Source organism: Cydia pomonella, chromosome 15 (assembly GCF_033807575.1).
Source record: "Cydia pomonella isolate Wapato2018A chromosome 15, ilCydPomo1, whole genome shotgun sequence".
NCBI lineage: Eukaryota > Metazoa > Arthropoda > Insecta > Lepidoptera > Tortricidae > Cydia > Cydia pomonella.
Window position 1 is genome coordinate 11021672 of NC_084717.1, and position 114398 is coordinate 11136069.

The following is a 114398-nucleotide window of genomic DNA, read 5'->3' on the forward strand; positions in this document are numbered from 1 at the left end:
GGTTTTTAGAATCAACAATTCTTAAATTCATCGCCATGGAATAAAGAAAAGATTGCTTCACGTGTAAAAACGAATGCTAGTATAGTACGAGGGTTGCTACTTATATATCCGGAAACAAAAAAACAAACGTACACGGCTGAAAATGGTTTTATTGTTTTTTGAAGTATTCCCCTTGATGATCTATGCACTTTTGCATTCGTGTGAACCAATTTTTGAAGCACTTCTACCACTCCGCCTGAGGTACCTCCATAACGTGTTGTTTGAATGCGTCGACAGCATCTTCAGCGGTCGAAAATCGTTGACCGCGTAATTTATTTTTTATATTGGGAAATAAATAAAAATCATTGGGTGCCAAGTCAGGGCTGTACGGCGGATGACCCGTTAATTCCACATTTTGACCTTCCAAAAATAGAGTTGTTTCGCGTGACGTATGACAGCTGGCATTGTCATGATGAAGAATGATTCTTCGTCGCTGGTTAGCTTTACGAATTTGTTCAAATACTTCCGGTAAGGAAATGGTCGTGTACCAATCTGAATTAACCGTTTTACGGTTTTCTAGTGGCACTGTAGCTACATAGTTAAAAGTGATCAAAAATATTCAAACCGGTGCAAAGAGAAATTAACGTTTGCATGTAATTTATATTATTAATTGTAAATTGAATTAATTGTGACGTTATCTATGAAATCTGGATCTTTTGCCGAGGGCGCTTACGCCGCACTGTGTAGCGCAACTGTATTTACATAGGAGCATCGTTGATAACGGCGTGAGCGCCATCGACAATAAGGTCCCTTTCAATAAATAACGTCAAAATTATACGAACGAATAAACAAATCAGTCAAAGACAGACTATTTCTGATCACTTTAATGAAAGTTCACTGAAACAATAATCGACTTAAAATTAAACTAATAAGTACTTATAATTAATTCTACTTTTAATTAATTATTGATTAAAGCACTCTATATTAATACAGTTTTATTAGTATTGAACGCTAACCAAATTTTGGTGGTAACTAGTGGGAATTTTTTCCCAGTAGTTACCAGTGGTAAAAGGTGGAAAAAAAAATCCCAGTAGTTACCACTGGTAACAACTTGGTGGTAAGTAGTGGGAATAACCCATTGAAATGTACTATTAAAACGTTGGAAAAGTAAAAAGCACTAGTTCGCAAAAACCAACTTTACGAACGCTAAACTGCCACATAAAGTAACTTTTTGAACAACTGTATTAAAAAAAAAATTACTTACTCCTATTATAAAGTTTAGACTGCACTATGCACTATGCAACATATTATTAATGTCGCTTCCTGTTACGGCGACTATGTGATAATGATAACCGACTTGATGTACTACGTCCTTATAAGCTTGAATTTTAAATGGACAACCGACAATGTGGTACCTTTTGTTTAAAAACGTCACAAATAGCGTGTTTATAGAGGCTATTACGTAAGGAAATTAATAAAATGCTTGAATTCATCATATCGTAATATACTTAGTTTAATTCATTTAAAATATTTAGTCACAGCATTAGAAAAATAGGAAAATGTAGGTATTTAATATCCACGTTCGATTTATTTACTTAAGTGGTTTATTCCACGAAGTCCAGTGAGACGCCAAGCTGAAACAAAAAGTAGGGACAGTTAGGTATAAAATTGTAAAAAAGCAATATTCCGGCATGGATAAAGTGAAAAATATTTTTGGTTGTCGGCTATGTAATGTACCTGCTGTCTTTAATAAATATTAACTCAACGCAAACAAACAAAAGTAAATTCACAATGTTTGCTAAGTTTGTGCTGGTTTGTGCCCCTTGAGTCTGCGGTACCTATTTACTCGTACTTATTACTTTAGATGTCGTTGTAGGCACGTTCATAATAGTACATTACGATACAAGTGCGAAAAATAGGAAATTCGAAACGAGTGGCGATAAATTAAAACACGACCGAAGGGAGTGTTTTAAATCTATACGAGTTGCGAATTACGTATTCGCACATGTATCGTACAACGTTTTACAGTACATATGGCCCTTTAATTTAAATGTTCAACATAGTAACGTAATATGCTAATTTTCGCACTAGTGCGGTAAAGTAGCACCAACGTGTAAAAGTTATAGATCGTGTCATTCACGAACACGCTAGGCTGACAAAATCGCTGCCAACTTATCTTGGTCTGACTCTATTAAAAAAAGGTTGTGATTGGTCACTAAAAGTTTTGATTGGGTAAAATATAATGGTATATGTCATCTTGTGCGGCATTTTGGCTAACTACGCGTAGCTTGACACGTTGTGGGGTCTTTTTCGTCTCTAGTCAGACTTCTATAGTTATTCTAGTGTCGTTGATTAAAATAGTCTTAGGCTTGTGTTAGATTGATTATTATTGATAAGTAAGACAACATACCAGTTCCTTCTGCTGCTGGAAGCACTTGAAGAGCTCTATAGCACGATCACAGCCAGCGCTGCCGTCGCCCACGGATTGTTCATTCACTGCAACAAATTTCCCTCTTACAGTCATAAAAAGTATGTCTATTTCTCGTAGATAAAAACTCCACCAACAACCGAAGCATGGTACCTAAGGTAACCGTCCCAGTGCTGTACATGCCCCTGCTGTCACCGCTATTGACAATGACCAAAATGCCATGTACTGCTCAGAACAATACTGGGACAGTGACAAGAAGTCGGACGTCAACCTTAAGTAATTTAAATATGTCAAAGACCACCAAGGGCAACAACATCCTCTTACCTTAGGACGCCTAAAAGTACGTAAAATCAAAAATAGCGAATGAAACAACGCGCCAAAAGTATCTGCCATCCTGGAATACCTACTTTTCCAAATTATAGAGATGTATCTGTTACAAAAATATCTGTCACAGTTTAATTCTTTGACATATAATAAAAACAAATCTCTATTTGTTAAGACCCAGAAAGTTCATGTTCTTCTCTTACTCTCACTGGTCGTAAGCGTAAGCGAGATGAAAGTGCGTGCCAGGGAGCACGGATATCATGGATCATATTTAAAAGTTTCAAATTTTTAGCTTTTGTGCATAATTTCTTACAAATGAATTTTTGACCTATGTTCGTGATTTTTTTTCTATTGAACGTAAGTCAAAGAGTCAGGATTTAAATCAATACAGTCCGTCAAGGAAGGCCTCAAGGTTGCTATTTAATTTTATGGCAGCCATATAGTGATCCAAAAAAAGTACAATGACGTTTTAAGAAGTTTGTTTTCTGAACCCAGTGGGTTAAGTTATTAGAGAATGGTAGATATTTTTCACGCAATATATCTAGTATGATCCGCTACCCTTGATGCTGATGCATTTGATGGCGTTACTTCTGATCTGTTACTTTTTGTCACCTTTTATTCCTTTTTTTGCTAGGAATTATTTTATTGGGATAGTAATTTTATTGCTAATGTTACAGTAAATATGTTGCGTTAGGTAACAATCGTATGTCACTCACCAGAACTGCAAGCCTTGATTGATGCGTTCACCTCGTCCTTTTTGGCTTCTGAGAGGTAAGGCTTAACCTTCTCAAGAGCGGTGCTCTCCGAGTACAGGCCCTGGTCATCCATCTGAAAAATAAAAAGTTTTTTATTTAGAAATATACGTCTTTATTGTGTATTTTGATTAAGGTAATTTCAGTACAATTTTAAAGTTTGACATTGTATAGTACTAAAATTATCGCTGTTGTAATTAGGTACGAGTACATTATGCGCAACAAACAACATTAAAATCTCTGCATCGTGCCAGATTTACGAGCGCTACAATAATACAAAACGATAATCATCAACATCATCCTCCTAGCGGACCCCGTCACAGTACGGGTGTGACGGGGTCCGCTTTCCTACTTTTCTCCTTCCACTTCGCTCTATCCTGGACGTCGTTTTCTGATAACCCCCAGGCGTTTAAATTTTTGGCGATGACATTGCGCCAATGCTGCCTTGGTTTGCCCCTCCTGTTTGGGCCTGGTAAGGCAAAACTAAGGGCTTTGTTGCCTACGTATTCTGACGGCCTTCTTTTGACATGCCCAAACCACCTCAGCCGACTTTCATGGAGCTTATCGGCGACGTCTCTCACTCCGAGGTTACCACAGATGTGTTCGTTTCGAACCCTATCAATACACAACGATAATACATGATGTTTAATTTATATTTATTATATTTTTATTGTATAATATGATATTTACTAATTTCTCTTAAGTATTGAAAAATACTGTAAGAAAACTGGACAATCCGCAAAATTTAAGGCCTAATAGTTTCCCCTTTGATTGTTGAAAATTTTATTATAACCTGACGAAAAAAGCTAAAGCAAGAATAATTTAAAAAAATCCCTTACTTATGCGTAATGATATAATAATATATAATATTAATATATACCAAACCAAAGTAAAAAAAACACCAAAATAGGATTTGTATTATCTTAAAAATAGGCTATACGAATGTCGAATTGCGGAAATTGTCCAGGATAACTTAACAGGCCACTCTTCTTGAACATGCACGCGACGAAGCACTTGTTGCTGTCGTTGAGGGGTCTTCTTCTCCTGATTTCACTGGGTCATTTGTTTCTTAGTGAAGCCAAGCTCCAACCCGCATGCTTACGCATTGGCTTTCTGCTTCTCTCTTAACGATTCCTTCCGTTTCTCTGTTATCGCCTGAAGTAAATAAATTGTCCAGGGTAACTTACCAGTCCACTCTTCTTAAACATGCACGCGACGAAGCACTTGTTGCTGTCGTCGGGGGTCTTCTTCTCTTCCTTCCACTGCTTCAGCTGTTCATCGGTGACGCCGAGCTCTGAGCTGCAAGCTAACGCATTGGCTTTCAGCTTCTCTCTTAGCGTTGCCTTCTGTTCTTCTGTTATTGCCTGAAACAAAAAATCAGCAGAAAGTTAAGCACACTTATGAAAAATTGTATCTTCGAAAACTTGTTGTATCAATACTAAATTTATTTTCAAAAATATATTTTTATAATTATTCTAAAATACTCCTTGTTTCATACAAATGTTCTAAAGGTAGGTACTTAAGTACCTACCTGCGCTAAGTTGCTTAAATTATTAAGCCGATTGTATTATGAATTTCTTAGCAGGAATAGAGTAACAACAAAAACAGGTATACAGTCGACATCAATCAACAATCATATGTTTACACTTTTGCATACTACTTAATAATTGGAATAAGGCGAAACAATCAAACATATTTTAATGTTGACCGTGCGTACCTACCTAACTTACTGGCGGGTGAGAATAAAACAAAAATACTTTTTAAATTACTGCTTGGCTGCTGCCATAGCATAAAATATTCGGGTCATTAAGATTCAGTATTTTGCATTTTATCAAATGGCCTTATGGTTCCAAACTTCCAAATGATAGTCTCTCGCGTCGATACTTTATAAGAATCTGAAGGTAGGTAATATATTTTTCACTACACCAGCTCGTAAAGGCTCTCTTGATTGTGCAAAAACTGTTGAGAAAGTTGCATTTTATCCACAAGAGTGGCAAAGTAATTTGATACAAATTATGAATTGTTTTATTACGCTGGCTGGTAGAATTGACTTATAAATGATAAATATTTAATAACGTTCATTTGGATTTGATTTTGTTTGACGTACGTTTTAGTGAATAGTTTTGTGTTTCACTCGGTGGCAAAATTTGTTTAACCCTCGTAACGCTCAGGATTCCATTTTCCTTGCTCGGGTATCAATATTAGCACGAGCTGTTAAATAACAACTTTGCCCCTTATAACACAAGTAACTATTATAGCCTTATAATAATATTGGTACTTACCAAACAATTGTTTACAGAAGCAGCCACAATCGCCACGATCAGCACGGAGTAATAGAAGGCCATCTTTTGTACAAAATAGGTAACGAATGTTCCTTTCCCAAATTTGGCACTCTACTCTTAGAGAGATGAGCGGATTGTGACGCTACTCCACCGGTCGTTCTTTATATATAATCCTCAGGCTTATTTTTTTGTAAACAAACAACTGTACGAGGAAAACATTGATGCCAAATCTACGAAGCCATTAGCAACTGGAGCATTATTCCAATAGCTCTCCCAGCATGAGCGCGTCAAATTTTCAGTCGACCGATATAAGTGGTTTCTCTAGTTGCTTAAATTTATGACGGACAGTGAGGTCACGTTACATTGGTTTATCTAGGAACTCTATCAAACCACACTCGCATAAGCAATTGGTACGATAGGGTACAAACTCCGTAGTCCGTTTTGTCCAGAAGATTAATTCGCGAATAAAAAACTTGACGTATGGCGTACCTTTTTCATTAGATTGGATAAACATTTTAGTTGGTATTCACTATTGCAAACACTTCTACTGACGCAAAATGGTAAATGGCGCTCTTTAGGATATACATATAGGTATGGTAAGAAACAGAGACAGTACAGGTCCTTAACTATATTCTTAGACAAAAACCTTCCCTATAGCTTTAATTCACAAGGTTTTAATTTTAGGTTTCCCATTTCGAAGAAATTCGGGATGAAACATAAAATTTTTGTAAAGATACTTAAGGGATCTCTATTCTTGTCTGCCGGATTTTGAAAGAAAGTATTCATTTTATAATTAAGTTTTTTTTAAATTGTCTAAAAAAACACTTTTTTCATAACTCCATTGCTGTTAAGGATCTCACATATACGAAATCTACATATTTGGGTTCGCCTTTGACGTCTCTAAAAACATTGACGACAAATATCTCGAAGACAATGAACTTTGATGTAAATATGGGATACTATATTGCTTAGAGCCGTTGCTAAGCGATAAGCTATAAAAACCATTAGAAAACTAAGGGATTCAGATCGAAGGTCATTGGCGCCAGGGAGCCCCTTAAATAAACCTGCCAAGAGCATGTCGGGCGATGCTCTGTGTAGGGTTCCGTTAACAAGCATCATATTATCATGTACACAATAGCGTAGCGTGATCTAATCTAGCCATGGGCGAAGTTGCATCTGCGAGGTCCATTTCTCGAAATAAAAAATTGGAACTCGGCTCGAAAATTGAAAGTCTAATAGAACACGCACAGGACGATTTAAATTTACTCCACAGATGGCTTCTTTGTAACTTGTTAACGATTAATGAGTCTAAAACGAAGTACATCATACTTGCTGCAAAAAATAAAGTCATTCATAATCATGATCCCTTAGTAATAAATAATGTAACGTTACAAGCAGTAGAACAGGAGAAATACCTTGGCCTCATTCTGGACAATAAGCTATCATGGAAACCACATATTGACTCCCTACGCTCCAAAATTACATCGCTCACCGGTGCATTGCGACGTATTGTTCGATGTCTGCCAAAAAGGGTTCGATACACCATTTATAATTCACTCATTAAGCCTAATCTAGAATATTTAATAGAAATATGGGGATCGGCCGCCAAAACTAACTTAAAACCCTTACAAATTTCACAAAATAAAATAATGAAAGTATTATTTAATTATAAGCGCCTTACACCAACTAGCTCTATATATAAGGACACAAAAATACTAAACATTTCCCAAACTTATGTATACAACACATGCATCCTTATAAGAAAAATCATATATAAAGATATACATAGCCATATAACGTTCACTAAAAGATCCGAGGTACAAAAAAGGCTGACGCGACAAGCTAATAATATACTCCTGCGACCACCCAGAACATTATATGGAAAAAAGAACATAATATACGAAGGAGCTCAATTATACAACAAATTACCAAAAGATGTCAAAGACGCCAAGTCAATGCTAGTTTTCAAAAGAGCACTAAAACAATACATATTGAATAATAAATCTAGGTAGGCCGTTTGCTTATTCACCAAGTATTCATAAAAATGCCCAACATCATACATCTTCTAAGGCTTTTCAAAAATATATTAAAAATAGAAATATAATAATAATAATATAAATATAATACATCATATACATATTCCGATTAATTTATAATTAAAAATAAATTAAACATACTTTGCTAGGCGAGTTAAACGACCCTATATCTAAGCAGTTGTCGCACGAGTAGTTCGTGTTCGGTTTAACTGGCCTCGACCTCGACGCACTGCATGTTGTTACCAAGCGTCTTTGTACGTAAGTCGTTCACCGTTTTTGCATGCTACCCTCTCCTATTTAGATTTAAGCAAAATTATTGTTTTCTCAGTAAGTGATTTATGTAAATCTTTTGAGAAATAAATATCTTAAACCATAAATAAAAAGCAACTGAGAGTAAGTATCTCTGAAGCGCTTTGAAGATACGTATTTCACTGTAAGAAGATTTTTGCGGCAACTCGAAAACGGCTTCAGCATTGATCATGTTCACTATATATTTCATTGAAAGTCCTTTATTAAGCTCTACTTTCACGATTTTTTTCGTATTTTATGGACCCATGGCTGAAAAATTAATGTTTTTTTTTTCTTTCAAAGCGATTATTTCCGAAAATATTCACTTTATCAAAAAATGGTTGTAAATCTGTCCAACGATACCTCACACTATAGGGTTGGAACGAAATAATAGATGGTGCAACAAGAGCATAAAGCGATCCATTTTTAGCCGAGGCAACAATATAGTTAGTCGAGTCACTCAGCTTTTCACTTTGATTGCGAGGAAAATTTACAAACATTTCCAATATTTTTAGGTTATTTTACCGTATCTGTTCAAAGAAAATCGTACGGGGGGCGGTCAGGGGCACGGCGCACGCCAGTCGGGAGCGTGCTGGTCTTGGGCGCGCCGGCAGGGCTGGCAGTTTGTATGGCAGATTTTGAATCTTATTGCTAAGTTAGTAAGGATGGTAATAGACGATTTTACTTTATGCTCTAGAGCATAATAAGCAATTTTATGTCGCTTACACTTTTGTTAAATGCAAAGCTTCGGACGGACGGACAGACAGACAGACGGACATGGCGAAACTATAACGGTTTCTAGTTGACTAAGGAACTCTAAAAACTACTTCCCGTCTTACAAATTCAGCTTTTTTAAGAACTTCCTTTGGCAATGACATTTTGTCAATTGCTTTTCCATTCAATCAAATTGAATTGAACTTAGATTGAAGCAAACAGAATCAGGTTGAAGGCTCTATTGTTTGTCTGTAGGTTTAAATTGAACCATTTTTACGGGTCCATACCTGCAGTAATTTATTTCCTGACACGCGGACTAATGAGTAGAGCAATTTATTGTAATAGGTATGTATGTTGTCCTTGAAATTTAGCACATCACTGATACTTTTCAATTTGAGTAAATAGTTATTCCTTCGTACACCTATCCCTTACAATATTCAATAAAATAAAAAAGAAACTAAGATTTTGACGACCAGTTTGGCCTAGTAGATAGTGACCCTGCCTACGAAGCCGATGGTCCCGGGTTCAAATCCTGGTAAGGGCATTTATTCGTGTGATGAGCATGGATATTTGTACCTGAGTCATGGGTGTTTTCTATGTATTTAAGTATTTATAAATATTTATATATTATATATATCGTTGTCTAAGTACCCTCAACACAAGCCGTATTGAGCTTACTGTGGGACTTAGTCAATTTGTGTAATAATGTCCTATAATATTTATTTATTATTTATAGATATATTAAATAAAATAAAGAAGAGGGGTGTTAAGTATGTGGTTGATTGGGTATCTGTTTTATATTTGAAACGCCGTCTTGCTTCAAGTAAATTTATTATCGAAGACCATTTTACAATGAATGCGCAGAGTTCTATATTTTCAAATCCAATCACAGACAATATAATATTATATAAAAACTATTCTAAAAACCATAAACAATATGGCCAGTACAGTATGCATCATTCCGTTTTTTTAAAGGAAGAAATAAAACGTTTCATTTTGACGTTGATGTAGGTGACATGACATTTGTCATAAGGTCATACTTATGGAAGGTAGACACAAGGAATAGAATCTCCATAGGCAGAAATGTTGCAAATGTCCAGCTGTCAGCTATAAATAATAGTTCCAAATCGCTCCAGAGTAGCGCTAGAATAGCTAAGAACCTAGGCGTTATTGACGGAGTGAAGTGCGCTGTCTAATTGTCTATGATTAAATTATTTTCTCAAGTATTCTAGGTATTGTAGCGCCACTTATTTATGGTTTTTTGTCGCACACTTTTTGGTATATGGAGATTCTATTCCTTAACTCTACCTTCCATAATATAAAGTCTATATACTTCAAAATTTTACAACAACTCCCCCACCTCACCTTCCTCTGTGGAATGCTTTGCAAGTAGAATTAAGACTTGCTTAATACCATTCTATTTAAACTAACTGTTCAAACTGAATTGTTATTCTAGCTTGATTTTGCCCTTTATTTATTTAATAGTATTTGATTAAATCCAACTCCTTGTCCTGTCCATTTCCCAATATATTTAATTCTTGTTTACTTAAAGAATGTTCTGTTTAATTACTTTTTACCCACGACGGAACGGAGACGGTATATGCGTTTGGGGTGAGAGGATGTTTGTGCAAAGCAATGTTGCCATTTTTCTCAAAAACTACTAGTCCGATTTTGATGCGGCTTTCAGTGATGGATTCGGGTTTGATTAGTGCATGTTCTTAGATAGGTGTTACGGTGACAACTCACCAGAAGGCGCTGCAGTAAACATTTATTTGTGCATCCTTTTTCAACTACGTTTTAACCGTCGTGGGTTATTTAAAATTTTGTTTTTATTGCATTATTAACTTTTATTTTACTACTTGGTATTATAAAGAATATACTTTATTACTTATCTACTTAACGATTCGGTAAAATTATGTTTCCTGACAAACCAATTACTTAATTTCCTTTTGAAACTAATGTAGTTATGATACTTGGGTGAATTGCAAAAAAAACGTAGTTAAGCATAGTTAAGGAGCTATAATTAGTTTTAAGTTAATTGATTCCATTGTGTTACGAAAATTAACCTTGTACCTAAATTGTATTGCACTATAAGTGTACTTAATGCATACACACATGAGTTTATAGCATACGCCAACAAACTTTCATGCGTGTAACTTAAATAGAAACTGTTTAATTATGTTTGTTGTTGTGGCGGTGTCTTGTGTCGGAGGCCAAGTCTCATTTTGGGTCGCTGAGCCAACGGACTAAGTAAGTAAGTAACACAATGGAGTCAATAAACTGAACACTAATTATAGCTCCTTAACTATGTATTTTTTTTTCAAGTTATAAGTGGGTAACTTTTGGGTATGTTGCTATTTAACCTAACTCTAATACTTTTCTTAAAAAACTTTTAACCTTTAAATTTGCGTCGGGGGGGGGGGGGGGGGGGGCACAAAGGTATTTAGTAAGGTGCTTAAAGCAGCAAGCTATGGAGTCGACATTGGCAATAAAATTCTACTAATATTATTAGTGATTAATTTATTTAATTAGTGATTTTTATTTTATAAAAATATCGACGAGTTTGTAAATGGTCCCTTCATTTTGTCATTCAGAACATATATATTTTTAGGGTTCCGTACCCAAAGGGTAAAACGGGACCCTGTTACTAAGACTCCTCTGTCCGTCCGTCTGTCTGTCTGTGTGTCCGTCTGTCACCAGGCTGTATCTCATGAACCGTAATAGTTAGTCAGTTGAAATTTTCACAGATGATGTATTTCTGTTGCCGCTATAACAACAAATACTAAAAAGTACGGAACCCTCGGTTAGCGAGGCCAAGTCGCACTTATCCGTTTTTTTGTATTGATTAATTTATATTTATATCTCTACTTTAAACTTTAACCGTTTAATTGCCCCAATTTGACCAACCAATTGGCATGTTATTACAAAATTGATATAATAGCATAAAGATTGCAACGGATAATAAACTAGCCAATGGAACTGTAATTTTAGTACCTTTCTGGGAGTTCAAATTCTTTAATTATGGCGGATAGCAACGTCCCTTAATTTAACAAGCCTGATGTGATTCACTGAGATCAAGAAAAAGAAGTTAAGACAAAGCTGTACTACACCTTCACTACGTAAATGACTATTTACGATTTTGTAGCTCTATTCACGTAATAACATGTTCAGCAGAGATACCCAAGAAAAATGCATTGTTTAATGCCTAAACGGAGCATAATTGCTGGCCATGACGATGTGCCTTCCTAGGTAATTACTTGATGTGCAAATCTGCATGACGAGCAAGTTTATAGTAATGAATTTTATTCCTCTGTATAAAAATAGGTAATCGCATTCGCATTAAATCAATTAGTACATCCAAAATTTTAGAATTTATTTTTTATCCTTTTTCTTTTGTTTTTCTACGGGTATTCTCTATGTATCTTTCTTAGAAACACCAGTATCAAAATGACTGCTTACGTAAAACAAAATGTAGAATAGAATCTATCTATCCGATAGACGGAAATTTATTTATAAATAAAGATAGAATATAAAATACCTGGTTTGTTTTTTTAGCTATCGATTAGTTTATTTACGTTTATTCAATTAAAATCGAAGCCTCCAAGTTGTACGGTTAACCCAAACTTTGTATGTAGAGTCAGTATGTTTGTTCTAACTTTTGTGCATTTTCACTAATTGTCTTAGCTACCTACATTTTATCATTACGTCGTGAAGTTCTTTTTTGTTATACGACGTCGATGGCAAACAAGCATACATGACCGGAGTTACATGCGCGTTGCCGACCCTACACACCCTCGTTGAGCTCTGGCAACCTTACTTACCGGTAGGAACACAACACTATGAGTAGATTCTAGTATTATCATTCCCACACAAACGAAATTGGATAAAATGCAAGCAGTCGCTCACATATATTATACATGTATATAAACCCTTAAAATACGTGACAATCATTCATCGTTAACACCAACCGAAAATTTATGAATCGGAATCACAGATACTAGGAAAAGTTACGTGATCTTTTCCATACATTACGAGCAAGTATTTACTCTTCGATTGGTAGGAGTTTCAGGAGACCTTGCATTCAAGAAACAGTTTACAAGTGATATACTCTGGAACAGCGACCTTGTCAGTAGAAAGGTCGGCAAATCAAAAAAAATACGCGCGAAGGGTTCTGTCCTCTCATAGAAAATTTAAATTTTTCGCCTTTTTCTACTGGCTGAATTGAAGTTGAATGTGAATCAGCATATATGATTATATGCATAAAGTGCAAGCAAAAGGATAATGAAACACGGAAACTTATATTCAAGTTTTTATTAACAATCGTTCTAAGCGAATACAAAGTTTTTAGGGTCATGCTCGTAAATACACTTCGCAGTCCAGTAGGAGGCCTCGCACAAATCCTTATATTTCTTCGCTGTAAACGAAAAGTCAATATTTAAGACAAGTTCTAAAATTTCAGAGCGGTTATTTCCGAAAATATTGACTTATTCAAAAAAGTACGTGCTATGTTGATGTTTGTTAATAAACATTCTGACCTAGAAATACCTATAGAGTACCCCAAACTATACGTTAGATATTTTAATTTTTTTTAGTAAAAACCTATATTGTGGCTCAAACATACATCTATGTAATATTCCTAGGGGAGGATTTGGCAGTCGGGAGGTTCGGGCACCACCTCATAACTCGAGACGAGTTTTTGATACTTGTTTTTGTATACTGTGATAGTTTAGCTTAGTAATTGGCAACACCACTCAGGTAAGTATCATCTATCATTTTGTTTAGTCAACATCACATGCCCTTGACTGTTTTTCACGCGCAAAAGTAACCATTTTTATGTGATTTCGAGCGATATAACAAGATCATCTGCGAACGAATTAATTGAGATAAAATATTAGACTACAAAAAAAATATTTGAATTAATTAGTAAATTGAGAGTAGGGATGCAATGGGCTCTCACTATAAATACCCTTTAGACTTGTATTTAATGTTTAAATTTCGTTTGTTCGCCAGTGTTATGTGGAACTTTAATCTATCACAATTCACAACACCGCAATTTAGTACACAAATAAAACATTTAAGTTCTCTATCAGGAAGTTGTTGTAATAAAGTTTGAACCTATTATCTGTCATCCATTATACAGAGTCGCACCCATCACGGCTTATAGTTTAAAACAGTTTTATTGTTAACTATTGAAGTAATTTACCATGGTGCCATGGTACCACCAGACTCATGGGGAAGATTGGGCACTTTTGGAAGGCGTTATAAAATCCCATGCAATATTGAGCCTGGTTATAATTTTATACGTGTAACTGTACTGGGTTGTAATTGTAGGCAAATAAATGTGGTAATGATATAAGTACGAAGCAAAAAGTTGATTATATTAAAAAAATAACGGTTTTATTACGAATTAAGTCGAAAAGTGCCCAATTCTCCCCTTACTTACCATCAACTTCGAATCTTGTGTTTAGGCTGTGCTGTAAGTACCTTGTTTACGTCCATGGTCATGCTGCGAGTTTAAAGGGCCCTGCCTACGTTATTACATACCTAGATTACCTAGGCATAAAAACGTATGTCATAGAGGAAAATGTTAGGGAAAAAAATAATGTAATTATTAAATTTAGTTATACCTACATATTTATGAATTTCACGGTGGATGCATTGAATGTATATAAATGTGTTTATTCAGTTCGAGTAGCTTTTGAGTTGAATAGCTATTAAAATACAATTATAGTTCGGTCATTACGTTGGATCTAGTATAAATGCCGACCTAAATTCGACCTTGTCCAAGCTCAGACCAAAATATAAGGCACAACATTATTATAAGTATTATTACATTTTCAATAGTAAATCTACAGTTAAATAAAAAGATAATTACGTATTAAATATGCATTACGCATCATAGAAGATAAATATCCCTTCGGCCTTCACATAATAAATTATACTCATATTTATTAACATGTTAGATAAGTATGACACCGATAGAATTTTGGATTTTAAATTGTAATTTGTATGTTTTTACTATTAATATTTTTTTTTTACTATTACTCTATTATAACCTACACAACGAGAAAGGACATCAATAAATTAAAATAATAATTATTATAAAATTTACCTTAATTGTGAATTTATTTAACCATTTCGCAATATATTGTCCTAAATTAACTTATAAGACTTTCTGACTTTTTAGGGTTCCGTAGCCAAATGGCAAAAAACGGAACCCTTATAGATTCGTCATATCCGTCTGTCTGTCCGATTATGTCACAGCCACTTTTTTCCGAAACTATAAGAGCTATACTGTTCAAACTTAGTAAGTGGATGTATTCTATGAACCGCATTAAGATGTTCACACAAAAATAAAAAAATAAACAATAAATTTTGGGGGTTCCCCATACTTAGAACTGAAACTCAAAAAATATTTTTTCATCAAACCCATACGTGTGGGGTATCTATGGATAGGTCTTCAAAAATGATATTTAGGTTTCTAATATCATTTTTTTCTAAACTGAATAGTTTGCGCGAGACACTTCCAAAGTGAAAAAATGTGTGTCCCCCCCCTGTAACTCCTAAAATAACAGAATTAAAAATCAAAAAAAAAATATATGATATACATTACCATGCAAACTTCCACCGAAAATTGGTTTGAACGAGATCTAGTGAGTAGTTTTTTTTTAATACGTCATAAAAAATTTAAATGTATGTGTGGGGTATCTATGGATAGGTCTTCAAAAATGATATTTAGGTTCCTAATATCATTTTCTTCTAAACTGAATAGTTTGCGCGAGAGACACTTCCAAAGTGGTAAAATGTGTGTCCAAAGTGGTAAAATGTTGAACAAGATCTAGCAAGTAGATTTTTTTTAATACGTCTTAAATGGTACGGAACCCTTCATGCGCGAGTCCGACTCGCACTTGGCCGCTTTTATTTTATTTAATTTCTTATAAGTAAAATTACTATATTACCGTATAGACTAGGTTAAAATAGAATAGAATATCATGTCATGAACTTTAAAATTGAAACACAAGACCGAATTGTTATTCGGTTACGAAACATTCTTTTGTATCTAAATAATAATATGGTACATAGTTGAGTTTGGCCCAGGGCGGTCTCATTTCAAACATAGAGAGAATCATACTGTCTTTGTCTTACGCTTTTTGTTTTCCTGGTTCTTACTGGCTGATTATTTGTGTTTAACAGAGAAGAATAGCTTTGTGATCCTAACGAAATAACGGTACTTTTTCTATGAAATTCCATTTCGGGAAAAACGGTTTCCACTAACTAAATCTTACCAAATCACTTTGATGTCGATCGCTTCAGCATAATATATGTATGCTAGGTTTATAGATTTCGCTTTTTGAAAAAAAAAATTGTTTTGCAATTTTTGAAAAAAAAGTTAAATCTATAAACCTAGTTTTTAATAGTCTCAATAACTAAATATTTAGAAGTGGAAAAAAGTTTTCTCTTTTTGTATGGGCTATCACGGTAAACTCACATATGTCCCATATGTGTGTCACATATGTGGTTCTTAAGGTAGATACTCACATATGTCCTTACACGCTTCCACCGACTTTTTGGCAGGTTCTTTTAATTCTGCGGGATACATTATATCGATCTGTTTTATGGATGCTTCATAGCTTAGTTTGTTATTTTTAACCTGAAATTGACACAAAAAATACAAATTCATAACCAAAAAAGTTGTTTACTTTGGATATGGCTCAGGCAACATGTGATGACATGAAGATATTGCATAACTTTATATTTTTTATCGTGCTGCCAAGAAGTAGGGGTTTCCCCTGTTAGTCAGTTTGAGTCGTTTAATGCGTATTGCGTACCTTCGTGTAAACACGGAGAGGTGCAGTTCACGCGCTCCGCGGCTGTCAAGACTTTGTAGTTTGCCTACCTACATATTTCTAACAAATTAATCGAACCAATATCAAAGACTAGCCATTTCAAGAGCACCGCTCATTCAGGTGATGCACAATTGAACGTGTTGTTGCGAAGCGCGTTTCCACACAATTTCATGCAATAATCATTCAAATTAAGGTTGGAAATTGCGTTCTAGTGCGCTAACACCGTTCTGCGCTCTTATTCTCTTTTAACAAATATTTAAGTTACGGATTGAGTTGTTGTATGTTTGTGCATACCTCCCAATTCGGGGTTAATTTTGTGAGAATTACTTACGACATTAGCCATTTGGTAAATGCACGCAATATAGCACATGACTCCTTTGTCTTCGATAAACTTTCCTTTTTCTATGTCCCCGATCATATCTATAAAGGGAATTCATATTAGTTGAAATTTAACAAATCGTAGCTGATTTTCTAAAGTTTTATTGCACAATAAAGTTAAAATTAGCAAGTATCACTGAAAAAAATACCTTCAGAAACATTTTCTTTAGCCATACATTTCTTTTTGAACGCTGCTGCAGATTTTTTCATTTGCGCTCTGGTTAGCTGTAATTAGACTTTTGTTCTAAATAATTTCTAATAAAAAGTTATATGTGTAAATAAAGGAGTCACATACAGCAGTCCAGAGTCTCCTGTGGACTTACCCAAAAATGTCTCGTAAAAGCTTATAAAAGCCTAAGTTTCTGACTAAATCTTTATCAGTACCCCTAGTGTAAATATTTTCGACAGCGAAACGTGACGTACGCGTTTGCGTTAAGTGTCATTTTGTATGAGATTTTTGACTTTCCAAAACGTCCCGCTTGGCGCGCTGTTCAAAAACCCATACAAAATGAGACTTAACGCAAACGCGTACGTCACGTTTCGCTATCGACTAAATTTACACTAGGGGTACTGCATAATGGATACTCTTTTTTATTAGTATTTCGTGTTACTAACATTCATATTAAAAATCACAACTTACATATATGCATAAACTGTTTTCTATTGTAACCCAAAGTATTCTAGTGTGACCCAGGAGTAGGTACATTTGAGAGCAATTACGCTCAATACAGTAAAAATGACTGTCTGTAAGTAATTATTCGACTGTGAATGAATAGTCCTTACTATATCTCCTAAAAGTATCAATTTTCTTCTTCAATATCTTAAAAAATGAAATTAACTACCCAATTTTGTTACAAAATATTATGTTTAATGTACCGCATCGCTCCTTACGTCCACGTAATTTGTTTTATGTGAGTTTCGCACGTACTAATTATTCCAGACATACTTTTTTTCAAACGAGCATCGAAAAACTATAATGAGTATTTCTTTAACATCGATCCATTTATGCACTCTCTTGCTGCTTTAAAAGAATTTACGAGATCCAGACTGTTGTTGATAAAATAAATTATACCTAATGTTTTACTTATCTCCTCTTCGCAAAAACGCTTCGGTATCTTTTGATGTTTACATGTCTATGTTTACATATATGAACCTCCATATGACTATGTGACTACTCTCCGTATGACTGTATGTGTTCTGAACAATAAATAAATAAAATAATAGAAGTACAAGTGATGTACCTCTTGCCAATTATTATAAAAAGCAATTTTAAATACAGGAAATGTAGTTCAAAAAACTTACAGCATCACATCCATTAGCTAAAAAAGCAAGCACCATAACAAACACCCAGGTTTGCCGTTCCATGACTAATCTTCGCTGCCACAAAGGCGCAACAAAACGATTGTCGTTTTCTTCAAACCATATAAAGGAAGTCAATTTCCCTTGATTACAATACAAACGTCGGGCTTAATGAAATTGATGGCATTGGGAAGAGGTTAATTGCACTAATTGTTGACACTAAAGTGCAATCAAGAGGGTAGAGTCTGTGTTTACATAGCTCTATTGGCATTTATGCAGCAAAATTAATGTCTAATCTTGAGCACTCGTTGCGCTTCAGCAAAATACCATACAAATTACCACATCTTTTATCAAATTAGTTGCGTAAGTTTCATGCCATACACAGTATTTTCATTGAAATTCGTTAACTTTTAGGTATGCCTAACTACTAGGAATGTAAATGACATACATAGTTAATTTTCAAATAAATATTTGTATTTTTTTTTCTTAAATAGTAAGTAATTTAATGCTGCATATAGCGTTGTTGTAGCACGGACATTATAATTGACTTAACCAAATAATTGAAAACTGACATATCAATCTCATTTCGAACATCGATCGTCCGAGATAGTACTTGCGTTAATAGCAAATGTATAAACTCATACTAAACACTAAGCAATGTGTAAAGAGGCCCTTTATCAAGTGTACACGCTCGTAAGGGCCTTATCATGTTATCAGAAAAATATGATAATCTTCAAAATGGAGTTAATTACAATAATTTAAACTCAGAAATGGACCCTTGAAATTAACGAAGTTCAAAAAAACACGGTGTATACAATATGTACATGAAATATGTATAGCTCGGTTTTATTTTTAAAAAAAACCGAGTGTTATTGTTAACAGTTTGGCTTATTGTTAGTTGTCTTAATAATAAATAAGTGTTCATTTTCGTTTTTTTGCAATAATTGGTGAAAAAGGACATAGTTTTAATTTGTTAATAATGTAATGTCAAATTAATCTTTTATAAGTCTAATTTTGGCTTTTATTATTATTAGAAAAACCTATACAAATAGAAAGCTCTGTAGATTCACTCAACTTTATTAAATATGACAATGTTTTTTGAAACAAATTAAGGAAATACGAAATTGGCAGGATCGGTGTCGTAAAGACATTTTGCAGTGTAATAACTGGCTTCGCAGATGTCCTTGTATTTTTTGGCTGAAAACAAGTAATATTTGTTGAAATGCAAGAGTATATTTTGTCAAAATAAATAATGTACTGCGGTAGGCGGTACATTGATGCGTTGTGCTCAGATGTATCATTTCATATTTGATCAGTATGCTATTTTGATAAAAACTTAGTACATAGTTTACAATTTATTAAATAAAAAAACAAAGGAACCTTTTCACTTCAAATTATTAAATTCAGGCCCGTAAAATTGCTTGAGTAACTAAATGTTTTGAAATATAGGTACTTACCTACTCCTTTGCAATTTTCTATAGCTGCTTTTACGGGATCTTTCATTTCATTCGGGAACATCATATCAACCTGTTTCACCATGGCATCGACCGTTACTTTGTTATTTTTGACCTAAAAAATGAAGCCATCAAATAACTATAACGGTTTAACGGTTTTAGCAGTCAAAATCGGACGTTAAATGATGCATAATGTGTCCAGGCCAAACATAAGGTGGTATTTTTTACGTTACGGAATGCATATTTATATTTAAAGTCGTCTTAACTCTTTTTATCGTCAATTATTGACATTGGTTGTCAACTTACCACACCACCAACTGAATAAATGCACGCTATATAGCACATTACATCCTTTTCTTCTAAAAACTTGCCTTGCTCTATCTTTCCAACTTGATCTGTAAACATTATGTATAACTTAATAAATTATAACAAAAATATACTTTGTAAACAAAGATACATATTAACATACACTCAGCAAGTCTGCAACTAACGCTACTTATGTACGGTTGAGTTCACAAACATAAAACATGCCAATGTTCCAAAAATATATTTACACCACCTTGTCAGTGTCTTAGAGGCGTGCAAATACAAATATATTATTTGAACGTTGGCTTAGAAAGATGTTTATGTACATACAAAATACGTAAGACCTAAAATAATAATTAAATGTTGGTATCATAACAACATATATTATCATCATATATTATATCAGTCGAGGGAAACTCCAGCATTCGGGCGTGCTCGGCTCCGTTCGGCTCAGCATTGCTACGAGCAATTATTAGGGTTGGCAAAACTTGACGTCCCTTTGCGTGCACAGCTACAGATAAGAAAATGACTTTAATTTTGGCAACCATAAATAGCCGAGACATTAGAAAGGGACAACATGATTTGACCCTGAAACGCTGTTAAACTTCCGTTTTGAAGGAGGTTTCCTTTCTTTACTGTAGTACTTATTCTGTGATCAGTTATGTTATGATATATCCGTACCTTCTGTTACATCATGTTTTGGCATACATGTTTTCTTTAGAAGTTTTCCGGAATTTTTCAGTTGCGCTCTAGTCATCTGTAAACATTTGATAAATATAGAAAGGCATATAAAATGTTTTGTAGGAAAGTCCGTCAGAGGACTCATAGGACAAGAATACTCGTATACGTACGTTGCTCAGAAATAGAAAGCCAGAGCTTGATCGACCTCTACCGGCTCTACCGACCTTTTGTAAGTGGAGTATGTGTACAAAAGCAACAGTTAAAACCGATGAAAGAGCTTGTAGATGGTCTTCGCGACATTGATCTATTTTTTTTTTCTTTTTTTTTACGTCAGTAGTCGATGAAATTTAGTGGATAAAAAGAGTTTCCTATTACTCGTAATAATACATACATAATAAGTGCAATTTTACCGTGTGTCCTAAAATCTCCTAAGTTATTCCACTAAAATATTTTGAATAAGATCTCGACCGAAATAGATTTGTTTAACTGTTTTCTTACTAAGTTTATAGATGTCACTTACAAACAATTATGTAATCCGTAATTTATAGATATTACTTTTTTTTCTAATTATATTTATTATTGCTAGATTTAATATTTTTATTAAACATATTATTTATTATAATAAATTATTATAGAATTAATTGTATGTTATAATGTTTTTTTAATGTTAAGTAATCTGCTAATGCATGTATGTTAAAATAAAAAATCATCCCTCAGCCAAATTAAGAAAAAATACCTTTGCCAAATTCTTGCCAGGCTCTTTTCGAGATAGGTTTTATGAAATAATAATAATATGCAGTAATTAAATAATAATAATGATCATGGCTTTGAGTTGCGCCGCCCAACTTATAGCATATACCAAAAATAAATTCTATGTAAATTTAAAGGCCGTTTTTGCCAAATACTTACCGCAAATGAACTCCGTATACATAGTGTGGTTATAAAAACGACAGCAAAATATCGTAGAAAGCTCATTTTATCTATAAAATTCGTTTGAAGCTGTCTGTGCTGAAACACAAAGAGTTCTAACCTAACCGCGTATACGATTTTATATACTCTTCTTAATACTTCATTATAAACTATAGTTTTGAAAGGAGTGTATGGTTATTTAGATATAATTGACGGCAGTTTAAACAAAATAAGCAGTTATTTTTATAAGCAACACCTGGTATTAACACCCACATTGCATGTACGTACAATCAAAGTGGTAATTAATTTATGTTCGGTTGCAGTGGAAAAATCTGCTAGGTATTTAAATATTCTATTGACTGATGTATACTTTTAAAGTTACCTTTATTAAGCGAAATTACATGTTTCACAGAAAACAAACAAACAAAATATTTCTTAAAATAAGTAAACTCAGCTTATCGAAAAACTTATTTATTGCTAAATCGTTTAAATACAACTAAGTCAGTAATAGCAACTGATAATCAAATTTATGGGAAAATGAAATTGGGTGGGTTGTCTTCGTACAAACACTTTACAGCATAGAACACTCGCTCACACTCCGTGTTGTAATTGTCCTCTGAAAAACAAAATAAAATAACGCTGTACTGATCGTAGTTCATGCTTTTCGGCTTAAAGTGTCTGACACTGGGGACAGTGTCATAAAAAAAATAACGGGAATATAGTAATAACAATTTTAGATACCTAGTTACGTTCTCAATTTTTTTTTGCGCCGAAGTACTAGTAGTACGAGTATAACCTGCCATATTTTAGTGCATTCTTCGATTTTTGTGGCTATTAATAAACCATCACCATTGGGTTTTATGTACTTATTGGCATATTTTACACATCACACCATACAAATGGATTAAATGATGTTTGTTATTTGACCTTTAATGTAGTTTTTAAAATAGACACTTACGAACGTCAATACATTTCGCCACAGACTTTTTCACGGCTGCCTTCATGTCCGCAGGGTAGAGAATATCGATTTGCTTTGCCACCATATCTTTATTTAATTTCTCGTTCTTGACCTGTCACAAAATACATGAAAATAGACATTGCGGACTTTACTTTATAGTTTTTTTCTGCCAACAAACAGTACTGCAGTTTGGCAGATTAGTAGTTTAAGGCTTTTTGTAATCTTCTTTAGATTCAAATAAAAAAAAAAAAAAAAAACATGTGATATCGCCCGACATATCGAGCGAAGTCTGGCAACGTCGCGGCACTTCAACCGACGTCGCTGGCGACAAGTGTCGTGAGACAATCGTCCCTAGTCTAGCTGTGAATCTTAATATTATACTGTAACCGTGAACGTCTGTGGGCATTTTCACGGTCTAAGGGTTACAATATCTAATAGGTACCTATGAAATTTTAAACCAAAACAAATTAATTCAAGCATGACATTTCCTGTCCAAGCAAAAAGATTTAAATTATAAATATTATAACGTCCAAAAACTATAATACCAAAGTCTCAGTCCAGGAGCCCGATTTAGATTGAAAACCTTATTACGCCTTTAACTGGTTTTGATACGACATTCACGATGTCTTGGTAATTAGCATGCATCTCACGCACGACCAACTTCATTTCGCATGCACCAATCAGTGTAAGCAATCTTCGTCATATAAAAATAAGATTAAAACCATATCAAGTTGTTGAATGTAAATCGGCCTGCAAGCTCCACGCGTACATACATTTGACGGTAGCTATAACTAGCCCAATCAGTAAAACAATGGGTTTTTCCGCAAAGCGCTGGTTTTGCTACGTAATGTTGCCACGAACTGTGGTTTCTTTGCAATATGCATAAGACGTAGTAATAATTACTTATCTTTGTATGTGCTCGTATTTTTATTGTTTTACTGGGTAAGCACTACAAAAAATTAACTTCCTTAATTATGACGGGCTCTATAGTTGTTTAAAGATTTTGTGGCAGGCACCTATTTTTGTAAATCCATATGTTATGAATTTGTTGTTTGCTTCTCTTTCTTACAATATTTTATTGTTAATATAAATAGCGAACTTAAATATACTTATAGCCTTATTTATAAAACGCGACCTTGATGTTGATTATTGACGGATCCATAACTTGGTATTTTTGGAAGTGGAAATGTTAAGGGATTTGTTACTTATATTGTTTCTGCAATATTTAAGGTTTTGTAGTTAATTTTCTCCTCATTTTGTTTAAAGAAGCAGAGACTGATCGTGTCATTCACGTTTAGAGGTTAGATGTGACAAATTTTCGCGTCCTCGTGGATGACACGATTTTATTCACAATTAAGTTTGGAACGTGTTTATTCTCCATGACGTAAGAAGCTCTGTTAGGTAATAAAGGTTATTTTTATAAGTCCAAAAGGCCAACTCAAAGGTGAACCTACTGATTTAACCTATAATTTACGAAAGAATCATAAACAATAGTTTTTTGTATATAGGTACACTGCTGGAATAGAGCCTTCAACGTTATGTTGTTTTAACTTTCTTTCGTTATGTTGTTATACTTTTGTATGTTATAGTTTGTCACGAATAAATGCAATGATTTCTGATTTCGACGTGTTACAGAAGTACAACGGTGCCATGTGCAAAACTTTTGAATGACTCTTACCTATTCCATTATTTTAAAGTATCCACCTCCCACGATGCTCTCTTTTAAATGACATTAATATTCAAAAAGGTGGATCTCAATTCGGTTAAATACACCGCGGTACACCGTGGGCCAATTAAACCCGAAAGATTTTAAAGGTGTATTCTTGACCGCATTTAGAGATTAAACATACAAAGTTTCCTGAAATCTGAGTCTTGTTTTAGAGATAGTGATATTTTTTGTGAAAATTGGTTTCTGTTGCCTTTTAAGATGTGACGCTGCCACTACACTATGTGACTTGGTTTAGACATACCTTCTGCCAGACATTACTTTTTTAAAGTAAACTCGCAATTTTTATCTATAAATTTAAAAAAACTTGTTTATTCGTTGTAGTGGTTTTTTTTATCACCAAGATATAAAATTAAGTAACAATAAATATAAAACAGTTTGACCAAAACTCATATAACATTTTTTGCTCCTTATGACCAAAGGAATGCGTGGTTAAAATCTGTCGGGTTTAATTGTCCCACGGTGTACACGAGTATATTTAAATTGTATTATCTCAGAACATCATCATTTCTGAACTGACCTGTATTTACTTTGTTGTTTTAAAATTACTTTGTATTTCTTCTCATCTTCTATCTCTCTCTATATATGAAAATAGTGCATATAATATACACACACCTTTATCAGGACCATTGTTCCTTACCACTTGAATGGACTTGTAGATACAAGCGACGTAGCACATCACGTTTTTTTCTTCGTAGAACACACCTTGCTCGATCCTGCCTACTTTTTCTGCAAAACAATATTTAAATTAATCAACAGACCTTTAAAACGATAACATTTATACATTACCCCGATATCATATCAATATCATATCCTATATAACGATATTATAACAAATATATTTAGAATTTATTTTGGTCAAAACGTGGTAGGACCCGCTGCTTCAGCCCAACAATCCTCGAAGCACAGTTACTACGTTTTTTTTTAATCTTTACACTTTTCAATATAAAGTTGTTGATCCAATTTTAGTAGTTCTTACCTTCTGTTACTCCGGTTTTCGGCATGCATTGTTTCTTAGTCATCGTTAATGTTTTTTTGAGCTGTTCTCGAGTCATCTGTAAATATGCTTCCTCTGAATTATTTTTCTTTAACGACACTACATCCCAACACATGTACCTAGTAATTAAATCTAATTCAACCTAGTATAATTTACCGAAAGTATATGACAGCGCGTATGAAATAACTTTTACAGTACATATGGGGCTACTTTATAGCACTAGTGCGAGAAGTAGCATATTACGTTACTGTGTCGAACATTTAAAGGGCCATATGTACTGTAAAACGTTGTACGATACATGTGCGAATAGGTAATTCGCAACTCGTGTCGATTTAAAACACTCCCTTCGGTCGTGTTTTAATTTATCGCCACTCGTTTCGAATTTCCTATTTTTCGCACTTGTATCGTAATGTACTATTAAGTCGTTTTGCCGAAATTATAATATTTTTGACGACCGGTTTGGCCTAGTGGGTAGTGACCCTGCCTACGAAGCTGATGGTCCCGGGTTCAAATCCTGGTAAGGGCATTTATTCGTGTGATGAGCATGGATATTTGTTCCTGAGTCATGGGTGTTTTCTATGTATTTAAGTATTTATAAACATTTATATATTATATATATCGTTGTCTAAGTACCCTCAATACAAGCCTTATTGAGCTTACTGTGGGACTTAGTCAATTTGTGTAATAATGCCCTATAATATTTATTTATTTATTTATAATATCCATCAAGGTTTCAGATTTTATCTCTTTTTCACAGGAATCGTTATTATTTCGGCTACGATAAGGTAAATGTACAGTCAAGTGTAAAAATATGGGTGTACACATCGTACTCAAAAATATGTCCCATAGCACCTTATTCCAGTGTAATAAGAGCGTAGTACCATATTTACGAGACGATTCTCTCGATACATATTTTTGCAGCTAACTGTACGTTAGTTTGTAAGGTATGTATCTATGGGCCTTAGTTGCCTGAAAATAAATTAGATTTCATTTTTAATGTACTACTAATGTTCATATCACCTAAATATACCTATATTTTAAAACTTACCCCAAACGTCGTATCCGAACATATTATAGCCAATACTAAACTTAACACAGTAAAATGTTTCATTATAAATGGCACTGCACTATAACAAATAAGCTTGTATTGTCACCCAAAACCAGAAGCAAAATCATTACCAGAAAAATCCTTCCGGTTTTATATCCAAAAATTTAATACCACGGTACGAATCAAATTTTAAATGACTGGTAATTCTAAAGAGGAAATTAGTGGGTCGTTAAATGTTGCATACATTGTAACTGGGTATTAAACGTTTATGCCATATCATATTAAGCCGTTAGTACTATTAGTATTAGTAGTATTTCCGAGTACAAATGTTTCGTTCAATGTTATGAAAAAACACCAGTTGTGTATCGAAATATGAAATTATCGAATCATGGCCGGACCTTGACTATTCTGCTCCTAACCTTAATAAATACTTAGTCTCATAAACCTTATGGCAACAAATGTCTTCTTATAGCTTAGCTTATTTCCATCTTATTAATCGATAGTGGGTCATACAAATGTTATGCTTAACATATATACCTACCTACTGTTGTTCAACTCTATTTTTAGACCAATCTTGTTTGTAATATGCACTGTCAATATTTTATAGACATTTGGTTCAGCTCTGGCAAATCAATTTGTACATACCTATTTAAGTATTTTATTTAAGGTCACATACAAAGCCAGTTTCAAAGGCAATGCTTATATTATATTATGCATCACAATAATAATATAGGTATTATGTACCACAATTATAATATATTATGTATCACATCACGATTTTTTAAGCCACTTATGGAAAAACGAAGTTTGCCGGATCAGCGTCGTACATGCATTTTGCAGTCCAATATGAAGCTTCACATATGTCTTTGTATTTCTTTGCTGTAACAAAGAAAGTTATAAATAAATACATATTTGGGTACAATCTTACACGGATCGACCTAGCCCCAAACAAAGGAAAGCTTGTACCTACTATAAGTACTAGGGCGGCGATATACATACTTTTATAGTTAAATACATACATAAATTTTTCGTCGGCTTAAAGGCATCTCTATCGTCTATAAAATCATTTACAGTGTAGTACGCCTTACGTAACAAGGAGCGCTTAATATGTGACTTAAACTTGTTAAGTGGTAAATTCACTATATCTGCGGGGACTTTATTATAAAAACGTACAGTACAGTTTGTAAGTTTATAAGAAATATGGTAGGTACCTATTTGAAGTATTGGAACCAATTAAATTATTTTCAGAAAATATTAATATAAGTCTTCAGTAAGAAATGCATATAATTGGAAAAATTCGACCTATGCCGCCGTGACCGCGGTGGCCGAGTGGCTCAGGCACCTGCCGCTATAGCAGAGGACGCTGGTTCGATTCCAGCCTGGGGCTTGGAGGCCTTGGTCATTTTTTCTTAGTATATGACATTTATTTCAGTTTATAATATGATAATAACGATTCCTACCTATTAGCCTACTTACAAAAAAAGTGGTAGCAGATAAGCAGGCAAAAAGTTAAGGATGATACAGCATAATTTCTGGTTGTTGCCTACAACGTGCCTACAATACAAACAGTTTCGCCGTCGTTTTGTGCACATATATTTCACCAAAGTTCTTAAATTTCGGACACAGGAAAGACCAATGCTTAAATTTGTGTGAGTACATATAAGCTTATATGTACATAGACATGATTTCTGATAAGTGTAAAAACAAACAATTACTATGTGAGAACTCATGGCAGTCCCCGAAGACAAGAAAATTTGCAAAATACGTCATAATTAAAAGTTAAAATTAACTTAATCGATAAGTAAAATAAGTAAGTAATAATGTCAAAAAAAGAATGATATGTAATGATGTCACTAAGATGATAGTGGACGACCGCTTTTCCATAAAAATGTAGTCCCCATGTTTCTCCTGTAGGGCTAAGATGGTCGTCTCTTTATCATTTGTCACTATGCCTATCACTTTCTAACAAGTATGTAAGTGCGAAAGTGACGGACATATTGACAGGTGATAAAAATGGAACCATACTGCCATAGCTGGATAATGACATTATGAAAAATATTTATATAAATGTTTGCAACAAAAAATAAATTCCTTGCAAACTTTTAAAAGCTCTATAAGTATATAAGTATATTAATCCAACGAAGGGACATCTTAGCTGAGGTTAATATATACGGCCCGATTAGAAGAATGATTAAGACACGTTTAAGATCTCGGAAAGATCGATAACTAAACGACATGTCAAAATTGACGTTTATTTCGATTCCGCTGTGATCCCAATAAGATCTATTTACGATATTTCTAACGTCGTTACCGGGATAAATATATAAATATTATAGGACATTATTACACAAATTGACTAAGTCCCACAGTAAGCTCAATAAGTCATGTGTTGAGGGTACTTAGACAACGATATATATAATATATAAATATCTATAAATACTTAAATACATAGAAAACAGCCATGACTCAGTAACAAATATCCATGCTCATCACACGAATAAATGCCCTTATCAGGATTTGACCCGGGACCATCGGCTTCAAAGGCAGGGTCACTACCCACTAGGCCAGACTGAATCGAGCTGTTTCTGTCAATTATACTTATATGACATACAAACGATATCTAGATGAGAACTTATCTAAACCAGAACTTATCGTTGTCGTATCTCACTCTTCGAATCGGGCCGATACATTAAATTGTGTAAAAACATTTTCTGTAACGTTAATATCCACAGAGGAAAATGGGTACTGCTTCTCCATACGTTTGTATGGAGAAGCAGTCGTTTCCGTTCCCCTTTAGATGCTATAAAGTTTTTTTAACAAGTGTTATGATGGTTATGATTACAAAGGTTTAAGGCAAGCTAGTTTTTCCTGTCACATAAGTAAGTCACGTTACGGTAATTTATTATTTTTAAGATTTCCATTACGTTAGCAAAACACATTCTAGGTAGATTAAGGAAAAACGTAACATATTTAATTCTTAAATTATATATACCTACTTACTGTATTCGAACATGATTTACGTTACATAATGCGTAATGTTTATGTACCTATAATGTACACCGTGTTTTTTTTTTTAAATTTCCTTTAATAAGGGTGCATTCTTGAGCTTAAATTAAGTAACTTTTTCAAAGACACCGGTATTCTAATCAACTCCATTTCGGGGATAATCAATAATTTATTTTTATCTTATGAGGCCCTCACAAGCATATACACTTGCCCTAGGGCCTGTTTACATATTGATTAGTGTTTAGTACGAGTGTGTACATTTGCTACTAAACGGAAATACTCGAAATGACATTGATATGTCATAGTTTTCAATTGCTTGGTTGAATTAAATGTAATGCCCGTGTTACAACAACGCTATATTTTATAAGTATATACTTTTTTTTAAATTAACTATGCCATTTAGTTTCCTTAAACGTACTTATCCATTTAGTTAACGGAATTCAATAAAAACACGGTGTATAAGGGCATAATATATCCTTGATAGATGAAAGCTATACTTATCGTTAATTTTATATGTTCGAAATGTCTGACGCACGCGATCTCTGACATAGATATAAAAGAGTCAAGATCAAAAGTGGTCTCCGTGATATACTTAATAAGCCGATTATTCCTTAAATATAAAAGTATTGCTTTGTAATCTTCATATATCTGTGACTATATAATCCTAAAATGAGTGAAACGAGAGTTGAGGGTAAAAAAACCATTAAGGAGCTTCCTGGCGCCAATGACCTTCGATATGAATCCCCTAGTTTTCTAATGTTTTTTGTAGCTTATCATATTAACAGCAACTGTTTTAAGCAATATACTATCCCATATTTACTTCAAAATTCATTGTCTTCAAGATATTTGGCATCAAAGTTGAACAATTTTAGGCCGAAAATCTTGTTTTCTGGCTTTTGTGTAGTTTAAAGTTAATATTACTGACTGGTTTTTAGAGACGTCAAAGACGAACCCAAATATGTAGATTTTGTATATGTAAGATCCTTCACAGCAATCGAGTTTCGAGTAACGGAAAAAGTGTTTTTTAAGACAATGTTTAAAACAATCTTAAAAATAAGTATTCATCTCTTTCAAAATCCGGCAGACCAAAATGGAGATAAAAGATTGAAGAACCGATAGCCGTTTGTCTTATAATTCTATCTGTAGTGCAAATGTCGTAGTAACGACTCAAAACTTGTCAAAAATCGATGAAAACCGCGGGGAGCCCCTTAACTCCACTGCCAGAATGGGGAGGTACTACTCACAGACGTCCTTGCATTTTTCAGCCATAGCCTTGACAGCGACGCGCATGTCGGCCGGGAACATCATGTCTACCTGCTTGAGTACAGCTTCGTGACTTAACTTATTATTTTTTACCTGCAACAAAATAAAACATACAATATAACAGAACGAAAGGTAAAGAAAGAGACCCATTAATGTTTATGTCTTTCTGAGCAACTTTCACTATGGGGCAAACCCTGAAATCGCGAAAAAAAATCGTTCTCTTTCGTACATTTTGCTGGTCTGATGTTGAAATTTCCTGTAGGAAAGACAATTTTTTTTCGCAATTTCGAGGTTCCTCCCATAGTAAAAGTTGCTCAGTATGACCTAAAAATTAATGGGTCTCTTTCTTTGCCTTTCGTTCTGTTACATACTGTATAATTCATCAATTATTATAATTTGACTTTATTAGTCATACCTTGTACAGATTTGTGTATTTTAAAATCTTTAAAATACACACATCTAAAAAAAACAACTTGTCCTTCAAGGATCAACTGCATGGTTCCTACGCAGAGTTGATTAGAATCACTCATATAAAAAAGATACTCTTTATTTTTTTTTTACTTGTATTACTATCCCTACCCCCACTGTAAATGTGCATACATATAATACCTAGGTATGCATAATATTCTTTTACACACGAATTTAGAAATTAACTATTTACATGGGGTTTTGTGTGCTGAAAATCTATTTAGACAAAATGACATATACTTACTACTTGAGTCATAGTGTAGATGCATGCGATATAACACATAACATTTCTTTCTTCTATAAATTTTCCCTGCTCTATTGAACCGACTTGCTCTGAAATAAAAAATGGCCTTTGTTTGATTTGTACTGAACCCCACAACCTGGCAGGTTATGTAAACCCGTATTGTAAATCAAATAATGTACCTTCTGTTCTGTACTGTGTGCAATATCGCCAAACTTGCAATAGTTACTCAAATATAGAGAATTTACAAATGTATAGGTAATCAGTTAAATAGCATTTTACTATATCGCTCCTTGAGTACCACGGTGTCGTTGTACAAAATAATGAATTGGTTCCTCAAAATTCAACCTTTGAAAAATCTAATAACGTCACTGTTTGAATGGCCAGAAATAGCTGAGCACCACAACGGGAGCTTTGGAAATTTCGGGAAGAGTACTTCACCCAGCAGTGGGATACTATAACGGGCTACTTAAAAAAAATAGCACTATGGTTCTCAAGGAACGATATTTGTTACGTGGGATAACAAACTTTAGTAACGAGTGTGATGAAAATAAGAATATATTGTGAATGTACCTTCAGTTACGTCATTTTTCGGGATGCAGGATTTTTTCATCATTTTTCCTGAATTTTTCAACTGTTGTCTTGTCATCTGCATGATAAATGATAACATAAGAACAAGTATTAATATAGTTGCTTGTGAAGTATTATTGAATAGGAAACCAAAATTACGATTCCCAACAAACGGGCGGAGTCGGCGCGCATTTCATACTCGTATTTGTACGGCCGCAAACCGATCGGCTCCTCGCGGACGCGACCGGCTCCGGACAGACGTCATCGCTTCTGTCGCACAATGAAAATGCGCTCCGGCGCGACCCGACTCCAGCCGGTCGGTGGAAATCGTATGCGTTGTTACTGCCAAGTCTCTCCAAACTTAGTGTAGTCGCAGTGTAAAGTATGTCTTTTAATTATAAACTATAGTGTTTTTTAACAAGTCAGTGGGACCAGTTTGGCCACTTTTTTAAATAGGTTTTACAGGCCCCAGCTTTATCGGACATGTTCCAAATTGCTAGTCGACATAATTTCTTTTTACGCTAGTGTGTGCCGAAACTTGTTTTTTTATTACGATTTGAGGGCAATGACAGCATTTTACAGACCAGATAGCTCGTTCATATTACGTTCCGTATAATTATGTATAGCCTAAGAATCTTAAAGATTATAACACAATAGAGAAAAACACATTTCAATATAGGCCAAGCAATAAGAAAATATAGAGGAAAATGTTTGGAGCACAATTTTTGACTCCGTAACTTTGTTTGGACTATAGGGACATACGAAATGAACATATCAAAAGTCCCCGGCCGTAGCCCTTGAGCCGGGGGGAGAAGGGGGTTTGAAGGTCCCATTTTTGGGTTTTTCACTTATATCTTGGAAACTTGGCGTCTTAGCGACATGACTACACGAAACGAAAACTGATTAAATTTACTACAAGCTTAATCCAGGCGAAACACGTGTCGAGTTTGTACTTTCGGTGGTAGATTGTTATATTTATTTTCGTATTTATTTTTGCGGTGGGAGGGTGGGAACACGGGTTAGCACTGATTGACTAGCACGTTATGTTTTCGCGGATTAGCAAAGTAATATTTTGTGTTTTAATTAATATGGATTTCCGCAAAGTAACTCCTGATTCCAATCGTTATTTAAAAACAGGTCCACCCGAAAAAACTACTGCAAAATGCTATGTTTGACATTAGGTAATATGTCAATCAAACTATTGACTATAATAGTCAAGCAACTAGAGGAGAGGCATTAAACCATGAGTTTGGGTCTCTCTTCGCTCGTTTCATAATAAAGATCCTATTATAAAACAAATGTTTTAATGCCTAAATATGTAAAGTTACTGACACTGTTTTATATATAATATACACATTTTAAGAGCTGTCTATGACGTGTTCAGGAACCGCATGTTACGACCGACATTGCGGCATCGTTGCCATGTCGCGGATGTCAGGTGGCGTTTTTGGGAAAACATCTTGATCGCTCATTTCATATCAACATAGCGCTATAGTTATTTTATAAACAATAAAACGAATTATATACAAGCTAATTAAAATATGTGACATAATTCCGAATAAAACGTCATCCCAACTGATATTAGAATAGAGATCAAATCAAACTGCTTTGTCCTTCAGAGTTGCTCGTGAATTGATGTTATAATTATCTAATAATAATATTTTCAGATAAGAAATTCATTCTAACACCAGTTTAGCTTTATGCTGGTCGTAATTTGCGGTTTTCTAACGCATCATAGGGGGTTTATGAAGTGTGTTTAGATAAACGTAAATTTTAACTACAATTTATATTTAAATAAAATATTTGACTACCTATTGAAAGCCTCGATGGCCGTCCATAAAAAATGCGAGATAAATACGTAATGAACATTAGTTAGTTTGTTTACATTAATTTCCATTTCCATTGTACTTCACTGCCTATTAGCGATCCTAATTTGAATATTTTTTATTCTCCATGAGCATACCTAAATAATTTTAAATACTCAGGAATAACTCTAGTAGGTACACATTTAATCACAGCCTACAAAAACTAAATAGTAATTTATATTCACATCAGCTTACCGCATATGTAACATTGAACAGCAAAAAACATGTTAAGAACGTTAAAAAACACATCAACTCAAATGCTTGCCTATTCATTTTGAACAAACAATACTTGAAAGAAATATGCCTTGTTGCTATTTATATGAAGATGTTTACGTTGTCTGTCGTGTTGTGATGCAGTGATAATAGGGGAGAGTGTTGGATAAAACATTGCTTATTATTGTCTCATTGGACTATACTTATGGAATCACGAACGCGCCATAAGTGATATAATAATAGCTTTCTTATAGGCATATCGTTTTATTCTAGACGTATGACGTAAGTATACGAACAAAAATTATGCCATCTTAGATATTATACCTGATATCAGAGTAAAACAAAAAAAGATACGATAGAAATTAAACAAAAAAGAAAGAACTTGTTATGTAATGTTAAGTACTTAATTTCAACAGGCCCAACCCTTTGCAGCCCAGGCATTTATACAATAAATTTCCTTGTTTCTACCGACATAATTTGATGTCACTGGGCACTAAAGCGTTAATATAATCCAATTTTGTTTTTAAAAGCTGGGAGCCTAACCAAGATGACAATTGTTGATAGATAACACACTAAGTGAAACTTGAATAATGTATGGAAATCGTCACGAGACTTTTCGTAGCATCTTTCATCCTGATATTTCCATGTTCTCTTTTATGATGTACGATTGTGTTGAGTGTCTTAGCTAGGCCCCCTGAGCACAGAGGCGGCGCTAGCCCTGGGCAACGTGGGCAACCGCTTACGGCCTCGTGGTCCGAGGACCTCGCGCCTCAAATACGTATAGCTCGGATGCAAGTGATACAACGCAAAAAAATATTCGTTATTTCTTGCGCCACCAGAGGGCCTCGCATACATTTATGTACCTTGCTCACACCAAATCTTGGTCTTGCGCCGGCACTGCCGGAGCAGAACCCATCCACGATAAATGCCCCTTATGCGGCATTAAAAAGTATCTCATTCAAAGACAAAGTATTATACCACACCAGACTACATGAACGATAAAATACCGTAGGATTAATTTGATTGTGATTCTAAACGATTAATCATTTATTATATTTGAATAATGATGAAATTGATACTCCAATTTTTGTATTTCTTGTATTTTTAGGGTTCCGTACCCAAAGGGTCAAACGGGACCCTATTACTGAGACTTCACTGTCCGTCCGTCCGTCCGCCCGTCACCAGGCTGTATCTCCTGAACCGTGATAGTTAGCCAATTGAAATTTCTACAGATTATGTATTTCTGTTGCCGCTATAACAACAAATACTAAAAACAGAATAAAATAAATACTTCTTTCCAATCTCGAGATTCTCATCCAATCACCGAAGTTGAGCAACGTCAGACGGGATCAGTACTTGGATGGGTGACCATTTTTATAGATAATGGTTCGGAACCCTCCCTGTGCGAGTCCGACTCGCACATGACCGGTTTTTTTTTTGTAATTGAGCGTTTATTCAAGACTAGTATTTTTTATATTTTTTTATATATTTGACGATTATTTTGTGAAATTCTTAGTATTAAATTTGATTTGTATTACGATTTGATCTGTAATACTGTATAACAATTCAATATTTTAAAAGAATTATAATCATAACAATAATAAATTGAGTGTGTTTTTTGTTATAACCATAAACTTAAACTAGACGTTGGTTTTAGTGCTATAAAACAATTCTGAAAGTTTATTTTTTACTTAGTCTTAACTACCAAAACATAATTAATTTTTGAATATTGTCCGAGCGGCAATGTATTTCATACATCATGGTCACCAGTTAAAACAAAATAGTGTCATATTGCTTGCTGAATTATATTATATGGAAAAATAAAAATCAACCATTTTTTTAAACCTATGAAAGTATGTCCATTACAGTCATAACATACTCGTAACTTACTCCAAAAAATAAAGTATAAGTAACAACAATCAAAAATCTCTGCAACTCTGCAAATTTAACTAGGTTTCCTAGAAAAGTGTCCTGTAACAGTTCTGGACCTATACAGGGTCTAGGCACCCAAGGTGACAATCGCTTGCGCTACAATAACGAAACACTTTGTGTCTCTCGATCACTCTTCCATATTGGTGCGACAGTAACGGTTGCGTTTCGTTCGACTTAGGTGCGTATTGGCATGTTGGCTACGCTTCCAACCTAGCGTGCGTGCGTGCGTAGCCAACATGCCAATACGCACCCAAGTTTTCTCGATTTCATTAAAAACACAACCAAAGTTTACGTAATCATAAATAAGGTACGAGAGAGATGAGAATAATGGACGAGGAAGTGCGAAGTAACACGTCTTAATGACTTAACCATTGGTTTCATTCACAGTGTGAATAGGGTGACAAACCTAGCGTGAAAGAAGATTAAATTAAATCATGTTTAATTTAAAAAAAAAAAAAATAACACTAAGAGAAATAAAAAGAAACAACGAAGTTACGCTAACACCACTAGATGGCGCTATGTGACAATACCCCACGTTAATTATCTCTGGAAATTTCTAAATTATTTTAAATATCTTAGGTGTCACATAGGAAGTTTGCCACCATCCACCAGAATGGTTTAAAAATCGAAATAAATTCAATTCGATGGCGTAAGTAGTTCCCAAGATATTTACCGACATAAAAGACGAACAAACCGCCAGAGTCGCACCATAAGTATTCCTTTTTACAAGCTTTTATTTATGTTTCACCTATCGCGTTGTCTGCCTGTCTGTAATCAAATTTTGCGAGTTAAAGGAGGGTGGGCTAATTAGCCCATTTAACCAATAAGGGCAAGCGGTATGTCACCGGATAGGTTATTCTAAATTCTAAGTTGTAAAACTTTTACTATAGCTGGCATGTAGTCCCAAATCTTTGTGTGAAAAAAGTTAATGCTGCAAAAAGTAGTGTGAATTGAAACGTGACTATATAGTTTTTTTTTTTTCAATACTAAATTCCTGTGTCGGAGATCATAAAGGTTTTGTTATTTTTAATGATTTTGTGTCACGATATTTTAGTTTTTTTTTCGATTTCTTATGTTTTTTTTGTGTCATAACTTTTTTTAAACAGAGATCACAGAGAAGTCTCGCCATACAAAAAAAATGGAGTATATAACAAAACCTTTCCGATGGTATGTCGTTTATTCTTATTGGTTCATGGACACAAATACAAATAAGCCCATCCTTCTATGACTCACTTCCCGGTTTCCGACAGGAGGTGGCCATAGGAACTCTGTCATAGAACAACGCAACCTTATAAAGTCCTCATTGTATTAGGGGTTATTAGAATTGTCTCGATGAGTATTATAGTTCCCTGTGAAAAGAAAAGTCCGTGATAAAAGCTTATACCAAAACTGAAATTTTTGCCAAAAATGCAAATGTCAGATAAAAGATAGCTATACATAAAACCTTTTATCAAAGGAATCTTGATATGTGATGGACCTAATATCATTCTATTTAAGTATTTATTATAAGTAAGTAAATTATTTTTCATTTGGTACCTAAGTAAATTATTTGAGCTACTTGTTAGTGTGCATTTATTACAGAACGCTTTTCGGTTAATAAAATATGCAGCCATAGCCAGCAGGTATTGTATCACTGTATCAGTAGGTATGTACCTATATATAATCCGAAGTTTAAGCTAAATCATGGTCACACCTTCATTAAGTGCTTTGTATCTTTCCCATCACTGCACAATTATCAAAAGTCATTATAAAGCGCACAAACTCGGCCAAGTTTCCAGAAAGTCGTCATGTCAGTCTTGTCTAGAGTCCCCAGTAATAAAGAACTATGATGCTCATCCTAATCGTCAAATTTCTCATCTTAATAACATTTTGTGATGCGGTGAGCAGGTTACTCTGACATCTGCAGAAGACATTCAACTATACAAGTTGGCCTAAAAATATGTACACAATTTTATTATCGCAGTATATTGTTGTTTTTTTTTACAAACGTTTGTGTTTCTATATCGAAGCTAAAGGAAAGTACTTTAAATTTAAGATGAATTCGGGTAATTCCGAAAGCAAAATAACACTAAATTACCCGATTTCCGAAATTACCCGATATACCTTAATACATTTTGTTTTAGTTAAATGATTATAGGTAGTTTTCATTTTTAATGACAATGTGTAAAAGAAGAAAAAATATTCTCATTATTTGTCGATGTATTTCTGGGCCAACCATTTAGAGTTATTTTAAGTAAATTGTTTAAATTTTGTGTATTCTTATGTACCTGTTTTAATGCTCATAGTCTAACGTGCGCAAACTTTTAACTTTATTAGCATCTACAATTTTGGTATCTGTGATAGGTCAATGCATTTTATCTTACATCTCTCACCTACCATTGTGTCAACCAAAATCAGTTTTTTTTTTATCTGTCTCTTTACACACTATTCTTCTAGACAATGCCTTATAGACCAAAGTCACTTTTTGGCAAAATCCATTGGCCTATTCATATTAAAGCTGTAAGGCGAGGCAAAAGATAAACAAAATACTACGAGGTCTTCTACTAAATTAAGTGTTTTTTCTCTAACAGATGACCATGAAGCAGATAAAAGCTACCGGGAAAACCATACGAAAAACCTGTCAACCAAAAAACAACGTGGCAGATGGTGAGTAATTAGGCAACATACTAGTACCTAATTACCTACACCTAAAATGTAAGTGCCAAGGCGATTTCACAGTTCTTTAAAATGTTACCACCCTCCTTACGTAAGTGAAACTTACAAGGGTATCTCAGGCCTTACATTAGGTGACACAAGTTTCACGATATATTTAACTTTTTTTGTAAGTCACGAGATTTACAGATTAACTCATACCGGGTCGGCATCGCGATTGTAACATCACTGGGGTTACAAAGCGTCTGTAGGCTGCGATGGTCGCTTACCATTATGATTGACTGCTTCGCTTATTTGCCACCGACTAGGTATAAAAAAAAATGTATTAAATTATAACCATAAATATTTCCGCAAGAAAATGATTGCTGAAACGCGGTAGGTATTTTATAAAATTTTAAAGTTAATTTCGATCGACAATAAGTCATTAATTTTAAAACCCAAGCTCTACTTAATAAAATGTCATGTTAAAAAAACTTCGTACCAACAGGTGCTGTAGAAGGCGGTAAACCATTGATTTGCATTTTTAATTTTATTTTCAGAAAAAATAGATCCTCTAGCCAAAGGGGAGTTCATCGCAGAGAAAGAAGTTATGTGTTACATGGCTTGCGTTATGAAAATGGCTGGCACCGTAAGTTAAGAACAAATATTTAAGTATATGTTTATTTATGAAACAAAAATTGCAAAACAGAACCTGAACTCCGAAGCATTACCCGTAGAATGTAGATTCAATTGAGATAAACGCTAAGATGAGAGGCCACTGCTTAAAGATATAAATCTCTTTTTCGGCTTGGGGGTAATGTCCAGTCATGGTCCAGTCACTGCACAATGTTCGTTACAGGTTAAAAATGGAAAAATAAGCTATGATGCCGCGATAAAGCAGGCGGACATGCTCTTACCGGAGGAAATCAAAGAGCCCGCAAAGGCGGCTATGACTGCATGCAAGAAAGTTCGTAAGTATTCCTATTTTATCTAGTATCCGCCAATCTATAGATTGGAGAAGATAACCCCCGCTCTGAAGAAATGTGTCTACGTCAAATTATTGTCCTGTCATTATATATAATATATATATCCCAACAATTTATACTAGTGGCTCTGTGAGCTGTAGATCTCGCGAAAAGCTTTATAAGCTTAAAAAATTTAATAAATATAAAATACTTGCTTCTTCGAGTCATTATCACAGCGAACTCACAATGGTCTTAATTGCCATAGACCCTACTGGCACTTATGTCCTTTATATTATGCCAGTTTCCGCCATTTGGAACATTTTCCAAAAACGAAACGACACCAATATTATGTCTGACTACCGAATCTGCTCACAAAATTTTACGAGAATCGCGATCTGCGGAGGGGAACATCCTGACATACGAAAGCATTTTTACCCAATCTGAAACGGACACCCGCTTACGCTTGGTCAATGAAGTCGCGGCAGCTAAGTAGTCTGTTCTGTGTGAGTGGAACCTTTTAGGTTCTTAGCTTTAAAAAAAATACGCCCAATTCTGCAGAAAGCATGTACCTACTCGTATCTTCGAAACAAAAATGTGTACTTAAAGAAAAAGGAAGTAGAAACAAAACAAGTCAACAAGTGCTCTTGTAACTCCGACCATCGTGACTTGCGTTCGTACTTACCGCTATACCGCTACATATTATGCAGTATGCTGTTGAGATATATCGTTGCGACCACGTTGCGATGTTTTTTTTGTTTCGCATAAATTAGAATAATTATATACATTTCATGGAATATCATTAGAAATTCTACTCAGGCTTACGGGTAAAGAAAAACATCATGAAGAAACCTGCATTGAGCAGAAGAATGCAGATATCATCTTTACATATACTAAAATCACTAGTGTCACATTTTTAGGGTTCCGTAGTCAACTAGGAACCCTTATAGTTTCGCCATGTCCGTCTGTCTGTCTGTCTGTCTGTCTGTCTAATAATTTTTTTAGGGTACCTCCCCTACACGTAAAGTGGGGGTGAAATTTTTTTTTCGCTTCAACCCTAGAATGTGGGGTATCGTTGGAAAGGTCTTTCAAAACTAATAGGGGTTTTCAAGAAACATTTTTTGATAAAGTGAATATATTCGGAGATAATCGCTCCGGAAGAAAAAAAAAATGTGTCCCCACCCTCTAACTTTTGAACCATAGGTCCAAAAAATATGAAAAAAATCGTGGAAGTAGAGCTTAAGAAAGACATTAAATGAAAACTATAGCGGGCATGATCAGTTTAGCTGTTTTTGAGTTATCGCAAAAAGTTTTCCCTTCATAGTAAAAAGACTTATTATTATTATTGTGGTTTGTGGGCCTTTGAATGCCACGTCGACCAGGCATTGGTCTATTGTGACAGCCCTTTAAAGTTCATTACTGATGCCCGTTGAATCCAGGAAATTCCAGATTCTTTGGGCCGTAATGTTCTGTACCTCATAGGGTTGCAATACGTGCCGCCCTAGGTGGGTACTTCTTTTTGACATTAGTGGTCCACAGGAGCAGAGAATGTGCATTGCAGTCTCCTCTGACTCATGGCAGAACCTGCATGTCGCGTCTTGTTTCTTTCCGATTTGAAACATGTGTTTGTTCAATTTACAGTGTCCAGTCAAAATTCTGGTCACCGCGCAGACTTTGTGTCTTTTGAGCCCTAGAAGCTCCCTAGCATTTTTGCTGTTGAACCCTTTGATTAGAGCTTTCGAGTGTTCTTGTCCTTTTACGAACTTCCACCAATCGTTTGCCCTTATTTTTTCTAAATTGCTGAGCAGTGAATATGCATCCCGTTTTGTGATTCCACAGAACGGTTCTGGGCCGACCAGGGGTGTGTCTGCGCCCTTTCTAGCAAGTTCGTCCGCTTCTTCGTTTCCGTTAATGTCGGAGTGCCCTGGTACCCATCTAAGTGTGACTTTGTTGGAGTTTGCCAGTGCATTGAGGTTTGTTTTACAGTTCTGGACTAGTTTTGAGTTTGACTCAAGGGATTCTAGTGCCAGCAGAGCAGCCTGGCTGTCTGAGTTGATGTAGATATGTTGGTGTCGTAGGTTTTTATCCAGGTTAACCTCCGCACATTTGTTGATGGCGTAGACTTCAGCCTGGAAGATTGAGGCCTGTGTGCCCATGCTGACGCTGGCTCTGAGCTTAGGTCTCTCACCATAGATCCCACATCCTACATCAATGCCTTTCTTGGAACCATCCGTGTACCAAATATGGCTTCCCTCTTCGACGAACATTTGGTTGTTGGTCCATTTGTCTCTAGGAGGTATTTCTACTGTGTACAGTTTATTAAACTGACATTCAGTGTGCGTGTCATCGGTGGGCATGCTAAGGGTTCTATTTGCAAAAACCCAGGCCTTTAGTTTGGTTAATGCTTGAGAGCGCCATTTTGGCCTGTTTAGCGTGCATATTCTGTAGACGCACTGCTTAGCCTCCTTTTGCACCTGCAAGTGGAGTGGTATAATATCCAGCAGTGCGTCTAGGGCCGCCCCCGGTGTCGAGGAGAAGGCGCCTGTTGCTGTTAAACATGCCGTTCGCTGCAGGCTGTTTAGAGTTTCTATTGCCGTCTTTTGGTTGGTTTTGTTACACCAGACTGCGGAGGCGTAGGTAATTATGGGCCTCACAACCGCTGTGTATAACCACATAGCAATTTTGGGTCTTATGCCCCATCTTGCTCCTGCCATTCGACAGCATGACCACATGGCCATTTTCGCTTTTTGTATAATATTTCTTAGGTGAGGGTTCCAAGTTAACTTTTGGTCGAAAGTGACCCCTAGGTACTTGACCTCGTCTGAGAATGGTATTATTTGTCCATTAAGTCTTGGTTCTTCCAAAAAGACTTACTTTAATTAGGTACTGATTATGCAAATTTGCCTTTTTGTTTAACTCAGGTGAAAGGTACCGTTTCATCCCTTGGTTAACAATTTACTATACTTTAAGCTCCAGTTTAGCTTATTGTGACGGAAGAGTAACTACGGAACCCTACACTGAGCGTGGCCCGACATGCTCTTGGCCAGTTTTTATTTATTGCATTTGTATCCTTTTATTTTAATCGAATGTAGATCAAGTAAATAATTATAATTTAATTTAATTTTAACTGAGTATTTTATTGCTGACATGAAAAATTGTATATTTTACCAATAAAAGAGTATGAGTATGTCTCTTCGTCTAGATCTATATCACATATCTAGTTCAATCTACGTATATGGGATATACAGGGTGATCAATCCAAAACGGTCAGTAAGGAGAAGTCGGAAACTATGAGAGATAGCCATCTGTTCTTAGGAAACATAACTTCGATTTCAAATTTAATAATAATGACATTCAATATTTGTTTTAATCTCTCATACATAACCGGGAATCGAACCTGGTCAATATTTATGTAATCGCGTGTAAATAGTATTTGTTTGCATAATTGATCCTGAAAGTATAAGTAAATATAAACAAGTGCAAGTTCGTTTTACTCGCGCACCGAGGGTTCCGTAAAAAACTTTGAATTATCTCTTGTAACTATAAAGGCGAAAGGCTTTTGATCAGATGTACCTATACTAAGCATAATTGTGTATAGCGCCATCTATCGGCAAATTGTCTAACTAATTTGCGCGATGTACCTAATGCACGTATGTTGGTTTTTCGTGGATAATTCTGTATCATGTTAACTGATTTCGAAAACTGTTCTTTTATTTGAAAAAAAGGTGTCTTTAATATAATCTCATAGCAATTTCAATAAACACACTTATAGATGGTTAAATTGCAAACTGAATTCGGAAATGTTTTTAATTAAAAAAAAGCGTTACCAAGATAGAGGTCTGATTATATTTTTCCTGTAAAATTAATAGTAATATTAATATTATGTAAAAATTTCATCATTTTCATCGGTAAACTTCGGAGATAAGGGGGGAAGTGGTATTTTTTTTCACATTTTCCTCCATAAATCATTTTTTCCACTACTAAAAAATAATTAAGAATGTTTTGGAATAGTCTATTTCAGCTCTTTCAAATGATACCCCTCTTGACCTAGTCACTCTACTTTGAAATTTTGCCCTCTCTTTATATGGGGCATTTTCCATAGTTATTAAAAATAAAAGAACAAAATAATACTTTCAATGTGTCTGGGTTAGCGTTGTTCGTAACTATTCCAAATTTCAAATCGATAGCTTAAGTGGTCCTCGAGATATTTAGCGGTGTGACAGACGGACGGACGGACGGACAGAGTCGCACCATAAGGATTCCTTTGTACCTTTTTGGTACGGAACCCTAAAAAGATTGAATGTCATTATTATTAAATTTAAAATCGAAGCCATGTTTTCTAATAACAGATGTGGCTATCTCTCATAGTTTCAGACCATACTGACCGTTTTGGATTGATCACCCTGTATACATATTAATATAACAACACAAGAACGAAAACGAGGGTTTTTTTTACTGTAAACTAGTTATATAGTTCGTGTCAACCACGATGACGCGCAGCGTGACAAATTCGTGAATGACACGATCTGTAACAGGGTTTGGTTATAACCAAACCACACCGGACTATTAGTTAATTGTTAAACTTCTTTTCCAGCGGACGGCTACAAGGATATCTGCGAAGCTGCGTTTCACGTAACAAAATGTATTTACAACCACAATCCTGATATATTTTACTTTCCTTAATAAATATTCATTTAGTGGTTAAAAGAAATTCTGTTTTACTGAACCTGTTAATCATATTTTTTTGCGATGAAATCATTGTAATAATAATAACGGTAAATATTTATAAGATTTGATGTGTTTTCTCAATTAAAAAGCGCTGGCCTAGCGGTAAGAGCGTGCGACTTGCAATCCGGAGGTCGCGGGTTCAAGCCCCGGCTCGTACCAATGAGTTTTTCGGAACTTATGTACGAAATGTCATTTGATATTTACCAGTCGCTTTTCGGTGAAGGAAAACATCGTGAGGAAACCGGACTAATCCCAACAAGGCCTAGTTTACCCTCTGGGTTGGAAGGTCAGATGGCAGTCACTTTCGTAAAAACTAGTGCCTACGCCAAATCCTTGGGATTAGTTGTCAAACGGACCCCAGGCTCCCATGAGCCGTGGCAAAATGCCGGGACAACGCGAAGAAGAAGAAGATGTGTTTTCTCAATTTCTCATGGAATCAATAGTATGTGAGGTCCCCAACCCGTACCGGACCAGCGTGGGAACTACAGCCCACGGCCTCTCGCGCATAAGACGGGGCCACAGATTATATAATAGTTCTTACGAACAGATACTTATCTCTCAAAACAAATGCAAATACCTACCGTTTTGATACCTACACAAAAATACAATGGAATGCCCTTCAACGCGCCGCTCTCCGCAGCACGCGCAGCAAGCACAACGCTAGGGTTGCCTACGCATAGAAATGATTTTACAAATAAGTAGGTAATTACCTATTTAAACAGATGAGTGAAATAAAATAAAATCTATATTTTATTTGTATCACACATGGCCGGCAGGTTCCGCTTTACCTACCTACTAATAAAGCGAAAAGGTTGGTTTTAGCTGTGGGCCATAGAATAATTCGTTCACGATCCTCTCTACTCGATCTGGCAGGTGTAACTAACTAGTCTTCTGTAGTCATGTAAACTTTCTTGTTTTTTACCTTTTATTGTTATTTGTTTATTTTATACCCTGATGTACATATGAACTAATGATGTTGGCCTTTACATAATTGACATGACTTTCATTGTTTACATCGCTTTACTACATGATTTACAACATTAAACAAAGCCTGTTCTTTTTAACAAAAACGTACCTTTCATCCACTACCTGATCTGCAAATTGTTTACAATATATGGTGCCTTTCCTGGCAAAATCCGCATTGAATATCTCTGCTGTCACCGCCGGCTGTCACGTGAAACGTTTTGGGATTTGTTAGGTTATGATGATACTTGTTAACTGAATCTAGTTCTGAATCGATTTTCCAAAAAAGACTTCAATTTCTCAAAAGTCGGAAAAACTGAAATGACTTCATTGACTAACTTTTTCCAGTGCTTATAAGTTTCAGGGTCCAGTTTTGACACTATAACATGAATGACAATAGCATCCCATTCAGCTGTAGGCAAGCTAAGATTTTTAGTGCGTTTAGACATTCGAAAGATGTATCTAGCAGCTGTTTTAATGCGATGGCTGATTCTTGAACGATTGCCTTTTGGCCGAAGAACCTTTTAAAATGACAGTTAGCAATGTACCTTTGTTGTCATAACGCTTCTTCAGAATGGTCCATGCTTGTATGTAGTTCTCGCCGATAATGGGATATTAACGTAAAAGAATTTCGGCGTCACCCTTCAGACTAACTTTTAGATAATGCATACGTTGCACGTCAATGAGGGAGTTATTCTTGTGGATCAAAGTGGTGAATAAATCATAAAAAGATTGCCATTCTGTGTAATCTACGCTAAACATCGGGATAGTGTTTCGGGGTAATTTCATGTCACTGATCGACGCTTGATTGCCGGACCTATTTTCTGTTTTGTTGTCTCTTGTTTCGGTATTAAACTTGTGTAAAACTGTCGTCAAATCACCCTTATATATATAATAACATTCATCAAAAGTGTCGTATAGATCTTCCGTAAAGTATGATAATTTGCATTTGTCTTCTTCTGAAACTGTGGTAATCAACCTTTGATGGATGCTTTTGAATTACTTATAGTTATTTTCTAAAGTTTCTAATCGTCCTTGTACGTATCTTGGCGTAATTCTTTATTTTGGAAACTTTTTGTAGTTCACGTGGGCCCGTTCTGTTATTTCTAAACTGTCTATTTGTAGAGCAATAAGTTTCTCGGTAGTATTCATGTTTAATGAGAATTTCGTAAATATTATCTAAGTACCTTCGTAAATATATCGTAGACTATTTGTATACTTCATTGTCCTTCTTATTTTAACTATCCGGTTCGGTTTTTGACCATGTTTACTATATTATTGTGAAGAATTGTATTTTTGTAAAGAAAACGTATTTTTATAATAACATTACTTTATTGACTGACATTATACTTCATCATAAAAACAAAGAGTACGGTAAACATATATTATTAAGCTTCAAAAATGTTAAACAGCACGCCTGTATCGCGGCGACCAATAACATATTATGCTATAACCAAGTATGCTTCAGCCGGTTGACAGGTTAAAACGTTTGGTAGATGGTATTTTCTTTACAACTTAGTACTTACATTAAAAGTAAACTAATAGTAATACAAATTAGTTATTTTGCATCTAAAAATGTCAACTATTTCGAATTTGGACTACCTATTTTTTCCGTTTCGTCGTAATTTAAATTGGCTAGCCACTCCTTTATAAGTTGCCCCTTGCTTTATTACAGGAGATGTTCTTGGCATCGAGCCTTATTCTTCTGGTTTTATATTGCTTTTAATAAAAAAGTGTTATTTTTAGCGTCACACTTCTATGAAATTATGACGTCTACCTAATACTTAACACTTGCATCAGGCTGAGCTATCAAAATCGTTGCCAACTTAGCTTGGTCTGACTCTAAATAGTCTAGATTAGATACCTGTAGGTGGGTAATCAAATCAGATAATTATGAAATAGTAGGTAGGCAATTATACAGGTTGGAAAAAAATGGACCCTAGAGGGAATGTGCCTTAAAACCGCGAAAACAAAACGAATAAAAACAGGAAACAGTGCTGTTTCTTTTTAAAACTAAAATAATTTAAATGACCTAACTTAAGGTTTTTAGGCACTTTCCCTCCATGGCCCGTTAATTTATCCACACTATATTTATAAATTATACCCCATCGTAAGCATATAGTTAATAAAAAACACAACTAATGTGATATGGAAAATATATAGTCATCAACTGCCATCATTATAAAAATTGCCAGTGCAAAGCTAACGATTCGGAACTAATGTCAAGCAACAACGATCATTCGTGAGAGGGAGGTCACCGGTGTTTGGGGAACTAATTGTACACTCAGCATCAATTATTAATATTGTTTAAAGTTGATTGTCTTGGGACACTTTTTAGGGTTCCGTAGCCAAATGGCAAAAAACGGAACCCTTATAGATTCGTCATGTCCGTCTGTCTGTCCGATTATGTCACCACGACTTTTTTTAATGACGTTAAGGATTTTCATTTCATCGCAATCCGTACAGCTGTTACCTATGCTAAAAAATTAAATTGGAACAACATGGACATATAGTAAGTTGATCTTAATATCTAAATACTCAAAATTACTTTATTAAACATATTATTGCTTAAAATGCTTAAGGCCCCGTAGATTCGTGTTGTTCTCTCATTTTCACTGAGCGTAAGCGTGAGTGAGTTGGGTGTGCGTGCTCGGGACCGGTATCATGTTTTTGAATCTTATTTATTTTTTTGTTCTTATAATAAAAAAGTACCTAATCGCTGAGTTGGATCATTCATAATATTGCTCATGTTTAGAATTTTATTTTTATTTTTAGTTTTAGTGCAAAATTTATTATAATCTTTAATTTAAAGTGAATTTTAAACCTATGTTCGCGATTTTTTTTCTATAGAACCATAGAGAAATAAGTAAGCATAGAGTGCTCACTCCATACATCAATTTTCTTACCAGAACGCTTATTATTTTCGTCGACATATAACGTCAAGTAGCGGATTTATCAGCAGTATCAGTACTGCTACTTGACAGTAGATGTCACGGGTGTCGCGACTGACGAAAATAAGTGTATTGCTCAACAATTCACAAGAAGAAGGAGTTGAAAATAGAGTTCCGGTACATTCGGTTATAACTTATAAGCTGAAAATTGTTGAGCATTTGACTTTTCGTTCGTCGCGAGGTCGCAACATCTATTGTCGAGCAGCAGTACTGATAAATCCGCTAATCGACGCTAGATGGCGACTACGAAAATAATAAGCGTTTTTGTAAGGAATCCCGAGGCAATGCGGCCAAGGCACGTCTACACAGATCGAGCTACTTCGCGAGGCAATTTCCTAATTACTGTTAAAGGAAAAAGCAAGACAAAAACATGTGGATGTTCTTAATGGGTCAGTGAGGGCAGGTACCAGATCCAAGCTACGCGAATAGGTAATGATCTTAGGAGACATTACTTAACTTTTAATTGAGGACGAGAGGAATTTACAGATTTTGGAAAAAACTGTACAGTAAGCGACCATATTTATATTTTGACACATGTGTACCTACTATATAGAATATACATATCAATCAATCAATCAATCATTTATTTATTTGCAAAAATACAGTAACATAAGGTGTTAGGACTATTCAGGTACAATGTGTATTTTGCTTGCAAGCAAGCGTGCAAATATAATGTGTCAAATCTAAGCATTGAAAAATAACAAAATTGAAATTAAGACATTAGCATAAATAGTTAGAGAATTAGAAAAATTAGGAAAAAAGTCATAAATAATATGACCTAGGTAAAAAATAACCATCTGAAAATAGGTAGGTACTAATAATTACATTACTAGGCATTAAAACATACAAATTTAATAGTATCGGCTCTAATTATGTTTAAATAACCGGATGCTGTACCTAATATCTAATTATAAATATCCGGTTGAATACATTTAAAAACAGAATTTCCACAAATCTAACTACAGTTTTCATCGCCCAGAGTAATGTCAAAGTTATTTCAATTTCTACTATGCTGTTGTGTAGTAGGACTATCCTATGTAAGTAAATATTTTTTTTGTACTAGGCACAAGTAGAACACGAATTGTACTGTGAATAATTGTAGATCAAAATCAAAAATATTTTACATTACATATGGTGCTACTTTACCGCACTCGTGCGATAATTAGCACATTACGTAACATGTCGATAATTTAAAGGCCCATATGTACTGTAAAATGTTGTACGATACATCTGCGAATAGGTAATTCGCACTTGTATGGTAATGTACTATTATTGCACGGTTATGGGTTTACAAAGATCTTATGTATGTACATGTCCATGGTTCATGTTTTCCATATCCTGCCTTACAAAGGCGTACAATATTTGATTGTCTTAGAACTAATTACAACGGAGGTACTTTTATTATACATGTTATTGTATATTGTATGTTAATCATGGTTACCTAAACTCACTTAGGGCCGGTTTCACAATGTCCAAGTAAAGCATTGGATAGCTAATTAACAAATAAATTTACTGCCAAATAAATCTTCCTGCAAATCTTAGCACTTTATCTACTAGTTAAGCTTACCTATTCAAAGATTTTGAAACGCCAACGATGACTTTATTCATCAGATAGGAAGCAAGTAGCTTATTCAGGACTTTACTTGGACATTGTGAAACAAGCCCTTAGACAAGTACATATATCATAAAATTGTATTCAATAATTAATAATTATAAATAAATACTGTACTCTGTAACTCTCTCTCTGTGTCTCTTTCTCATTTATGCTTTTAAAAGCACTGATGTTTAGCTAGCCAATCAAATAGTCTTTTTAGGGTTCCGTACCCAAAGGGTAAGACCCCTATTACTAAGACTCCACTGTCCGTCCGTCTGTCACCAGGCTGTATCTCATGAACCGTGATAGTTAGACAGTTGAAATTTTCACAGATGATGTATTTATGTTGCCGCTATAACAACAAATACTAAAAAAAAAACAGAATAAAATAAATATTTAAGGAAGCTCCCATACAACAAACATGATTTTTTTGCCGTTTTTATAGATAATGGTACGGAACCCTTCGTGCGCGAGTCTGACTCGCACTTGGTCGGTTTATTTCAGTGGCAATGCCAATTGTCAATCTTTTAAGGTCTATGGGATCTTAATAAAATATTTTCCTACTCATATGCACATAACATTTTTTGAAAGGAGTGCTGATTTAGGTTAGGTAGGGCATATTATGTCGTGTCGTATGTACATGTTTTTTTTTCGGATTGCTTCAGTAGTAGATGTTTTTTTACGGGATTAAACAAATATGGATTATTTTTTTACAAATATGCATACTTCATATACATAAAGCGAGGGGAAAGTAAGTAGAGTCAAACCAAGCTAAGTTGGCAGCGATTCTGATAGCCCAGCCTGTGCAAGTGTAAACGTCATAATTTCATAGAAGTTTGACATTTGAAATAACACTTGCACTGTCTACTGCACTGCACTGGCTGTCAAAATCGGTCTGAATCTATCCTGTTATCGATGAGGAAATGTCTAAATGATTCCATTTGATGAAAGCAATAAGCATACTGATTACGGAGTAGGTACCTACACTTTCATATTGCATTTAAGGGTTAACATATTAGGGTGAATTACAAAAAAGAATACGTAGTTAAGGTTCAAAGTTAGCCAAATGACGAGCTGTAGACCCTTGTTTAAAAAATTAGGCCTGTTGACACTACACTCGATGTATATTTATGAAGCATGTGTATTTGTAAAGCAATATATGGACCGATTCACTGTACATGTAAATACTCATCCTCGCCCGGCTACAAATATGCTAAAAATTCTTCCTCCAGGAAATTGTATTTCAAAAACAAGTTTTTATACAAATACCATCTACATAATGGCCCCTAAATTGTTTAACAAATTACCGGATTTGCTTATAAAAGAACAGCTGTCAACGTTTAAGATAAGGTTAAATAACTTATTAAAAGATAAATGTTATTACAATATAGATGAACTTATGATGGATACTTTAACAAATTAATGATTGACTTATAGAACTACCTATTATTTATTTTTACTATTAATTAAAACTTATAGAATATTATAAAATATAAGATAAGTAGTGAAAATGTAAAATATTTTTAATAATATTGCATGCGCTAGGCAGCTATAATTATTGTACGTCGCAAGACATGTTACAGAGAACAAAAATTGTTTATAACATCTGTATTCATTACCTGTAATGCACAATACATAAATAAATAAATGATTCTGTGAATAGTCTTAAGTCCAGACGGGATGCGGATGCGGGCCAGAAAAGAAATTGGCGTCAATCTCCAATTTAATCACCAATTTTAGATTAATGGTGAAATGTGAGCACTTTAAATTTTTAAAAATGTCCCCAAACGCGAATACGAGTACTCTATTACTCCATTTTATCGGTAATATCGGTCATTGATATCGATACACATACATATAGGTAAGTTGGAAAAAGCATATCGCCGAAAAGAAAACGACAGATCTACAGTCCGCGCTAACCGCATTCTATGCCTATGCCTACTTAAGGCCGATAGTCATGCTTTTTCGGCGTTCCTTCTCAGAGTGCTCTATACCCTCAATATGGAAGTCTGCTTTTATCACCCCAGTACATAAAAAAGGGCCCAAAACTGATATTGCAAATTACAGGCCCATATCCAAATTATGTATTTTATCAAAAGTGCTTGAAAAAATTGTTTTTAATCAAGTTTATAATTGTTTAAGTAATTATTTTAATGCTAATCAACACGGATTTTTGCGACGTAGATCTACAGTATCTAATCTTATTCTGTTGAACGATTATGTTACTGACGCTATGGATAGTGGGTCCCAAGTTGATGTAATTTATACTGATTACAGCAAATGTTTCGATCGCATTGACCACAGCTTACTAATATCAAAGCTGAATAACATCGGAATAAATGGGGATTTACTGCGATGGTTTATATCATATATCGAGAACAGAACCCAGGCTGTTGTCGTGAATAATTATATGTCCGGCTGGGTCACTGTTCCTAGTGGGGTACCGCAAGGATCATTATTAGGGCCGTTGCTCTTTAATATATTTATTAATGATATTGACAAATGTCTCCTGCATTCCAAGCTTCTTTGTTTCGCTGATGACATGAAAGTTTTCTTAAAGATAGAATCTATTGCTGACTCAATATTACTACAGTCTGACCTCGTACGCCTTGATGATTATTGTCAATTATACAGATTGGACTTGAATCCCTCTAAATGTTTTGCAATGACCTTCTCGCGCCAACGTAACTTAGTCGATACTACCTATGCCTTAAAGGGTCAAACCCTGCAGAAAGTATCATGTATGAGAGATTTAGGGGTCATTCACGACTCTAAACTAATTTTTGATAATCACATTAATAACATTATTTGTGGCGCTTATAAAGCCCTAGGTTTCATAATGCGCAATTCTGTTCACTTCACTCAAGCTAAGACGCTTAAGGTGCTATATTGTTCATATGTTAGAAGTAAGTTAGAATATGCCTCTCAGGTCTGGAACCCTTGCTACAATACATATATTGACAGAATTGAACGCATTCAGAAAAAATCATAAAACACCTTTGCTTTAAATTAAAATATCCCTACAGTTCTTCCAACTATCTTAAAATATGTAAGCACCATCACCTTGTCCCTTTACAAAAACGCCGTGAAATAGCCGATATTACATATCTCCTAAGTATAACCAATGGTGTAATCGATTGCTCTGAGTTGCTAAGTAAACTATGTTTCAAAACCCCCATTCGTTCTAAAAGGTATCATCCCCCAATAGCAATCAGCAATGCATCTTCCAAATACAGACAGAATAGTTTTTTACCACGCGCCAGTCGTAACCTAAATGAGCTATCTAAAGAATTGGATATGGATATATTCAACTGTGGCATTCCTAGCGTGAGACGTAATTTAGTGCAGAAATACTTTGAGTTTTTTGAGTGAGCGTGTTGTCGCCTTCTTGAATACCCATTAATTACGTATTTACTATTTATACTTTTACCTTAGACCTCATTATGTTACTAAGTTAATTAGTATTTTGAACTCCCACATTATCCTTATTAAGTATCATTTGTATTCGCTTTGTTCACATATGTGGTTGCAATAGTGCGTAATCTTAGTTTAGTATTATGTCACTACCTGTGAGTTCCTATAATTGGCTTCCTGTATCTACTATATTTTTCTATGTTAATGTCACAGCTGTTGGATCTCCAAATAAATAAATAAATAAATAAATAAATAAATAATACTATGGGGAAATAGTACAGATGTGAAAGACCTATTTATGCTTCAAAAAAATGTATAAGAATATTAGCTATCTTCAGCCCAGAAAGCTGCTTACAGCAGGTTTTTTAGGGAATATAAACTTCTTGCGCTGACCTCTATATACATTTTAGAATTGGGTAAAGTTGTGAGGGAAAACCCAAACCTATTTACCTATATTCAAAATCAGCTGCGACGATATTAATCCCGATTTAAAAATAATCTGGTAACAATAACAGGCTCTAAATTAAAGATATACAGCTCAAGTCCGTACGCCATGGCAATAAAAGTGTACAATAAAATAGATAACACATAAGAGCAAAAAATGTACGAGTAACAAAACATTCTTGACTAGACTTACTTGATTGACAAATGCTACTACAATTTAGAAGATTTTTCACTGATTCGTCCGTTTAGCAACACCTCTATTTTTGTGCATTAAGTTTAAATTTGGATCATATTGTAGGCAAGGTTAAAATGAATCGAAATCATTGACATATTGCATTTAAATATTAATTCTATTTTTAATACATTAATTTTACATTTTTATTTTTTTATACTTATTATTTTGACATTACTTAATAATCCATTCGTTGCCTATTTGTATTTAATTCACTGAAAACTATTCGATTTAATACGATTTTCATATGTAAAAACGACTAAATTTACTTAATTTTATATTATACACATAGATTTAAGATTATATCCTATACATGTAATATTGCTATGCCCTTACAGGGTCCATGTGGAACTATCCAAACTTTGTAATATCTATAATACCATGGTTGCAATAAATAAATATGAATAAATTTGGATAATCGGCGGTCGAAATCGGCGAGCAAAAATTGGCGTTTGCGTCCACACCACCTGATTTGATTAGACAATTTAATCAGATTGGCGGAAAATTGTTCCCGTCTAGACTGGCGAAAATAAACCATGTAAATTTTATTGTATTTTTTTATACTACGTCGGTGGCAAACAAGCATACGGCCCGCCTGATGGTATGCAGTCTCCGTAGCCTATGTACGCCTGCAACTCCAGAGGAGTTACATGCGCGTTGCCGACCCTAACACTCCGCACCCTCGTTGAGCTCTATACTTAATTCGTACACAGTCATATAAGTTTACAGCATACGCCAATACATTTTCAAGCATGTAACATAAATAAAAAATGTTTAAAAAATGTCGTTACACAACGAAATCAATTGACTTCAGACATTACAGGTCCTTACCTAAGTATTTTTTTGCAATTAAGGGTAAAAAAATTACATAGTTAAGCATAGTTTAATTAGTCTTAATTTTAATTGTGTTAACTATGTAAATTGTATTGTTTTTTTTTTACGTCGGTGACAAACAAGCATATAAGTATTTATTGTACTTAATTCATACACATATAAGTCTATAGCATACGCTAACACGCACTATGTAGAATTCTTTTGCAATTCACCATAATAGCCTCTAATTTCAGTGCAAGACGGAGGCCGAAGTGAGGCAGTACCTCATAAAACTAGGCGTGACATGTAGCAAGGACCATATGATCACACCCGACGAGATGGTCATGCTGCAGAAACACAAGATGCCCGACAGCGAGAATGCGAAGTGCTTAATGGCCTGCGTTTATAGAAAGACCACTTGGGTACGTATTCGTAAAGCCAATTGAATTTTTACAAAGAAAGGTTAAGAGCCTAATGATATGTTAGAGGTAGATAAGCCATTAAGACTCCAATTATTATCACAATCCTTAGCCACAATACGTCAGCAAAACGACAGAAGAGAGGTGACAATTTCAATGACGTCTAGACATGCTGCGGCACACACTCAGCATCTACTTACGAGTTTCTGTTCAGTAGGGACACCGATCACCATGTGACAGAAATAAATCGACTCGTTAACACTTCATGGACAGACCAACCAACGAAATGTTTCTTCACATTGTTCTTGCTTACGTGGCTCACCAGCACCTCAGCTGGAGTAGGGGGGTGGGAATTATCTTCAGTCGAGAGTAGGTAAAGGCATAGCTATAGTATAACATGGATACCTTCGAATAACCCATTACGTCATAACACTAATAACGTCAAGGTTTTTAACCATCTAAGGAGACGTAAGGATCTTCACGTGTGTTACAGATGGATGACAAAGGCATGTTTGACAATGCTGCAGCTGACGCGATGGCTGAAAAAGATCACGGAGAAGACACCACTATGATAAAAAATTCCAAGAAATTATTCGATCACTGCAAATCAGGTTAGTTCTTATCTTCGGTAAGTGAACTTAGTGTAAGTACCCCTACTGGATTTCTACCTACCGACCTACTAGGAATTACCGCGGTATACCGGCGTACTAGCAAAAAACCAATTGAGAAATAAATGTTCGGATATAGGTTTACCTACTATCTTCAGTTCAGTTCTATTAGTTCTAGTTATTCAGTATTGTTCAGTTCTAAAGCCGGAACCCCACTGCTGCTATACGCGTCAGCCACGTGGGTCCATGGGTCTGACTGCGTGTCCATTTTACCTAGGCCCCCCAGGCCACGCGCGTATCAGTCAGTGACTTTATTTCGTGCGTAGCGCGCTCGTGGACTTCCTGGAAGTATCTACCTACATTTTGATAGGATAGGTAGGTACACGCGTTTTTGTACCCACGTGCATAGCTTGACCGTGCGCTGCATTGGGGTTCCGGCTTAATACTGGGATTTCTTTTAGTTCTAGTGAACAAAGCGGACAGCCGAGCCGTACTTACACGTACTAAAGTATTTATGTTGGTAATTTGTTTCAGTAAACGATGTGCCCGTAAAAGATGGAGAGAAAGGATGCGAAAGAGCAGCTTTGTTGTTCAATTGCCTAACTGAAAATGCTTCTAAGGTAAACACACCTTTAGATTTAAAATGAGTGCAATAAGTTTTCATTCGAGACACCTGACATTTTTTTTGTAATATATATTGATCTAAATCTAAGCTCATTCATGTTCTTACTATTGGACTTCTTAGTCAGGTTATAAGTTCTGTCACAAAGATTTTTACCTTATTAGACATAAATGGGTTGAAAGCTTATTTAATGCTGAATTAGGTACTTACAATATAATTTAACGTAATCTGCTGTGCCAGTTTTGTATAATTCTATGTAATATTCAGAAAAAAATATATAAAAAAACATGCAAAATATACGCGGCCTGTTCAAGGTGATTCTGATCCCCATTTATCTATATTTATTTTCCACATGGTTGTGTCTTACATAAAACTAAAGCTGGGTCTATCTTTAGATATATAATTCATGTGTATTGGACTGCCAAAATTGCAACTGTACATGTTCAAAGGTTAACTGGAAGAAACCCCTTAAAGGGATAAGTTTGCCTTTGTACTGCCTATATACTGTGCCATATTTATGTTTTGTTTTGTAAGTACAATAAGGAGTTTATACATACATACATACTCACAATGAGCTGCAAAATGACATGGAGAAATTGGTATGAATGAATTCATTGATAAAGTCGCCATGCACTTTTACGGCTGATGGTACTTACATATTCTACCAAGCCTACTTGTTGGGTGGCAGTGAAAAATAAGCGTGTTGCTGAAAAATAGTACCCTAAGTTTGAAGTATTCGTGTCTTACCAAAATTCTAAAGTAAACAAGTAAGTAGTAAATAAAGTCACGATTATTACGTTTTGATCAGTATAAGACAAGCTTTCAAATCATAGTTAACTTTTTTTTATTAAAAGCTTTGTATTACATTTTTTCAGTCAACACCTTTATGACAGAACTTATGACCTGACTAAGTAGGTAAGTAGTTATAATATAATTAAGTTGATAATATTAAGAGGGGACTAACGCAAAATTGTAGTTGTAATATTGAATTTTTATACGTTTTAACACATACATTATATTATTTTATTTTCAGATGGGATTCAATATATAAATGTTTAAGTTTCGAAAGCTCCACATTGTTAATGCGTCGGTAAGGATCATAATTTTAATAAATATGATGAATGGATTTATATTTGTTTATTTTTATCAACCTAAGAATTCCCAAAAACCATTTTTTGTGTTTTCACAAAATTAAAATTTGTATGAGTGATCGACCCTTCGCGCCCACATTTTTAAATCCTGTTTCTACTGACAAAATTTATTTGACACACATGTTCATCCGACGTTTAATTAAAAAAAAATAGTTTATTAATTCCGACACCCAAGGAACCCGTGATCGGCCCATTATTTTATCAGACCTGTCCATTAAGTAGGTAGGATAATCACACAACATGCAATAAGTATTGTAACTGGTAACCACACTTACCTATGCACCTAATAAACGTCAATTGTAACACGTGACTATGATTTTTCTTGGGCCGTATTCAACGGAGGCGTAAGTGATGCATTACTGTGATATTATCTTTTTCGCCAATGTAAGGGGTGTACTGAAAAAAAAACTAAACGTCAAATTAAAAAAAACTGATGCGATTGAGAACAAACTAGGGTTTTTAAATTAACTACCTACAATAAAAAGCGACTTTTAATTTAGATAATTGACAGCTTTTTTAAAGATATTTTTTTCTGTAGACGTAATAGGCAGCTTCTTCCTAGCACATTCAGTGGCAGCTTTTTACGAACCCGTTTTTCATATTTGCCTGCATCAGCCCATCACCTGCTGGAATTGTTGTTTTTTAGCTGTTTCATTCGTCTCTTTTAATACACTTTTGATTAGAGCCCAATAATAGTTGATAGAATGGCACTGCAGGAAGGAAATTGTATGATTTTCGAGTTGGCCTAGAATTAAATAACACAAATTTTCGGTAACTTTAGCAATCCTAACCTTCGTACAAAGAACTGAACTGACTCGTCGTAGTTGGTTCCACTTTAGCCGCACATGTACCCCAGCTTTTACGACAAATATGACAGGCATTATTCGTTTTCACAAATTCTATTAGCAATCCTTCTGAAGGACCTGTGTTCAAGAGACAACTATTCTATGAAATGCACGAAACTTTGAGGTAATTTAAAGTGTTTCGAAATCAAGCATACCTATAGGATGTTTCGTGATCTGTCATATTTATCGGTGTAACGTCGCTTTGCGTCAAACCAGATTTATTTATATTGAAATACATAATATAATAATTAAACTTATTATCGCGTTAAAGTCGTAGTCATCTTGCTTAAAAACAAAATTACAGTCGTTTGAAACTTACAGTTTTTTCCGGTACAGGCTTTGTCCTCCTGAGACCCAGAAGTATTTATTTTTTATACTTATTTAGAACCCTCAAATATTAATTTAAAGTTCAAAATAGATTGTGGAATATGTACAAAAATTTGTACGCAGGGTCTCAGGAGGACAAAGAATAAAGAAAATACTAATGTCGCTGTGACAAGGCTTTAAGTCCTTAATCAATCATATGTATAAAAAAAAACTAATGGGTATGGCATAAATTTTTATTGCCCTTATAATTTGACAAACATGAAATTATGATGAGGTATAATATAATACGTGGGTACACTTGTTTATGAAATACTTAATTGTAAAATATATTAGAGTTATTAATCCCAACATCGATGACAAAGCTGTCAAACCCGTGATATGGTAGTTTTAAAATGTGTTCTCGTATTTGACTCTTTTATATTACCGTGGACGGCTACGGCACGTTTTGCCGTCACGCGTTTAGTTTACCGTACACGGTAATGGAATGCCGTGGACATCAACGTCTACGATATTCAATTACCGTGCGATCAAAGCGACTTCTTACAATTTCGTTCATTTAGACCTCCAGCTTTATCGTGACGGTAATACGAGTCATTATCGTTGACAACCACGGTAAAATTTTAAAGCGCCCATTATGTATAGGTATTCATTTTTTTCTTAAATCCAAAAAAGAGTATAATAAAACTAAGAGAGTGATGAAATAAATTTACAATATATCTATGGGCATACGTTCCTAAGGGTGGTATTACGTATATTTTCGTCTCACATTTTACTTAAATGTGAGACGCAATGCACATTTGACCAAATCTTGGATAAGGAAATACCACCCTAAGACCACATCAACGTTTGCCGTCGAATATAGGATAACCCCACATAACGCTGTGAAAAATCACGCACTACCGAGGCAATACTACTTACAATTATTTTCATCACACTTGTTCGTCAGGCGCACGGGCCAGCATTACTCCCACGCGATTAACGAATTTTATTTAATATGTATGTAACCAAGCAGTCAGCAGACTATAAGTAAAAGTGCAAATATTTTATTTATCTCGTTTATTTATGCTAATATGCTATTACCGTCTGATTGGGTAGGGCCTATGCCACTCGTAAAAACGCCATTTCTCTTTGAATCACTTTTAATGTAATTAATATTTATTTTAGCAAGTGTCATGAAAAATATTGTGTGAAGCAAGGGCAATATAAACATTATAAAATCAAGTTATATTCGATTCTCGTTAACAATTATGGTAATTATGCCCTTACTGCACAATTTGCTATTATTACCTTCCATTACAGCTTTTTATTACATGCTGACCCTTCTGAATTACCGCGTACTTAAATGAACGCATCATGCGTGTTGAATTAACGATGGAGAATTTGTCATACTGTTCGCGCTATCTGTATGGGCGTATACTGTATTTATTTATTTAATATTATAAATATATATATATATATAATATAATATTTCATCTAATAAATCTACTGTGTTGTGTTCCTGCCGGTGAATAAGGTTGCCAGAGCTCAACGAGGGGGGGGGGGGGGGGGGGGGGGGGGGGGGGGGGGGGGTTAGGGTCGGCAACGCGTATGTAACTCCTCTGGAGTTGCCGGCGTACATAGGCTACGGAGACTGCTTACCATCAGGCAGGCCGTATGCTAGTTTGCCACCGACGTAGTATATAAAAAAAATCTGAACGCTACAACATTAAGCAGTTTTATAGAGGCCCCAGTGCACAGCGGTCTAGGATGGTCCATGGCCAGCCATCGCCATTGTGTACAGGGGTTAAGTGTATACAATGGTGGACGACTGGCCATCAGTTGTCTATCGTAGTAAGCAATCGGGAAGTTGGTGGTTTTTTTAGCACTTCAAAGGAACGTGGCCTGTGGCGTTCACTTAGGCGCCCATGGCAGTGGCTTAGCATGGCCCATCGTTAGCCACTGTGTACTGGGGCCTTAACAGAAATATACTTAATTCAAACGCCCATTAAGTTGTGAATGGGAGTCAATTATTTCTACAGCTTACAATGCAGTCAGAAGAAAGTAGCTACTCTTAATATGCTCAAAAATTCTGCAAAAGCCTGATTTGCTCAATATTACAAGCGCTGGGCGGAATACTTTGTTCCGTTTATAATTCGTTTTCGCTTAGGTTATTTCGTTACGACCAAACTCAATATCAATATATTTAACTATTCCAACGCTATACAGAACGCGCAGTGCGACAAATCCTTGAAACATTAATTATTCAAACTTAACAAATCATGTGAGGTGTTCAGGTGACTAGTGGGTGAAACAACAAACCTCTTGTCTCCACAATATACAACCCTTCGAAAAGAAATGTATAAAAAATACAAGTTGCCCGACTCATTAGACAATAAAAAACAATAGGAAATAAAAACTACTATTTATTTATCAACAACAAAAATGATTAACTACTACTAAGAGACGTCAACTTCAAAATCCGACTAATCACTGGATCTGATTTCACAATAGAAAGTATAAAAGAAAATAATTTCTTTAAAAACTCGGACAAGAAGTTTGGTGAGACATAATTACAAAAAAAAATTTGATGAGATTTCAAACAGTGATTTTCGTAAATACTTGTGCATTACTGTGTGCAAATATAAATGGAGTAACTACTAATATTAGTACATACCGGGTGTTTCCTGTGACACGAGCAAATAATTAAACCATATATTGTACTCCTAAAACAATATAACTTTTGATTAACAACTTTTTAATATTATGAAATCTTAAAATTTTATCTTTTTCATACAAATTAAATATTATTTTCTATGTACGCTGACATCAGTGTGTTTGACGTTGCTTCTCACGCTTTAAACATAACAAAATTCGCAATACATTGCGTCATTTGCGTCTTAGAATTAACTTGAATGTGTAATAAAAATTAAAACATAAGTTATTTTTAAAAGTTGCTGAACAAATGTTGGTGAGTTTGAGGAGTACAGCCTACAGTTTAATTTATTGCTCGTGTTACAGGAAACACCCGGTATATTAGATGAACATTGATTAGATAAGATATTAAACTATCGTCTTTTGTTCATTATTGTGTACGTACAATAGTGGTCACAGACAGTGTTGGCCGAACGTTAATTGCAATTAACCAGTAACCATTATAAATTGAACCGTAACCATAACGGACGGTTACAGTTCACGGTTCAATTTATAATGGTTAATGGCCAATAATTTTTAATTGCATTAACGTTTCGGCCAACACTGGTCACAGATATGTAAACTACTTATAATCTGAATTGAACAATGTGGACATATGTATTGGAACACACATATCTGTGGCCCTAGTGAAAAAGGGTACAAGTCTCTGGCAGTTTAGGTGTATAAGGGCATAAGTGTTACGTGAAACTTACACCCCTTTACACCTTTTTTTTTTTTTTTTTTTTTTTTTTTTACGCAGAGGGAATGCTTTTACGCATCATCCCCAGGCCATGGGGTGTCGGCCTATAGTGGGGGGTATGTGGGACTCACAGCTCTCGCACCTTTCTAAGTCAGAAAGGGGAGAGAAGACTACCCACTAAACCCTCTGCGGCGTTACACCCTCTTGCCGGTTTGGGGAGCATCGTGGGGTCGCTAGCATTCATCCATGGTACTCCCCCACACCCCTTTACACCTGCGCTGCCAGAGACTTGTACCCTTTTTCACTAGGGCCACAGATATATAACCTCAACAGTAAATATAACTAAAACTAAAAGCAATAGGAGATAGAAACGTTTTATGATACAATAATATAAACAAAAAAACAACTTATTGCCTGATTATTTAGGCAGGAAAATAGTAAAAATAGATCGTGTTTTATTTATACAACCTATTCTTTCGTGATTGGTCCAAGACTTGAAAGATAAAATTATTGAAGATAAAATGTGAAGGCATTTTGTATACAGATCTGAAAATAGTACATAGTATATTACAGTATCATAAAATAGGTACAATGTTCAAAATAAGTAGATGATTCCGAAGTTTCATTTTTACTACATAATAATATCATCATTAATTTAAACAAACAACCATAGATAGCGCCTACAATAAATTTTACTTGTTATTATTTAATTTACAGAAGCATAAAGTAGCGATTTAAAATTGGCACTTATTTATATGTTTATGTTTTTAATAATAATTTTTACAATACTTATCTACTTAACCAAAACCACGAAGATGTTGTGTGTCTAAATGTAAGTAGAAATTCGTAGTATTGCAAAACTCAAAACTACCTAATAGGGTGGCAATTCATGATGGCCTGGTCATAAAAGGCAAATATACATTGATGGTATAACACGTGTAAGGTCAACCAGGATATATGCAACTCTAGGGTTATTGTGTATATTTTTTATTCCTTGAATACGATTGGTCGGAACGTCCTCGTTATTACGTTTTATTTCAAAGTAGCTCAGGCTTTATCACTAGATGAGAGGTAAGAGGTAGACGTGTAATTCACGTTGTTTAAAAAAATAACTCAAATAGACACAATAATCCCATAGCTGCTTTTATCCCGGTAGACCTTAGTCAAAGACAAATTCGTGGGAGCTGCACGCTGTACACTTTGGTTGTCAAAGTTGATGTTTGACAATCCAGCAACTACTAAACATATATACAGTGTGTCCCTAGACATTGGACAAAGCCGAAATGTACATATGCGTTAGGCTATTTAGAACCAGTGTACAAAGTATCATAACAGCCGGTGTAGCGGTTTCGAAGAAATTAACAAATTACCAATTTTTACTTTGGAGCAGCCTGTATGTGTTAGTAGCTCCTATGGTAATATCCTCAAAGAATAGTATGGAACCTTCTTCAAACTTTTTGATTATCTTTTTTTATTTATGACACTAATAAGCTTCTGACTTTTGAAAAATGTCATCATTATCAAATATTTCGAACAAATTATCAAAAACACTGCCAAAGATTAACACAGTGTGTTTCTTTTTGTTGTATATTATTGCAAATAACTTTTGTTCGAAAATTATTTTTTTTATCTTTTGTTCTAATTAAAAAAATATTACCGTCAGAGCATTTCTGAGTAGTAACCCTACGTGGGATTTCAGGATTTGTCCAATTGCTAAGGTCATACAGATGTAGTGAACAATCCTTTGCCATCGTATTTTCTCAGGAAACGTTCGTATTTCTCATGCTACTTAAGTCGACCTCAGTACATTTTGTTGCCACGTTCGTGCGTTTCCGTGAAAATACGATGGTAAAGGATTATTCAATACATCTGTAGCACTGTACAGTGCCATTTAGTCCCGAAAGGCAAAATTACGACGAAAATAATTTAGTTCAGGAATTACGGCCACGGGATTTCAGAAGCCTAACTATCAGCCTTGTTATTTATACTTATACGAGTATACATGTAAAAATTATGTTATCTTATGGTATTAGAAAAATATATTCAAACGGAATAAACATATTAAAAGTCAAAACATTCAGAAATATGGGTATAAATTGTTACGGTTTCACTACATTTTTTATCCAGTTTAAAGTAGAATACGGAAGATAATAGGGTCATTCTACAAAAATCTCATTCCCCTGGCATCCCAAATCCCAGGAGATGTTGTTTTATTAGCATTTCATTCTTGGTGACTGTGTAACCCATGCAAAGTTCCATCTACAACCATAACTGCTGAGCGAAATCTCCTGGGGATTTGCGAATAGGCATAGCCAGGGGAATGAGATGAATGAATTTAAAATTGTTGAAATTTCTATTCTTTATGCCTAATTTTCTTTAGAGTACGTGCAAATACCACTGTATTGAAAAAAATATATTAAATATATACCTATTGTACAGTTCAGGAACAGTTTCCGGTAAATATATGACTTGGTATTTAGATAAGGGCATTGAGGAAGTGAGTATACAAGACGAATAAATTACAATAACAAACGAATAATTAAATGAAATACCGGATAATTTATATGAACACAATAACCTTATTCAGTTCCTAGTACAAAATAAATATTACTGACATTCAATAATATACTTCTACATGAATACTATTACAATATCTAATTTTACTGTACTTGTTACGCAAACAACCGATATGTGACTTACCTTAGATTACTGATCTTGATGTCAAACTAGAATGATATAGAAAATATCAAAATAATATGCATATTTCACCAAATTCTCACTTGTCTTAATAAGTGTAGAGTAGTAAGTAGTGACTATATGGGGGCAATATGCCACGGGCCCCTGAGAGGCCCCAATTAGAACGAGAGCCGGCGAGAAGAGGCCCCCATTACCCGCATTCCATGAATTAGCCACGGGCCCTAGTTGATGCTGCTTCAAAACTAAAATCCCTGACGAGAATCCACTCCGATTACTACTATCTTATCACACGATTCAGTCCTACCTTTTGACAGCCACGACTATTATATGACACGCAATAAAAAACTTATTAGAATGTGTTAAGAATCATTTTATACTGTCGGCTATGGACGGCTGTGAGGGTTATAGTTGTGTCATCCACGATGACGCGCAGATTTGTCTAATCTAACTATTAATAGCATAACAATACGAATGAAGGTACGCGTCTTCGTGAATGACACGATCTATAAGGAGAATGGCGAAGTTGCACGCTTATTCAGGCACGTTATGGATACTAAACCAATCCAAAACAGCCAATTCCTGCTTTCCGACCAAAAATGTTATATGCCAGCCCCGCATTGACCTTAGCCACTAGTTGAAGACCTAAAGTAAACATTACCACGACTTTTTGAGAAAAGAATATCTTTCATAACCTATATATCTCCGTTCACGGTTTTATGGTACCGGTGTGTGGTTGCTGGCTAGTCGATGAACACGAGTTGTCCGTCGAGCAGTGCGTCGTCGCGCTGTTGTTATATGGAGTCGTAGCTGTTGGGGTCGGGCGACGCGGCGGGCCCGGGCCCGCGCGCCGGCAGCTTGAAGCCGTTCAGGGCGAACGCCCAGCCGTCCTGAAACGAAACATTCAAGTTTGATAAGATTCATGGTGATAGAGGTTGTTGAAAGTATTAGGGGCATTTCACGAGAATGTCCACAACTTTACAAAATGTCCACAAAAACCGTTCCGTTACATCACTATGCTCTATGCTCAGTTTGCCTCGGTGTACTAATGTACTAAAAGACCTAACTAGTATATTTGTGAGATTGTACTAGTTTGGAGCGATCTTTTCAGTAAACGAGCACGCACAATATTCTATTCCTCTGATTTGTATTCAAAACACGACTGGCCCGGATCGGCGACAAGCTCTTGCAAGCTCACGCAAGTCAAGCCAAACATCCCCGTTCACACGCTTGTGATTGTGGATGCTTGTCGAGAATTGCCAAGCGTGAAAATGTAGCACTAGAAGAATGGCGTTCCCTTAGCGACATTCTCGTGGAATGCCCTGTTAGCATTATGAGTCTGAGTAAAACCTTCGTCAAGTCAAAGTCCATGTCGAGGCTTCAAGGCTAACAGATATGTTATATTATGTTATGTTATAGTATAGTCAGCAAACGAGCAGACGAGCCGCCTGATGGGAAGCAGTTATCGTCGCCCATGGACATAAGCAATATCATAGCAGCCACTTAAGCGTAGCCGACCCTTGAGAACCCTAATTACCCGCTTCTTGAAGAATCCCATGTCGTCGCGCAAAGGAAATACCTCAGGAGGCAACTCATTTCACATTCTGCACGTTCTAGGAAGAAACGAGCGAGATGCCCGCTTATTCTTGGTGTGCCATGTATCTATGTATTATAGACCATATAGTAGATACTACCATGTGACGATACTACGATATTCAACTAGCAACTCTCACCTTAACAAGATTCGGCAATTCAGTCCAGAACATGAGATTTGGTATAACTTCTATGCCCGTGGCTCCCATCAAGAATTTCTTGGTACAAACTCCGAGGACCAGGTAGAAAATAACGAATGAGAAGAATATAATAAGCAGTGTGGACCCCACTGACCGGCTTGACTCAATTTGTCGAAGGCAAGCATTTCTTGAAAAGAAAGCAAGTTCCTGAAATAAAATTATCCTGATTAGTAAAGAGTTTTTTTTTTTTTAATATGTACTACAAACACAGAAACATTGGTAACCTAGAGGTAAGAGCATGCAACTTTCTTCAACAAACATCGTGCAGTAACGGATTAATCGCAAAAACTAGTGCCTGTGCCAATTCTTGGGACTCCCAAGCGGACCCCAGTCTCTCATGAGCCGTGGCAAGCCGGGAGAGGTGCTAGGAAGAAAATATACTACATGTACACTTTTTAATAAGTAGAATATGAGAACACTCAACACTTTGCATATATTATAATTATTTAAAAACTTCCTAAGCATACAGAATAATTATGATTTCTACTGATGAGTTACATAATGGCTTCACACCACTCATAACATAACACATAATATGCGAGTTCATATATATGTTACTCAAACACGAAAAATAGGCTTAACAAATTCTGATGAAATTGTCACTTTGTTTTTGTAAACGTTTTAACGAAAGTGCAATTAATTTAAAGACTATAGCTGTGTATGGGAAAGGGAACAGAAAATGACCCTGAACCTAATATTCAATGAATATATCCTATGTAGGTATTGATGGTAATGCTAGTTATTAATCTGCAAAGTTTTATCTCCTTGACAGTTTCTAAGTTGTTTTTTATTTATTAAAATATTTTTAAACAACTATAAAAAAGAAGGAGGTTCACAATTCGTTGGAATCAGAGCTTCCTTGCATAATTAGCATTGCGATACAAAGATAAAATGCCGCCAGCATCCTTGGTACAATGCCTCAAGGACCTATTTTAGATTTAAGCTAGTTATAGCAGGAGGCGAAACTGTTCCTTTCGGACATTCCCGGTTCTTCGGCACAGAATTGCTCCGAGCAATTATTAGCATTGGCACAACTTGATGTCCCTTTGCGTGTACGACCACAGATAAGATAATGACTTGAATTTTGACAACCCTAAACAGCCGAAAGGGATAGCATGCATAAGAAAGGGACAGCATGATTCGTCCCTGAATCACTGTCAAACTTCGGTTTTGTAGGAAGTTTATTTTCTGTACAGTAGTAGTATTCATTAGTCTGTGGTAATACCTCTCTCTGTATATATATATTATGCATATTGTTATTGTAAATAAAAAATCTTGTAGTTTAAAATGGAATTATTAATCATAACTTACAATTTGATTTGGCTCAGATGGATCCTTTACATAGAATTGATCATCAGTTTCGGCACATATCAAATCCACAATTGAGAACCTAAAAAAGAAATCAGAGAGACACTTATGTATTTACTAGTTTCAAACATTAGTATAATTTGAAAAGTATTACCAAGTAACAGTATATCAAGCCACATATTTCTTGCATCAAATAAACCAAGTTTTAGTGATTGATTATTCAGTAAAATAACAATTATTAACAAGTAAATACAGGTGGTATTAACCACATGGTTTCTTTTCATTACTAAATATTTAGAATATTTAGTAAAGAAATGAATGCTTCCAATGTGATTGGTTTAATAAAATTGGTTATGTTGAAATGTTAGAAAAACAAGATAGTTAGGTAATTAACTAGTTTTACCTCTGCATGTATTTAATTAAAGAATTAATTTATTATAGAATTGGATTACAATACACTAAACTACTCAATTATCCAGAATTAGAAAGAGTAATTTGATGTTTCAGACATGAACTAATTGATATTACTCTATGATGGTAATTGATCTTGGCCTTACTATTTAGATACCTACTTTGATTTATCTGAGAGACATCTTGAACAGAGAGTTTGTTTTACTCACGCACCGAGGGTTCCGTACAAACTTTGAATTATCTCGTGTGATTATGAAAGTGAAAGACTTTTGATCTGAAGCACCTACTATATTATACATACTAAGAATAATTGTCTCCAGCGCCATCTATCGCCAAATTGTCTAACTAATTTGCCTGATGTAATGTATGTTGGTTATTCGAGGATAATTCTCTGACCCGAAAGAGTGGAGCATATTACTGAGCCAGAACCCTTTTGTTTTGCTGCAACGCACACAGCACACATTACCTTTTATTGATGCTTTTTGTTCTTTATTTAATTTTTATTTTGGTGTTGCTATTGTTTGTATTATTTTTTTGTTTAGTTGTGTGTATTGTGGCAAGTGAATAAATGGTTTATCTATCTATCTGTCATGTGAACCGATTTCAAAAGTTGGTTAAATTGCAAACTGAATTCGGAAATGTTTTTTGTTGAAAAAAAGTTGTCAAGATTGATCTGATAATATTTTTCCTGTGAAATTTATAGCAATGGTAATGATTTAAATTAAAAATTTCATAATTATTCATCGGTAAACTTTGGAGATAAGGGGGGACAGGGGGAAATTTTTCCTTCATAAATATTTTTTTTCCACTATGAGAAAATAATAAAACATTGTTTAATTGTTTTGGAATGTTCAATTTGAGCTCTTTCAAATAACACCCCACTGACCTAGTCACTAGACTTTGATATTTTGCCCCCTCTTCATATTGAGCATTTTCCATAGTTATTTAAAAAAAAAACTTTCAATGTGTCTGGGTTAGCATTGTGCGTAACTATTTCAAATTGATAGCTAAAGTGGTAAAATATAAAATTATTAATAAATTTACACACTTACGATGGTTTATTAAAATACTTTATGGATCTACCATCATTTGAAAACTCAACACCATAGGCGCCATCGGTGGTATCATTTGAACTTCCCAAAAATTCAAAAATGTCTCCATATTTCGTAAGCTGGTCTTTAATGGTTCCATTCCAAGTAGTTGCATGCCTACATAGCTGAAAAATAGACAATAATGTTCATACAACATGAAAACATAAACTATAATGTCTTCTAATGCATTTATGGATTTTCGTCATATCCAATAGAACAAAGCTTTCCAGAGAACATGAGTTGCTGAAGTAGCAATAATTCTATTTTCATACTATGATACACTATTATTACTAAACAAAGGAAGGAATATATCTAAAGGAAGGCGTACCGACAAAGGTTTATTGCAACTGGTTCCATTCATGGGCGACGACTGATTAACTGTTAGTAATACGTCGAAGCATGGATGATAATAATAAGTGGACACCACTATTTCTAAGCTCTTATTTTTCTCTTCATAAGTGGTCTTCGATGTGTAGACTGAATTCTTCGCAGACGGGGATAAGTCAATACCAGTGCCATTCGGAAATACGCAACTACACGAATTTCTTTTAACGCACTTATCCTGTCCATGCACTGATGATAGTATAAAAAGTAAAAAAATCGAAAATAGACAAATATTTTTGGAGGATACGTCCATTTTGTTGTTATATACGATATATTACAATTAAAAAGAAAATCGTCACCGACTCCGAATAGAAAATTGATATTTGATAATCACTTGTCACACAGAAAAGCTGTCAAAACAAATGTCAACGTGCACTACATAACACTATTCAAGCTATAGTAAAGAACACGTAGATTCTGCTTCGGGTGTTTGAGTGGCGCTCGTGGCTCGTGCGCGGAATTGCTTGGTTTGCCTTTTTGAGAAAAAAGTTGTTGTTTTGGAGTGTAATACCTCTATTTTCATTTTATACGCATACGCATGTAGTGTCGTGCCGTGTCGTCACTGTCGCACTACTCGCACTTTACTTTGTGATTTGTGATATATATACGTGATACTTCAGTCTGTCGGTAGAATTATTTTGATTTTCGTAGAACTAGAAATAATTACTGTACTCACTCGATAATCGTTCGTCAGTCATTAAAAACTCTGTTCAGTGTACCGAGTAAACAGAGTGCCAGTGCCAAGTGTAACAAAAATGTGCAGTTTAGGGCCTGTTCAATCACTCTCGATTTTCTTCCACGAGCTGCAATCACTGTTGTTTATGCATTGATTTGTTATCGTAATATTAGCTTAATACCCGACACATTTCTGCGGCTATGGAAGTAAACCCTTTAAATATTTTCTTCGTGAAGTCTGACAGTAAAGGAGACAGGTTGCTGTTCAGATATCCTTACACGTGTGAGAATAGAGATGAAAGTAAGCAGAAGAAATGTGGCCGCCTTAATCCATATGCAGTTAATTCGGCGGAAGACCTTCTGCAGAACCCACAGTCTCAGACATCAAACATTTGCAAAGGTAAGAAGCATTTAGAATAGAATGTTAGTGTTACTTTTACTTGACCCCTAATAATGACAACTGTATAACACTTTCCTGTTTTTTTCCGGTATTTCCTTAACTAAAGTATACTGTAGTATACATTCTAGCTTCCTGCTCTATAGCAGATACAACTATTTGTATCATTGAAATGGCATGGTTCTGACCTTCTAAATAATAAACATGAGAGTCAGGATGGAGGGTGTACCTAAATAAAAATAAACGAAAAGCACACCATATTTTTGCATCTAATTTGCAATATTTAGTACCTGCTATAAAAAAAATTGTACCTCCCGGTACAGTTGCCATCAGATATATGGGAGTGGCCAAGGTGCTCACAACTCACAAATGTACCTACTTAAAGTTTTTACTAAAAAACTGTATACCCCCCATTCTGACTGTCAAAATGGCGGGTGTATTTCATTATGCAATGATCTTGCGATTATTGATGAATTCTATAAAAACCAAAGTTTTTTACCAATTTTGTGCCATTATATACAATTATCCATTTTATTTGTGGTTTCCAAGTTTTACTTATCTTACTTTATACATTGCTATTACACATTTGCAGGCGCTACCGAATTAACAATCTTTGGTGTTCGCGGTAGATCCCCTGTTCTATCCTCTACAGTTCATCCACACTCTCATTTAAGTACTTACATGGTTTTTCTTAGGAAGAATCATTTGATATGGTGCCTGGCCTTACTTAAGACATAATTTTAGGTAAGGCATTTTTGTACGCATAGAGGGCTCGATTACTGTCAAGTATCTAAATGCAATAATATTAATAGTGACCTGTAGAGAAAAACATCAGCTAGTTGGACGTCTGAAAGCCAGCTGTCTACCCCGTCTACCAGTCAATAATATGATTAACAGTTTTTGTATGCACTTGAAAAGAAATTTGTTCCAGAGAGTTGTTACAAACCAATGGAATGACATGCCTATTGATTAGTCAAACTTAGTTTCAAAAAGTTTCAAGACATTCAGAAAGATGAAATAGAGATTAACTGTTTTCAGGACAATTGAGCGGCTTCACAGATGAAATGCTATCCACCCTGTTTGCTGTGAAAGCCGAGCTGTGCAACAGGAAATTTGAACTTAAAGTTAATGATGTGCGGTTTGTGGGGCACCCTACCCTGCTCCCATACCGGACAAACAAGGATGACACTGCGGCCATGATACTGATTAATATTGTTTTTGCACTTCAAGCATCGGCTAGCCATTCTATTGGTAAGTTACGTTTTAAAAGTTATATTTAAAGGTCTTTGTTACTTGTTGCAGTTCCCTTAAACATTTGCCCTATGGGATACTTCCATAAGTCTTGCCAACATTATATAATTGACATATTTTGCTTAGAGCTTAGATCGCCATTTTCAAGCTGTGGTGTGCATATGGCATAGACAGTGTGCCTATGAGTATAACTCCAAAAATATTCCATGGTGACTAAATATATGTGCCATTCACAACCGACAATGTGGTACCTTTTGTTTAAAAACATCACATATGAGAGTAAAATTATTCAATGATGTAAGCATTTATAATGCAGATTGAGGCACACAAGAGTATCTCTAAAGCAGGCAGTTTTGAAGTGCTCAATTAATTTTTTAGCAACATTTTCTTTACACATGGGCAAATTATATTAATTACACTTTAAGTGTGACTGTCACTTTTATAAGTGTCACTTTTTAAACCATGAGAATTGAGATTAATAAGAGATGGACACTGTTAGTATCACACGTCACATAGACAAATATGACCATCATTATCTGTCTGGTCAATATATATTAATGGACATATGATTTAGAATGTCATACCAAATTTGTTTTTATACAGGATGTTTATTTAGTCACCTCCAATAATTTACGGGATCAATATATAGGTCACACTGAGCAATCTTTACTATGACCCCATACCCGAAATCGCAAAAAAAAATTGGCTGTTTCATACATTTCGTCTGTCTGACCTTTTCTATGGGAGAGTAAATTTTTTTTTGCAACATTGGGATTGGTCCCATAGTAAAAGTTACTCGGTAGGACCTGTATATTCAGGGTGCGTCATGAAACGTATACGCACTTTTGGTATAATTTTACTTTACAAACGTTCATAACGTATAATAACGTTAAGTATAATGTAAGAATTGTCTATTTTCAAAAAGTATAAGCTCATAATGATATAACATACATAAAATATATCATTGTTTCACCTAACGAGCATAAGAAATAATTCCGTTTGAAATAATCTAGATTTAGTATACATATCAAAATGTCGAATAACATTTTAAATAATATTTGAATATAAAGCAGCAGAGCGTGTAGATACTGTCACGGAAGAGTATTGTTTGACAGAGTATAGATAGGTGCGACGACGAGCGAAGCGAGGTGGAGCGTGTTAGGTGAACTGCGAGCTAATTGAACAGACTTATTTTTTTTTTATTGATTTTCGTATAAAACTCTTTGTGTTACTATTTTAGTTTCTACTCATAACCCTACAGATTTTAGAGACAAAGTTTGTCGGGGAATAGAGAGAAACATGGGTACCTAATGGAGAGAAATAATAGACAGAAAAGAGAGAAAGTTTGGCGTTTATTAGTATGTTACTTTTTTATATTCTTATTGGTAATGTTTGTTATTTTTAAAGTTATATTAATTCAACATTATATTACATGAATTTTATCATAAATGATAGTATACTTAAAGGGTGTTATTAATTATGAAATTATATATTTCGTTGTTATTCGTTATAATCGTTATTCTTAGTGAATGTTATACTTTCAAATATTATACAATTAGAGTTTATATGTTGTATGGAATATACCATAAGTACGTATACGTTTCATTACTTACCCGTAAATTATTGCAGGTGACTAAATAAACATCCTGTATGACTAATACTAATTAATGCTTTCAGTGAAATGTTACTATGATCTGAGTAAAAGACTGGGTAAAGCACTAAGACATGAGGAAAAAAGATGTTCATATTTAACAGAAGAAATGAAAATTATGGTAAGTTATTTATTTTTTACTTACAATAATTTTAGTAGAACAATATAATATTATGTACATATTCAAATACAATAACTCACATAATTATTTTGGTTTAAATAAACTATTCAAAATATTTTATAATATTATATTATATGGTATATTCTTGTTTTTTATAAATCTACATTACCCATAAATATTATCGAATGGAAATCGAAAACAAGGCTGTGTTTACAATTATAGATAACAAACAACACATATAATTATATACATAATGTTCCTAGTGTGCCTACTGATAAAGTCACGATAGTAATAACTGATAAGGGTCAATATCACTCCAGTAGTGGTAGGTTCGCCACACCTCCCGCAATATATTTAATGTTGCGTAAATTATCTTTTCTTAATCCATTTTTACATTTATTTACAACATTAATTATGATGTTTCACACGTTTCTCAAAACTTTATGGATACTGTAACTTTATTCTCAAGATAAAAAAAGTGTGTTATTAGAAAAAAAGAAGAAATCATAATGGTGTACCTATCCCGGCTTATTACAGTTAACAAGTTTTTTACATTAAAAAAAAAAAAAAATTCAGCTGTTTATTTCAATAAAAAATCACATAACATAATCTTAAACTTAACTACTAATCTTAAATTCAAAAGATTTTTTGAGTTAAGGAGTCTTATATGAAATATTTATACATTTTAATTATTATTGGTTTTAGGTACATAGGTCATCTAATTAAATGATTCTCTTATTTTAATAAAGTATTTTTTAATGATATTTCTAGCTTGTCCACATACAGGTTTATTTACATAAATAAAATTGTATGTAAAAAACTTATGTGGCTGACTTTCTTGGTGTTCACACCGGGTTTACAAATACAAGTATTTGTATTTTGGAAAAACTATTCCGAATTTCGAAAGTTTTTGTACTGTGACATGTAGTGGATAAATTTAACAAACGTTTGCGTTTGTGTATCAAAGCCAAAGGGGTATATTTTGAAGATAGATAATACGTTTTGTTTTATTTAAATGATTGTAGTTTTAATTTTTCATGACATTTCATAAAAGATATTTAAGTAATGAAAACATTCCTCTAAATTCTTTGTCAATGTATTCTTGGGGCACCCTGTAGCATCACCTGGAAACCAATCCAGCAATATATTTTGATATTCTAGTTAGCAGCTCACGACGAAGTATCAGCGTTAGATAGCGAAAGTAATTCCGGCGAGAATGACGAAGAGGAGGAGAATTCCCGACATTCCGTCAGTTCCACCACGTACGGCGCAGACATGGGCACGGAGTCGCCGCGGTCGGCGTTCCACCTCATACTGCAGCGGAGCTCCCTGGCCAGGGCCATGAAGTCGGTGTTCGAGGAGCTAAGCAGCACTGGTTAGTGTAACTTTATTACCATTTAAGCTAAACTAGTACCTAAATATAGCCGTGCACATCTTGCATGGAAACAGAGGAAACAACAAAACACTCTTCTAGATCGCAAGCAAGTAGAAGTATATGGGAATAGGTCTCCGAGTACACTAAAGGAAGCAATAAGCAACCTGAAGACCTTGCTACGTTTCGTGGATGAGCGGGGATAGTTAGAGTAGCTCGCTTTTTACGCAATTTTTTTTTCTACCTGTGGACACTTCTAATTGGCTTACTGTTGTATTTCGCAACCTATTTTATGACTCTAGCTGTAAGTTTTCCTATGAAATAAAATAAAATAGGCACCATGGTTATAGATTGGATGAATTGAGTTTAAAGGTGAGCGTGGGCTGTTATAATGATGATCTCGCTTCTTACTGAACCGTCCATAGCGCGTCGTTTGTTTAGTCCATTCTACTAAATAAAAACAAAAAATAAGTACTTGATTGAAAGTTTACCTTACAGAAAATCAAAGCCAAATCACTGAAGTGACATTCGGTGCGCTCTGCGTAATGTACGACTTACGTCAAACTCCTGGCCCTGATCCAGTCTTAATAGTGTATATAAAATTTGAACCTTCTGTACAATTGTTACATTACATATTTAAGTGGCAGTTTTTAGGTAGACGTGACGAACATGACACTATACTTATAACACTAGGTAGGGCGCATTTTCACCTTCCCTTACAAATGGAGTTTCGTTCTTATTTTAAAACTACGTGTTGGATTGTAATGAACCTTTGCACATACAATGACATGCGGTATATCTATATGTCTGTAATTATGAAAAACTCAAAATTCGCTGTATTTTTTTATATGTAATCTGTGTGGTTTTTATTTTGTATGGTATCTGCAGCTACATAAACCAAAGAGAATTTGAAATAGAGGTGGATTGTCAAATAAAACTTTGTAGCCACAGTAAATTTACGGGGCTCTATTGTTTCCCATAAAGTTTTAAGCCATAATGTATTGTTTGTCCGCATTTTCGATAGCCATAATTTGTTTTTTTTTTTTTTTTTTAGGAACGCGTAACTTTTCAGGATTGCCATAAAACAAACCTAACCTAACCTATCTATAGGCGCCGTGTGGTGCCGGCGTCAGAATAGCACCACCCCATCTCGTCCCGTGGGTGTCGTAATAGCCGACTAAGGGAACACCGACGGATGGGCAGCAGCGTATCCGTCGATAATTTTTAACAACACCTACTGCGGTCCCTACTCGTAAAATCCAACCAAAACCACAAATCAAACCCCTATCAACTTAAATCCGCCGTGTGGTGCCGGCGTTTAGAATAGCACCACCCCATCTCGTCCCGTGGGTGTCGTAAAAGGCGACTAAGGGAAAAACCGGCGGACGGGCAGCAGCGTCCGTTGAGTGCCTTTATCTATCTCTACTGCGGTCCCTCCAACCACAACCAATTTCACCAATTTAAAAAACAACTATTTCTCTATCCAACAACCAAACGAAACCAATAATTCCAAACCAACCAAACCAAACTAAATTTCACATTAATTATAACATAACATTCACCCAATAACAAATCTAATAAAATCGCAACAAAAACTAAAACTTCACAAATATCAACCAAGAACCATGGCCGCCCGTAATCAATGCGGGGACCATGGGTCCATCAAAGCTCAAACACAACAACAACGCCGGGTCTTTAAAAACTGAGCATCACCATTGTTTTGTCTGATGGTGATGCCGGACCCGGCATCGTATAAAACATAAAAAACCCTTCGCAAATGTCACCTCGGGCACAGGGTCGCCCGTATCCTTAGCGAGGGCCCTGTGTCTTCAACAAACCTTTAAAAAAAAAAACCTATCTATAGGATGGATAACCTAAGGAAATTCCTGAAAAGTTAACGGTTTCAGAGTTATGACTAATGATAATATGTCAAACAAAGGGATCCATAAATTTACTGCCATCTTTAGAATCATGATTAAAACTCTGTGTTAATTTTTTTATATAAACCTTTTCCTATTATAAGTGCAAATTTTCAGAGCTATCTAGCTAGTCGTTTTCAAATGAGAACGTAAACTACGTTTGTATGGAGAACCGACCTCGCTGCAAACTCTTAACCTGACCAAACTACTTTTTGTTGTTATAGCAACAAACTATTAACGAAATATCTTTCTCTTCGGTTACCAGGTCTAGTCCAAGTACGGATAAACAAGTGGGTTCTCCTCTCCTTCTGTTTGCCCCACAAGGCCCACCAAATCCACAACAGAGGGCTCATTATAGAGCCAGAAACCATAGACAAATGTTTGCAGAAACTAAAGCCATATCACGGGATGCTTCTTATGGTGAACCCGAATGACTTACTGGCATCAATACCTCTGGATGGAAGCCCAGCGTTGCTGAGGCTTATAAAGTTGTATAGTCCGTTGAAAAGTCTGCAGACTATTGCTATTGAAGCGGATTTAAGTCTTACACAGGTGAGCGGTAATACATTTTGGTACCTATGAGTAATTTTCGCCGAGCACACGAGAACAAAGGATATGGCTCCTTGATTTATACCTTGTATCTTAATAGAGAACATACTTTTGTTTAAATTTTTATTATTAGCTTTTTAATATAATACTAAAATTATACTATTATGGGCACTATGGTATGCACTTGCAGGGTAACGAATTAACGATACACAACTGAAAATAAATGAAAATTAGATATATTTACGTAATATTTTCCATCGACCCAACGTAAACCTTTTAACGTTTTGGTTGGAGTCTGGCCTTTCAAATAATGAAAACCTAAATGTGATTTTTTGATTAAAAAGTATATAAATTCAATATAAACAACACAATTTTGTGTTAGCCCCCTCTTAACAAAGAATATCTATATTAATAACGGCGATGCAATGTACTTAATCGTAAAGTGAAAGCCCTAGTTGCGTCGCCCTTGTCTATCTTATTGCCGTGGAATATTTACCCAGAATAGTCTTCACTGTATCCCAGCCCAGCTCTAAGTCTATTAATTTTCCAGGTTTTCCAGCTGACCGGTCACTTAGTGTACTGGGCGAAAGCGACTGTCATATATCCGCTATGTGAAGGAAACGTGTACGTTGTGGCACCCTGCGCCAACGTCCACACACATTCACCGCTGGTCGAAGAGTTCGCCAAGGAGTTCCCCGGGCTGTGTCTGCTGCAGGTATGTCTGTCTCTGTCATCTGTATACTGGGCTAAAGCGACTGTCATATATCCGCTATGTGAAGGAAAAGTGTACGTTGTGGCACCCTGCGCTAAAGTTCATACACATTCGCCGCTGGTCGAAGGGGTCGTAGAAAATGTTACATGTTTTCTAACAAAGTTATCGATGTCGACAAAGAACAATAAGAAGTAGTAATGACTTCAATTTTGGCCTCACCTCCATTATTGCACAATGTAATATTTCAGATGCTAAGCGAATTCTCGCTTCCGGCGCCACTCTGGTACATTTCCCGCGGCGGCGTGGGCGGCGGCGGCGGCGGCGGCGGCGGCGGGCAGCGCCTCGGCCGCGTGGTGGCGTGGCTGCTGCGGCGCCGCCTGCTGCTGCAGCTGCACACCTACGTGCAGTTCAACTCGCCGCACTGGGGGCCCGACACCACCCCGGGTACAAACATGCCCATACATTATTATACATTACTAATTAAATAGCTAGCCCGCGTAGATACGACCACTTACCACGAGATGGACCGTATGCGTGATTGCCACCGACGTGGTATTAAAAAACCCTAATGTTAGACAGCTGTTAATTTGTATCAACAAAATGAATTATTAAATACCATGAAATTACGACTAATTCACATTAGGTCTATTAAAATATCAATAAAAGTCATTGTAATTTTTTGTTATTTTGCTATTGACAGTTGTCGTTGTCGACGGCCGAAATGAGACTGAGAGCTCAAGTAATGCTCGAGGCGTTCGAGCATTACTTTTGTGGGGTTGTTTTATTCGGCTGATTGTGAATCCAGTTAATTATACTATATCAATGTATGTGATAGATTCTCGAGTGCTCGCTGCCAACGCCGCTGTGGTAACGTAGCTGTCACTCTCGACGCAATGCAAACTGTATAGGCATTAAGGGTGTTGCGCTGTGCGGTATATTTAGTTGTAACGGCTTTTATAGAACATTTGTGACGCACCAGGTTTCAACTTAGCAAATGGCGCAGATAACGCGAGAAATTTATAAAATGGCTTCATTCCAGATGGCAAAGAGTACTTCTGCGAGAAACACGACGGCTACAACAGATCGTGCAGTGTTTCCTTCTCCTCGCTCAACCAAATTCAACTCAACGTCCCCGAGCCGGTTGAACCAAGGGTCAGCTCAAACACCTTCCCCGACTCCGACGAAGATTATCCCACTGAAAACAACCTTAATCAAACGGACTTCTCACACACGAAACCAATAGTGATAGAATCTGACCACACAAAGTTTGGTTTCAACGAAGCGGATTCAGCCAACCACAGCTTCGATGACGGCGTAGATGTCGTCGATGGCCTATTAAAAACAAATGGGGAATTAGAAAAGGACAAGAAAAAACAAGGGAACTCTGTAGATAGTGGGATATCTAATAACATTAACGGTGTTGTTACAGAAAATGGTGTGCACGACCTTAAATTAACCTCAAGGTTGTCCAATTTGTCGTTAAAAGACACAGAAAGCACTTTAAACACAAGTAGTGACGAAGATAGGTTTGAGGACCATGACGTGTCGCCGAGGACCAAAAATGTTAACGGGTACACGAATGGTGTGGAGAAGAAGAATGGGGTATCACTTAATCTGAAGTTACAGAGTGAAATGAGGTAATTATTCCAAGCTGTCACCTATTTTACCAACTTGACAATTGAGTCGTTTAACTTCAAACTCTGATGAATTCACTCTACCCTCTTAGGAAATATTTACCCTCTCTTATCTTAATACTAATAAAATCTCAAAATCTGACAGTTGGATTTATCCGAGTTTGAAGTTAAGAGACTCAATCGACACTAGACACTGATATGTTTCTGTCCATTTCTGGGTGGGTAAGCAACGACGGTACATAGCGTTTACTTGTTGGGCCAGCACTGAACGACGAATTGTCAGTGTAGTGAAACAAGAGCCTTTTGGTGCATTCATTCTGATTATACAGGATAATTTAGGTAATACTGAACAACTTTTACTATGGGGCCAACCCCGAATTTGCAAAAAAAAATCAGTTGTCTAGAAAACATTGACCTTCTTCACCGAAATGTATGAGTTGGCAGATTTTGATACCCGTAAGTTTACCAAAGCATAAATTTGCACGGACGGTGTTTTTTTAATCAGTCCTTTATTTATCCGTCACTGTCGCCTCTCCTCTTTCCTCTTTGATTAAAATTGTCTCTCTCTTAAAAATCTCTTAGCCGTTTCATGTCGTCATTTTATATGTTTTTCACAAGTTGAATATTATAACAAAATTTAGCTAAATTGATATAAAATGAGATCCATTATAAAAAAATATTGGGATTATAAAAAAAATACAAGGCTCCAAAGTATTTAAAAAAAAGAAAATGGTAACCATTCGATTCCTTACATTTTATTGAAAAATAAATTGTAGTACATACGAGGTGCGGTCCAAAAGTGTCCGGCCTAACAAAGAAAACAAGTAGATATATTTACAAAACCTTTTTTATTTTTCGATATAGTCCCCCTCTATTTCAACGCACTTTGCAGATCTCGTGATAAGCATTTCTATCCCCTTAAAAAAATACTCTGGAGTTTTGTCCTCAAAATGGGCGAAAACAGCTTGAGCCACTTCATCATCCGAAGAAAATCGTCTTCCCCTTAAGTCTGCCTTAAGTCTCGAGAACAGATAATAGTCGCTTGGGGCCAGGTCGGGGCTGTAAGGCGGGTGGCGAATTTCCTCGAAGCCACATTTTGTTACAGCAGCTTTGGCAATTGCAGCGGTGTGAACGGGAGCATTATCGTGGAGAAGCCGAACACCTCTACTGAGTTTTCCACGTCGCTTCTGCTTGATTGCCTCTCGTAATTGCTCAATAAGGTTGGCGTAGTAAGTGCCATTTACCGTGGTATTCCTTTCTTTTATATCAATCATTAGTATTCCGTGACAATCCCAGAATACCGTTGCCATTATCTTTTTGGTGGATTGCGTTACCTTGGCCTTTCTAGGCGGCCTTTCACCAAGACGGCGCCACTCCATCGATTCCCTTTTCGACAGAGGATCATAGTATAAAACCATGGTTTCATCTCCCGTAACAATCGACTCCAAATAACTTTTTCCGTAACGCCTATACGCATCTAAAACTTCTTGAGAACACGCTTTTCGCTCAGTTCGCTGCAAGCTCGAAAGAAGTTTGGGTACCCACCTAGCACTAACTTTATTCATGTGAAGATGTTCATGAAGAATCCTAAGTACTGAAGTTTTCGAAAGCCCGGTTCTTGCCGCTATTTCTTTAGTCTTAAGTCTTCGATCACTCAGAACTTCCTCTTCCACTAATTTGACACAGTCCTTGGTGAGTACTTCCACAGGCCGGCCGGAGCGAGATTCGTCGTCAATGGACTCCCGCCCTAAACGAAACTGCTTACTCCATTCTTTTACCGTGGAAAATGACGGAGAAGTATCCCTGTACACGGCATCTAACCTTTTTTTTATATCGGTCGGACTGACCCCTTCCTTTGTCAGGAATTTGATCACGGAGCGATATTCCAATTTGAACATTTCGAAAATTCTTCGACTTACTATCGTTAAAACGCCGTGAAATCAAAACAACAACCAACAGAAATCCCAAAACCATACACGAAAAAGCAGAATAAATGACAATCGCGATGACATATTTTTTATTTTTTTTTAAGCCGCCAAATTTCTCCAGCCAGAAATTTTTGGACCGCACCTCGTACATAAACGCAATATTTCAGGGTCAAAATAGCAATTTTCTTGATCTTCCATACATTTAGGACATCACATTACATCATGTTCATTCATTCATTTTGTTAGAGGCATTTCAATCGTCGAGTGCGAGCGCAGACTTTAGTGAGAGTCAGAATGACGGGTGTACCTAAATAAAATCAAATGAAAACCATACCTTATTTTTGTGCCTAATTTGTACTATTTAGTACTTCATTTAAAAAAAATTGTACCTCACGGTACTTAAAGTTATCACCAAAAAACAGTATACCCGCCATCCTGACAGTCAGAATGGCGGGTGTATTTTATTACGCTATATTCCCGTGGTTATTGATAAATTCTATAAAAGCCAAATTTTTGTACCTTCATATTCAATTATAATATGAGCCATTTTATTTATGGTTGGAATCGCACAGACTTTAAACTCTCATTTCTGACCTTTGTGTTGCTTAAATGCCAGTCCTATATAGACATTTGATCCTCAGGAAAATCAAGATCGATTGACATTATTTACAAAAAAAGCGGCCAAGTGCGAGTCGGACTCGCCCATGAAGGGTTCCGTACCATTTATGACGTATTAAAAAAACTACTTACTAGATCTGGTTCAAACCAATTTTCGTTGGAAGTTTGCATGGTAATGTATATCATATATTTTTTTTAGATTTTTCATTCCGTTATTTTAGAAGTTACAGGGGGGGGGGACACACTTTTTTTCACTTTGGAAGTGTCTCTCGCGCAAACTATTCAGTTTAGAAAAAAATAATATTAGAAACCTAAATATCATTTTTGAAGACCTATCCTTAGATACCCCACACGTATGGGTTTGATGAAAAAAAATTTTTTTTTTAATTTTTGTGACGTATTAAAAAAAAAACTACTTACTAGATCTCGTTCGAACCAATTTTCGGTGGAAGTTTGCATGGCAATGTATATCATATATTTTTTTTAGATTTTTCATTCTGTTATTTTAGAAGTTACGGGGGGGGGGGGGACACACTTTTTACCACTTTGGAAGTGTCTCTCGCGCAAACTATTCAGTTTAGAAAAAAATTATATTAAAAACCTCAATATCATTTTTAAAGACCTATCCATAGATACCCCACACGTATGGGTTTGATGAAAAAAGATTTTTTGAGTTTCAGTTCTAAGTATGGGGAACCCCCAAAATGTATTGTTTTTTTTCTATTTTTGTGTAAACATCATAATGCGGTTTATAGAATACATCTACTTACCAAGTTTGAACAGTATAGCTTTTATAATTTCGGAAAAAAGTGGCTGTGACAGAATCGGACAGACAGACGGACATGACGAATCTATAAGGGTTCCGTTTTTTGCCATTTGGCTACGGAACCCTAAAAACTGTCAAGTAGCCAATTGTCACACGTGAAATGAAACGATTGTCGGGCAGCTTCCAGCCGCCGACCGTGTGGAGCGTGCCCGCGAGCTGCGACGTGGCGGACGCGTGCCGCCTGCCCGCCGAGCCGCCCAGCACCGAGTCGCTGCTCGACACCTTCACCGCCGGGGAGCGCGCCGCCTTGGCGGACATACCCGCCTCCAAACACACGGATGATCTCTTGCTGCTAGCTCAGCTGCATAAGAAAGGTAATTCTATCTTCTTCCTTTTTTTTCTTCTTTTTTTCGACGGTGGCAAACAAGCATACGGCCCGCCTGATGGTAAGCAGTCACCGTAGCCTATGAAAATTAAACTTCATGCATTCTTGCAACTTTTGACGACCGGTTTGGCCTAGCGGGTAGTGACCCTGCCCACGAAGCTGATGGTCCCGGGTTCAAATCCTGGTAAGGGCACTTATTCGTGTGATGAGCATGGATATTTGTTCCTGAGTCATGGGTGTTTTCTATATATTTAATATAAATATTTATATATTATATATATCGTTGTCTAAGTACCCTCAACACAAGCCTTATTGAGCTTACTGTGGGACTTAGTCAATTTGTGTAATAATGTCCTATAATATTTATTTATTTATTCTAAGGTTTTAAAATAGTCGTGTCGGTCAAAAAAGGAATACAAACACTCTTTAGTGCACACCTCAATAGAAGAAAATAATACAGCATCACAAGTAAAGGTAAACAACAGGTGCTAAAAATCGCTAAACAATACAAGTAACTGTAACAAATTTGTAGAATTCTCGAAAAAAAAATAGCAGAATAGTTTTAGGCAATCTGAACTTGATACACTATGATTTCCGTGTCACTTTTTATAACAATCAACTATTTTGTTACAGGCTACCTACGAGGCGAGCAGCATCTCGAAGAAATAATGTTCATGGAGAACGTAACGCGATCGCAGTTGATGCAATTACTGGACAAATTCAAGGATGTGCTCATCACCTTCGAAACTGAGGATCCTGCTGTCGCTATGCTATATCCCTACCAATAATACCCAATACCGCCATATGCCAATATGTACCGCCATAGTCCAAGCAACCAAAAAACATACGGATAAAAATACCTTTGAAATTCTCCTCCTGCCGTCGCCATTCTGTTTTTTTCGAATCGACTTCGGGTACAAATGCATTACAATTTGAACTCTAAGTATGCGCAGAGAGAGTCCAATGCTATATATATATCTACGAATAATACCCATTTTTACCAGCGTCTCTGAGTAGAATGCATTGCAATTCGAACTCTTAATATATACAGGCAGAGTCGAAGGAACCAAAAAACAAACAGCACACACAAGCATATATGGAATATTTTACATATTCTGTCTGTTAAAGCGGTTGTCAAAATCGAAGTGTGTACGTTTCTTAGCACGAATGAAAAGTATTGATGATATTATATCAACTGCATAATTTAACACTTGTAACTGAATGACTGATATTATCATTGTTAAATGTTTAAAGTAATTTTAACACTATTTAGATATTTAGTTGGTCTAAATGTAGCAATTTATCATGTTTTTGTAACACCTATGTCATAGGCAAAGGAATAAAAGAAGCTTAAAGTTGTGCAAATTATTTTAGTCACGTCTAAAAATATGCACAAAGTGCCAAAAATATGTATACTCTACCTTAATATATGGGCAATAAGGTCATGTATACATATTTTTGGCACTTTATCCGTAACGGTATTTTTAGACTATATATATTTTTATCTAAAGTTAATAGCGAAGTAAGTACGACCAAACAATTTGATTCCTAGACCATTATAGTACCATGTCCTAATGATTTGATTTATGCTCTACGAACTACGACAGTGCTTATTGGGTGATGTATGTCATGTTATATAGTTGTTAAAGCGACGAAGTTCTTTAGTGACCTAGGAATCAAATAACTTGACTGTACGGCACCATTATATATTTTAAGGTAACTGGTTGCCAAACCTTAAGAGGCTGTCAATACCTAAAGCGCGCACACTGTCTATTTGTATCGGAGTAAATGAGGTAGCACTGTCGCATGTTACTGGGCCTGGGCAAGGGAATAATAAGAAAAATATTTAAATAAAAAAAGTGGATTATTAGTGTAATATTTTACTCAACAGCGGTTTAGATATAAATGTTTTGAAATTGTGATTTTAATTGGAGACCCATAAGTCAAAACAATAAAGACATAGAACCGTTTAATTGTGATTTTAAGACCAATCTTTGCAATTATTTTCTATCGAGCCGATTTCGTTCAATCATGTATCGAGTACAACCACGGTCTTTGAAATATAATTAATATGAACATATATTTTTCTTACTTGACTAAAACAAATGGTCTTTCTCAAAAAACTGTTTAAGTAACATCAATTTCAAGGACATTGGGTGTTGACAGCCTCTTAAACGCGTGGCAACCTGGCAACCATGTTTATCTGTACAGCGCCATCTTTTTCAGTCATCGAACTTACTGGTATAATAATTTGCGCTACTATGTGTCTTAGTACCTATTCATTTTCCTATGACCTACATCATCAAAAAATCATCCACTGCTTAACAAAAGCGCAAGAAGGTCCTAACATGAACACGCTTTTGTGTATACCTTGTTGGGAACATTTTCGACAGTTGTAAGGTCTGACGAGTAATATACCCGCCAACTGCCACTAAGTTAAATTTAAACATTTTTTTTTTTTGTTATATTTGTTAACTGTTCCGGGCATTTAATCCTGTGGTTGGGGGTGATCAGAGGCGGCGTTAGGCGTGGGCGACGTGGGCCACCGCCTACGGCCTCGCGTCCGAGGGGCCTCGCGCCTCAAAAAAGTACCTATATCTCGGACACAACGTAAAAATATTCGCTCTTTTTTGCGCCACCAGAGGGCCTCGCGAAATGTACCGTGACCACAAAAAAATTTTGGTCTTGCCCCGCCACTGGGGGTGATTTTATTCAATTATAATTATCTAAACTTAAGTCTATTCCATTCGCTCTTTTAACCAAAAAATACTATGAAACTGGTCGACCAATGGATGTAGATCGTGGTGTATCTATGGAAATTTGTAATTCCCTAGCGATTGCGTCACATATTTTTTTGTTTTGTAGTTTTAAGATTGGAATAGACTAAGATCTGAACTAAATTTAAGTGTTCAAAAACGTATTACGAGTCTATTAGCTTTTGTCAGTAAATTTCGGCCTTATTACAATGAGCATAAGTTACATTATCCAAATTAAAAAAGAATGCCCTTCTCATATTGCTCGATTGGCTATAAATAGGTGTTTGTGTAGTCCACAAGTAAATTCAAAATTGTCAAGCTTTATTTATTAATGTAGTTAGGACTATATCCAATTTGGCGTAAAAGCTAAATCGATAATCTGAGTCGCAATGTTACCCACTAAGAAATTCGAGAAATATTTTTTAGAACATTGTACTCTAATTGGCTGTTTTAGTCGTAAGTATAATTAGCGAATATTCGAGAATTCAGTGATTATAGATATATCGCTATGTATTTTTGTTGGAATTAAACTGTTAAATTTAGTTGGCAGCTAGGTATTGCCAAGTTATAACGACCTGTATTTAGTTCGCTTTAATATGTCTAATTATGTAACTATCGTAACGAGCTGCAGAAATTAAGCGGGCGAAGAGTTTATAATGATTTGAACACAACCTTGGCTGACCCCCCCCCCCCCCCCCCCCAAAGCCCATGCATAACTTGATGAAGTCCGTTTATCATTCATAGATTAATCAAGTGAAAGGAATAAATTATTACTTGTTTCCAACTTGTGTAGTTTGTCTTGTTCTTATTTACTGTTTGTAACAAAAGAAAAATCAACGTTTCATATAGACAAAGGGAATTAATACTTTGAATGCCTTGTTCGCTTACTTTCTTCAACTACTACATAACCGATGTATTACCATTGTGGGTTGTAAACAAAATGTGGCTGATATCACAAGTAACTAAATCCTTTTATTTGGATTTGAGCACGTCTATGTTTTCGTTTTTTCCTAAATTATTTTATTTGTAATAAAATATTTATAGTAAAGGAAACTCGTTTTATTTTAGGACTTACAAAAAGGTCTTACTTCGAAATAACGGTCGTTCGCTCGAATATGAAAAAGCGATGAAGATGATGGTCACCACGAATTGCCACGAATATCGAAATTGTTAGATGTCAGAGATCTTTACTTGTGTATTTTACTTCTCAAATTTCCCCAGAATTAAGATGCAATGTTATTAAACAGTTGATATAGAAAGGGCCTTACATACATGCAAATTTAATAAGCGCCGCGACACATGGTCCAATTTCAGGCCACGGACTGGACGCAAGCGGCGAACGGCAAATCAAGGTCATTTATACATTGCGCTCGACAAAATGTAAAGTCCGACCAGAAATATATGATCATTGTCAAGAGGGCGCTGTTATTCTCATGTATAGGGTGACAGTTCAGTTTAGTATGAAAAATTTAGTTCCAATGAAATTCCGCAATATGGCGCGTGATCATATATTACTGGTCAGACTTTATAACCGGCCTTGATTTGCCGCTTGCGTCCAGTCCGCTGCCTCATTGCGCTACTAGGTTACTAAATTTTCTATAGGAGGAAAACCCTTCGCGCCTAAATTTTTTAAATTTGCCGCCTTTTTCTACTGTCGAAAATAGCTATCCAAACCTATATACTTTACTCTTTGATCCAAACTATAAAACGCGACCCATGTTAACGTAAGTTGGACCAATCAAAAACTGTATTCCACAGTTTTTGTCGTGACTTAAACAGTGTCTATCAGTGTCATTATTTTCGCTGTCATGTTTGACAAGGGCCTGACACTCTTTGATAGAGAAAGATAGTCTTATTGCGATTCCTATAAGAGGAAAGAGAAAATAGTGCAATGCTTTGTCTTTATCACCGACCGGGTTTTTTTTCATGGTCGGGTTATGGCAGCTTAGGAAGGAGGCTGATGGCGATATACAGAAATTTATAAGAGTGAAAGAGACAAAATCCCGCAAGATGCCATACATTAAACTGTCAATCATATTGTCAAGAGTGCTAGTAAACAATGTGGTTTTCTTATTGTAGAAGTTTTATAAAGTGAATGATTGTCTTTATTAAGTATTTAATGGAGGTGTAAGATGTTTTTACGTACAATTAACATGGTGGGGTGTTCAGTGGTTGCCTACAAAAGCAATAGCTTGCGAAAATAAGCGGGTGTAACATTTCATGCGTAAGTACAAGTTTTTCGTATTTTGATCATGTATTTCTTTCTCAAATCTCACAGGAACCAAGTTACTGAGTTACATCATTAGTTGGATTATGAAAAACTTCATAAAATAGGAGATATCAGTAAATTATTGCTAAAAATAAAACAGAAAGTTTGGTTATGTAAACCAGTCAAATTCAGTAGTATTTTATTTAGGGTTGCAAACAAATAGAAAAAAAAGTCCCCTGCAATTACCCCATATTTCGGGAGTTTCAAGCTATTTGATATTTCCAGCTTTCCGACGGAGGATGAAATTGTTAAAGAATGGATTGCGGGAACTGGAAAATCAAATTGGATGCCTCACAAATACTCGCGTATTTGTTCCAAACATTTTGAACAACATTGTGTCCGCAAACTGGGCAAACGAACTTTCATCGAAAAGTTTTCTTTTCCAACCTTGTTCATACACGTAAGTTGGCTGTTATTAAATAAGTAATAGTAACTAGTGGGAATAACCCGTTACACTATACACTATATTAGAGTTGGTACATCTTAACATAGGTCTCACAGTGTTTTGAAGTATTTATTTGGGTTCTTGAACTCTAACAAATTATTGGGGGTAATTCAGTAATCACCCCCAATAATTTATTAGAGTTAATTCCCAGTGGAATTAAAAATCCTACCTATTACCAGTGGGAATTTTATTTCCCAGTAGTTACCAGTGGTAAAAGGTGGGAATAAAGTTAGTGTAACTACCTGTGGTAAAAGGTGGACAAAAGTTCCTAGTAGTTACCACTAGTAACAACTTTGTGGTAACTAGTAGGAATAACCCGTTGTACTATTAAGACCACAGACTTAAATTTTTAAATAATTTCTTTGGAGGCTTGGTACATGGGATTACGGATTATATGAGTATAAAACTCTAAAATAATGTAATTATTAAAATTGATTAATACTACCCCGCAGGAGAGGAGAGAGAAAATTCTTTTCTTCATCATGTCATGGAAATCGTCCATTCGTGCACGTCGTCGTCGTGGCAGTCTCAACAGCATTCTGAAGCTATTATTGAACTTCATATAATTGATCCACAGGTTACAAGTGTATGTGTAACTAAAGTTTTCTTGACCCCCACAGTATGTACAACGCGCAACACGTAAGATTTTTTATTTAAACATAAATATTCGGTTTTAAGTAACAGTTTTTAATGTAAGCGCTGGTGGCCTAGCGGTAAGAGCGTGCGACTTGCAATCCGGAGGTCGCGGGTTCAAACCCCGGCTCGTACCAATGAGTTTTTTGGAACTTATGTACGAAATATCATTTGATATTTACCAGTCGCTTTTCGGTGAAGGAAAACATCGTGAGGAAACCGGACTAATCCCAACAAGGCCTAGTTTACCCTCTGGGTTGGAAGGGCAGATGGCAGTCGCTTTCGTAAAAATTAGTGCCTACGCCAAATCTTGGGATTAGTTGTCAAGCGGACCCCAGGCTCCCATGAGCCGTGGCAAAATGCCGGGACAACGCGAGGAAGAAAAAAAAAAAGTAACAGTTTTAATATAAATGACCATGTTAGCTTAAAATCATATACTGCGTATCTAATGAGGTGTCGCTCAAGCACATCGTCAAGAACCTTCGCTGCAATAGGGTTGTTTCCATTTTGAAATGCTTGTATTATATAATATATATATATATATATATTTACCAAATTATGGCCTAATATTCAATTTATTTGTGTTGTTCTCAAGGAAAAGGTACCGCATTGTCGCTTATCATAAGAACGCTCTTACAGGTTGTACGTATAGAGAGCAAGCAAATTGTATCCTTATGGTAAGCGACTATGTGGTACCTTTTACTTGAGAACGACACATTTAATTATTATTTCTAGTAAGTACAGTTATAATAATATAAGTTTTGAATAAAGAAATTACCTCTTTGATAGTTTATCCTTTTTATTCCAACAATCACCTAATCTTATATCAACTCAAAACTTCATATAGGTAAGTAAGGCTTATTTACAAGTTACTACAAAAACAAATAAACCGACTACTAGTTGCGATTATGTTCGCGATTTCTCTTGCGATACTTCGCAAGTTAGGGAGTCAAAATGGCGACTCACTCATTACGTAATTTAAGTACTTGTTGCATCGTTTTCCTATTACATTTTAGGGTAATTTTTTGCGACCATGGTAACCCCATATTATGATGTCATGATGACGTCATATATGTCTTTCTCTTACCCCTGGTCGCTCGACTTCTTGTCTAGTTATATTGTATGTCTATGTGTTTGACAGTAAACAATATTACAGGATTTGTCTATTTGGGAAAATAAATACAAAACTTAATGGATATGACTAAATAACTGGAAGAGACGCATTTTACTTAAAGTACTACGAAAATGAAAACTACTGAAGACATTGATTTCGGAATTGACCTATTATGAATAGTATTTACTGAAGACGTTTACTGGATTGAATTAATTGAAAAGAAAAATTCCTACTTATGACAAGGCAGTATGGCTTAGAGCTTTAGCCTGTCCAAATGGACGAAGAAAAAAATTTGACAGTAAACAATGAATGTCAAACGAAACGTCACGCTCACGTCAGTCATCGGTTGCCATTTGGGTGGAATGTTATTTTCGCTTTGTGTTCTAAATTAAATAACAAAATGAAGAATTTCCCTGTGTTCGTGTTTCCCGTTTCCCTAGAGTTTTATCTGAGTGCTCGTCACACACACAAACAGTTATTGACTGTTTACAATCCATACGATTTCTCTGTAAATTTTAAAGGTACTTATTATTGTCCTACGTGCGTGGTATTTTTGTGCCTCGGGAATCTAGTTTTAATTTACCTTTGTTATTTCAGTGCTATGTACTGCTCCGAATAAGTTCACAGTGATCGATCCTGAAGGGTTGATAGCTCCTCAAAGTTGCATTGATATTGTTGTACGTTACACCCAACCATCTGTTTTGCATTGCAATACGACAGAGAAGTTTAGAATAACTATGTACGACAGAAATACCCAGCAGGTAAACCACTATGTACCATTTAAAACTTTCGCGTTCTGAACACATTTTTAAACATATTTAAAATCGGGTTTATCGCTAATTTATTTTGTTGCCTTTATTTCCGACGTTTCGACGCAGGTTTCACTGGTCCTAGTCGCCTGTGTCGAAACGTAATGTTTTACGTATGTTTTAAAGACTATATTTTACAACTTTAATTAATTAATTACAATTTAGCAGTGGCTCAATATAGCTCTTGCAAAATGATTTTATTACAGAATATATATTTATATACCTCCAAGAACATACATGTTTATAAAATAATAACCACATGTTTAATTCTCACCCCTAACCTGGCTACTAAGTAGCATTCACATTTTCAAATGCCTATTTTGTGTTCTCTATACAATGAACTTGCAAACACCATATATATATAATAAATATTTTTCCAGGCACTGGGCAAGAGGGACATCCCGACAAAACTATTAGAAGGTGAACCTATAAACCCTAACCTGGAGAGCTTAGGAGACAGTTTCCACCCCCTATCTTCCAGAGTGACCCCCCAGAAGCAGGCAGAAGAACATATGCATGTCAAGTGCAATCATCCACATCACAGGTACTTTTGAACTTTTTAGAATCAAACCGAAGTAAATTCTTCAAATGGCAGTGTGTTAGAGTGTCACCATAAAGGTACAATTGCCGGGTTCCAACTTGTACCTTAAACATTAAATTTATTAGAAAATGTGATTTTTACAATACAATACAAATAATCTTCATTGCACACCTCTAGATGAAAATAATACAAAAAAGAACAGCAACACAAGTAGAGGTAAACCACAGGTAGTCTTATTGCTGAAAAGCAATCTCTTCTAGATAACCTTAAGGAAGTGGGACATTTATTGGAGTACTTTTGTGTGATGTCACTACAAAGTCAGTGTAGAGTTGGATTAGAACTTGAAGGAGTCTATTGACCATTTTATTATACTATTTTAACACAGATCAGCACAACATTTGTTAAGTTCAAACTCTATGTGCTATTTGTATTTTTAATGCATATAGACTAATAAACTTTTTAGTTTTTAAAAAGGTGTGGAGTAGACATAGATTTAATATCCTTTACACATTTATTAAAATTATTTGATCCTAAAGATTTATACAGCATTAATAGCATTATGTATATTTTGAAAATAGAGTAATGAAAGGTATATAATATAGTCAATAATTATATTTAGTTTGCTGATTATATTGACCAAAAACAATTGATAACTGAATTTACGTCACCATTGATATCATTACATTTATAAAGTACAAGATAACAATGTTCACCTGTAACTAACCAATTGAATGAGGTTGTTAACCTGCTTTAATTTGTTTTTCAATGAGTGGGGATTTGCTAATTAATTGAAATGATGGCTTTGACTATCAATTTGGTTGCAAATCGGTAGGCATAATAACTACTACACACAAGAACAGTAAATTTGTCTTTAATTAGTGTAGTCTTGATATTTATTAAAAATTGCCTAACTCAACACATTCTCAGTCTAGTGCCCCATATATGGGTCACGCCAAACTATCTCTACACGTCCATGCCCCACATATGGGTCATGAAGATATGAGCAGGTACGCACTTAGATTATGTTAGCTTCATACTGCAAGATAGATAGAAGTATAATAATATTTTTGGCTAGTTATAGTTATACAACAGCATATAGAAAGTTATTGTTCTAATTCGAGCACATGCTTGTTTTTTTCTTAGTGACCCATATATAAAGCATGGTGTGATTGAAGTGGACATAACATATGAGCCAATGCATACATGTAGTATGGGGACTATTAAGGTCTTCGCGCACTATACCAATTCCACACCAACTCAACTCACTTTTGGTTCACCTTAGTGGACGACGAGTGGACGACGCGTAGACCACTCGTCGTTACCTAAATTTTAAACATTGTACTATAGGACATACAAGATAAGGCTTTAATTTCAATATTTAATTTTGAGTCGAGTGGCTGTTGAGTTGTAACAATGTGCTAAGACCTTTAATGTGTTAAATTAAAAATCCTTAGTTATGTCTATACACATTATTTATTTGTTTTACCGTCTCACTTTCCAGAGAACATCAGCCAGTAAATGTAGTGGCAGTAGCAGTGAGCATATGCTGCATTGCCGCACTCCTGCTTCCAACCCAGCCGGAAACAGTTGTTGAATCACAGTTCCCGGAGTGGCTCCACATTGGATCCAACCTCAAATTAGTGTTTTCTTTTGTCCTAGGGCTTGTCAGTATGCTAGTACTACGACCATAAGACCTATATTTTAGACCTAAATTCTTTGTGTATGCTTTAATACTTGTATTTTATGGACGGTTTTGAAACCCTGCATGTACAAACTTGAATATAACAGGGATTGTTTTATTTGTTATATGCACATTTTACATGCTTTCAAAGGATAGGTAATTTTATAAAAATATTAATTGTAAATAAATTTTCATAGTTGTGTAACTATGTTGAATTCTGTTGTTCTAAAACCTATAGCATAAATCGCCAGGTATATATGATCGCAGTGTGCTTTTAAGTGTAAATTAAGCTAAAGAATAATGGAGTCTATATTAAGAGTGCTCCAAGAAATTTAAGGTTCAACCTCAGATAAAGTCCTATTTACAATTTGGTCTAATCAACGTAAGTGCATTGTGTATAATTAATGTGGAACCCGGCGATGTGTCGCGATTGGACGTCGCGGCGACACAACTGGTTTCTATGTATTTCTATGAAATACCATTCGAAGTCAGCGACGCGTCCCCGAGTAGCCGGGTCCACACAGAGGAGGAGGAGGAGGAGGCGCGCTCAGGCGAGGACAACGCGCGCGCCGCCTCGGCCGAGGCACGCTACACTGGTCGGTCCTGAGCGTGAGGAAATTGCCTCGCGCGTATTATGCTCGCTCAGTGTGGACCCGCCTAGTGTGGACTCACTCGGACCCAACTGCATATGGCGCTACCGTTCTGCAGTCGGGGTCAAAATTATAACACAGCGAGTACATCGACACGTCGCCAGGTTCCAAAGAAATTAACGTACATATTGACTATTTCATTTGGCAATACAGAAATCATTAGGGGCATAAATAATATCTAAAAATGTAATAAATATTAATATATGTAAGAAATATTTTAAAACAAAATATGTATTTATATACTGTGTAAAGTTGTCCCTAGAATTCAGGTATTATTTGATTGTGGTTTATTTTAATTTGTGCAGCTCATGATTTGTCATTTAAAGGTAATACCTTCTAGATATATTTTTCTTGTATTGGTGCAATGCAGACATTATTTTGTTTTAAACTTGACATAATCTACTTTAAATTGGTATAAGGTGCTAAATGTATCAGAATGATGATACTGTGTGATAGTGTGATATTATTTTTTTACCTTACTCTTAATTGGTTATTTTAAATTTATAAAATTACAAATTAGAAGAGTCACCCCCTACTATATTTCATATTGAGAGTATTTTGCATTTAAATCCAAAAGCGAAGTACAGTCAGCATCAAAAGTAATGGATGAAACAAGGTGTCAAAAGTATCTACCATTCTGTAACAGCTTAGCAAAATTTGATGGTTTTATATGTAGAACACTTACGACTGTAAAAGATATACTTTTGAATGTGAATTTTAGAGATTTAGATAGATAGATAGAATACTCTTTATTGGCACACCTCAGTAAAAATATACAAGAAAATAAACCATTGATTAAATTTAGAGGCAGACAACAGGCGGTCTTATCGCTAAAAAGCGATCTCTTCCAGACAACCTTTGGGTAGCGGAAATAGAGAAGTTAATCGAAAAAGTAGGTGTTGCTAAACCATTATGAAGCCTAGATTCACACACACAATAACAGTGAATAAACATACACATATAAGGAATATAAATAGACATACATATAAATATATATAAAATTAACCGAAACATAGCTAAATATAACAGCAGCATGTCAGCCACTATGTACTATATAAACACTAAGGGAGAGATAAATAATGTTCTTTGAGTGATTTTTTAAACACAGCAAGAGATTGAGCGCATCTAATGCCAACGGGTAAGGAGTTCCAGAGTCGGACAGCTTGAAAAGTAAATGAAGTGTTGTAAAATTTTGTAGAAGAAGATGGGACGGAGAGAAGCAGGCTGCGCGACAGCCTCACAGAATTTAGGTAGTTAAAACGCTCCTTGAGATAGCGGGGAGTTGCTGGAAGGAAAATAATAGAATATAGGAGAGACAGAATATGAAAGTTACGTTAGATTTATCTATATTTGGAAAAGTTATCCGGAATATCAGATACTTTTGGCGCTGACTGTAAATACATATCTTTTAAAAGATTTTTATAAAAAAAAGCGTAGTATTTGCTGCTCTTACTTACCCATTTAAATTCCATTCCTATTCTGTAATTACTATTATAAATAGTGTACATACGTAAATTATTTTGTATATTGACAGCGTGTGTGTAAACCGTATGATTGCGCGGGGACCATTGTTGTGGACGAGTATTGATACCAAATAGTATGGTGGGGACATTGAAATAAAGTACCTTAAGCAAAATAGTTTTTTTATTGTACAATCAATTTACTTACTAACATACTTTTACATCATACATAATTAAAGACGACGTTGGTGAAATCGTCAGTTTTATAAACGCCTGTAACATGTTAATGCAACAAAGAACTGCTTTTATAAAGCCCTTAATTAAGATGATTCTCTTAAATACAAATCATTATATCCTAATTTAAGATTAATCTAACAGTTATCTCAGTCATAGACTATAATGAATGTCTGTCTTTTGAATCAAATTGCTAAGTTTAATTGAGGAGCTTATATTAAAAACCTGATTTGTCACAAAAAATTCTAAATTACATTAATGTTACCAGTCTATAGAAAATTAAACATAACATCTATATAAAATGTGTCGTCACTGCATAAATGTTATTTTCCCATGGTAGGTATTTTGATTTTGTATATCGGGATCATGGATCATATGCAAAAAGAGTTTAGTCTATAAGAATTTCTCATACAAGAAGTGATTGGTCACTTCAGCCAATCGCTAACAGTCTGTTGCCGCCATTGTGCCTATGGGGAAAACACTTTTTGTTTGGTTTAATGTAAAGTTTTTCAAAGTACTCTTACGTCAAACTGAAAAATAGATTTGGTGTTACGAACAGAATATGATTTCTCCTTATAACGTTCGTGTATAAAGGGTTTTGTTCAAAATGTCCAAGCAAAACACGATTTGTCCATTTTTAAATCGCAAAAGTTTAAGTTAATTTGTATGGGTAGTTATTCCGAATAATTTTAAAAAGGTATTAGTCTGCAATATTCTTTTCACCACACCAACTGGTAAAGGATCTCTTGATTGTTCAAAAACTAATGAGGAAGTTGCACTTTAGCCACATGTGGGACAAAGTAATGAAATGCAAATTTTGAGTTGTTTCCTTATGATAGCTAGTAGAATTTACTTTTAAATGATTTCGAATGTTTTTTTTTATTACGTTCATTTGGATTAAATTTATTTGGTATTTCATAGTTAGTAGTTTTCTTGCGTTGGCGTGGTGAACATTTTTGTGTTTCACTCGGTGGCAGTTTGTTTAACCATCGTGTGTTGAAACCCTCGCAACGCTCAAGATTCCACTTCTCGAACCGCTCACTACGCTCGTGGTTCAATTTTGGAACTTTTCGCTTGCTCGGGTATCAATATTAGCATGAGCGGTTAAACAACCACTCTGCCCCCTTGTAAAACAAATAACTATTTTAATAATTAACAACCCAAACTTTCAGTTGTAGGTAATACGAAATAATAGTTTTTTGCCATTTATCTCACAAGGAAAAGTACCCAACTGTCCGGTTCCGATTTGATTTATATTTATATATGTTATAGTATACTCTTACCAGCCATTAACTAGCAAGTTGCTTGAGCATCACTTTCTATAGGAGTTAGAAGATTTAGTAACTTTTTAGTACTTAGGAGGACAATTTCTCCCAATAGGTTGAGTTTGGGCAGCTAAAAAAAATACGTGTCCGTTATTTTAGACTACTCTATAACATATATAAATATAAATCAAATCGGAACCGGACAGTTGGGTACCTTTCCTTGTCAGTTTGACATCACGGTGACAAATTACGTTTTGAATATAAACCCCTCACATATCCTCAGTTCGAGGGAATTTAAATCATATCCAATTGAAATAGAGTTGCATTTGTTGTGTTTAATTTTTAAACTAAATATTATTTATTATTTCCCACTTTTGTCTACTTTAATATCAGTAGTAAATTCTGGAGTTTTCACTTATATGGCTGGTTTTTAGGATTAGGAGGCTATGCTGGCGCCATCTGTATAATACTTCAACCGGCCAACTCCATTGAAAGAGGCATCAGCACCTGCTTATCAGCGTTAAGTACAAGTATGTGTATGTATGTCAAGTTTAAGTTTTTAATTTAGTTTAGGCCGCAAGTTGGCTGTCTCTCTAACGTGTACAGCTCTTATCGAAGCAAAATATAGTTTAATATAGTCTAGATGAGTGGTGATGGTGTTCCCACACTGGTACATTGGGTTATACAATTTCATAACATCGTGACAGGTACAAACATAATATAAAACTGTCAATACTATCATATTCTCCCTGGCAACTTAACTGCCAGTGTGGGAGCACCAGTAATTGTACAGTAATTGTTTTACCCAAGTGTCACCTGTCAATTCCACGAATAGTATCAAAATATGTTTTATGGCCTGAATGGTCTCTAAGCTCTTTAAGCCAAATCTCGTAGAACAAAACTAGTGAGAGTTAAAACGTATCCTGGCATCATCTGTAAAGACTTTTAACAGTTGCCAACCTCATTTACGTCTTACTCTCGCGCCGGAGAAACTGCTGGCTGGCCTAAATCTAAAAATTGAACTTAACATTGAAATTGGACCAGGGACTTCGAAAGCTTTGTCAATCTTACTAATATTTCATAGTTTTACAAAAGAGTAAGTGGTTAATGGTTTCTAAACTGAGAGTTATCCTGTTAAACCAGAAATACACTTCGTGGTTTGTTATCGCATTATCCTCTATGACTCATCTATTTGGTTTGTAATATTAATATAATATAGGTACACCAGAGAAGAGATGCATGTGGATGTGATTTTTTATATTCTTGCTGCTTATACAATTGTATTCTTTGCATGCTGTTTGTGGACAGCTGAATAAGGAGGACAATAACAAACGTGAACATCTGTAACAGTACCCTTTTCATCAAATAAATTATGTATGTACGTATGTATGTATATACTTTATTGTACATAGAAATAAAAACACGAAAAACACAGTTACAGAGTAAATTAAATACAACAACGGCGAACTTATCCCTGTATGGGATCTCTTCCAGTTAACCTTTGACGAAATGAGTAAAACAGAAGTAACGGCGAATGAATGACAAACACATGTGTACAATCACTGAAACACAAAAGTGTACAATCACTGAAATTAACGAAATGCACGTTTAGAATACTTACACATTTGTATCAGCAAATATACATAGATAGAAAAATAACCATAAAATAATACATACATATATATATAAATAAAAAAAATAAATAAATATTCAATATATAATATAAATAGATATGAATTCGAACCAGAAAAGTAAAGGAAATTAAAAAAGTAGAAGTATTCAATGGAACTAGGAAGTCGTAACCAAAGTATCGGAAAGCCACAATTTTTTAAGCTTCTCCTTGAGTGATGCTACAGATTGGGATTGCCTCACGGACACCGGAATCTCGATAACTTGACGGCATGGACAGTAAAGGATTTCTTGTATGTGCGCGTCGTATTGGAAGGAATCGTGAGTAAAAGATTGGTGCTTGATCGAAGGCGATGACCACTACCAGCAGCTAAATAACTAAACCTTTCGGAAAGGTAAGGTGGCGAAGCAGGATTAAATAGAACATTGAAAAGCAATGATAGGACATGCACATCTCGTCGACGACGAATCGGAAGCCAGCCAAGCTGCGATCGAAACTGGGATACATGATCAAACTTACGTAGACCGAAAATGTATCGAATACAAATATTTTGCAATTGCTCGAGTTTGTCCAGTAACTCCTCACTAAGGTCCAAGAAAGCAGTATCAGCGTAATCTAACAACGGGAGTAAAAGTGAACAAGCGAGAGTTAGTTTGGTTTGAAGAGGAAGGAAATTTTGAAGACGCCTCAGTGAGTGGAGAGACGCAAAAAGTTTATTGCTAATGTCAGAAACATGAGCCGACCAGGACAAGGTTTGATCAATGATGATACTCAAGTTCTTAACTGTAAAAGAAAAAGGGATATCAAAACGCACTTTGGGTACATCTCCGACAATTTGGACACAAAATAAGGACCACCAAAGATAATTGCTTGCGATTTTTTTGCATTAACTTTCAAACCAAACTTATTCGCCCAGCAACGAATTGACTCAAGGTCGCCATTTATTCTATCAACTAAAGATGAAAAATCATCAATGCTAGCCGCTGCGTAAATCTGCAAATCATCCGCGTAAAGGTGGAAGCTACAATTTAAGGACTCAGTAACGCCATTAATGAAAATTGAGAAAAGGAGAGGAGAGAGTATCCCTCCTTGGGGGACACCAGCAGAAAGATCACACCACTCCGAGACCTGTCGTCAACCTTGACACGCTGGCGCCTCCCAAAGAGATAGTTACGGAACTAAGACAAAGCTGTATGACAAACATTAAACGTACGAAGGATATGAAGGAGAATATCAAAATCCACCGTATTAAAGGCACTACTGAAGTCTAAAAGTACCAGGACCGTGAGCTTTTTATTCTCAATATTAAAACGAATGTCATCAGTGCCCTTCACCAACGCCGTGACAGTGCTATGCCCGGGGCGGAAACCTGACTGAAACCGATTCAACAAATTATGCTTGTGGAGATGTCAAAGGAGGCGACGCTTAACAAAATGTTCGATGATTTTAGACAAAACTGGGAGAATGGAGATGGGCCGATATTGAGAAAAGGATGTGGGATTAGAAGTTTTAGGAAGAGGGATAACATGAGCAAGTTTCCACATAGCAGGGAATGTACCAGATGAAAAGGAGAAATTTATGATTTCGGAAAAGATAGGGGCAATTGTATCCGCCACGAGCATAAGCATGTCCAGACTAAGGTGATCTTCACCGACAGCCTTCGTTTTAATATTTTTTAAGATTGTAACACCCTCTTGTGGAGAAATATTGTCATGAGTAAAAGTAGAGTCACAGTCAGAGCGAAGGTTATTGGCAAGAGAAGAATTATTTATGTGGTCATCGGAAAACAAACTACGAAGCGTATACTCAGTATAAAAGAGTGTCCTTAATAGTGTAACTGTCCAAAAAACACCCTGTACAAGTACATACTTATGGTGCCACAAATGGCTGATTAGATTGATTAGACTATAGTTGAGATCGCTTTCGTTATTTTTGTGAAAGGCATAAAGGGAAGAGTACCCAAACTCACATCTAAAGTTCTTACAAAAACGCAACAGTCATAAGATTGGTAGGCGTAAGCTGTGCTCTATCGAGGTCGGGGTTTATAACTATCGATATCCATCCATCGGATCTCTTAATTTTATACCGTAGGTATTATACCCGGTATAGCTACTATTAGACCGCGAGCCAGGAACAGATTTCCATATCGCCTCCCGGCCAAAAACTCATATAGTATATAATATAATGGCTATGTAAAATCAACCCTCGTGCTCCCGTTTGATACTTTGTTAGATGATAGTTTAGATGCTATTGTAACTTTAAAAAATCGTTAGCCGGTTGTATCGCGGCGGTAAGAACGTCAGCTGGTCGCATGAACATGTTAAAAAAGAAGCGCTTTATCTTTTTATGATAGTAATTAAAAAAAATGAAACTTTGCATGCAGCATTCCATCAAGCATTCCAAATAAACGATTACGCAATTTACAAATTAGGCATACTTTGCATAAAGTGGTAAGGCGTGTATTTTTTTACATGTTCATGTCATCAACCGACGGTCTTTCCGCCGCGATAAAACCGGCTGACTGTTTCTTTAATCTATGATAGCATCTAAAGTATCAACCGGGAGGCTATGACTGACGATATATGCTCCTGGCGGCGCCGCGGTCTATATAGTATATACGGAATACCTAATACTAATAAATTTTAGTAACTAGATGATGATTAAGTATTATTTAACATTCGATCATAGGCTCGTCGTCAGCAATCAGCTGCTCGTGGTCGTCAACGCCTTTTTGCTGTCGCATCTTGTCGTATGCGGCGAACACGGACGTCAGGCATTTGATGTACACCACTGGAACACAATACATTTCCAATTTAAACTATGGCAAGTCTATATATTATTATATCTTTATGTTTTTTTTTGGTCACACCAGCTCGTAAAGGCTCTGTTGAATGTTCGAAAACTGACGAGAAAGCTGAATTTTATCCATAAGAGTGGCAAAGTAATTTAGAACTAACTTTTAACTGATGATTTGAATAATAAAAAAATTATTACGTTCATTTGGATTTGATTTTGTTTGATTTTTTACAGTTAGTATTTTCCTCGCGTTGGAGTGGTGAAAATTTTTGTGTTTCACTCGGTGGCAAAATTTGTTTATCCCTCGAGCTTTGAAACCCTCGCAACGCTCAAGATTCCACTTTTAGAACCAGATTCAATTTTGGAACCTTTCACTTGCTCGGATATCAATATTAGCACGAGCGGTCGAACAACAACACTGCCCACTTGTATAACAAATAACTATTTCCTAATAGAATAATTATTAAGTACAACTAGGTAGGTAATATTGAGCGCCAAGACTTGAACTCACTACGTTATGTTATTACTTATATAATATATAGCAGTTATGTCACCTAAACCGAAAAGCCAATATTCTGTACGGCACTCATTCCACAATACTAGTACCCACCTACTTATTATAATAATTATAAGGAAAACAATATATTCATACCTACTGTGAGCATGATTATTTTAATCATGTATTGCCATTTTTTTTTTCCTTTTAATTAGCACGTCGGTGACTAAACGGTTATAATTATAAATATCACAAATAAAGACGATACATTATTATGCTACATGTTCCCTAGGGCCCTGTTGGTCTAAACTAAACTAAAGAGTCTAGTACCCTGTCTGAATATCTTTAACACTCAAACGCCTTGTTCAGGGACCTGGGGACCTAAAATCGACACGAGTTGCGAATTACCTATTCGCAAGTGTATCGTCCAAAGTTTTAGATTAAGTAAATATGGCCCTTATAATTTTCGATATGGCGCGGAAAGTGCTCATACTCTCACTAGTGCGGGAAAGTGGCACTATATATGTACTGTAACAGTTATTTACGATACAGGGTTCGACAGAACACATAGTTTAAATTGTAATGAGTACCTCCGTTATGTAATATAAGCTAAGTTACAATAAGCGGTTATTATAATCAGAGTAACGTAAAAATTAATACGCCGCGCCCTAACCCTAAAATACTAAGGACGTAGTTTCGCTAAAACAAATAGGATTCCGTCATCCACCAATTTTCTAGTATTTACGCGTGACACACACACATTAACCGTTAGTCAAATTTAAACGTCAGTGCATTAATTATTCGAAGAAAAAAATTAAATACGCGTATGCGTGGTCGAATGTTGCAAAAATAATACCGATCGAAAGAAAAAAGAGGCAGGATTAATTTTCATACATAAGTTAATCAATTATCACATTATCTTTCGTAAAATACGATATTAATCCATGAAGTTGTACCTAAAGTGGAGGGCACTCTCACTTTTTTGCCATACTAAATTGAACCTTATCCCCGAGCTAGAAAGGTGGTCGTACCAAACTAGAGAAAATGTACTCAATCCGCCTAGGTATACATTCGTGACACGCACACATAGAATCCTTCCGCCATTGCAGTGTGTCACAGCTGGTCGTCAGTTGCGCGGCTTCTGTCAAATTATTCATCTATGGCCGCGCCGGCTTATATACATCTACCCTTTCGCTAGACTCTTTCTGCTATCTTTCTGCTAAGAGTGTCAGGGAAACATTTTTTTATGTGTTCTTCTTAGCAGAAAGAGACCTAAAGGAGTGTAATAACCTCTTTAATCGGCGTTCTGTCTGTGAGACAAAAGACGGCCTACCGTGAAAATCGAAATTTCTTTATCTGCCTCTCTTGCATATTTGAGCGGTAGAGAGAGATAAAGAAATTTAGGTTTTCCCGGTATGCCCTCAGCAACGTCGGTGGCAAACAAGCATACGGCCCGCCTGATGGTAAGCAGCCTCCGTAGCCTATGTACGCCTGCAACTCCAGAGGAGTTACCTGCGCGTTGCCAACCCTAAACCCGCCCCCCCCCCCCCCCCCCCCTCGTTGAGCTCTGGCAACCTTACTCACCGGCAGGAACACAACACTATGAGTAGGGTCTAGTGTTATTTGGCTGCTGTTTTCTGTAAGGTGGAGGTACTTATCCAGTTGGGCTCTGCTCTAGATCTGGAATGACATCCACTGGCTGTGCCCTACCACACAAAGCGAGATGACATTCACAATGCCCATACCTCTCTTTTGGACGTAGTTTAAGGACGTACCCGTGTCCCGGGTCCGGGTACGTAGGAGCATTCCACAAAAGGCTGAGGTAGGCTCGATATTACAGGAAGAGATCTATTTTATCGCGGACGAGCGGACGTGACGCGTATGGCTACCTCTGTATTACTTATATACCGTTTAATTTAAAACTAAGTTATCAGATGTTATTATGACAAATATCAGTTTTTTAGCTTTATTAGAAGTGTTAAAGAAATAGCGACACGTACACGACACTTTTTTGGAATCCCCTATACATCAGTACGTAATATAATGTAGGTACTCGTATGTCCTGATACTTACATGTCAATATGAAGGTGATCAGACTCGTGACCCAGAAACCGCTGATCACTTCCAGCAAGGCGCTCAGCAGGTACATGATGCTCATCGCAACGCCGAACAGGAAGTATGTCATCACGAAGTTCACTCTCTTCTGTAAGTTGTAAAAAGAGGACTTAGTTCATCTCCGGCTCGAAGGACCATGTAGCGTACGTGACTTAGTGTGGTACAGAAACTACCTAAGTGAACATTTACATATTTAAGTAACATAATAATTTATAGTTTACTTAAACTCTGTATATTTGCAATAAGTACCATGCTGTTAAAAAATCTGTTTATTATTGTGTTGTGACCAAACTTCGCTCAAAATAAATAACCATACCCTATACTGTATGCGTCGAGCCATATTTTTTGAACTAATTTTTATAAGTGGCGACTAGAATTTTCATTAAGTACTGTTTCAACACCAGGTAGTACAGGCTCTCTTTTTTCTTCAAAACGTAATGAGAAAGTTGCATTTTTTTCACAAGACAGCGAATAGTTATTTGTTTTACAACGAGGGCAAAGTTATGTTTAACCGCTCGTGCTAATATTGATACCCGAGCAAGCGAAAGATTCCAAATAGTTAACTACGAGCGTAGCGAGTGGTTCGAGTAGTGGAATCTTGAGCGTTGAGACGGTTAAAGAAACTTTGCCTCCGAGTGAAACACAACATTTTTCACCACAACCACGCGAGGAAACTACAAACTACGAAATAACAAAAAAAACAAATTAAATCAAATCTAAATGAAGAAATAAAAAAATTATCATTCAAATTCATCATTTAAAAGTCAATTCTACTAGCTAACATAAGGAAAGAAATTTGCAACTGATTACTTTGCCCCTTGCGCCACATGTGGATAAATAAAATGCAACTTTCTCATTAGTTTTTGAAGAATCAAGAGGCCTATTATAGGCCCGTACCAGTTGGTGTGGTGAAAAGTAAATATGAACGTCATTAGGATTTTATTTGTGATTACAATCAGTATTTTCCACACCTTGGTGTGATAAAAAAATGTTTCACTCGCTAGCAAAAGTTCGTCTAACCATCGTGCCTTGAAACCCTTGCAACGCTTAGATTCCACTTTTCGAACCACTCCCTATGTATTTATTTACCTATATCAAGCACTGACCTTCACAATACCAATGATCAGCATAACCGAGATTACGATCCACAGTAGACAAACAATCATAGCGAAGCCCACGAGGACAGTTTTTACTGATTTGTCCGAAACCAACTCCAAGATGTGGTGATGAGGCTTGGATGCGATGTTCGGGATCTGTGATTTAAAGGCCTCGGCGTGTACTGGTAATATAATCACGGCAGTGATAATTATCTTGATCAAAGATACCACCTGAAAAATATTAGTTATTTACGATACAAGTGCAGAAAATAGCAAATTCGCAACGAGTGGTGATTAATTAAAACGCGACCGAAGGGAGTGTTTTAAATCGCCACGAGTTGCGAATTATCTATTCGCACGTGTATCGTACAACGTTTTACAGTACATATGGCTCTTTTAAAGTAGCACCATATGTACTGTAAAAATATTTCCGTCAAAGTACGATTTGGACTCTAGGTAGGTATTTAGAGTTGGATCAAAGCTAACTCTGAAGTGTGGCAATATCATCAACAATGTCTCATTTCTAAGAAAATATGACATTTATTATAATGACACTCGCTCACTTTGTTCTATTCTAGTGTCGGTGCAGAGTTCGTTTAAAAGAAGGTCTCTACTTAGCATTTATTGCCACGTGTGCAAATTTGTTTGTGTTCAATGTTTTATTCTATGTAATTGTATTTAAAATTTTACTAAATTTTCTAATTCCTTTAATTAAAGGAATATTTTTTAGTGGTAAATGGTTAGTTTTAACTAGTTTTAAGAGGGACGAATAGCTTTGCGATCCTAGCGACATAACGGATTTTTTTCTATGAAATCCCATTTCGGGAGAAAATGATTTGCACTAACCAAATCTTAACAAATCATTTTGATTTGGATGTCGATCGCTTCAGCATATTATATTCTAGGATTATAGGATTCACTTAAAAAAAAAAATTCGGATCCGGACTACGGTCCGCCATTTATTTTGGTGACCCGTGCATGCTATAATGTTTTTTTTTCACATAGCTTCTTGGGTTCTGTGATAGCTGTCATCTCAATACAAGTTGGCATTTTAAGGTTAGAAATTGTATTGAGATGACAGCTGTCACAGAACCTAAGCTATGTGAAAAATATTATATAGGGACCGTGCGCGTTGGAGGTCTGCCATCTTGTGGTCTGAATCGGAACCATAAACATGCACATTTACACGTCAAGTGTTTTCTTGTGCATTGTAGGTTCTGCCATCTTGTGGGCTACATCGGAACAATAAACCTCACATTTACGCTTCGCGCCAAAAATCTGACAGCTCCTGTGCTGCCGCCTACAGTTCATGCACGCTCCCTTAGGAACTATAACAATTTATTTAGGTACCTATTTTATTATCAGCATAATATATTATTCCCGGTAACTATTAATAGACATCATAGACATAATATTTACGCTTCATTTAGTATTATTGCTGAGCTGGCGCGTAGGTACGGAATGTAAAATAATTCTGAGTTCTCGAAATTCAATCTTAACTCGTATCAGGTATCAGCTAGGCGTACTAACAAATGAAACTCAGCGAAATTGTATCGCCCATCGCAGACTTTCAGAGAATCGGCACTCGGCAGCCATATTAGTGCCGTCAAGGTCATAAATATTTATACAAATATACACCTCACTTCATCGGCAACTGAAATGAATGAACCGGTCCATTCTGTTCTGGGTTCTGAGGGCCTACCGCGAACCACGTTCGACGTGTTGCCTCTCTGTCGCACTTGTATATTCATACGTAAGCGTGACAGAGAGCCAACCCGTCGAACGTGGTTCGCGGTAAGCCCTCTGGGCTATAACCGCGAAAATCGAAGTTCGTCAATTGCGGGCATGTTTCTCTGTCAGTCTTATTCCGTCTTAGTGAGAGTAAAAGAGAAAGATCCCCACAATTTGCGAATTTTGGTTTTTGCGGTAGGCCCCCTGAACTATATCAAACAAAGGTTCTGAATTACCGAGTGTTTCATGCAACACGAGCAAATAATAACTTTTGATTAACAACTTTTAAAAATTATGATATCTTTAGATTTTATCTTTTTCATACAAATTTAATATTATTTTCAATATACGCTGAAATCAGTGTGTTTGACGTTGCTTGTCACGCTTTAAACGTAACAAAATTCGAAAGACATTGCGTCTTAGAATTAACTTCAATGTGTAATCATAATTAAATCATAAGTTATTTTTAAAAGTTGTTGAACAAATGTTGGCGAGTTTGAGGAGTACAGTCTACAGTTTAATTTATAGTTCATGTTACAGGAAACACCCAGTATATGAAAATATTAACCATACAAAATAATTCGGCCTGCAATGTAACGCAACACACAAGTTACAAGCTTTTTAAAGTACCTATAACTGTCAATACTTGTTGGCAGTTACTATAAATAGCCCGTATCTCGTATTGTCATGCATATTATGTCTCGTAATGTTTGCAGTACATTGCCGCTCGGTAAACTTTAAAAAAAATATTACGGGGTCATAATGAAGAGTAACTTAAAAAAACTGAATTCATGATTACGGATAAATACAATATCTGGTTTAATTTATCGCCCGTAATTAAATTTTTCTGGTTTTCCTAACTTTTTACAATTAGGTAAAAAAACAAGTAAGTACTTAAATGTAATAAGTTTTTGGCTAAAAATTCATTTTTGGTACAAGCTTTTATCGCTGACTGTACTTTTTTTCCACTGGCAACTAATAATCATCGAGAAAATTCTAAAAACCCCAAACACAGGTATTAGGTTGCGTTGTTTTATCATAGAGTTCCTATGGCTACCTCCTGTCTCCATCATCAGATCAGCTTGATGGTACCATAATATTGCATTGTCACCCGACTTACATATGTATGCAAATTTTCAGCTTCATTGGAAACCGGGAAGTGGGTCAAATTTAACTTGCAAGATTTGTCCCATACATACTAACAGTTAATTACGCAAGTTAAATAAAAGCTTGTAAAGATCAAACAGTATAAATATTAGTAGGTACATATGAGGTACATACTTTATTTCAGACAAGAGCAATGTAGTCTCGTCTATTGGTCACTCGACTTATTCGCCGAATTCTATTGTGTTGTGTTGTGTTTTCATAAAATCAAAAAGCTTAATTTATTACCGTCCCGCACATTCAGGACGTAACAACTACCTGACGCCATTATGTACCTACATTCCAAAACAAACACTTGACCTATTTGACTGACATCTTTATTGGGGCGCTTAACAGAAGGTCGGTTTCAAGTTTTTAGGGTTCCGTAGTTAAACTAGGAAGCTTTATTATGATAAGATGTAAATGTAATTAATTATATTTTCATTACACATGCTCTGGAAAATGGCTCATTGTTTACCTATTTGGTTGACTCAAACTCAACTAGTTTGAGTCAACCACTCGCTCTTACTATTTGCGAGTACCTAAGTAGTTGCAATAGGTATGTCATATTATGTTATACAGGTAGAAATAATAGTAAATATAAGCATCTGTTTGTTTACAATAAATAGTAGGCGCATGGCACACTGCATCCGGTTCGCACGTCGCTCCGAAGTTTGAACGAGACAACGCTATGCGGGTATTATATTAATTATAGCGACATCCCGCTCGCACGTCGGAGCGACGTGTGAATCGGATGCAGTGTGCCATAAGACGTAAGTAGGCATTTTATTTTGTTAGTAGGCCTCGAGGGCTCTTTTAAAATTGAATACCTACATTTATAGTGACATAATATAGTGATATGAAATAGTACATTACGATACAAGTGCGAAAAATAGGAAATTCGAAACGAGTGGCGATAAATTGGAACACGACCGACGGGAGTGTTTTAAATCGACACGAGTTGCGAATTACCTATTCGCACATGTATCGTACAACGTTTTACAGTACATATGGCCCTTTTAATATTCGACATAGTAACGTAATATGCTAATTTTCGCACTAGTGCGGTAAAGTAACACCATATGTACTGTAAAATACATAGCAACATTTGTAAATACAAGAGTACAAGAGGCAATTCTGGGCAGGTAATCATTACATTATAATAATCTTAAAATAAATCATTACTACCATAGGTACCATACATTGTATGTTAGTCAAAAATACCATAAACCGCAAGTTTTTTTATGTAATTAAAGCTTAACCAGAATTCAATGTTATAGTAATTAAAATTAAATGAGGAGTTAGTGGGCCTATTAAACCCGACAGATTAAAGGTGTATTTTTGACCGCAAATCGATCTTGTTTTAGACATGTACATTTTTTGTGAACGAAGTAAAAAACGCCTTTTTAGCTGTCTGCCACTATACGAGTATATTGTGACATGGTTTACCTACCTACACATACCTACTGACAAACATTCACTGTTTTAAAAGAAACTCGCAATTCTTATCTGTAAATTAAAAACTTTACTTATTCATTGTAATTTTTTTGTTCGCCAAGATGTAAAAAGAAATATCGTGTCGTGTGCATAAGTAGGTACAGTCAATGATAATATGACCAAAACTCATATAACATTTTTTGCTCCTCATGACCTCAGGAATGCATGGTTAAAATCTGTTAGGTTTAAGAGACCCACAATGTATACCTATTTAACTAATCTCGTTTATGATATGTAGTGAAATTATTGCTTCGTAAATAGGCATGTAGGTAGGTATATACCTAAGTACTCACTTTCATACATAAAAATAAGCTTAGGGAGATATTTTGTAACTAATGATTGTTACGTGTTATTAAATATTAATTTAGTTATTTTTGTTTTTCTATTAAGAAAAACAATTATGTTTGTATCACCCCGTTAAATAACCAAGGCTGATCGACAAACAGTTTCCCTTAAAGTTCTTGTTAGTAAAAAATACAAAAAAAAAATTAAAGACCAACATCACGCAAATAAAGGGTTAATACTCACAAAAGTAGCTATCCCCAGCAGTATACACCCCGTCTCCAATTTTAAACAAAAACAACACTTTTCAGCCATCATTATCACTGATCAAAAAACAAAACTTTTTGATTAGTCAGCTACAGCTAACAAGGAAACCATCGAATCCCTATGTAGTGCATTTATAATTAGCTAAATTATATTTTTCTGTGCAAAAATATTAAATAGAAATATTTTTGAACACAACTGTCTCTCCCTGTGTTATACTTATACTGGCTAATTAGTAATATGAGAGCTTCCCGTTCTGGATGCAAGTTCAAACTAGAGACGCGTACAAACATAGATTGTCAAATAGTCGATGAAACGACAAATTACAGGGTGTTTTTGCAACCCTGCCATGTTTTGCGAAGTAAATCTGTATATGGCATACTGAACTTTATTAGGGGACTAACTCCAAAATTACGAAAAATATAAAATATAGGTAGGTACTCTCCGTCTAGGTTTGAAATGAGACAATCGGGCTTCAGGCCTGGACCAGGGTTACAACCGCGAAAATCGAAGTTCGTCAATTGCGGGCATTTTTCTCTGTCACTCTAATTACGTCTTAGTGAGAGTAAAAGAGAAAGATCCCTGCAATTTGCGAAATTCGGTTTTCGCGGTAGGCCCACAGACTGCTAGCTATAGCAAACTATCATTTCGACAGATCCTATAATAGGTACATGCATACCAATGCATATAAAAATAGAATATACACCAGCTCGTAAAGGCTCAAAAGCTAATAAGAAAGTTGCATTTTATACCCTAGAGTAGAGTGGAAAAGTAACTTGATGCCAATTTTAGATTGAGCCTCACGTCGGCTGGTAGAATTGACTTTTGAATTAGGTTTTTGAATAAGTAATAAATATTCAATAGCGTACATTTGGATTTAATTTGTAATAAACGTTTTTCAGACAACACTGAACTCGCGTTGATTTGGTGCAAAAAATTGAGTTTCACTGGGTGTAGCAAAGGTTGTTTGACCCTCGTGCCTTGAAAACGCTCAAGATTCCACTTGCTCGGTTATCAATATTAGCATGAGAGATTAAACAACAACTTTTCCCCCTTGTACAGCAAATAACTAATGTACTCAACGCGATATCTCTTTTAAAGCTAAGCTTTGCTTGCCTTGGTATGGGCATTTATTTGTGTGTTTCTCGCAGATACCTTTTCCTGAGTTATGGATATTTTATTATATATTTAATAAGTATTTGTATATATCTATTCGTTATATACTTATAGACTGTCAAGCCATTTCCGTTAGTAGAAAAAAGCGGCAAATAAAAAAAAATTGGCGGGAAGGGTAAAATTTGAGTTTCGCGCCTTTTTCTACTGACAAAGTCGTTTGACCGGCTATAATATATCCGATATCGTTATATAGTACCCACAAAACACAAGCCTTATTGAGCTTCCTGTGGGACAAGGTAGATTTGGCATGATTATCCCATAATATTCAATTACCTATAATATTATTTTATTATTTAATAATGTAGGCAGAGGCACATACTCGTAAAACGTGCTTGTTATTTACGGGTCTCTGGTATACGTATGAAGTATAGGTACGTCAATATTTAAAAGAATATTAGAGATTCAAATTTGTAGAGCGACTCAGGGACGGACTTTAATATTTTATAAAAAAAAGACTACTAGTGTTTATTAACATTTACCTGTCAAGATGATTAGTCACTATGGAACTTATATGAAAACTGAACTATGGCGTCACGGTCAAGTCACCTACTTTTTTTAGTTCCAGGTTTCCGATTTATTAAATTTTCTATTTAATAAATCGGAAACCTAAAAGTGTTAAAGTGTGAAAAAATATCCGCTCTCTACTTTTTTCTAATACTTAATTAATTAATTATTAGAAAAAAGTAGAAGATAATTCTTTTTAGCTTTATTTCGTCCATGGTGTGAAATAATTTATTATAAACACATGGGAAATATCCCTATTAAAACATAGATTGCAGGTACTTATCAAACAGTGAGAATTTTGTTCAATTAACTTTTAAAAATTATGAAGTCTAGTTTCCTTATAAAGTATATACCTATTATCTTCAATATACGCCACCGTCATTGTAATTGACGTTGTTTGTCACGTCTTAAACATAACAAAATTTACAATACATTGCTTTTTAGAATAAACTGCAAAAAAAACAAATTTTTAAAGGTCGTTGAACAACTGTTGGGTTGAGGAGTACAGCTTACAGTTAAATTTTTTGCTTCTGTTACAGGCCCCACCCGGTATTCCTATATATATTTATTATATCACCGATATCACGTCACGATAGTATCATATCATTTTGTTAAAATACTTTGTGTATTGTATTTTTGCTGTAGAAAAATACTTTATATATTTCATAAAACAATACCTACATACCTACTTAAGTACATGATAAACAGTACCCCTAGTGTAAATAAATTCTATTTTGAAACGTGACGTACGCGTTTGCGTTTAGTCTCATTTTGTATTGGATTTAGAAAGAGCGCGCCAAGCGGGACGTTTTGGAAACTCAAAATCCTATACAAAATGACACTTAACGCAAACGCGTACGTCACGTTTCGCTGTCGAAAATATTTACACTAGGGGTACTGAAAAAAGGAAATGAAAAAAAAAAACTATAAGGTACAGTCAACCAATTTGAATCCTAGGCCACTATAGAACCTTGTCGCTTTATACTTGACACGCATCACTCAATAAGCACTGTCGTAGAAGTCATTATGGCATGGTTCTATAGTGGCCTAGGAATCAAATTGGTTGACTGTACCTATTAAAAAATAAAAAATGTAAGCTCATCCTTGGTATCTCTTTGAAATCCTTTTTTAGCAAAATTTCATTTTAACTTATGTAGGTATACTTAATTGAGATTCCAATATTGGCCTAAGGCTTCAGTCACATGGACGCGGACCAATGTGTGAGAGAGACAGCGCTTTCAACATTATAGAGCGATATCTCATTTACACACCGCCGCGGCTTCCGTGTGATCGAACCTTAATGCTTCTCTGTCTCAAGTGCCTGAGATCGATAAGGGCTGACCTGACATAAGTAAGATAAGCTTTTTTCAAGTGGGTACATATTTATGTAAGTAAGTGTGAATTATATCTAGCTAGCTATTATTAAGAGTTTTAACTCACGTCACAAATTTGTATGAATAAACCCTTGTTAAATTACGGTCAATTTGAAAGTGAAAGATCAATGGGACATGCCTCCATGGGCAATTATGCCTACTCAACGAATGCAAAATGGCGCAAAAGTTAGAGGCCAATCCACTTTTATCGCACTTTGGCGTTTCCTAACTCTAATCAAAAGGAAGTTTAAGTGATTTGTTGGTTGTTCAACTTGTTCATACCCATACTTATCAATCAATTGGTTGCTGAACAACCAACAACTGGCCTTCTTAATAGTGAAATAAATTCCAATCAAAGACTTATTTATTTAATTATTTTATTAATTATATTTATTTAAAATTATTTAATTATCTTTCAGTATGTATCGATACATGAAACTTGAATATTCCAGAAATTAACTAATTTTAATTAATTAAGCTTAACTTTTTTAATAACTTCAGCCTAACTTGGGAAATGACCGAACGGGATAGTCTTATGTATCTTTCAGTAGGAATAGCAAAGAAAGCGCTATTATTGTTTTTCTACTCGTCGACTGTAATGGTTGAATTAAGATTTCATGAACCAAACTGTAATTCGGTACTTTTCATGTATGGGCTTCCAACTCAACTATAATATTCATTTCGAAACGGCTTAGTTAACTATAATGAAATGGACCAATCACAGCTCGCCGCGGTCAAGA

General features: G+C 35.6%; 10 protein-coding genes and 1 long non-coding RNA gene across 15 annotated transcripts; 5 read left to right on the forward strand and 6 right to left on the reverse strand.

The window, feature by feature from the left end:
* Window positions 1-1467: 1467 nt before the first annotated feature.
* On the reverse strand, window positions 1468-5921 carry LOC133525782 (general odorant-binding protein 28a-like). Its single transcript, XM_061862169.1, has 5 exons — window positions 5766-5921; window positions 4671-4847; window positions 3448-3559; window positions 2390-2475; window positions 1468-1613 (listed from the first exon to the last, which is right to left on the reverse strand). Exons 1-5 carry the CDS (start codon window positions 5826-5828, stop codon window positions 1584-1586), a joined length of 468 nt encoding a protein of 155 aa, XP_061718153.1. The 5' UTR covers window positions 5829-5921; the 3' UTR covers window positions 1468-1583.
* A 7178-nt stretch (window positions 5922-13099) lies between these two features.
* LOC133525870 (uncharacterized) lies at window positions 13100-34173 on the reverse strand. The gene is made up of 15 exons (XM_061862277.1): window positions 34015-34173; window positions 31958-32033; window positions 31388-31476; window positions 30657-30768; window positions 27200-27285; window positions 25341-25416; window positions 25002-25090; window positions 22636-22747; window positions 20088-20176; window positions 19785-19896; window positions 18331-18494; window positions 17178-17253; window positions 16982-17070; window positions 16343-16454; window positions 13100-13217 (listed from the first exon to the last, which is right to left on the reverse strand). The coding sequence occupies exons 1-15, from the start codon at window positions 34090-34092 to the stop codon at window positions 13129-13131; spliced, it is 1449 nt and encodes a 482-aa protein (XP_061718261.1). The 5' UTR covers window positions 34093-34173; the 3' UTR covers window positions 13100-13128.
* Window positions 20079-21836, reverse strand: LOC133525787 (general odorant-binding protein 72-like). Its single transcript, XM_061862179.1, has 3 exons — window positions 21678-21836; window positions 20769-20844; window positions 20079-20176 (listed from the first exon to the last, which is right to left on the reverse strand). Exons 1-3 carry the CDS (start codon window positions 21741-21743, stop codon window positions 20079-20081), a joined length of 240 nt encoding a protein of 79 aa, XP_061718163.1. The 5' UTR covers window positions 21744-21836.
* Window positions 22133-27198, reverse strand: LOC133525786 (general odorant-binding protein 19a-like). 2 transcript variants are annotated; one of them, XM_061862176.1, is made up of 5 exons: window positions 27052-27198; window positions 25341-25416; window positions 25002-25090; window positions 22636-22747; window positions 22133-22293 (listed from the first exon to the last, which is right to left on the reverse strand). In XM_061862176.1, the coding sequence occupies exons 2-5, from the start codon at window positions 25414-25416 to the stop codon at window positions 22205-22207; spliced, it is 366 nt and encodes a 121-aa protein (XP_061718160.1). In that variant the 5' UTR covers window positions 27052-27198; the 3' UTR covers window positions 22133-22204. The 2 variants fall into 2 exon arrangements, with proteins under 2 accessions (XP_061718160.1, XP_061718162.1); XM_061862178.1 differs by lacking the exon at window positions 27052-27198 and adding an exon at window positions 26407-26505.
* A 3510-nt stretch (window positions 34174-37683) lies between the features above and the next one.
* LOC133525785 (general odorant-binding protein 72-like) lies at window positions 37684-44268 on the forward strand. 3 transcript variants are annotated; one of them, XM_061862173.1, is made up of 5 exons: window positions 37684-37843; window positions 38535-38610; window positions 39156-39244; window positions 39455-39566; window positions 44152-44268. In XM_061862173.1, the coding sequence occupies exons 1-5, from the start codon at window positions 37790-37792 to the stop codon at window positions 44238-44240; spliced, it is 420 nt and encodes a 139-aa protein (XP_061718157.1). In that variant the 5' UTR covers window positions 37684-37789; the 3' UTR covers window positions 44241-44268. The 3 variants fall into 3 exon arrangements, with proteins under 3 accessions (XP_061718157.1, XP_061718158.1, XP_061718159.1); XM_061862174.1 differs by having other exon boundaries at window positions 37713-37851; XM_061862175.1 differs by having other exon boundaries at window positions 37776-37905.
* Window positions 44269-48636: 4368 nt separating this feature from the next.
* LOC133525783 (general odorant-binding protein 19d-like) lies at window positions 48637-57471 on the forward strand. 2 transcript variants are annotated; one of them, XM_061862171.1, is made up of 5 exons: window positions 48639-49236; window positions 54951-55118; window positions 55609-55726; window positions 56258-56343; window positions 57379-57471. In XM_061862171.1, the coding sequence occupies exons 1-5, from the start codon at window positions 49183-49185 to the stop codon at window positions 57394-57396; spliced, it is 444 nt and encodes a 147-aa protein (XP_061718155.1). In that variant the 5' UTR covers window positions 48639-49182; the 3' UTR covers window positions 57397-57471. The 2 variants fall into 2 exon arrangements, with proteins under 2 accessions (XP_061718154.1, XP_061718155.1); XM_061862170.1 differs by lacking the exon at window positions 57379-57471 and having other exon boundaries at window positions 48637-49236; window positions 56258-57315.
* Window positions 57472-63680: 6209 nt separating this feature from the next.
* On the reverse strand, window positions 63681-70076 carry LOC133525781 (uncharacterized). The gene is made up of 5 exons (XM_061862167.1): window positions 69664-70076; window positions 69297-69460; window positions 67837-67915; window positions 66466-66672; window positions 63681-65622 (listed from the first exon to the last, which is right to left on the reverse strand). The coding sequence occupies exons 1-5, from the start codon at window positions 69970-69972 to the stop codon at window positions 65527-65529; spliced, it is 855 nt and encodes a 284-aa protein (XP_061718151.1). The 5' UTR covers window positions 69973-70076; the 3' UTR covers window positions 63681-65526.
* Window positions 70077-70242: 166 nt separating this feature from the next.
* LOC133525775 (GATOR complex protein NPRL3) lies at window positions 70243-87961 on the forward strand. Its single transcript, XM_061862157.1, has 10 exons — window positions 70243-70794; window positions 71830-72042; window positions 73720-73814; window positions 74976-75189; window positions 77371-77657; window positions 78205-78369; window positions 78615-78810; window positions 79406-80003; window positions 83493-83686; window positions 84331-87961. Exons 1-10 carry the CDS (start codon window positions 70596-70598, stop codon window positions 84483-84485), a joined length of 2316 nt encoding a protein of 771 aa, XP_061718141.1. The 5' UTR covers window positions 70243-70595; the 3' UTR covers window positions 84486-87961.
* A 306-nt stretch (window positions 87962-88267) lies between these two features.
* Window positions 88268-89754, forward strand: LOC133525789 (uncharacterized). Its single transcript, XR_009800631.1, has 3 exons — window positions 88268-88677; window positions 88948-89122; window positions 89620-89754. It is a non-coding gene; the product is annotated as an uncharacterized LOC133525789 (long non-coding RNA).
* Window positions 89755-91205: 1451 nt separating this feature from the next.
* LOC133525791 (motile sperm domain-containing protein 1-like) lies at window positions 91206-97209 on the forward strand. Its single transcript, XM_061862181.1, has 4 exons — window positions 91206-91435; window positions 91512-91675; window positions 92104-92267; window positions 93766-97209. The coding sequence occupies exons 1-4, from the start codon at window positions 91315-91317 to the stop codon at window positions 93953-93955; spliced, it is 639 nt and encodes a 212-aa protein (XP_061718165.1). The 5' UTR covers window positions 91206-91314; the 3' UTR covers window positions 93956-97209.
* Window positions 96221-111408, reverse strand: LOC133525792 (uncharacterized). The gene is made up of 4 exons (XM_061862182.1): window positions 110588-111408; window positions 105698-105919; window positions 104550-104679; window positions 96221-101974 (listed from the first exon to the last, which is right to left on the reverse strand). The coding sequence occupies exons 1-4, from the start codon at window positions 110657-110659 to the stop codon at window positions 101856-101858; spliced, it is 543 nt and encodes a 180-aa protein (XP_061718166.1). The 5' UTR covers window positions 110660-111408; the 3' UTR covers window positions 96221-101855.
* Window positions 111409-114398: the final 2990 nt, after the last annotated feature.

Excerpts from the sequence above, each read along its gene's own strand:
- LOC133525781 (XM_061862167.1), bottom strand. The coding sequence starts at position 69,972 with ATGGACGTATCCTCCAAAAATATTTGTCTATTTTCGATTTTTTTACTT. Across the intron at positions 69,461-69,663 it reads GTTGCAATAAACCTTTGTCG|CTATGTAGGCATGCAACTAC; the intron begins GTACGCCTTCCT and ends TCTATTTTTCAG. Across the intron at positions 66,673-67,836 it reads CATCTGAGCCAAATCAAATT|GAACTTGCTTTCTTTTCAAG; the intron begins GTAAGTTATGAT and ends ATTTTATTTCAG.
- LOC133525870 (XM_061862277.1), bottom strand. The coding sequence starts at position 34,092 with ATGAATAGGCAAGCATTTGAGTTGATGTGTTTTTTAACGTTCTTAACA. Across the intron at positions 30,769-31,387 it reads TCTACACTATGACTCAAGTA|GTAAAAAATAATAAGTTAAG; the intron begins GTAAGTATATGT and ends ATTTTGTTGCAG. Across the intron at positions 27,286-30,656 it reads TGAAAAATGCAAGGACGTCT|CAAAGAAATACAAAGACATA; the intron begins GTGAGTAGTACC and ends TCTTTGTTACAG.
- LOC133525787 (XM_061862179.1), bottom strand. The coding sequence starts at position 21,743 with ATGAGCTTTCTACGATATTTTGCTGTCGTTTTTATAACCACACTATGT. Across the intron at positions 20,845-21,677 it reads GTATACGGAGTTCATTTGCG|ATGACTAGAGCGCAACTGAA; the intron begins GTAAGTATTTGG and ends AAATGTTTACAG. Across the intron at positions 20,177-20,768 it reads AAAACATGATGTAACAGAAG|ATCAAGTTGGAAAGATAGAG; the intron begins GTACGGATATAT and ends TAATGTTTACAG.
- LOC133525785 (XM_061862173.1), top strand. The coding sequence starts at position 37,790 with ATGATGCTCATCCTAATCGTCAAATTTCTCATCTTAATAACATTTTGT. Across the intron at positions 38,611-39,155 it reads AAAAAACAACGTGGCAGATG|AAAAAATAGATCCTCTAGCC; the intron begins GTGAGTAATTAG and ends TTTTATTTTCAG. Across the intron at positions 39,245-39,454 it reads TTATGAAAATGGCTGGCACC|GTTAAAAATGGAAAAATAAG; the intron begins GTAAGTTAAGAA and ends TGTTCGTTACAG.
- LOC133525792 (XM_061862182.1), bottom strand. The coding sequence starts at position 110,659 with ATGATGGCTGAAAAGTGTTGTTTTTGTTTAAAATTGGAGACGGGGTGT. Across the intron at positions 105,920-110,587 it reads TGCTGGGGATAGCTACTTTT|GTGGTATCTTTGATCAAGAT; the intron begins GTGAGTATTAAC and ends AATATTTTTCAG. Across the intron at positions 101,975-104,549 it reads GATCACCTTCATATTGACAT|TGGTGTACATCAAATGCCTG; the intron begins GTAAGTATCAGG and ends ATTGTGTTCCAG.
- LOC133525783 (XM_061862170.1), top strand. The coding sequence starts at position 49,183 with ATGTCAAAGTTATTTCAATTTCTACTATGCTGTTGTGTAGTAGGACTA. Across the intron at positions 49,237-54,950 it reads GTGTAGTAGGACTATCCTAT|TGCAAGACGGAGGCCGAAGT; the intron begins GTAAGTAAATAT and ends CTCTAATTTCAG. Across the intron at positions 55,727-56,257 it reads ATTCGATCACTGCAAATCAG|TAAACGATGTGCCCGTAAAA; the intron begins GTTAGTTCTTAT and ends AATTTGTTTCAG.
- LOC133525782 (XM_061862169.1), bottom strand. The coding sequence starts at position 5,828 with ATGGCCTTCTATTACTCCGTGCTGATCGTGGCGATTGTGGCTGCTTCT. Across the intron at positions 2,476-3,447 it reads AATCAAGGCTTGCAGTTCTG|TGAATGAACAATCCGTGGGC; the intron begins GTGAGTGACATA and ends AATTTGTTGCAG. Across the intron at positions 1,614-2,389 it reads TCCAGCAGCAGAAGGAACTG|CTTGGCGTCTCACTGGACTT; the intron begins GTATGTTGTCTT and ends TTTTTGTTTCAG.
- LOC133525786 (XM_061862178.1), bottom strand. The coding sequence starts at position 26,469 with ATGAAACATTTTACTGTGTTAAGTTTAGTATTGGCTATAATATGTTCG. Across the intron at positions 22,748-25,001 it reads TCTACAAGTCCATTCAAGTG|GTCAAGAACGAGAAATTAAA; the intron begins GTAAGGAACAAT and ends ATTTTGTGACAG. Across the intron at positions 22,294-22,635 it reads GGCGAAATGTATTGACGTTC|AGGACAATTACAACACGGAG; the intron begins GTAAGTGTCTAT and ends TTTGTTTTTCAG.
- LOC133525791 (XM_061862181.1), top strand. The coding sequence starts at position 91,315 with ATGAAGAATTTCCCTGTGTTCGTGTTTCCCGTTTCCCTAGAGTTTTAT. Across the intron at positions 91,676-92,103 it reads ACGACAGAAATACCCAGCAG|GCACTGGGCAAGAGGGACAT; the intron begins GTAAACCACTAT and ends ATATTTTTCCAG. Across the intron at positions 92,268-93,765 it reads TGCAATCATCCACATCACAG|AGAACATCAGCCAGTAAATG; the intron begins GTACTTTTGAAC and ends CTCACTTTCCAG.
- LOC133525775 (XM_061862157.1), top strand. The coding sequence starts at position 70,596 with ATGGAAGTAAACCCTTTAAATATTTTCTTCGTGAAGTCTGACAGTAAA. Across the intron at positions 73,815-74,975 it reads CAGAAGAAATGAAAATTATG|TTAGCAGCTCACGACGAAGT; the intron begins GTAAGTTATTTA and ends TTGATATTCTAG. Across the intron at positions 77,658-78,204 it reads CGGATTTAAGTCTTACACAG|GTTTTCCAGCTGACCGGTCA; the intron begins GTGAGCGGTAAT and ends TTAATTTTCCAG.